General features: G+C 36.8%; 5 protein-coding genes and 2 long non-coding RNA genes across 14 annotated transcripts; 4 read left to right on the top strand and 3 right to left on the bottom strand.

Annotated features, from left to right (window-relative positions):
- Positions 1-4043: 4043 nt before the first annotated feature.
- Positions 4044-5269, top strand: LOC149935120 (uncharacterized). Its single transcript, XR_016472252.1, has 2 exons — positions 4044-4902; positions 4968-5269. It is a non-coding gene; the product is annotated as an uncharacterized LOC149935120 (long non-coding RNA).
- Positions 5270-10922: 5653 nt separating this feature from the next.
- LOC149935119 (uncharacterized) lies at positions 10923-15266 on the bottom strand. The gene is made up of 5 exons (XM_090153912.1): positions 14977-15266; positions 14282-14907; positions 12749-12832; positions 11890-12012; positions 10923-11465 (listed from the first exon to the last, which is right to left on the bottom strand). Exons 1-5 carry the CDS (start codon positions 15027-15029, stop codon positions 11272-11274), a joined length of 1080 nt encoding a protein of 359 aa, XP_090010038.1. The 5' UTR covers positions 15030-15266; the 3' UTR covers positions 10923-11271.
- A 73-nt stretch (positions 15267-15339) lies between these two features.
- LOC149935118 (uncharacterized) lies at positions 15340-28403 on the bottom strand. Its single transcript, XM_090153550.1, has 11 exons — positions 28223-28403; positions 25109-25286; positions 23632-23734; positions 22092-22211; positions 21733-21868; positions 20798-20920; positions 17644-17766; positions 17361-17594; positions 16667-16738; positions 15855-15990; positions 15340-15699 (listed from the first exon to the last, which is right to left on the bottom strand). The coding sequence occupies exons 2-11, from the start codon at positions 25282-25284 to the stop codon at positions 15420-15422; spliced, it is 1503 nt and encodes a 500-aa protein (XP_090009676.1). The 5' UTR covers positions 25285-25286; positions 28223-28403; the 3' UTR covers positions 15340-15419.
- Positions 28404-33327: 4924 nt separating this feature from the next.
- LOC149935117 (coiled-coil domain-containing protein 25) lies at positions 33328-35528 on the top strand. The gene is made up of 7 exons (XM_090154924.1): positions 33328-33465; positions 33535-33582; positions 34301-34392; positions 34456-34531; positions 34597-34700; positions 35096-35344; positions 35420-35528. Exons 1-7 carry the CDS (start codon positions 33441-33443, stop codon positions 35450-35452), a joined length of 627 nt encoding a protein of 208 aa, XP_090011050.1. The 5' UTR covers positions 33328-33440; the 3' UTR covers positions 35453-35528.
- IFT52 (intraflagellar transport 52) lies at positions 35494-41317 on the bottom strand. Of its 2 annotated transcripts, none has more exons than XM_090154922.1 (11): positions 41231-41317; positions 37393-37514; positions 37239-37326; positions 37047-37176; positions 36842-36983; positions 36647-36773; positions 36420-36575; positions 36203-36357; positions 35949-36036; positions 35636-35890; positions 35494-35566 (listed from the first exon to the last, which is right to left on the bottom strand). In XM_090154922.1, exons 1-11 carry the CDS (start codon positions 41237-41239, stop codon positions 35543-35545), a joined length of 1296 nt encoding a protein of 431 aa, XP_090011048.1. In that variant the 5' UTR covers positions 41240-41317; the 3' UTR covers positions 35494-35542. The 2 variants fall into 2 exon arrangements, with proteins under 2 accessions (XP_090011048.1, XP_090011049.1); XM_090154923.1 differs by lacking the exon at positions 41231-41317 and adding an exon at positions 37577-37756.
- Positions 37832-41633, top strand: LOC149935115 (serine/threonine-protein kinase Sgk1-like). Of its 7 annotated transcripts, XM_090154917.1 has the most exons (16): positions 38408-38485; positions 38562-38626; positions 38946-39070; positions 39131-39214; positions 39288-39436; positions 39628-39709; positions 39780-39835; positions 39900-40173; positions 40230-40342; positions 40438-40474; positions 40532-40618; positions 40682-40777; positions 40847-40954; positions 41024-41161; positions 41282-41339; positions 41401-41633. In XM_090154917.1, exons 3-16 carry the CDS (start codon positions 38951-38953, stop codon positions 41496-41498), a joined length of 1500 nt encoding a protein of 499 aa, XP_090011043.1. In that variant the 5' UTR covers positions 38408-38485; positions 38562-38626; positions 38946-38950; the 3' UTR covers positions 41499-41633. The 7 variants fall into 7 exon arrangements, with proteins under 7 accessions (XP_090011040.1, XP_090011041.1, XP_090011046.1 ...); XM_090154914.1 differs by lacking the exons at positions 38408-38485; positions 38562-38626 and adding an exon at positions 37832-37984 and having other exon boundaries at positions 39184-39214; XM_090154915.1 differs by lacking the exons at positions 38408-38485; positions 38562-38626 and adding an exon at positions 37870-37984.
- Positions 41634-42569: 936 nt separating this feature from the next.
- Positions 42570-43297, top strand: LOC149935114 (uncharacterized). The gene is made up of 3 exons (XR_016472375.1): positions 42570-42658; positions 42733-42844; positions 42913-43297. It is a non-coding gene; the product is annotated as an uncharacterized LOC149935114 (long non-coding RNA).
- Positions 43298-116939: the final 73642 nt, after the last annotated feature.

Raw genomic sequence — 116939 nt, 5'->3', positions numbered from 1 at the left:
CTCACATAAATTATAGGAACTAGGACTAAATAATGAATCCAAGTTCCTACTATAATTAAACGATATTTCTTTTGCTAGACCGTATAGACAAAAAACAACAAATCCTAGGGCGAATAGTTCATTACTTATTAAATTAATTATCTTTATTTCACAATTTGCATCAACTTAAACATGAACTTCCACGATTCCAATTTTTAAGCTTTACCGATCTTTTTTAGGTATTAATTCTTATTCACACCTTGCGTTTCTAAGCCTTGTGCAATTACAGTTTTAAAATAGGGTGACGAAGCTTCCCAGTGCGAAAAAACTGTTCAAACAATCATCGAAATAGTCAAAATCATCAAAAACTTTAATATTTAAGCATTTTTTCAAAGAAAAAAGGTGTATGCTCGGAAAACAAGTACTTAGAAGTTTAAAATAATAAAATTGTACTTGTATTAGTTAACTAATTGTTAACGAAATTTATGCAATTTGGTTTTAAACACTATTAGATTAAACATAACTACACATAAAAAAATTATCCTAAAGAGGATAGTTCATTAATTGATTAATTACTTATTAAATGAGTTATCCTAAATTCACAATTTGCATCAACTTCCACGAATCCAATTTGTTAGCTTTCCCAGCTCCCGCGCTTTTTTAGGTATTTCTTCAATTCTTGTTCACACTTCTAAGTCTTGGAAACCGATAACTTCCTATTCATAAAAGGTTGGCCGAGAGCGCGAAGTTGGCCATGGATTGGCAAAAGCTTCCCAGTGCGAACAAACTTTTAAATTGGGAATCTGTTAAAAACATCAAAAACTTTAATATTTATGCATATTTCCAAGCAAAAACGTTATTTTATCGGGAAAAAAAACAAATACTTAGAAGTTTAAAATAATAAAATTGTACTTTTATTGGTTAACTATTGTTTAAAGGCTAAAATACGAGATTTTCCTACTTTGTCAAACTCATCTGCTAGTATAGCCAAGCCCATAAGACGGGAGTACTTCTCATGCCTGTGATTCCAGATTACAAGTCTACATAGCATACCTAAATTTTTATCGCAAAAGCTTTGAAATCTATAGAAAATGTGTGCGGTATGAAAATGTTGGAAAACGATTCTCGAAATTTGTTCTGACGATGCCATCACTTAACAATACTGTTAAAGGCTACGAGTATACAATAAATGTAAGCTTTTAATGCCAGGTTACTTAATTAGAATAATTAATATAAATATTGTTTGTTTTCCAAAATTAGTAACTAAAATCAAATATTTTTAATCAAATGTTCAATTAATATCAAAATTAAATAAATATCAATTATTTTGAAACAAAAAAATTTAATAATTATTATTTTTTTATATTTTTATATTTAAATTTAAAATTTTATGATAATATAATTATATTATACCAAGTATTTCATAATAAATGATATATGATGATATTAAATGATGATAAGTCTAGTTTGGCGCTCTTAAAGATTAGTTTTAAGATAACGCCAAGGAGGCTATTAAAATATAGTTTGAATGGCTTAAATGTAAGATTCAATTAATAAAATAATATTTAACTAGTCTTTAAGTAGGCGCCTGTCGGTTTTCTTTAATTAAATACCTTTTCTTAAAAAGAGGTAATTCCATTTTATTATCTCAGAGCGCTCTGAGGTCCACTTTTCGTTATCCACTAATTTTACTTTTTATAAACAGTGTAGCTCAGAGGGTTCTTAGTGCTTGGAGAGCGGTAAATGGAAATTGTGTTAATATTGGGACGATCATGTTTCGTTTTTTCCTATATATTGCTTCAAAAATGCAAATACATTATTTTTAGCACTTTAATTGTGGTCAAATACTTTAGACTAGCTTCGAATAATTTACATTTTCAAACACTTAAATTATTTAATTTGTTTATCCCTTGCATCATTGCTTCCAAATCGAAGCGTTATATAGTCTTTGCTTCCCCCCCCCCCCCAAGAGTAAAGCCAAAGACTATATAAGCTGTAAGAATTTATATAGTCTTTGAGTAAAGCTAAGGTAAAGCAGACGATAAGTTGAGGTACAGGTACTTGCTGAGAAATAAACAGAAATCCGGTCTTTAACCCAAAATCTTTGTTTTAAAGCGTGGAAATAATACAAAGGAAATATAATAGAGGAATAGTTTAGGGTTGAAATTATCTCGTCGTTATAAACCTATGATTTTTGTGCGATAAACTTCCGGTTAATAATTTTTCAATAGGCAAGGCTTATGTATAATTATACGCGTTTTAACGTACGTTACCGAAAGTGAGTAGGCCTAACGTATTTCCCTTGATTTTTGGGCCAAATAGAGAGTTTCTCCGAAAAAGAGTACTTTATAGGCTTCCTATAGAACTTACTCTGATATGGTATAACATGACCAGTTATAATTTCACGAAGATCCACAACAATTGCTTGCTTAGAATTGGTTAGGTCAAGTTTTCGCTGAGACTTTGCTGAAATAACATAACTAATGAGCGCATGTGAAACTAAGTTTTAAGGTTTCATAGTTTTTATTTTATTATTATGTAGAACTCTGATACTACATCTACCAATTTAATGGAAACATGCGCGTGCCCTCCAAGCTTTTCTGTCATCACATATTTTTATTTTATTGGTATCGGTTTTGGTTTAAGCCGATATTGGTTGATACTGATATTAGAAAAATATGCTGATATATCGGTGCATCCCTACCAGAAAGGGGCTTATTGTAGAGGATAATGTTTTGGTAATATAGCCTTAATGCTTGTGTCACGCTGCTCAATATAAAATGAGAGTTTGACAAAATTCTGAAGCTCCAATAAATTAAATGAATTTCCCAGTTTGCATTCACTGAGTTTGCCAGCTTATTGTATTGCTTTTGGCTTTTAATTAAGCTAAAATTGTTAACTTACCCCCTCTTGTGTTCAATAAACTTGGTATCCATGTAATCTTTTTCATTTTTTAGATGATCACTCCACTGAATATTGCGAAGAGCAGTACAAAAATAGCAGAAAATCAATTGCCAAATAAATGAACAAATTAACTCGCCTCTCAAAAATTGTCTTACGTGACCAATCTTTTTTACGGATGGTCAATGAAGTGGAAAGACTTACTTAAACTAAGTTTTACTAATAATAATAATAAAAGCTTTATTTGGATATTCTCATCAGTGTACACTGTTTAATGTGCTAGTCCGTTAATTAAAATTAAATTAAATTACATATTCATTTCCAAAAAATGTTTTTTCAACCTATTTTTAAAAATCTTAAAAGAGTTCTCCATTTCTGTCTAAGGAATTCCAGAGGCTAATTCCATTTACTCTGAAACTTTTATTGCTGTATTTGTTAATCTTGCTTTGAGCATTAAAGTTAGTCTCTCTGGCTCCTGTATTATAGACAAGAGTTTTGAACATACGTTGTTTTGAAAATATCTAAGATATACTTTGGGTAATTTTGGTGATATATTTTATGGATAATATTTAGAGTATAGCATTTTGCTCTTTGGGAAAGGGTCATCCAGTCTAAATTGTTGCGGGCTTCTGTGGCTGACAAATTTACTGATTCGTGCAGTGTTGGACCCAGTATTATTGTAGAATAAATATATCTGCATAGAAATGGTTTAAACAGCCATAATTTCTGTTTGATTTTGTTAAACAAATAATCTACCAATCAACCAGAGGTGTCTACCCTACCCTCTTAAATTTTGTTTAAAGGGTAGCTTGGGGCCAAAAAGCTGACTTTCAAATTATTTTTAATGAACAAAATATAGTTTTGGAGATATTTGTTACCAAATTTGGCCACAAATAATAAAAAATAACCTGTTAAGTCCAATATTCATATCTTTTGATATAATATAAATACAAAGTGGTTAATATAAATAATTTTTTGTGGTCTATGTACCTTTAATTTTGAATACTCAGATTGAATTATGTTTTTAAATGTTTTTATTTTTATTCCCCATCTGCGATTTACCAGAAAATGTCAAATATATAATATTTTTAGTTTTTGAGTCCTAGCTACAATTCAGGGTTTTTCCTTTGTAAATACTACTATTTTCGTGAAGATGTCTTTAAGAACAGTTGTGGTCATTTTGCACCAATTATAACAGCAATCAGATTATTCAGTAGGTTTATCATTATAGAGGGTGTCTGAATTTGCTCTGAAAAGGCATCTTTCTCAAAAACTTTAATATAGACACTTGAAATTTGTAGGATTTGCATAAAAAGTTAGAAATACTTTGGAATAATAATCATTGTATTGAAATTTTTTAATTTTCACCAATAGGTTTTAGACAAAGTTTCAACGAGAAAGTTTTAGAGCGTACTCAAAAAGATAGAAATAAATTTAGTTCTGTACAGAAAAATAACAAATTGGTATTGTGAGGCAATAGGTTATAAAAACTTAACTTTTTCAACCATACAAAAATCTTTTAGTATTCAAAAGAAAAATATAAATTTAGAGGTAAGGCTGAATAATTACTCCATTGGATGCAATACAAGTATCAGCACAATGACGCATTTCTTGAAATGATCGCTGCACCATATCTAGAGTGATTAATCGGAAACCTTCAATGATACACTGCTGTAACTCGTCAATGCTAGTCACTGGCATCTGGTAGATTTGTGATTTTATGAAAGCCCATAGGAAAATTTTAAACGGTGTTAGGTCTGGAGACCTTGGAGGCCAACGGTGAGAGAACTCTGCGGCAAGATACACCACAACAGCCTGAGGTTGATGTGGTGGCGTTCTGTCGTGTTGGAACCATAGATGATAACTGGGATTTCTCTTAAGATACCTAACACTAAGCATTACCATTAGCTTCACCGATAAATAATTGCACCATTAATGCTAGCTGCTCACTGGAATATACAGGCATGATTCGACTTGAAGAAAAACTTGAGAATAATTTCTAGTACAAAATGCACCACTTTGGTATTAAATACTAAATTTAAATCTGTCATTTGCCAGATAAAATTAGTACAAGTTATCTTTCACAGGTTCTACACTCCGGCACAGCAGATGAGGTGACTGGAGACCAAAAGTCTTGCCAAGCTATGGCTGATTTGTTTTTACCCAAAATTTTTACCATGTACATAAGATCCCGATGTATCCAACAATGCTAAGCAATATATTTTGCTTAAAATTGTGTTTCTTTTCATTATTTCGAGCAATTATGGTTGGTTTTCACAAGTGCCCAAAAATTGTGTTTTTACTTCGCTAAGCAAAACATTTTTATCAGTAAAAAAAACCTTGTGATGTAACCTAATGGAAATAAAGGACTATGAATGTAAAAAGCCAATGCAGTAAAGGTGATATAACTTTGCCATAATTATGTCTTTTAAGGTTACACCAGATAAACTGTAGAGCGTAGTTGTAGTGTAGACAATAATCAGTTTTTAAAAGTTTTTTTGGCACATTACTAATTTTTTCTTCTACTGGCCAAATTCAATGAAATCCATTAATAGTTTGGATAATTAGGTAGTGCCAGTATAATACATAAAATTATCCTGCATTTTATTAAATTATTTGGAATTACACCATTAGTAAAATTATTTTGTTTGGAATTTTTATCCATAGATAAATAATAATAAAAGCATATTTATTTAGGATATAAAAGATTAGCTGTGGCTAGTTAACACATTGGTCCTCACAAATTAAATTAAAAAAAAATCAATTTAGATATTCTAAAGCTTTCAAATAATCGAAACAATAATAATAATAATAATATGGTCTTTATTAAGGGATATCCCCTTCAGCAAAGCTGATTTTCAAGGGGTCCCAGTTAAAATATACAAAGTCTGTAGATAACAAGACAGAGAATTAAAAACAATAAATTAGTTAAGTCCTACAATTATATGCAGATGAAAATTAAATTAATTAGTTAAAACCGTTTTTGCGGATGGCATTTTGAATTCACGAGTATTAGTCTTAGCCAAGAAGGGGGCAGAGGCTGGGTTCTTTGGTCCTGAACCTGCCGTTCCTATCCCCTCTAGCATAGTTCGCGGCCTTATCTCTAACTCCATGACTGACCGTCAACTCAAGCTTTGGCTTGAGATGGATGGCCAAAGGCAGGCTAAAGAGTTTATCTCGGGCCCCTCTAGGCAGAGAGCTAAGGAGCTGCTCTCGCTTTCCAAATCTAATATCAGGTTGGTCATTGGCCTACTAACAGGTCACTGTCTCCTTAACAGACATCTTCACCTGATTGGAATCAGTGATGATCCAATCTGTAGGGCATGTCAGGCTGAGGAGGAAACCGCCTCTCATGTGCTTTGTAGGTGCGATTACTACGCGGCCCAAAGATTCGAGCATCTTGGTATGCATCAACTGGAAACTTCTGATTTCTATAATATGCCGGCCAAGAGGATTCTCCGTTTTGTGTCGGATATTGGACTTTTTAAGTCTTAAGGTTCGGGTTTTGCACAATGGACCTCTGGTCGACGTGCGCGAAAGGGCATTCCCAAAGCCCTTCACCCCGTCATCAATAATAATAATAATAATTAGTCATAGTACGTATAGAGAAGGGAAGATTGTTCCACAGTTTTATGCCTCTGCATTTGATTGATAGAGTAATAATAATAATAATAATCAGCTAGGCTAATACCCAAGGCACCACCTTAGGCCTAAGTCATCTTGCGACTTTTAAAGCCTTTAATTCAGGTGGCCGGGTTACAATGCGTAGGAGGGTGGTGGCAAGCCCTGCAAGCCATGCGAGCCAACAGCTCCCTACACAAACTATTGCCGTTAACCTCAACAAGTTTTTATGGAAGGGGAAACCGAAGATCTCGGGGGAAAACCCCTTAAACCAGTGGGGAGAGAACTTGTAAACTCAACGCAGAAGGAGTTGTTCCGAGTTTTCACCAAGTGCCACAAGCTGGGATCGAACCCGGCTCCTCTTGCTGCGAGGCGAAAGTGCTAACCACTCCGCCACCCCACTTGCAAGATGGGCTTCGTTGATGTAAATTGAGAAAAGTAGGGAGCCCAGGATACTTCCCTGAGGTACTCCATACCTGGTAGATAGGCTTGTAGATGAGTGGTTGCCGATATCAACCTTTTGCGTTCTGCCACTGAGATACATATTGAACCATGAAAGAGCGTCATCAGAGAGGTCCAATAGTTTAAGGTCTTTTAATAGGATTGAATGATCGACAGTGTCGAACGCTTTCTATGAATACCACAGCCTAGAGATTATGGTTTATAGTAGGAAGACGGCACAAGTGATTGTGGAGTGGCCAGGTCAAAAGCCGGATTGGTATTTGTACAAGTATTTGTTTGTAGTTAGGTACGGTATTAGCTGGTCATGCGCAGCCCATTCCAGGGTCTTAGAAGCACAAGGTGGGATTGCAATCGGTCAGTAGTTGTCTGGATTAGTGGGGTCCCCACTTTTGTAGATAGGGATAACACGTCCACATTTCCATTCTTCAGGGTAAGTAGAAGTAGAGAAAGAGTGATTTATAATGGTTTGTAGGTATGGTGCAAGGACAGGGCCTTTAGGATTTTAGGTGGAATCAGGTCAGGGCCAGGGGCCTTCTTTGAGCAAATACGTTTTAATAGCTTTACCATTGAAGGCAGGTCTATTTCAGAAAAAGATAATCTTTCTGTCAAAAGATAACGCTTAGTAGTCGATCTGATAGAGACGCAATTAAAATTAGCTGGTAGATGTTCATTTAGACATTTTATTAGTTTTGAAAAGTTTGAATTTAGAGAAAGGCAGTGCTTTTATATCGGACGGAAGAAATATTGAAATAATATTTTCAATAAGATGAGTTGTAAGTAAGTTAGTATATAGTGTCCCCTACGAAAACCATTTTGGTACAAATTGATATTACAATTATTATCGATGCAGGGCCGGATTAAGACCTTGTGGGGCCCTAGGCCCAAGCTAATTCTGTGGCCCCCTTTCAGTGGCGAGCGATACAATTTCAACGTAGACTTTGTGGATATTTTAGTGACGTTAATAAATGATTGCTTAACATGGTATCAAAAAATGTGGACACATACCAAAATTACGCCAAGAAAAAAAAATGTGAAAAGTAAATGATGAAATTTTTGTACTTTTATTTTTTTCGAAACCTCCTGGTGCCCCTTGGGTAATCCGGCCCTGTATCTAAGAAATCAGTCAAAGGCAGATAACTCAAAAGACAGAAATTTGTCGATAATTATCTGGATCCTTTTCTTCCCCTTTCTTATAAAGAGGAACCACTTTCGCAGTCTTTATAGTAAGTCCGGAAAAGTGGAAGTTTTGATAGAATAATTGATAATATTACACAAAGGTTGAGCTATTTAATTTTTAATGAATTCCGCATCCACTCCTGTGGCTTTTGAAAGACAAATTTTATCCATATACTTTTTAATGGTACCAATATTAACAAACTAGATTAAATTGAATTCCACTAGTATTTCTAACTTCGTAATATTTTTCTTTGAAGCTTTCCCATGATATATAATTGATAAGAAACACCCTCATACTCCAGAACAATATTCCGGTTCTTCTTCTTTTTTCCTTTTATACTTTCATTTTTTAAACTACATGTTTCTGTCGAATTTTTGGTCATCGCAAATCTTTTAGCAAAGAAATTTGCTTTAGCCTTCCTTACTTCATTTACAACCGAAATATTCTGAAGTTTTCAATATGATAAGCACCATTTGGACCGGAGATTCTTCTTGAATGAAGATTACATTACGTATAGCAATCAAATACAAAATATCCGAAGTTATCCATGGCGTCATATTTCTATGCACCCGTCTTTTTATCAATGGGGCAAAAATATCCAGGGCATTCAAGATCAAAGAACCAAGTTTTTGGCATGATGATGTAGAAACATCAGTGGCGAAAAGCAAACCATTTGTAATAATGTTCTCACAAACATTTAATGTAAAACGAAAAATATCAAACTTATGATAACGTCTGGTAGTTACAAAGTGTGTTTTAGATTTGGAGCATTTATGCTTTCGAAAACAAATAATTAGGTTGTGGTCCAAAAAAACAATATTATGATTTTCATGTGAAATAATATATGATGGATGGGTAGTATAAATATGATCAATTAGAGTATTTGATTTTGGCCGAGTAACTTTAGTTACGATTTGATGTAAATCTTCCAAGATTTCTTTTAGACATTTCGTGGCAGAAGAAAAACTTTTAGTTAAAAGATTACAATTAAAATCACCAAGTAAAATTAGCTCGTAGTGATTTAGAAGGATCTGATCAATGATCATTTTTAGATTTGACATTCTTTTGTAATCTCTGTCCGGGCTACAGTAAAAACAGCTAATTTATGCCTTTAAAGGAAATATCAACCCATATCGAGTCATCATCTTCATTTTGATCATTAATAGAGAGTGGAAGATCAAGGTAGTAATAGATAAGTATGCCCCCACCTCTATCTTATCTTTTCGATATGAGCCAAATCCTGGAATGTTTATCAAGGAATCAGGTTTGTATCTACATAATCGAGTTTCAGAAATCAAGAGTAGGATTAAAATAATTACTCGGTTCGTTTAGTCAAACTTCATCTACGGCTATAGATGGTTTCCTGTTTCCCCGATGTCTTTGAATGTTATAGGGATATGGCCAATTTGTTTGGTCAAGGATTTCATCATCTTGGTTTAGTAACGAATCTATTATAAAAGACAATTTCCAATTTGATCCCTGAGTTCCAGCAGAGATCGTTATAAAAAAGTGGGCGCTTTCGCTAGATTTCTCTGAATGGATATTTAATTTCCATTCTGATTTTTTTTGTAATATTATGACTTGATAAATGCATCCTAGGAAACTGGAATTTTTGATATTTTAACCCCATAAAACTTCTATAAATAAATTATTTAATCCTATAATTATCCTATAATTTTGGAATTTTTATAATATAATTTCAATGTATTTTGAGGGCTTTTGGTTAGGAGCTCTGTTATTCCACATTTTCTTCCACCGACTGCACTTACTTTAATCAGATGTCGCCTATGAGCATTCAATGCGTTTACTTCAACCAATAATATTTCAAAAAACAAGAAAGTGCCGGTATAGTTAGTTTTGGTAATATTTGAGATGGTACAAAAAGACTTCATTGCGGCTGTCTAGTCAGCCTTACCCAAAGGTCCGAGAAAGCAATTCAATAAAGGTTCCCTTGTTCAGAATTACTTTTTCTGTATTAGAAATGCAAAACATTTTAGACAATAAGATTAAAAGGGAAAAAGTAGTGGGGGTGAAGCGCCCGCTACCCCCCATGGGTGCCCCTGGATATATACTAAAACTTCTGTTACTAAAAACCAAGAGATATACTCATATGGCTCGACATATATAAAAATACGATTTCAAGAATACAATAAAGTGAGATGAGGTCATCTGCTATTTCAAATCTAAGGTCTAGATTTCCAAGATCGTATGCCAAGGAAATTTATTTATTTTGCCATAGACATATGTTTGATAAATTTTACCATTTTCATGGGTAATTACTAAATCTTTGTGGCTGTAAACCTGAAAATATCAAGAAAATTTGGGTAAAAAGAAACCTTGAGAAATCAGGGAAACATTTTGTCGTAAGTTGTATGTGCCCTGTATTAAGATCTTTAAGGAACTTTCAAGAAAGACCTAGTTGATTTCAAATACGCCATTCAGTCATAACTTTGGCTTCAAAACGAGTTCCTACTGAATAACATATTTTAAATTGACTATAGGGTTCCCTGAAAGTCCCTTTAATTGGATAGGACTTTTGAATCTTGAACTAATCTAACATACTGTAATCATTTAGAAGTGCATATTTTACATATGAAACGGAACAAAATGAAATGTAGGTTGGCAGATATACAAGATGAACAAAACGTGGCTTAACCAAAGTTGTTTTTAAAAGTCAAAAACTAAGAAACACTCATGCATGTTTGATAAATATATATTTTTTTATTCTAGTTTATCTTTTCATATAGAAACATTGAATTTAAAACTTAAAACTGAAGTATTTAGGAGTAAAAAGGTTTAGCTGTTTGCTATATATATTTAAATTAAGAAACGAGATTAAGTGACAGGGTTTTTATGTGTGCACTGATCTACCCTTTTGTAGCAGGTGGAAGGAGTCATAGTGATAGATACAAACATTGTACTTTTTGTCGGATCTTTCTGCAGTTTCACAGTACTGGGTCTGACTTTTGAAACCCATTTGTGTAAATTTTTTTTAACATAACTGCTTATTAACTGATTTCAAATTTTTAAAAACCAAAAGGTATGTTGCTCTAGCTGTGGTAGATCGTTTTAAGGTATAATCATAATAAAAATGTGTCATACTTATGTTTAATTAATTTAACATGCCACTGCTAATCACTAGCAGATAATTTCTTTCTATTATATAACCATAGGTACAAAGCACAGTGCTTCATAAACTTTTCTTGGGTCATATATGACAAAAAATGTTTAATTTTTTGTAAACTTGCATTTACTTGCTCATTCACTTGAGTATTCAGGGATACAAATTCAGTACACTCCGATAAATTGTAACCCACAGAGCAGCCTAAGGAATAATAAAAAATTAGTTGGTATCACCAGACTATATCGAACCGGCTAGGGACAAGGATATGAGCTTCATATAGCGGACATCATATAGAGTTTAATACTGAAACAACACTTCATTGTTCAAAACACATTTTTAGTGTGTTGAGCACTTTTGGTGTTACAGTGTATGAAACCCAAATTTAGACCTTTTAGTCGCTATTTCCCAAAATTATAATCTCATTCATTTGTCCAGCCTTTCAGTTTTAACAATAAAGAGTGAGAGAAGGGAGAGAAAAGCTTTGACCATATAGTTATTATAAAAAAAACTAAAATTAGTATGTAGAGAGAGGAGCAGGCAACAAGCGTAGATTTAAGGTAAATCAGTGCTACAGACGCTGCAGTGGATTTTATTACTTTCTTTAAAACATTTGGTCAAAACTTACCAACATGGTTTTTCCAATGCAGTCTGTCTATTAAAAATCTGGTATCTTTGAATTGCATAGGGCTCCTGTTCAATGAAAATGCATGCAGCTTGCACGCATGGTCATACACCACCACATCTGGAGCTAATAATAACCAAATAAAAAAAGTGCAAAAACACAACCAGAGTCAAACAGTATCCAGGGTATAGATAAAACAACTACGTATATAGGGACACCTAGTGGCAAAGTTTACATAGTGCATCCATTTTTATTTTTAACAGATCCCGTGTGCTGCCTTTGGGCACTGAAATTGTGGAGTCACTTTTAAAATAAGGATTAATTAATTCTATTGATATATATAGTTTTTTATCTATGATCTACGGTCTAGCTATTGAAAAAAATAATTAAAAGGAGTTTTCAGAGTATTATTTAATTTTTCAGGAAAACAAAATTGTTTTTGGTGATTGGAAAGGCAATTTTTGTTTAAATCTTTCAAACCGTTTCCGAGTGGCAATAAAATATCTAAACCTAAACATTAAATAATTTTCCATCCTGTTTTTTTTTGCTTGAGCATGCATTACTAACTGAAAATCTGGAAATTTCTGGAGGTGTTGTTGGTAGATATAATAAAATTGTTTTGTGCTTTCAATACAACGCCGAGTAATTTTGATGTAAAAAAAAACGTATCAATGGTTTTTAAAGTAAATTTAAATTTCCATAGACTTAAAGAGACATGCCCCTTACTGCCTGAAATTTCACTACATAGTTGTGGTTCACATTTTTACAATGGAAGCTGGCCGCAATGCTTTACAGCCATGCAGTCAATTTACAGTGAGACAGAAAAGAAAATAACATTGTAGTTACAAATAAATTAAAGTACCTTTTTGGAATCTAGTTGTTAATATTGTAAAAGGTACATCTACCGATTCTGCTAAGGCCATTATTTGGTATCCATAACAAACACCTAGAAATGATTGAAACTAATTAGCATGTTATACAAGTCATATCATACATCATAAGACTATAATATTGTCCACCTAAGCAAAGGTCTAGCACAACAGTCCCCTTGTTACCAGCATTGTCTATGCAATAAATTAAGCAGATCTAATTGGGATAGGTGCACCATCTTCATGAAATAAAATTTTCTATTCCAGATGTATTCTGTTACCGGGTTAGTTTGAGACTGATAAGTACCATAAAACAGGTTTAAGTCTCAAATATTAAAATAACAACCTTCAGAATGAGAACTATTATCAATGTAATGTACCGATTCAATAATTTATTACTAGTTTGCAAAGGTATACTTTTAACGTTGGAAGCATTTCAATTTTCAATAACACGACTACTCTGCTTAAAAACAGGTGAGTGCTGAATTTTTTTTGCATCGCATATTACTGGGATTATACACAGCGGACAAATGTGCATTCATTAAGCATTGTGCGAAATACTTTTGGGAAATGCCTAGTTGATGACTACACCACTAGGAGGTAGATAATACCTAGCACTTATTATTATTATTATTATTATTGAGTGGGGTGGCAAGCCAAAACACTTCGACCTAAGGTCCATTGTGCATCCCCAAACTGGGTGACCTAAATAAGTCCTATTGCCGACACAAAGTTTAAAATCTGCCTGGTCGAGATGTAAGAGACGTCATACGTCTCCAACCAATGCATACCCAAATGCTCAAACCTCTGGGCTGCATAGTAATCGCAGCTACAGAGTACATGTGAGGCAGTTTCCTCCTCAGCTAGACAAGCTCTGCAAACCGGGTCATCACTGACCCCAATGAGAGTTAAATGTCTGTTTAGATGGCAGTGGCCTGTAAGTAGGCCAATAACGATCCTAATACTAGCCCTAGGGAGCGAGAGTAATTCTCTGGCTCTCTCCCTAGAAGGGCCAAGAGTAAACTCTTTGGCCTGCCTTTGACCCTCAATCTCAGACCATTGTCTGAGTTGACGATCTGACATAAACTTGGAGATCAAGCCGCGCACAAGTCCCCGGCCCTTTCGTTCCCCAGATGCCCCTTAAGCCCAGGAACCCAACAAAGTTGAACTTTATTGTGCAACCCTAGAGCACAGAGGAGATCTAAGCAGCTAAGAACCAGTTTAGAAAGAATACTATACTGGCTGAGAGCTCTAAGAGCGGCCTGGCTATCCGAATAAATCACCAGACCACAGCTGCATAAGACAGGATAGGTCTGATGATCATGGTGTACAGCCAGTACACAGCTCTGGGGCTTAGGCCCCAGGTCTTGCTAACTGTACTTCTGGTTCTCCAAAATAACATTTTGCCCTTCTTGACTATATAGTCAAGGTGTGGCTTCCACACTTAATAAATGCTTAGACCTTTCCTTAGGCTTATGCATATTTCTAACCCGATCATTTTAAAAAACAAAAATTAATTAACTAACCATGGCCACAATAAAGCGTGAAAACACCTGGCAAAAGCTTTGGATGTTTATTGAATTTTTTTTCACAACCTTCGGATCGTCTGGTGTGTTTATCAGCTTCATAATATCCTCGTTCCCTAACTTTGGGCAACGATGGGAAAAAAGATAAACTATCTTCATATTCACGAGCTGGTTCCGTCGAAGTCTGAACAATTTGGTTAGAACTTTGAAAGGGGGCACCGGAAAATTTTAATATTAACTGCAATATACTACTCATATTATCGGGAAAATTTTCACCTGGTACATCAATTATTATTTTATATAATAGAGGGCATTTTAACATTAAATAGGACATAGCGGTTATATTTTTTTTAATGGGTTCTCCTGAAATTGATTGGTTTAAAATTTCAATTAATGGGGCAAAAAAAGGAATTGAGGCACAAATTGGTGAAGTTAGAGATAAAGTTTGAAGCAGGTTTGAGTAAATGGGGGGACAGCAAATATTTTCAGGATTGACAATTGCTACAATAAAATCTTTAACAATTTTTCCCTCTTCAAAGATTTCCAGGCTAGATAGAAGTTTAGCGTATTCCTCTTGAGATATTTTATTTGAGTTGGTAGATAAAGAAAAGTTCGACAGCAATTTCCTGGTTTTTGACGATTTTATAATAACTCGGTCTGTAAACCTAGTATAAAATTATAAAAAGTGAAATTACATAAAAGTCAAAGTCACAAAGAACCAGTCACCACTGTAGGGGAAAGAAACCATAAATGTACATAGATTATGTAACAAAAAAAAGATGTGAAAGTAAAAGAGTTAAAAGCATACCATTAATTTTGCTATAGATTATGTAAGTCATGCACTTGCTGCGAGGCGAGTGCTCATTATGATGTTAGTGCCTTTTGTATATGAACCTCACTTTAATAATTAACATATACACTCAAGGAATAATCGAAGTACGAACAAAAAAATTTAGGAAATTAGTAGAAATAAAAGGAAATTATAGGAACTACGCCAGCAAAAACAGAATTAATAAAATACAAGAAGTCAGCCTAAAAAGAAATTAGCTATATAGATACATATGCATACATACATACATATTGTGAGATCAATGACGGCTTTCATTTTCTATACTATTCTAGAGAAAGGAAAAACAACTTATCTTTCTTGAGGTTTTGTCACTTTTTGATTTTGGGTTGATAGAAACTCTTCCCATCTCAACATTTTTTTTTGGAAACACACAGATGTGCCGTCGCAAAGGATAATGTTTGGCTGGTCTAAACATTTGTCACATTTAAAACCGGTGGTGAAATCTATATCAATTAAATCTAAAAATGCATCCCATGCATATCGATATTTTTGATACGATATATTTTCTGTGTGTCCATGAAGCTTGAGAAAACGGCAATATATCGCATGTGAGGAGTAAAGGGCCAGTCTAGGTCAAAGTACAGATTATTTTACTTTAGTATTTCATAACCAACTGGAATATTCGGAATACTTTTTACAAGAAAGATTAGGTTTAGGTTAAGTGGCACCCCCAAAATTCATTAATAACGAGGTATACACCAAGTTCAAGCTGTTTAAACTTACTTTCCACATTCAAACTCATCCAAATAATGACGCAATACCAGGTGACTAATAAGGAATGTTCCCATATTTAATACGGCATAATCACTACCGTCAAATATGTGATTAAAGTTGCATTTAGAACAAGTAAAAGATGGAACTAAAAAAAAACATGTATTCAAGAGAAAATTCAAATTATTTTAGAGGGCAACAAAAGTGGTGTTGAATTTGGTGAGGAAGACTAGTAAGCAAAGAGGGTTTATCACTTGTTTTCAACTACGCTTTGGAGCTAGAAGAATCTTGCACGGCACCAGAGTGGTCCTCATTTGAAATATATAATTATTATAGTCCAAGAATTAACGTTAGCAGTACCCTGTTAACTTGCATCACATTCAAAATTTAAAACCAGCTTTGTCTTTCCACAGCTAACACACGCTGTGTCATACAATGGCTAGCTGTGACAGGTTTTCGCCCTACACCCCAGGCAGATAATATCTTCCAAAGAGATTTAAGGGAGAGGCTATAGTTGCGACTGAATATTCTCAGTTAACGTTAATTCATTCTTGCTATAATGTTTTAAGAGCTGGCAAATACAAACACAATACAACCTCTAGATATTATTGCAAGTCAACTAATAGTCTTGCAGAAAAAAAAGGAAAAGCATTCAAACCAATTTCATTCCCCTTAAAGGGACTTTCAAGAGACTCTCTAGTCAATTTAAAATACGTCATTCGGTCGCCGTTCATTGTGAAGCCGAAGTTACAACTGAATGACGTTTTTCATATTGACTAGGTCTTTCTTGAAAGTCCCTTTAAAGAATGTTATTTTATACATACCATAGCAATTTTTTACCACAGTCAATAAGTAAAGTTTCACTACTTTTCTTCCATAGAAGAATTCGAAACTTTCTGTAGAGATAAGAGTTATTTACATAATTAATTCTGTGTAAATTTTTTGAAAAGATTCCATAAAATCATAAGTCTATAATAATCGCCTTTGGATAAAATTGTTAAAGCTTAGTCAAATCGATTAACAACAGATTTCAATCGTGGAACGGAATGTTGTAAGTTCAAATCCCAGCCCAGACGCAGCAGTAAATTTATCATTTTAATTTTTTTAAAGTTACATAAAACTTATTTTTTTGATAAAAAAATTATTATATTTATGTACATTAAAATGTGTTCAAAAATCTTATCAGTTCTCTCTAATTACAATTTTTGTTTCTTTAATAAAAATGTTCAGTCCTGCCGTCCAGGATTCGAACCCACACAATTCCTTTGAAGAAGATCTTATACATTATATGACTACAATGTGCAACGGGATATGTAGACACCTGCTGAAGTATTGATAAACTTATCTTCAGAGCTGATTCAATAGTTTATGGGGAATCGTTTGAGACTTTTAACATGGTGGGTATTGGATTTTTCATACATCCCCACAAAAAGGAACATTATAGACTTCTCATAAAATGAGTTGTACAATACAAATATATTCGTAAGGAATAGTAAATATGTAAAGAATTATATATACCATTAAATTCAAAGCCACAATTACAAATGGATGAATGTGGGAAAATGACTATATCATCTTTTTCTATGGCTTCATAAAAGGAAATGCCTTTTCTAAATATTTCTTGGTCACCAACTGTTGGTTTGTATGATATTGACCTAAAAGAAACTGCCTTTCGTCTATAAGTTTCATTTGTACGAATTTCTTGGCTGTCCATTTCGTTTTCAAAAAAGTCAATGCAAACTTCATTTTCATCTTCAATGAGTTTTTTTAAGCAATTCACATGATGGCATGAGTTTTTTGCAAAGCTGCATGTCAAGCATAGTAGTTGATGGTCTTTTATTTTTATGGCAGAAAAACTGTTCTTTTCCATCTCTATACAAATTCCATGGCAAAAAGGTATTTGAAATACTCTTGGGAATGTATCCTAAAAAGATAATTTACTCATAATTACACGAAATAAATGTTTATTCAATAGAATAAAAATGTGATACATCCACCTCGTTAAGTCAAATGACAAAACCATGAGGTTTAGCAATTTGGTAATGTAATTAATCATATTGAAAACCACTAATTTTAAAAAATTAATTAATTAATACCACTATTTTACAGTAAAAACAGATGAATTCTAGAACCACTACGTGCGTAGCCACTCAGTGTCTAATGTCATCCTCAGGCTGATTTTGTTGTTGCAGCACCCCATGGTAACACAAGTTATAATACCTTTCCATTCCTGTGACTTTCCATTTAAATCCATTCCCATATTATCATTCCTGCCTATTTCCATTCCATTCCCATATTATCATTCCTGCCTATTTCCATTCCATTCCCATATTATCATTCATGCCTATTTCCATTCCATTCCCATATTAAAATTCCTTCCGATTACCATTCCATTCCCAAAACTCTCAAAGCAAATAATTTCGAACATTACAATAACACCAAGAATACACTCAATAACAAAATTCATAAAATAATTATATCTCGGTTGGACAATCACGTAGTGCATTATGTATATAAAATGGGGAAAAATCCATTCCCATCCATTCCTGAGGCGAAAACTTTCATTCCCATTTAAGTTTGGTTTTTCATCCTTTCCATTACCGAAAAATAAATATCAACCCTTTTCCCATTCATTCACGTAAACGGTAAAAAAAAACGTTTCCATGCAGCTGTCTAAAGGTAACCCAAGCAAAAAGGTTGACTTTGTTAACTACACATCTTATCTACAAGAAAACACAGAAACTTAAACATTTGATTTGTTGCTTTCTAAATATTTCGTACAATTAACTAAATTTATGCCAGATATCTAAAACAAGCAAAATTTAACTAAACCAATAATTAAATTTGAAATTACCTCAATAGTTGCTTCACTTAAATCATGGTCACCTAATGAAAAATAAATCTTTAGTTTGAGCAACCCTGTCGAGTAGTTAAAAGAAAGAAATCATGCAATATGTACATAGTTAAATATATACAGATAGACATCCAAATAGATACGAAACCAGCTGTAAAAATCTCTGTTGACCATATTTCGTTGATAAAATACAACTTTCTTATGGAAGAATTTCACATGCTTGTCTAATGGCAAAAGTAACATAATAATAATAAGTATGACACATCCTTTTCTCCCAAAGCTTAACTATTTAATGATAGTCTGTCTCGGCAATGACCATTTAAATCAGTAAATCCAGATCTTCCTGTGAGTTGAATCTCAACACATTTTAAACACAATTTTTGTTTCTGAAGGTAGTTTTGTTCAAATTTGAGACCTAAACGCGTTTTTTGCTCGTATATAATGCCATAAAAATCAAATTTCTGGTTTAGAATCTGCAACCACCCTATGACAGACTATAATTAACCAACATTCTTCAGTGTCATACATATGGTTATTGTGTTACTTATGCTAATGAGTAGAATGAAAGATCACTATGGGTATCTGCATCAATTTATCCATATTCAATCATAAGTATAGATCCATAGTCTATAGCCCTGGTACATTACTGTTATATCAAAAGTACCAGAATATATTCTGGACTTATTTGAAAAAAATGTACATCATAAGTACAGTACTCGTGAGAAACTGACTAACTTATCTCTGGCCCCTAAGGTCAATAAATTCAGTAAGCAAAATCTGAGTGTCTCTGGGGTAAAATATTGGAATGAACTGCCCAGAGATTTAAAAAATAGTCAATCATTAGGGAGTTTTCATCAGAATGCTAAAGACTACGTAATTGGACAATTTTATCATTTTTGGTATATCTCTTAGATTTAATTTAATTTTAATGTAATGGATCCCTCTGTAAAAAAGTTTTTTTTAACTTGGTAGGATTTATCCAATAAAAGCTTATTTTATTATTATTATTATTATTATTATTATTATTATTATTAAAAAAGGGGTTGAACCACATCACAAATCTCAGTCAATTTTAAAATAACAGAAAGGGTAAGTGGTAATTTCCAGGCTGTGACAGCCAGTTTTATTGTCAACAAGTTGGAATCATTAACCAGAGATATATAACTTTACAAAATTTACTGTTTCTAATTTATAAAGTGTTATGCTTTATAATTCTCCTACTTTGGTTTTATATGTTTTAGTTTGGGCATTTATTTGGCAGTTGACCTATAAAGCAAGGTTCGATGAGCATGTGATACCGAAAAGCCAATACAAGTATTTTTAGCAACGCCTTTAAATTAGGGGGAAATGTTGGTTACTCAACATGTTTCAATTTTGATGCTAGTGACATCTTATGGTACTATAGCCTCGAAACAAGAAGCCAACACTTGTTTAAGGTACAAAACTAGCTACAATGAATAAATGTTGCCTAAGAGGGGTTATTTCGATTTTTGAAAACTAAATTTAAAATAATTGGGGTGAAAAGTAGTTCAATAAAACCTACAAGGTGTTTCAGTTCCAAAAACAATTCTGTCAATATTAATCATACCAAAATCTATTATTGAAATCTATTACAGGGTGATCAGGGGAATGCTTTGAAAAATATATGAAAAATAGATGGAAATTATAGGAAAATATAGAAGTAAAAACAATGGTATGTTCTACTACTTTACTCTATTGGCTGATGCGAAATTATGTGACAAAAAAATTTCATATTTAAATAACCATGGTTATTTAAATATGAAATTTTTTTGTCACATAATTTCGCATCAGCCAATAGAGTAAAGTAGTAGAAATGTAATGTTATGTAGTTGGTGGTGTCAACTAAAAGAATTTATAGGACAACATTGGAAATATAGGAAGTCTGCACCCTGCTATTACATTTACTTTTGACGAATATTCAGGTGAAATTTAATTCCTTCAATAACATAAGTTAACAAGTCACATATTGAAGAACTAGTTTTTGTATAATGTAGATTAAACAGTTCCAGTCACTATCTTTATAGCAACTGAGAAAACATAATAGGTTACATGCATGTAGATCTTATGTATGTTCACTTACCAATATTTGTATCAGACAATGATAAAAAATCACTAGGGTCCAAGCCTTCTGTTTTCAAAAACATCAATACGAATTGTTCCGCAGCTGAAGCATGTATACAATAGCACACTTGATTTACAAATTCTAAAAATGTAAGGCGTACATTTAAGAGTGCTCATTAATATAGTGATATTAATTATAATCTTAGGTCCTAGTATTTTTGTAAATTTGCGGTTAGTCTTGTTATTTTTTAGAACATTTTTATTTCAATGTGCTTTTTATGAATATCAAAATAGATCGGCAATTAGATATAATTTTAGGAAATTAAATTACATCAAGAGCACTTCAAGTTTGAAACTACTTGAGATATTGAGTTTCAGAGGTGTAGATTTAGGTTTAAGTTCTTGGTTCAAATTATAAATTTAAAAATGATAAATACATTTTTACAAAGGGGCAATCATAATTTGTAGGTTTGCCAACAATCACACAAACTATCAATCAATTAACCAAAAATCGTTAAAACTTTAGTAAATTATATAAATTATATTTCAGGTAATTGGTTCACTATGTACCCTCGAAAAACGTTCAACAGTCCAACTAGCATGTTTCAAGTTTCAAGTTTATTTACCCAGAAAAAGAAAAGTGTTCATCACACCAGGCTTAAGCAGTATTTCAGTCATAATATGACAGTGGGATATAAATTTATCCCGCAGTATGAAGTATTTCTTAGGATTAAAATAATACCAAAACCAACTTTGATGAAAAGGGGTTCATGAAAGGAGAACAATTGCCTGATTAACCTTCCCCTGCAAGCGCCCATGGATAAATCATCAAATTAAATGCTTATTATGTGAAGAATAGCTCCCACCCTGTGAAAATGAGCAGTTTCAAATCTTATCAAACAAAAATAAATGTTAATCTTGTGCTAAAACATGTATGAGGAACTTAATTGTTACCTGAAAATGAACAGTTTGGCTCTGAAGAAGTGCCAAAAATCAGCTGATCTTCTTTGTTCATACACGAACACTGCAGTACTAACATGCAACCATCTGTAAACCTTTTTGGAACTACTTGTATGAAAACTGGAGTTTCCTAATATATAAAGTTTTTAATTAACATGAAAATTTGAAAATGATTTTCCTCTTTAATTTTCAAAATAAAAAGCAAGATAAGCATATTTATTAGAAAGAAACGTAACTTTTAAGAATAAAAATAGATTTATTGGAACATCTTATAAGTGTACAACTTCTTTACATAATAAATAAAAGTGCGGCATGTTAATTGATTAAAAATGAAGAAACATTTTTAAACGTACTTTTAAAGTTCTTAGTTTTTTATCAAAATCTAACAAAATAAACCAATTATGTTCATTTGAACATGGCATCATTGCATTGTTTTGCGAAATTTCCAATTTGTAGGCTGTTACATCATCAACCTAAAACCAAATAAGATTATATTAATTCGTTATTAAAATTATGTATGCGTGGGATGAAAGATTTTTTTTAACTCTCTTTGATCATGGCAGCAATGGTAAGTGCAACTTCCATGTTAACATGTTTTCAATCAGTGACTGAATAATAGCTCTACGTTCAACAATAGTGGGGAAGGAGATATAGATGACCAGCTCTGCTCTTAAACTATTTTATAATCTAGTAGGTGGAATAAAAGAAACTGAATGCAGTGGATACAGTAGAAAATCTACCCAGGGAATTGGGGGTGGGGGGGCGCTTAGGGGCCAACTACTCTAGTACCAAGTTATAAGAGCACTTCTTGGGTCATTTAATGGTAAGTCATTGATTACTCTAACAATTTAGTGACATGTATAATAAGAATAATTAGCTAGGCTAATACCCTAGGCACCACCACAGGCCCAAGTGAGCTTGTGACTTTTAATGCCTTATTTACCAGTGGCTGGGTTACAATGTGTAGGAGGGTTGTGACATGCCCTTCCTGCCACGCAAGCTAGCCGACAGCTCCCTACAATTGCTAAATTATTACTGTTAACTTCAGCAAGTTTTTATGGGAAGGGGAAACCATAGTACTTGGGGTAAAACCCCTTCAACGCACAAGGAGTGGTTCCCATGTTTTCACCTAGTGTCACAAACTAGCATCGAACCCGGGCTCCTACTATTGCGAGGCAAGAGTGCTAACCACTCTGCTACCCCACCTAATAATAATAAAAATAATAAGCTACTTCATAACCTGCATTGCAACAGGTCAGAGGCCCTTTCACAGCAATACAGGATAATTATAATGTCACATAGGAGGGGGGGGGGACAGTAGTGCACAAGGTGCATTTTTTTCTTGTTTGCCATAATGTTTATTAGTTAATTGTTTCTATCTTGATTTTTCTTTAGACGAATCCAGCATTCACCAAAAGTGTACCAATTATTTTATAGTAAGCTATAAGTAATGCCTGTTTCAGCAGCATAGGATCTTCAAAGGGTTTTCTTCCTATAAGTTGCTCACCAATAATACTAGATAAAACCCTTAAATTTGCTAAACCATCATCCAAATAATTTCTATATAATTAATAATAATAATAATAATAATGCGCTTCATAAAGAACATGGATGCTATTGGTTATTTTATTACATTATCTTTTAAGTGTTTTTTTCATTAAACAGTAATTATTTTCAGAAATAATAATAACAGTGGCATAGCCAGTAACCGGTCAAGGGGAGGGGGTTGATGTATGTGAATGTTAAGAGGGGGGTCAAGAAGGGGTGAAAATTTAGTACAGTCAAAGGTAGGCACAGGGTTGGTGTTCAAACCTCCCTTGTCTACGCCACTGTGTAGGAATGTGGTTGTAGTTGGCCTAAGAAATTGATAAAAGTAAATTTGAATTTTCTTACATATAATACTTCACTGTTATCAGAACATGGTTGAATAATTTCTTGATTCAATGCATCAACTCTCTCATCCATATCCATTCCATGTTCAATATTTGAGTGTAGCCTATAATAATGTGCAAAAGTTATTATTTTAAATAACACAGCCTCAACATAGGGGAAACCGCAAACAATTCTTTCGTGGGAGCTACTTAAACTAAATTAACAAAAATTCCAAGAAATTTGTGCCTAAACAATTCTTCTGCCTCCCCCTTACATGAAACGCATGCACTTTTTCATAAATGTTTTTTTTAATTTCAAACTAATTAAAAATGACTGGCAGAAAGGCAGCTAGTACTGTAAGAAGTGTAACACTGTATCTCCCAAATAGATTTGGTACATACTGTGTTACACTTCTTACTTCTCAGCTATCAGCTAAGCTAATACCTAAGGCACCACCTTAGGCCTAAGTCATCAAGCGACTTTTAAAGCCATTAATTCCGGTGGCCAGGTTGCAATGCGTAGGATAGTGGTGGCAAGCCCTTCATGCCACGCGAGCCAACAGCTCCCTACACTAACTATTACCGCTTAAGAATAGTGAGTAGGATAAATTATTTCAAAAAGTGAATCCATTCAGACCCGTCAAATAAATATGTCACTTAAAAAAAAAGTTTTGAGAACCCAAACATCACAAAAATAAAGCAGCACACAAATACGTTAAGGCGAAACCCTGCAAAAATGGTTTATTTTGTCATTTTATAATCCAATTTATAGGTGTTCAAATTAAGGTAGAGTCATTTTGTTTTCTGAAACGTGAAATAAAATATGTGCCTCACTGATTTTTGATTAATTATTTTTTTAAACTATCTCAAACATGGGTGTACCGCTTAAAATTGACATTTTTCCAATTTCATACGGATAACTTTATTAGAAAACTGTATAAGACAGAAGGATGCATGCAATTCGTTTTGTGAAATAGTTATAGACCAGGTTTCACAGTAATTTGATTTTTAAATTTTTAGGGGAATTTGGTTACCGTTTTGTTTTTAGAATCACCTTAAAATTTCCTGTTAAGCTTTCAGCCCTTCTAAAAGCAACCATAGCTAATTTTTTAATTTACAATCCAGATAGTTAGATACCATTACTGCGTGAAACTAAAGAAAAATTAATTTCTAAATTGAAACACTGTTGCCATATAGTGCTTTTATTAAATACATAGAAAATTAGGATTTTTTCCCCTCTAATTAAAAATTGCCAGCTTCTTCTGTTTGAGTTTAAAAAATGTATTCTTCCCAATTTCTTAGGCATTCAATTATCACTCACGAAAAAATGGAGGGAAGGATCTTTCATTTTTAGTAGGGACCAACCGTCCTCAAACAAAAACCTTAACCCCGAAAAATGGTCAACCTAGATTTAATTTCTGATTGTCGGGGTCAGAGATCTCCATACAAACAATAAGTGAATAATTCTACCTAATTTAGCATATGGTTTTGCACATTACTTTTGTGAAAAAGATGATTGGCTCTGATCTGATGGCACTTCGGTTTTTTTATTTAATCCAGTTCTTTTTACACACTGCTTTTTCCTTGGCATCAAAGATCTATGAGTGTGTTCAGAAACATCCTCACTTTGCGAGGCCATAGCTTTTGAAGGATAAATTTTCCATCGTTTTGACATCTCTGTAATTAAAACAAAAGAATATGAATACTTGAAGTCAAAAGTAATTGTACACTTGTTAATCAAGAATAAATTCATATATTTTGAAGAAATTAGGGATTTTTTTAAAAATACTGCAAGTGGAATTTAAAAAAAAAAGATTTTCTCCACTTACACAGATTTCTGCTCAATCAGTTTGTCTTAATATAATGTTATTCTAGAAACCATTTTGCTTGGGTATAATAACGGTGAAAATATTTTAAATAGACTATTACACATTAAAATATTTAATATGTCACACACAACATGTTTCAACACGCACTTGCGTCATCTTCAGGTGTTCAAATGATGTTTTTACAAATGAGCTGCCACCAACATGGGATACAAGCTTTTTAACATAGACAATCTATATAATTTTTAACAAAGAAAGAACTTGGGCCTTCTCCCCTATTAATCGCAAAATTATTTTTCTTAAGTTTCTCGGTTTCCAACGACTTTCGTATATTTAACTTAGCAGAAGTTGTAATTTCTGCTAGAACTTCTACGTCGTCAAAGTCATAGCTATCTTTACATTCTTTAACGTGAAAGTAAAAAATTGTTTTATGGTTTCTCTTCAGACCAACATCAACCTTATGTTCCTTTACTCTGAATCTCAAATTTCTTTTTGTTTGACCAACATACACCATTCTGAAACTACACTGAATTTGAAATATTTTATTGTGTAATAGTCGATTACAAATATTTTTCCATACCTCAAGATGGTTAAATTAATAACTAAATTATCATAGGAAACTAATCAAGTTATCATAGGAAACTAATCAAGTTATCATAGGAAACTAATCAAGTTATCATAGGAAACTAATCAAGTTATCATAGGAAACTAATCAAGTTATCATAGGAAACTAATCAAGTTGCCATATGAAACTAATCAAGTTGCCATATGAAACTAATCAAGTTGCCATATGAAACTAATCAAGTTGCCATATGAAACTAATCAAGTTGCCATATGAAACTAATCAAGTTGCCATATGAAACTAATCAAGTTGCCATATGAAACTAATCAAGTTGCCATATGAAACTAATTATCATATAAAACTACTAATTAAATTATCGTATAAAACTACTAATTAAATTATCGCATAAAACTACTAATTAAATTATCGTATAAAACTACTAATTAAATTATCGTATAAAACTACTAATTAAATTATCGCATAAAACTACTAATTAAATTATCGTATAAAACTACTAATTAAATTATCGTATAAAACTACTAATTAAATTATCGCATAAAACTACTAATTAAATTATCGTATAAAACTACTAATTAAATTATCGTATAAAACTACTAATTAAATTATCGTACAAAACTACTAATTAAATTATCGTATAAAACTACTAATTAAATTATCGTATAAAACTACTAATTAAGTTATCGTATAAGTTATCGCACGCCTAAAGCTCTAAAGTATTTTAATTCTGACAAAAGGCGATGCCCATCACGTCAGAGTAAAAGAGAAGGTCAGTTTAGAGCTAGCCTAGATATTTCTGAAGTTCACGTGTGAAGTTTACGCGGTTTGGCCGGTGTTCCGGGAGAGAGTCCCAGTCCTTGATGGAGGAGAGAACAAATGCATGCTTCCGAAGACTGTTAGGGTGCTGCATTTTCTCTAACCTAACAGTGTTTTTATTTTAAATTCAATACCTTTACCGGAGTTTAAAAACATCATAACTCGGTTTCTAACATTTCCATCAGGTTCCTCTCTAGAGAATGTGCTGTATAAACTACCATAATTTGCTAATTAAGTTATCACGTGAAACTGCTAATTAAGTTATCGCATTAAACTACCAATTAAGTTATCGCATTAAACTACCAATTAAGTTATCGCATTAAACTACCAATTAAGTTATCGCATTAAACTACCAATTAAGTTATCGCATTAAACTACCAATTAAGTTATCGCATTAAACTACCAATTAAGTTATCGCATTAAACTACCAATTAAGTTATCGCATTAAACTACCAATTAAGTTATCGCATTAAACTACCAATTAAGTTATCGCATTAAACTACCAATTAAGTTATCGCATTAAACTACCAATTAAGTTATCGCATTAAACTACCAATTAGGTTATAGCATTAAACTACCAATTAAGTTATCGCATTAAACTACCAATTAAGTTATCGCATTAAACTACTAATTAAGTTATCGCATTAAACTACCAATTAAGTTATCACATTAAACTACTAATTAAGTTATCGCATTAAACTACTAATTAAGTAATCGCATTAATCTACTAATTAAGTTACCGAATTAGACTACTAATTAAGTTATCGCATTAGACTACTAATTAAGTTATCGTTCGGTCAAGAAGGTTTAGATTTAGCTCAGGCCATTGGCCGTCGTTGAAAGGACGTCACCGGTGAGCCGCATTCGGTTCAGTTCCTTCTCCAACGAATCGCAATCGCGATTCAGCTGGGCAACGCGGCATCAATTTTAAACACCTTTCCTCCAGGGGCTTCCCTAAAGGATTACCTCTATTCTTTGTACATATTTACGAAATAAAGTATAAAATAGTTATCACATTAATGTGATAACTTAATTCGTAGTTTAAACTACTAATTGACCGATTTCAAAATTATGTTTTTACACGTGACAGAACCTTTACATTGTAAGGTATAGCAGGTTTTTTTACCTGCTTTTATACCCTAACATGGCGGTGTATTTCCACGCGCAAAATTAATTTTAAGATCCCTTAATTAAGTTATAATATTAAACCATGGTGAAACACTTTTCCTTCATGTTCCTCTCTGGAGAATGCGCTGCATAAACTACCGTAATTTGTTAACCTAGATGTATCTATTTCTGTTAATGAAATATGCTTGATTAATAACCATGTTTTAAAAATAGGGTTTGCAGATAGAATCAAAAACCGTTTCTAATTTTTACAGACTACTTACTTATCTAGTTCTAGTACCAATTTATATCTTTTAAGCCTTGGTTCACGAACGATTGCTAATTTACTATCGACAACCCGGCCGAGTTCGAGATTAAAATATAATTAATACAAATCATTTTAATTCAAAGTTAATTTTTTAATTAATTATTTAGTATAAATTTATAATTAAGTTTATAATCAAAGATAATAATTAAAACGTAACTAAAATATAAAATAACTTACTTGCGTAAACGGTAGAAGCTCGTGTAGAAGTAAAAGCAGACGCTTGAAAGCTTCCCTAAAAACTCATTTGAAAAGAATACATATATACTAAGTTTGTCTTACCCATCCTTGCTCTAGCTACTAACTATACTTTTTCATAATCCTGATTATCGAAAGTTTTCTTCGGCTGACATTCCTCCCATTAGTTTTGGATCAGAAATATTACCCTGAAATGAAAAAAGTGTACATAGCATCTAACTTTAATATAAAAAAGTTTTATAATATTAAGTGTTTAGTAATCATGTAATTCTTTTTGGCGTCAAACACCATCTCCGTCAATGAATCAATATACGAATAGGTTTTTGCTTCATACAACTTGCCAATATTGTATGATTTCGATTTTTTGGTCCAAAACATTCTGTATTGAAGTTCGCCAGATTTCGAACGGGCTTGCGGTCTATTTGAATGTTCGTTATAATCAATGGCCGCTAGCAATATTCTTTTTTGGTAACTATCCCACCTAAGCAAAATCATTGAAATTGTATTATTTTTAAAAAATACATATTTTGACAGAACAAATTAAAACTCGAATATTGTGAACAAATTAAAACTTTAATATTGTGAACAAATTAAAACTTTAATATTGTGAACAAATTAAAACTTTAATATTGTGAACAAATTAAAACTTTAATATTGTGAACAAATTAAAACTTTAATATTGTGAACAAATTAAAACTTTAATATTGTGGAAAAATTAAAACTTTAATATTGTGAACAAATTAAAACTTTAATATAGTTATAGAAGGGATTGAATTAAAATTTAAGAAATCAACGAACTGATTTGCCTCGTAAATAAAAGTTTTGGACTTACCATTTATCAAACAAATATTTTATAAACTGCATATTTGTGAGAGATAATTTGTTTATCTCCGTTGACCAACGCTCAAACCATAGAAATCTCATAGGTAACTAGAATGCTGCCGTGTAACTGGCAAATGGCCCAAACGCCGTGGCAGACGACGCCAGATCTCAGCCAATCAGAGCTCAAAGAGCGGTTCTGCCAAGAATTTAATGTCACCGGAGAGAATGACGTCACCTATCTCCCGCTATAGTAACGGAACCAAGGAGGATTATTATCCTCCTTGGCGGAACCACTCTACGGCCTCTCATTGGCTGAAGGTTCAAGGCGAACTGGCGTCAAGCTCGGCCGTAGGCGGCAGCATTCTAGTTACCTATGAGATTTCTATGGCTCAAACCCTTCGAGTCCTAAATTTACTTCATATTGCTTATTTTCATCGCTTTTCTCCATTTTCGGCTGACAGTATTTATAGGCTCCTTATACTGTTCTACTCCATCAAGCAAATAGCAAACTTTCAAAACTCGGTCAAATTTCATGGTATGACCCCCCCCCCCTCCGTATCTCGCCCTGACAAATAGGATTGAAATATACAGCCTACAGCTATCGGCACAAGTAGAGACTGGCCGCCCGCCGGGGTTCGAAATACAAAAGCCCATTTGCGGGTTCCATATTGAACATCCTTTTTCGATGTTCTACCCGGAAAACCAAAATGGACTCTTCTATCTTCACCACATAGCAAACATTACCCGTCAAATACGAACAAAACTTTAGGAGGTCCGTTTCTACACTGACGCCATCTATTTCAAAAAATGGAACTACAAGAAAGTTTTTTTTTTAAACCACACCCAAAAAACCGGCGTTAATCGCTTTTAACACCACCATCCGCGTGACGGGAAGGACATGCTGATGTAAAGTACTGCGAAGACACTTCCGTACGGCCTCATGATAGGGGCAGTCGAAGAGGATGTGCTCCGCAGTATCCTCAGCCCCGCACTTGGAGCAAGAGTCCGTGACGCACAAATTGAAGCGAAAGAGTGTCGCCTTCGAAGGGAGACGACCACAGCTGATAGCGTTTTCCATTGGCCTGGTCCGAGCGATCGCGGACTGCTCGTAATTTTTTTTCGTTTTCTATTGGGTAGAAAAAACCTGCTCCGAGGGCGAGTTACGTCCTCCATTGGCGGAATCACTCGCTCGCGGACCACTCAAAACTGGTCTGTCTTCAGTTACGGAGCAACTTTATATGCTCTCACAAGGAATTCGCGTCGGTCCAAGTAAGAGTCCTGACGTCATCGTAAAATCCCGAGCGGTCTCCGAGCGATCCGAATGGAAAACGCTATGAGTCTCACCGACAGAGTATTTTCACGCCTGGTGAGCTGGGTTCTCATAAGCTCACGAGAGCTCGGGTTTGTTTTCATACGAAGAAGCACGCGCCTGCCAGGAATCTGACCAAGCAGTGGTAATCGCTTTACTGCACGCAGATTTCAATTCAGCCGGGAGGAAAAAGTCCACCGTGGAAGGGCGTGGGAGACCAGAGACATCGGGTAGACCATCCGCTATTTCGTTGCCCTCCACTCCGACGTGAGCCGAACACCACAATAGTGTCACAGGTCATGGATAGTGGTGACTACCGGATCGTTAGAGCGCTTATGTAACATGGTGAGGGCGCTCTTGGAGTCTGAGCAGATGACTACTGGACTGCTGAGATGTTCCGACGCATATGAAATGGCTAGTTGGATAGCCAACAGCTCAATTCTGTTATAGAGATGGCCAAAGTCCACATAGAACCGAGCACCGACTCCGATAGATGGAATGTCAAAGGCGGCACCCCAGATTCCCGAATCCGTGGAAAGAGACCCGTCAGTATAAATAACCGGCGCGCCTTTGACGTGGGTGTTAAGGGTCACTAAGAACAATTGCCTCAGCGCATACGGGCCGAGTTGTCCTTTGCGATAAGCCAACCATCACGAGATAACCTTCACGGTGGGTGGTTCCCAAGGAGGTGTTGACGTGTGGGGAAGATGCCCACTGGAGGAGTGAAATAACCAGGATAGATTAGGTTTCCTAGCCAGGTTCCATGCCCAGAGCCGAAATGGAAGCCAATCCGGTACAAAACGAGGTTGGCTTGCAAAAGTGAAGGATAAAATTCCGCGGTATCCGTTGCACCACAAGAGCTCGAAGAACTCTCAGTGGTGAAAGTGCTGCCTCGGCTTCCATCAGGACGATGGGTGAAGACTGCGGCACATCGAGGATGACTCTTAGAGCGGCGTTTTGGACTTTATAGAACGTAGCGAGAATAGATGCAGTTGCGGACGCATAGAGGAGGCTTCTATAGTCAGGCTTGGAGCGGATGAGATGAGTGTATAAGAGCCTAAGCATCCCCTACTGGTTCTCCAGGTGGTCGCCGAGATAGTACGCAAAAGGTTGAGGTGTTTCAGTGATGAGGTGAAGAAAAAATGGGTCGGCATAGTAAACCGCGTGAAAATACACAAGAAAAAGGATTGTTGTACAGTGGCGTAGCTAGGATTTTGTTCCGGGGAGGGGAGGATACCATTGACAAAAAAAGTAAAAACATAAAAATATTTGTACGTACGACCATACGTTTCGATGCCCCCCCCTGGCTACGCCACCGTTGTTGTGTGTCGGGATAAAATGGCGTCTGATTTTGTAATGTGCTCTTCTAAAAATGATAAAAATAAGGAACTAGTAAGTTGAGAATTAAGTCTAAAATTTCTTCCACTAATTAAATTTGGTTTAAAATTGGAACAGCAAAACCGCGAGCCTCTGCGATGAAAGCCCCACAATGATCACGTGGATAAAATTAGCGTCATCACAAATGTGTTTTTTCAAATTATTTTTACAAATATAGATTATAGATGGATCCATAAGTGACTGCTTCGCGCCACTCTTTTTTTTAGATACAAACCTCAAAAACATAGTTCTATCAATGGGGTACGTTCAGAAACAGTCAACGGAAAAAACCCGATGGATTTATATTAATCACCGATGAGCTTTTTCGTCATAATGACGTCGTAAGTTGCTGAACGCTTTAATTCAGTCATCGGTGTTTTTTTAAAATAGCGTAGCATTAATAGTAGTTTTACGTCAGTAATGACGTCAGTCATCGGAAAAACCGACTATCTCTTTCGGTGACTTCGGTGTCTCACCGATGACTATCGTGACGTCAATACTAGAAATTAAAATGCCGTTCAGTAAAACACCGGTGTCAGCGGTGACTCAGCGGACTCACCGGTGAGCGTTTCTGAACGCAGCCAATGGTTCTATTCGCGACCGAAAACTATCGATACGCCCCCATTGGTTCGTCATTTAAAGCAGACGCTATTATTTTTTCCAAGGATCCTATATGTTAGAAGGAATCTGAAGGATATGAGTCGAGGGACGAAAAATGGCAGCACCTTCGGTGGGTCTTTAGATTCCGTCAAGGACAAAACATGGAGGAAGCACCGCCAAAATTTGTCTTTGAGGGAATAGAAACAAGACGTCCCACGTTTAGAGGCTCTCTTAATATCGACGGCGCTGGCGTCGTTTTGAAAACACTGGCTGGCCGGATAGCTACCTATCCTTCTAACATATAGGATCCTTTGTATTTCTTCATCGTTATTTGTAAATTGGACTTTATAAATAATTATACTTGTATTTTATATAATTTTTGCATCGTTTGCTTTTTTTTTATTAGCGATTGTGACGTGTGGGGCAATTCAGTCTGCTCTTCCATCTGATTAATCAGGGGTGAGATATGCGTTCAGGCCACGCCAACGGCGGGATATTAGGGGATAGGGACGCGACACCCATGGCGGAAGTATGACAACCACCCGTTGGGGCATTGGTCGTCCTCACAATTGGCCTTCCACATCATCTGCCTCCCATTCGCCATTTAGTCTAGTCCCGGTTGCTTATATTTTGACACGTAAAATTAGGTATATTTAAGAATAAACGTTCTTATAACTTTTAAATCCGTTGCATCTTATTTAACGCAGCTATAGCATTTTAAACTTACAAGGAATATAAGAGTTTTAATGTTTACAGTCCAGCTATTCTCTGTTCTGTGTCTCATACTCTCAAATCGTTTCTATGGAGTTGCCCAATAACTACTGCCTTTAATTTTTATAATAATAGTATTATTATATGCTTAAAATTTATTATGGTTTTATTTTTTACATCTAATGGTAAAGTATATGTTGTTCCTTCTCACTCCCCGCAGTAGTACATCATACACTAACAAATTATGATTTCAGTTGTTTCGCCACCTGTGACGATATTTATGGGAGCAGACAAGCATGAAAGTAAGTTAATGTAGAAGATAAAGAGTTTTAGCTTAATCTTACACTTAACGTCTTAATGAAGTTTAAGTTTAAAATATCCAGGCCACGTCATGAGTCTAAGTCCATAAATGGCTTGGTATTTTGTTATTGGCGAAAACGCCGAAAAGCGTAATCGGCCAAAGTTAATAATAGCTCCCTGTAATATATGGGTTCAATGTTTTATATATATATAGGTACTGTAATATATTTAAAAAATATTAGTGTTGGAAATTAATATTAATATAATTAAAAATAAAATAAATTTTAGTATTGTAAGGCCATGCGCCCTCAGCATGAGAGTGCAGTGAACGTGTGGCATCGTCATTAGGTGGCAATACTTAGTTTATGATTCTGTTGCTTCTCTTAAGGCCCTTTTTGTAGTGCTAAGCAATAATAAGTTTTCAATTAATAAAAAATTAAATATTCATTTCCGCCAATAAACGAAATTGCATCGCGTTCAGCACTTCATTTTACATACTTAGGCTCAAAAATTTGGAAAAAAAATACCCCCGGGAGCTATTGTGAACTTTTACCATGTAATCTTCTCCTAACACCATCTTGTTATTAAGGCTGATTCACATGTCCAAGTATAAAATTCATGTCAGTTAGTTTGATGTGCAAATTCTACGTTTACTTTTGTCAAATTTCCCTTTAACTGATTTCACAAACTTGTACTACGGTTAATTTTTGCAAAATTTAGATGAAGACCTTATTAAATGGGGTTGGCCTGAGGATGTGTGGTTCCACGTTGATAAATTATCTTCCGCTCACGTTTATTTAAGGCTGCAGCCGGTAATATGCTGAAATTAAGTATTTATCAATTTTGTAAATTAATACGCTTACTTGGATTTTAAGAATCAAACTATCGAGGACATTCCATCATCTCTGTTAGATGATTGCGCTCAACTCGTAAAAGCCAATAGTATTCAAGGTAATGAATGACGAGAGGTAATTACGTACCTTGTAGAGGAGATGTTCACAGGTACCTTTCTTCAGGCTCCAAGATGAATAACATTGATGTGGTGTATACCATGTGGTCCAATCTCAAAAAAACTGCCGGAATGGAAGTGGGTCAAGTGGCCTTTCACAGTGACAAAGAAGTAAAATTTTAGGCATGTGCTAGTACTTTATTTAGTTAGAGTACTCGTATTGAGCTTCGAGCCGAGTACCCAATTATTCAGAGCCTTTTTAAGGTAAATTTATCATAGAGTACTCAAAACCCCCCTTTATAGAGCTAAGCCTAGATATTCGAGTACTCCAAACCTCATTTTTAGGCTAAGCCTAATTATTCAAGTACTCCAAACCACTTTTTAAACTAAAGCCTAAAAGCTTGAAAGTTTGATAAAATTTTAGAGCTTGGCTCGATACTCAAAAAGTGAAATTTTTCATACTCTAAGCGTGGGTCGAAACCTAAAAAAATAAAGGCTCGCACATGCCTATAAAATTTCAAATTAAATGTAGCCCGCTTTGTCTCTAATTTGAAGATTTACCCTAGGTGAGAATCATAAGGGTAGAGAAAAGGATAAATGAAATAGTCAATCGCCTCAACAAAACTAAAATAATAAAAGACGTTGATTTGCGTTTGGAAAGAGAACAGAGAGATGGCAAGGAAAGAGAGGGGAAGCGTCAACTACAGAAAGAACTAAAAGAGAAGGAGAAAGAAGAAGCCAAAAGAAAAGCCGAACAAGCGGAATTAAGAAATTATTCATCCCTTATGAAATCAGCGAATATGAAATCCAACCAGGTAACGTGTTCGTAATTAAATATATTTTTGAGGTAAAATTATGAAACAAAAATTATATTGAGATTGTTTTGTTAGGAGGCTGATGAAGATTCCGACGATTTTATGTGACAAAACCGCCCATTAAGCAATTCTAAATGTAAATTATGGTATTTAAAACATGAAATATATTACTGGCATTCTTTAATATGACTAGTTCTTTTAATTCATCTCCATTTCCGACTCCTGTAAAAGATAAATTTCTAATTTATCTGGAATGTTAAATTTCAAAGGGAATTTTTTTTACAAACTTACTCTGTTCAGTTTCTTAAATTCCACAACCCTGTTCATGATGAAAGCCAAAATGTGTTTGGCGTCTCTTCCATTAATGGGCAGTTGATTAGAAACACCCATAATATCACCGCATTCCCTGATATAGTACTCCAAATCATCATCCGTGCACTTATTAGTTAGCTGGGCTAAACGGGCCTTCTCGGAACTGAAGGCTTCATCCAAATCGAATAACTCCAAAGAAGGCTTTGGTAGCTCGCGAAATGACGGAGGAAATACCTATAGAAAACATCCTATCTGTAATTTTTAACTAATTTATCGTAAGAAATCTACTTACAGCAGATTGTAACGCTGGTAAGGGAGTTTCAAACTGAGGAGTGATTAATCTTAATGGTTCGTGCTTGATATGAATTTGCTCATAGGTTCTACAAGATTGGAGTGTTAAATTGAATTTTAATAGATTTTACATTTAATTTGAAATTTTATAGGCATGTGTGAGCCTTGATTTTTGGGTTTCGAGCCGAGCTTATTAGAGTATGAACAAAATCGAGTACTCACACATACCTAATTTTTTATATAAAATTTATCTACCTGATCACTCTGGGCACTAAATTATTTCTCATTTCGAATAATTGTGTGTCATAAAGTTTAGTGAAGTCCGAAGGAATTTCATCACTCTCTTGCAGACAACAAAAGGGTTGTTCCGCTAGCTTTGCGGTCCATGGAATCATATTGTAATCTGATATCTATGATGTGCGATGTTAGTTAAAATATTATATTGTACTACAAAAATTGCAAATATATTTACCTCTGGATCTTCTGCATCGATTCCATTGAGTTTAATGTCATCGCTGGTCAGAAAGTTAAATATAACATCACGAATTTTATTGTTTTCCTCCTTATCAATGTACGTGTCACTGAACATGTGAGCTGACCCCAGAACGACTAATTTTCCATTATTTTTCTATAAAGACATATTTTTAGGTTAATTTGTATATTTCATAAATCCTTTTTTGAAGAAGTCTTTCTATTTACTTGATTAGTGTAAAATGCACAAACAGGTCTGTTTAAAGGGAATGCGACACTTCCAGTTGAAAGAACCGCAATTGCGGGCTTAGCTATATTCAGAGTTGCTCCAAAGGGGTAAAGAAATGATAAGGCCCTAAATAAAACATAAATTAAAATAGTACTGAATGGAAAAGAAACAATATATATCAATTTTTTTCATACTGGGTGTTATTAAAATCATCGGTTCCAGTTCCTGGAATCATTTTTCCAGCAGCGTGACTTAAAGCCCTGTTTAAAATTCCATTAGAAACTAAAGCTTCTTTAGGATGGAAATACTTGTAGTACACAGTTCGTACGACTGAGTCTATTGAACAATTTTTTCAATTATGTGAGATCTTTTAATTAAAGGATTATTTATTCATTATACCATTATTAACCATGATCCCATATTCTTCCAGAAGAAAGTTAATGTTTGTTTGAAATCGCTTCTCCCCACCTTCTCCCAACAGTACAAGTACACTTCCACCATTATCCAGGTATTTTCGAATATGACTAAACTGTAAATTATAAAGCTTATATATGGAAATATTTACATATTTAGTAACTATAGGTATTTAACCTCTGTTTCCGTAAATTTTTCTCTGGGACCAGGCAAGACGAATAATGACGCTTGCGATAGAATCTCGGTAGAAATAGATTCCTTGTTGCTAAATAAAGTGAGATTGTTTAACTATATTAATAAGGGGTTAGGCAATGTTTTAATGATATACAACCTAAAAACTTTCCATCCACTTTTTAACCTCCGGGTTAAAGTTTTATAGCCATCAGCAATTTTGAAAAGCTCATTTTTGTTAGCGTTAAATATGATAGTGTTATTTTTGTTTTCCCCAGATGACTAGAAAATTAAATTATCGTAAGATTGTGTTTATTTTCGTTAATTTGAGAAACCTTGTGTACCATTTTCTAATTAGAGTTAAAGCAAAGATTTAAAAGTGCATAATTGCAATGTTTGCTCTACGTTATTTGTAGTGTGCAAAATTATTCGTATTATTATTGTGATGTGCCAACTGAAATTATTGTTATCAATAAATTAATACCAAGGAATGGGAGTTGTAAATAATATCCTTCGAAGGAGCCATTTCTGTAGTTTTCTAGCGATTGAAGTTAGTACTTCTCCACTTAGATGGCGCTAGATTCTAACTTTTGACAGGCCATAATGTCAACAACATGTGCTTCTCGAACACGTGGTTAAATGCCACTATCTCAAATACCGAGCTTAATTTACTAGTAATTACAAAAAATAGATGTATAAACCAAACGTTTCTAATTGGTTTGTCGTTGTTGAATTTAATCAGCTATCAACCGGTACATTATTTGTTTTGATAATTAAATGTTTCAGCTAACATTTGTCAGAGGGTAATGAGGTTATGCAGTCTACCTTATCTAGAGGAGGGATGTATATAATTTTTAACAGGCAGTGTTTCCGCTAAAAAAAACACGGCTGATATATTTTATAGTACTTAAATTTGACCGTATTTAGAATGTTGGCTAAGAAGGTTATCAAGAAAGACCCAGATTCATTTCTGTTATTATTATGTGGGGCAGCAACATTTTTGTTTTTCAAGCGACACCATCAGGATAGCTTTCTGCAAAGCTACGCGTAAAAGGCTTTCATCCTTTTTTCTCTGTCACTAAACTGTTTTGATAGAGTGAAATGGAGTTACTAAAGATAACAAGTGTAGTTGACAGAGTACGGTTAGTCTGACAATTTTTTTAACCTTCAGCATTATCTTCCTTTCTATTATCACAACATTTGCCATTTGATTGGTCTATTTTATTTCCTCTCCGGAAAGTTTCATAATAATTGTAAGCACTCGTAACGTTTCCTTTAGTTTATACCACCCACCATAGATTATAAACCTTCATATCTTTAACGTTTAAGTTAAATAATAGATAAAGCTTGACTGGGCAAAACTTAAGGGCTATGAAATTGATAGATTTGGACAGGTAAGATGTAAAAATAATAGATTTTTGAAAGTCATAACAGATTAAAGTTATCTGACCGCCATATATTTGTTATACTAATTTCGTCAGTTTTTTAAAAAAGAAAGCTCCTTTAAAAATGCCGTTTTTAACGAAGAATGATATGTAGTTTTTATTTAACCAAAAATTATCTGATTACCTTTTCTTGTGAATTTTTGCTTTAAAATGGAATATGAAGTATTTGGTGTATACAGTTGAGATATAATTTTATACTTATCAATTTGAGTTATATTTGGTGCTTTAATAATAATACATTATTAAGAAATATCATTTATTATTTTAGATAAAATGGAAAGTTTGGGTAGTTACAGCTCGGAAGAACCCTCAAGTTTTACTTCTAGTGGTTCTATTTCTCCTACAGTTTGCGTTACAAACTCTGAAACATGGGAAAACAATAAAAAATATACTGTAAGTAAATTTTTCCCATCTTAAAGTTAAAATTAAATTTTTTTTCATGATTCTATTTAGTCTTACAAAGTTGTTATCCAAAATGAAAATAAAGAGTGGTTTGTGTTGCGCAGATACAATGAATTTTCCAAATTGCAAGAAATAGTAAGAATTAACTAATGATAACATAATTTATGTTTGTAATACCAACCCAAGTAAAAATGAAATAAAATTACAGCTCAAAAAGCAGTTTCCAGGACTTCAACTTAAACTACCTGGAAAACGATTATTCGGCAATAATTTTAGCCCTGAGTTTATATCGAACCGTCGGCAAGGTTTAAACAACTTTGTTCAAAAACTGCTCATGGATTCACGTTTGCTGAATCAGTAAGTTTATTTATAGGGAATAAAGTCTAGAATAAATTTTAACAAATATCTTCTCTACCTTGGCACACAAAACATAATGCTTTCGAACATTTTAAATTTATTTTCCCGTAAAGTACCTTTTTCACAAATTAAATATAACAGTACATAAAAATTATGGTTTCCTATTTCGTAATTTAAACACTTTCTTTTAGCCCAGATGTGAAATTATTTTTAAATATTAACAAAAATATGCGTGAAGCTGAGGAAGAAGAAACTACAGAGTCAAATGATAAGGTGACTTTTAATTAATTTAAAAACTTTTTGAAACTTTGGTTCATTATGTAACAATATTTTTACTCCTCAGGATGAAGACAAAAGTGATGAAAAATCTTTAGATTTGGGTCCAACTGAGAAGAAACAGTTAAGTTTACCTTCCTATATCTCATTTTAAATGTATTATAACTATTAATTTTTAACATTACAGCGTTAAACCAGGAGATTTTGAATTTTTAAAAATTATCGGGAAAGGCAGTTTTGGCAAAGTTATGTTAGCTAAGCATAGGGCGGAAGGGACTATTTATGCTGTTAAAGTGCTCCAAAAAAAATTAATTTTGAAGAGAAATGAAAAAAATCATATAATGAGTGAAAGAAACGTTCTACTGAAAAATCTAGATCATCCATTTTTAGTTGGACTTCATTTTTCTTTTCAAACCCGCGATAAGCTCTACTTTGTTTTGGATTATATTAATGGTGGAGAAGTAAATACGTTTACTTATAAATATTAATTATTATTACTTATATAATCTGTTTTTAGCTTTTCTTCCATTTACAAAGGGAGAGGATATTTATGGAGTCTCGGGCGAAATTTTACGCAGCTGAAATGACTAGCGCTCTGGGCTATCTTCATAAACAGGGCATTATTTATAGGTATCTAATACTTAAGTCCTTAATTATTGTTCCGAAATTGATCAATTTTGGGTCAACTTACTAATAAAAGTAGTTTTCGCTATTTTATTACGCAGGGATCTCAAACCTGAAAATATTCTTCTAGATAGAATGGTTAGCTATTATTTATATTTACTAATGGAACAGTTTAAATTTGAAGTTAAATAATAGGGGCACATTGTCTTGACTGATTTTGGATTGTGCAAAGAGGGAATATCAGCTAAAGACACCACAAATACATTTTGCGGAACTCCAGAGGTAATTGGACGAATACAAATTGAATTTTTTCATCAAATACTTTTTAAATGTTTTAATTTCTAGTACCTTGCACCTGAAGTTCTAAAAAAGGAAGCTTATGACAAGGCTGTGGATTGGTGGTGTCTAGGTGCTGTTTTATATGAAATGTTATATGGCTTGGTACGATATAGTTTAAACAATTTGGTATTTAAATAAACTTTAAAACAAAATTTCGATTTTTTTAAACAGCCACCTTTCTATAGTCGTGACACAGCGGAAATGTACGATAACATTCTTAATAAACCATTGAGATTAAAACCTACAACATCATACGCTGCCAGACAACTCTTAGAAGGGGTAATATTTGGTTTTGTTGCAGTTATGTGTGGATGTATGATTTACACCCCTCTGCATTTTTTCTTATAGCTTTTACAAAAAGACAGAAATTTAAGGACTGGTTCTTTAAGGGATGATGCTGAATTAAGGGAGCATGATTTCTTCTCCCAAATATCGTGGGTAGAGCTAGAAGCTAAACAGATTACACCTCCGTATAATCCTGGAGTGGTAAGCTTAATAAGCCTGGTGGTAGTTTTGTTTATTGGCTAAACAAATAAACCAAATGTGAAAACTTACCATTTTCATGGCTTCCACAAGCTTTTTAATTATTGATAATTATTTCATTAGAAAGGGAATATGGATTTGAAAAACATTGATCCAGAGTTTGTGCGAGAGCCTGTTCCAGGTTTGTCTTCATAATAATTTTATTAAGAGTTGGTAGACTTTTAATAATGTTTTTTTATTAGCTTCAGTAGGTAAATCGCAGGGTATGAGTGTGAGTGTCCAAGATGCTGATAATGCTTTTGTGGGTTTTTCTTATGCCCCTCCAATTGATTTCAATTGAGAATACTTGTTAAAAAATGAACATTATCAATTTTAATGTTCTGGTTTAATTTTATATGATTCAAGTGATTTTATTTTAGATATTTTAATGAAATTCATGTTGTAACTAATAAATTTATTAATATTTTTGGAATAATTATGAAATATGATTCAAACACTTATCTCTATGATTCAAATGAGTTGTTCTTGGTTTACCCAACCATGGCCAACTTCGCCCGCTCACTACGCTCGCACCAGGTGCGAGCGTAGTGAGCGGGCGAAGTTGGCCATGGGCAGAGCCACTTGATTTTTGAACCCCTCCTCTTCTATGGAGATGTCCGCTCCTATTGACTGAACGCAGTATCAGTCACGTGCTTCCTCCATGGCCAAAGGAAGTCGATGTAAACAAACCATGACGTCACGTTTTCGAGAGCGTGGTTAGAAATTAAAAAAAAAAGAATGTCAGCTTTATAATCGTAACTTCGTGGTAACTTAATTATCTCAATTTAAGGCAAATCAAACGAAAACTTAGTTGATTTTAGGCTTTGAACTCGATTTCCCTACTTACGCGGGCCGCGGCACGCAATAAATGATATTCTACTGTTGTAGAATATTGGAATACGCATTCTTCAAGTTAAAGCGCCAAAATTGTTAAACGGTAAACCCCGTTAAGATAGGAGTCTCACTCATAGACATAATAAAGAAATAGACACCTTACGCGGAGTTTGATTTGCCAAAAATATACGGGAGCGATAACTAGCAGACAACCGGTATTTGTTCCGTATTCCTGTGGTACCACGTTTAAGCGACGCCTGTCGATTAGGCGAGAAAATACAAAATCATCACGTGACACGTCACATATGTTCGTGTTTGTAATCTTTTAGGTACTCTGACGTGTTTCGCGAATTTTTTGGCTGTGAGAATTTAAAATAAGGTAAATTTTTAAATAAGTCAATTAATTCTTTCAAAACCCAAATAAAAAGCAGCAGATGATCTTATAATTAAAAACAAAAAATTCTAATTGCGAAATGATATTTTGTCAAAGGCTTAAGTAACTATCCGGTTTGTTGTGGTTATGGCTTGTTATGGGAATATTCTGAGATTCTAAATTGTAAACAAAAGTAAATGGAATTTTGATGAAAAGGATGATTCTACCTTGGATTAATAATGATTCTACTAAAGGTATGTAGCTATTGTCCTTGAAATAAAATTAGCTTTGACAATTTAAGTCTGATGGCTTGACCCTTCATTTCTAGATTTTTGTCCTTCGCTAATTTGTGGAGTCTGAGCTTGCAATATAAATTAATAACTTTCTTAATGATGATGTTCGATTCCAACTTCAGGATCAAACATGTTCCTGGTGATCTGGTAAGATGTCCATGCCAACAATATTTCGTAATACAGCAAGTTCTAGCAAGACTACATTTCTTTTATAGAGAGAGGAATATCTCTTCATAACAACTAAACAAAATTGGCTAAAAACCAAGGAGATCTTACTCAAATTATATTAACATAATTAAACCTACACGAAATGATCCTTGGTCAAAATTTAAAGGTGAGAAGTTAGCATCACCGGTTTTTTCTATTTCACTTTCAACTGGATGTAATTTCTTTAAATTAAATAAAAAAATTATTTAGACTTTTGTTACTTGTTTTAATTCTATGGAAACCAAACCAGAGTTGGAATGGCTTTTGGTGTGACCCACCTTTTGCCATTTACAATTTGTATATCCCGTTCTAAAAAGTGATCATTACAAATTAAATCATGATTTGAATGTGTCGCGATTTACAGCAATTGTCCATTGAGAAAGTATTGTAGGTTTCGTTATAAAAATATTTTAAATAAGAATGAATATTCATCGAAATAATATGATAATTTAATCCTACTTATGGAATGAAACCTTTTCCGGTATTGTTTTACTTGTTATTGCAATGCGTAAAAACACTAAAATTAACCTTTTTTTACCAAATAAAAACAAGATTTTTAGTAGAAAACACTTTTTCTATAACTTTTTAATAAAAAAAAATCACCAAAACGAATTATGAAACATGTTAGCTAACATAAAAGTACTACCCGTTTATCAAATTCACCCCTAAAGTTTTTGCGTCTGATTTTAAACCGGATAAATATTTCTAAGCGTTAGGTACTACATGGCCTAGGCCAAGCGCTCACTACTCCTCGTAACGTCTCTGTCCTGGATTCCACAAGCCTTTGCTTCGTAACGGAGACAATGCCTTGTGGAAGGCAGGACGGATACGAAACAGAGCCAGTGGGCGCCTAGTCCAAAGCGCCACTTAAGTTTAGTGGCGCTTTATAAGTAGGATTAAACCATCATATTATTTCAATGAATATTCATTCTTATTTAAAATCTTTTTATAACTATAGGTTTCCCTTATCTAAACCTACAATACTTTCTCAATGGACAATTGCTGTAAATCGCGACACATTCAAATCATGATTTAATTTGTAATGATCACTTTTTAGAACGGGATATACAAATTGTAAATGGCAAAAGGTGGGTCACACCAAAAGCCATTCCAACTCTGGTTTGGTTTCCATAGAATTAAAACAAGTAACAAAAGTCAAAATAATTTTTTTATTTAATTTAAAGAAATTACATCCAGTTGAAAGTGAAATAGAAAAAACCGGTGATGCTAACTTCTCACCTTTAAATTTTGACCAAGGATCATTTCGTGTAGGTTTAATTATGTTATTATAATTTGAGTAAGATCTCCTTGGTTTTTAGCCAATTTTGTATAGTTGTTATGAAGAGATATTCCTCTCTCTATAAAAGAAATGTAGTCTTGTTAGAACTTGCTGTATTACGAAATATTGTTGGCATGGACATCTTACCAGATCATCACGAACATGTTTGATCCTGAAGTTGGAATCGAACATCATCATTAAGAAAGTTATTAATTTATATTGCAAGCTCAGACTCCACAAATTAGCGAAGGACAAAAATCTAGAAATGAAGGGTCAAGCCATCAGACTTAAATTATCAAAGCTAATTTTTTTTCAAGGACAATAGCTACATATCTTTAGTAGAATCATTATTAATCCAAGGTAGAATCATCCTTTTAATCAAAATTCCATTTACTTTTGTTTACAATTTAGAATCTCAGAATATTCCCATAACAAGCCATAACCACAAGTTCCACAACAAACCGGATAGTTACTTAAGCCTTTGACAAAATATCATTTCGCAAACAGAATTTTTTGTTTTTAATTATAAGATCATCTGCTGCTTTTTATTTGAAAGAATTAATTGACTTATTTAAAAATTATAATAAAAATTTACCTTATTTTAAATTCTCACAGCCAAAATATTCGCGAATCACGTCAGAGTACCTAAAAGATTACGAACACGAACATGTGTGACGTGTCACGTGATGATTTTGTATTTTCTCGCCTAATCGACAGGCGTCGTTTAAACGTGGTACCACAGGAATACGGAACAAATACCGGCTGTCTGCTAGTTATCGCTCCCGTATTTACCCCCCGTAGAATCTTGGGTCTATTTCTTTATTATGTCTATGGTCTCACTACTAATAGCGATTTCCACTGGGAAGCTCCGAGAGCGCCCCGAAATCGATTTCGACGTCACAGCTCGTGTCGAGATTTCAGCGTTGCCAACCGTACTATAATTATAGTACATTGCGATAATTTCTCCTTTCAATTTTTTACGTACTATAATTTCAATCGCGTACTATATAGTACGCTTTTTGCGATAATTTAACTATATTTCCGATATTTGTGCGATAATTTCAGAAATTTAAAGTTGAAATGTACAAATTTAAAAATATTGGCGAAAATGTTGACAATTGCGAAGTTATGCTAGGTGATGTGTAAAAAAAGCTTCAATCTTTAAAGTGATAAAATAACATAATTGTGATATTGTATAAGTACAAACGTTTAAAATCAAATGTGATATTTACAAAAATATGTAATCTACCTGAAAATATGAGTAAATAAATATTCCAAAAGATAAAAACTTATTTTACTAACTAGTAACTTGGTAATAGTTCTAAAAAACAAAAAACATGAATGTGGCCTATAATATGGCAATATATAAATTTAAAATTTGCGCCAAAATAACGGCCAACTATGAACAATTGCTACCACGCTATAACCTGTAATCGAAGTTGGCCGTACTTGTGTACTATAATGTTCTAGAAAGTACGATAATTTTTGGGCTTCGATACTATAATTTCAATTTTGGGAGCTGGCAACGCTGCGAGATTTCCAAGGATCGCGGTCGAGCGAGTCTCCCAGTGAAATACAACCTCGTTTTAAGAGCAACTCTCGGGGCGAGCATTTTCCAGTGAAATACGCGGAAAGTAATGGCGGACAGTAATATTGTATTCGATAAATTTTATTAATCATCCATGGTTAAGCCTAGGCGTAAAGGAGAACTTACTTCATTTTCGGAGTACGAATATACCTCATCCTCTATATATCTTATTATTTTAGGCCTTTATACAATTTCCGGCGTTTGCCTTAAAAGAATTGCCTCTATTTCTTCGTCGGAACTATCCGAAGACGATTCTATAAACAAATAAGCAGCCGGAATATTTATTGTCCTATCTAGTTCCGCCATTTTTAAAAATCACGAAAACCGCTCGAAATCTGTCGATCCGTCGAATTTCTAGGATCAAAATTTTCGCTCTCAGAGCGCTTGCTGTGAGAGCGAGATTGCCAGTGGAAGACACGGATCTCGTCACGAGCTGCTCTCGATTTCCCAGTGGAGGGCGAAATCTCATCACGAGCGCTCCCGGAGCGCCCGAAATCCCCCTGTGGAAATCGCTATAAGACTATAGCGTCCGACAATATCTTATGGAAAATATTTAAAAATAACTCCACGTACGAAAATTCATCGAATAATGATCGAGTTAAAATGAATGATAAATAAGTAACGTTGTTTGTATTTTAATTACGGCAAAGTTAATAATATGACAGTCTTCGTCTACCTGAACCCAATTTTTGAACAAATTTTTAAATTTTGGTTCATTTTGATCATCTTTTTCTAATTTGATCAAGTTGATAATTGATCAAAATTAATCAAATTTTATCGAATATTTTTTCTAGACATTACACCGATTTCACACAGTACATCAAGTTTAATAAATTTTTATAAAAATTTTTCATTTTTAATCAAAATTAATAATTTTGATCAAAATCGGTCAAATGTATTCAAATTTATTACTTTTGAAAAAAATTAACACATTTAGAGATAGTGTCATTTTTTGCAATTTTATTCATTTATTTTTACAACGGAAAATACTACATATTTCGAGATTTGTGTACGTGTTGGATCATTGGATGAGGTAGGTCTGATGACGAAAAAGAAAAAGGCTGAAATGCAAAACAGTACTAACTTTTAAGGGTTGGGGATTTTTCCCGTATGTCAACGCATTTTAGACTTTTTTAACCATACTATGTCATATTATATGTATTCTGTGTGATTTTGACTTATACAACGTCGAATGTATTCTTAAGTATTGGCGCCTGACGGCGCCGCGCACTCACTTCGCTCGAGCGCTGGGGGCGCGCGGTGCCTCCCCAACCCCATACTAAAAAAAGCTATGGGCATCTATAACGCAACATAGAGGACAGCACCAAGCGTATTTTGATCAATTTCGAACTTTTTAATTATTTTTTTTTCTAACATTTTGAAAATTTAATTTTTTTTTTAAATTTTTAAAACCTATCAGATTCCCATGTTATATTCCATAGGAAAATTCCATTTTGTGTTTTCAAAAACATTTTTGGTTGGCATGGCAAAACGGTTGCCTATGGAGACATTTCCCTTTGGGGTTTTTAAAGTTACATGAAGGCAGGGGGTAGAAACGTACGCGAAATGCATTGTCTCATGCGATTCCCTAGTGGGAGAGGTGGGGGTGGAAGTTTAGTCTGAAAAGTTTCAGCGGGCTCGTCTGCTTCGGTATCTGGACCTCGTTCGGGCTTCGGGCTAAAAATGGATCAAGCTTATTGTCAAAAGAAAACACCCAAATCTAAAAAGCCGAATGGTTAGTATTACAATTTTAATTATCATCGATGTAGTCATAAATTGTTTGTTTTAAATATAATTTCAGGGGTAAACTATAAAAAAACGCTTAAAATTTAATATTTTTGCCCAATGAAGAGATTGAATCTCCTGATTTACCTTTTGTAAAAATAAGTTTTAAATGCTTAATTTCAAATGTTTTTCTATATTTTTATTCTTTTTAACAGCTTTGCTTAGAAAAAATTAAGGCAAATCCAATAAAAATGATGACAAATGAAGCATTCCATTACTTGTCCATATTTACAATTGAAGGCACTAACGTATTAATAAACTTCGCTACAATTTCAATTTCACCCAACTTATGATTAAAGATGACTTGTGATAGTTCTTACAACTCTTGAATTGGCAAGATTTTCCCATATTTAGTTTACACCTTGGTAAAATAAAATAAACCTTAGTTTAATATTATATCTGGTTAATGTAACTTAAAACAAATACCTTTGAAATCCAATCAGTAAAATAAAGAACATTTACGCTTCAAATCAAACTTGGTCGAACCTCGGGGCTCGGGCCTCGTCTTCCAGTCCCGATTTTTTTTGTTTAGACTGCCAGCAGCCAGCACCGACCGCGAAAACTGAACCGAACTGAATTTTTCCGACTTTTTACCCCCACGCTATTACATTGCCCCCCGCAACTAGGGAATCACATGGTTAGACGCCAAACCCTGGCGTGGCGGGGTCCATTAAGTTGTCCCCCCTTTGACTCTAGACGAAGACGCAATAACTTATAATTTTCGTCTCATTTTGCTCCATAATACAACACTAAAATTAAATTTTGCTCTACAATAGTTTTTGAAATAATTTAATTTTAATTGGGGGGCCAACTTCATAACTATCCCCCCTAAATCTCACTCATTTCAAAAACTAATTAGTGCATTAGATTCGTCTCATTTTGCTCCATCATACAACCCTAGAATTAAATTTTGCTCTAGAAATAGTTTTTGAAATAATTTAATTTTAATTGGGGGGCCAACTTCATAACTATCCCCCCTAAATCTCACTCATTTCAAAAACTAATTAGTGCATTAGATTCGTCTCATTTTGCTCCATCATACAACCCTAGAATTAAATTTTGCTCTAGAAATAGGGTTTGAAATAATTTAATTTTAATTGGGGGGCCAACTTCATAACTAGCCCCCCTAAATCTAACTCATTTGAAAAAGTAATTAGTGCATTAGATTCGTCTCATTTTGCTCCATTATACAACACTACAATTACATTTTGCTCTAGAAATAGGTTTTGAAATAATTTAATTGTAATTGGGGGGGGGGGGGGCAACTTCATAACTAGCCCCCGAAATATCACTCATTTCAAAAACTAATTAGTGCATTAGATTCGTCTCATTTTGCTCCATCATACAACCCTACAATTAAATTTTGCTCTAGAAATAGGTTTTGAAATAATTGAATTTTAATTGGGGGGGGGGGAAACTTCATAACTAGCCCCCCTAAATATCACTACTTTCAAAATCTAATTAGTGCATTAGATTCGTCTCATTTTGCTCCATTATACAACACTACAATTATATTTTGCTCTAGAAATAGGTTTTGAAATAATTTAATTTATTTGGGGGGCCAACTTCATAACTCACTCATTTCAAAAACTAACTAGTGTATTAGATTCGTCTCATTTTGCTCTATTATACAACACTGCAATTAAATTTTGCTCTAGAAATAGAATTTGAAATAATTTAATTTTAATTGGGGGGGGGGGCAACTTCATAACTAGCCCCCCTAAATCTCTCTCATTTCAAAAACTTAACTAGTGTATTAGATTTGTCTCATTTTGCTCCATTATACAACACTACAATTAAATTTTGCTCTAGAAATATGTTTTGAAATAATTTAATTTTAATTTATAGCTTTTTTATCGGAGCAATTTTCATATACTCTTCTGGTGTTAATGTGATCGTAAATTCGATCTCATCATCGGAAGGTGACGTAGAATCATCATTAGACTTAGAATCGTCATCAGAGTTAGATTGTTCATCGTCCTCAGAATGTACAGATTCGTCGTCCGTTGTTTCTATCTCTAAAACATCTCTTGATATCTAAAAACTTCCAACAATGATAATAGTTTTTAACAACTATGGTGTATAATGCTAAAGATGACTTCACTTCCTTAAGCTCCTTTGACATAAATTTCTAAATATCCGAGCTTTTGCTGGTTATGGTATCTGTAGCTTCATGTAATATATCTTTAATTTAAACTTCGGTAATTTTTGCCATATTGGTTTGACGACAGTTAACTTAATATGGAAACTCGGTGTCAGTGTTGCCAGATTCTGGAAAATTTCCCATATCGTGGGAATTTTTTGTTTTTTTTATCTCTGCGGGAAAAGGTAATTATTTTTCCAAAACGTTGATTTTGTGGGAATTTTCCTGTCTGTTTTATTTTAATCAAACTACATGTATCAATAGGAAGCTCAAAATATCTAGAGCCAGTGGTGGCGATATAGGGCACTTAGGGTTCGCAACTGCGTACGGGCGTAAGAGATTTTGGGGGCTCAAATTATCAAGGACTTAAAGGTGAGCAAGTTATTAGCTGACGCTAAAGGTAGGTTAAGGAAGGGTTAGCTTCACACGGAGTTCAGTCGTTATAGATGAATAGCTTATCGTACCGAGTTACGAGATCTACTCTACTTAATTTTAAATTATACTGCCTGGAATTAGTGCATAATTCTAGTCAAAAAATAATATGTATGCAATGGTCGCTGGTCGGACGTTGTCGCATATTTAGTCTGAGCTGATTTCTACCTTCAATGATTGGTTTATTATCAAAAACTATTTTCCGGGCACAGCCTAATTTTAGGGTGACTAAGTGTTGAGTGCGAAGTCGACGTCCATCGACCTTTAAGAGTTCTCAGTGTGTAATTTGATGGGAAATGCATTTTCTTACTATTTCGTGATAAACCAGGATACGCGAAGGAAGGAAACTTGATTGGGCTATTTAAATGCTATGGTAAAAGCAAATTTTGAAGCTTGAGGAAAACGCCAAATTTGTTCATTGCGCAGCTCATTATCTTAATCTCGTTGTAAATTATGCAGTGCAAAACTAATTATGTCTCAATTTTTGCTTGATCAGGGCTTTTTCTTCTAGTGTTTTGAAATTTTCAGGGTATATTTGTTAGGCATGGAAGGGTTTGGTTTCAAAATGTCAGAAAAAAAAGCGAACGAATTTTCGCCGTTTTTTGGAAAATATGTTTTTTCACCGGTAGGTGTCACACAAAATGTTTCAACGGCAAAGTTGTAGAGCATAGTCGAAAATTTAAAAATAAATCTGGTTCGGTCGAAAAAGAGTTTGGAGGTCGTGGAAAAAGATAAGTGATTCTAAGAGCCAATAGCCCTTAACGAATTCTAGGAAACATGCTTTTCAGCGGAGTGGTTAGCACTTTCGCCTCGCAGCAAGAGGAGCCGGGTTTGATCCCAGATTGTGGCACTGGGTGAAAACTCGCAACAACTCCTTCTGCGTTGAGTTTGCAAGTTCTCTCCTCACTGGTTTAAGGGGTTTTCCCCCGAGCTTTTCGGTTTCCCCTTCCATAAAAACTTGTTGAGGTTAACGGTAAAAGTTAGTGTAGGGAGCTGTTGGCTCGATCGTGTGGCATGCAGGGCTTGCCACCACCCTCCTACGCATTGTAACCCGGCCACCTGCATTAAAGGCTTCAAAAGTCGTTGGTGACTTAGGCCTAAGGTTGTGCCTTGGGTTATAGCCTAGCTGATTATTATTATTATTATTATTATACTGGTGTTCGTCAGCTATAAGACAAAACCAGTTGAAGAAGGCGAGTTGGCGCTGTCTGTCACCGGTAAGGATGGAAACGGTGTCTGTTGAGAGTTCTCCAAACGTATTTTATATTACACGGAGTATTTTGAATTGCTCTGACTGGGCATTTCCCTCAGAAACTGCTAGAGATAGAGTTGCGAAATTTCCAGGGTATTATTTCTAGTGTGGGATCGCTTTAAATTTCAGAAAAATCGTAAATAATTTCGGATTTTTGTTAAAAATATTTTTTCACCGGTTACAGGTGCTAGAAAGAACGTTTCAATGAGAAAGTTGTAGAGTGCATTTTTATACGTAAATGAAAGAAATCACGTCAAAAGATTAAATTCTTTAAAAAAAGTACATGTAATTTATCAAAACGCCAATTAAGGCCTTCAGTAGGCACAAAGGTCAAGTTTTCAATAAATATTTAATGTGAAATCTTATGGTTTTCAACCATCCTCTAACGTAAATTGAGTGTAATCATCATGCCACTAAATTATTCTCGTGATCAGCGTACATTTACGGTCGCGTTATTTTATGATGAAGCTTATCGTAACGCGCATAGGGTTAGTGAATTGTTCACCGTTCGATATCTAGATAGAAGACCAAGCCACAACACCAGGGCGTCAAAAAATCAGCTTGGAAGACACCGTTCCAGCCTATTTTGTTCCGTATCCTCGAGCAAGCGTCAGAGGTGCAAGCGTAAGATCTCGGGTTATCGACGAACTACGTGTGGACCGCTCTTCACAATCACTACTTCCATCCGTATCGAATGACCCTCCACCAAGCTGTGCACGAAGGAGATATGTAACGTTGATTTTATTTCTGTAACTGGCTAATAAGCATGTCTGATGAGATCCCAAATTTCATCAATCAAATGCTGGTGACCGACGGGTGTTCCTTTGGGAGAGATGGGCCTTTCAACCATCAAAACACCCACATGTGGTGTGACGAAAATCCTCACCGGGGTTTTCCTCACCATCATCATCATCAACAACAACTCCGACTGAATGTTTGCGCGGATTTGCTAGGGGATAAAGTTATTGGCCCATTTTTCATCCCAGCTCGTCTTAATGGACAACGCTACTTGGCGGTTTTGCAGAACGAAATAGCAGACACATCAGAAGATTATCCGCTTTAAGCTTACAGACAGATGTGGTACCAACATGACGGCGCACCACCCCACGTACTTAGATGTGTAGTGGAGCATCTCAAAAACGAGTTCTCTCAGCATTGGGTTGGTAGGAACATTCAGATAGACTTTTTCGTGTGGGGGTTCATCAAGGCACTAGTTTACGTGACACCCATTGAGAACGCCGAAGATTTGCGTCACCGTATCATTGCAGCCTTTGAATTTGTCACTATTGATATGATCAGACGCTCGTTTCAAAACATGTATCGCGGCAAACGGAGGTGTCATAGAACCTCACTTGTAAAATTCTTAAGTTTATTCGAATAAAATGTTCAATTAAATCTTTCAGACATTTCTTTCATTAACGTACAAAAATGCGAAGGCTATTGGCCCCTATGGACAGCTTGTTTTTTTCATCAGTTCATATCTTCGTGAAAAAGTGTTCTTTTCCAATGAAACCAATTTCTTTGAACATTTTCGACAGCACTCTACAACTTTCTCATTGAAAGTTTTTTCTAGCACCTGCCGCTGTTGAATATTTTATAGTGTCCCAAGGGTCTTGTACCCATTTTTTAATATCATAAAAAATAAATATAACTTGTAATTTATAATATTGTTTAATTAATAAAAACCTTTTTGTAACCTATATTTTCATATTAGATTTCTGTAAACCGTAAATGTAGTAAAATAAAATCTGTAAATTTGTTCCTACCGAAGAAAAACAATAGTCTTAGTCGATAATTCAAAATAACGGTCAAAAACGCCGCCGATCAGTTTAGTTATATAATTTCGGCGGCGTTATCGTCGGCCATTTTTGGTACAGGCCGGAAGCCAGGCAATGCTGCCCGACTTCAATAGACCGAAAACGGCCAACTCTCTCAAATGTTTTCGTTTTCAAAACGAAAATTTTGATATTGCGGCGTAGCTATCGACTAAAGGCTGGTTTTCCCGATAGGCTTAATACAATATTTTTACGTTGACGCTCACCGCTATGGCGTTTTTGCCCTAGTGTAAACCAGCCTAAAGGCTGGTTTACACTAAGGCAAAACCGCCGTGACGGCGGGCGCTAACTTTTGAAATCCTCGTTAAGCTTGTTTTCCACTAGCGCGCGTCATAATGTTATTTTCTTTACGCGCGTAAAAACGTTTGAACGTTTCAAAGCTGAGAAACGCGAAAACCAACCCTTAAGACTATTGTAAAGAAATTGCGCTGCCGCTGGCGCCGAGCGTTCCTGTGTTTTTCCCTGTAATCCCTGAGGACGGTCCAAAAATGACCGTGGCAGCCCGACTCAGTGACTCTCGGAGCTTGCGGAATTTCTTCCCCTCAAAACAAAAACCATAAAACTTTCCATAGCTTTGTAACCAATACGCCTGAAAGAGAGCCCCGAGAAATTATTCTCTAGGCTTCTCACTTGCAATTTTAGCGCGGGACCCAAAAGGTCCAAACTTCCTCACTTCTCCAGAAAAAGAGAAAAATCCCAAATTGAAGTCGCGGTCGCTCCATAAGAGCAAGTTGTTAAATTTATAACTATAAGTTAAAAATAGTAAATTGCGTTTAAATGTTAATTACCTCGTCGTCTCCACTTAATACCTACAACTAATACTTTTTTTCCCAACTAAAAGTATTCTACAACCGGTGAAAAATATTTTTTACAAATTATTTACGATTTTTCTGAAACTTAGGATTTAAAGGTAACCCTTACTAGAAATAATACCCTGAAAATTTCGCAACTCTAGACTCTTGCAGTTTCTCAAAAAATGCCCGGTCAGAGCAATTCAAAACACCTTGTATTATATTATATTATGTATTATATTATGTATTATGTATTGTATTATGTATTATGTATTGTATTATGTATTATGTATTGTATTATGTATTATGTATTGTATTATGTATTATGTATTGTATTATGTATTATGTATTGTATTATGTATTATGTATTGTATTATGTATTATGTATTGTATTATGTATTGTATTATGTATTATGTATTGTATTATGTATTATGTATTGTATTATGTATTATGTATTGTATTATGTATTATGTATTGTATTATGTATTATGTATTGTATTATGTATTATGTATTGTATTATGTATTATGTATTGTATTATGTATTATGTATTGTATTATGTATTATGTATTGTATTATGTATTATGTATTGTATTATGTATTGTATTATGTATTATGTATTGTATTATGTATTATGGCTATGACTATGAAAACATATTAAAAAAATGTAACTTATTAACGATACCTAACAGACTGAAATTTCTAGAAATTATGTTCCTGTATAACATCGTTCATAATAATATAGACTGTATGGAATTTATTGCAAGTGTGAATTTAAATACAAACCTATGTAAAACTAGAAATTCTGAAACATTTTATGTATTCAATATCAAATCAAGACTAGATGCAATAAGACGCAGTCAGACTGATTATAATCATGTTTGTACTAAATTAGATATCTTCTGTAATAATAAGTCATTGTTTAGAAACGCTCTTTAAAAAACACTTCTGACCAGTTCGGTATAGCAAATAAGAATTGCGAAATTACTTAATTTTCAAATACATTATTCAATACAAGTCTCTTTTATTTATTTTTTTGTGCAATATCTTAAAATTTTCTTATTTTAAACGAATGTAATATGTTTTATGTCAAAACGAAGCTGGAAAAGTCGACAATTTCTTTTATTAATATAAACCTTTAATGTAATGTAATGTAATGTAATGTAATATGAACACCCTGTATATATCTGAAAAGTGTTTTTGTAAACATGTTTATATGCAGGTAATAAACTCGAATTGAATTTAATTGAATTGTATTATGTATTATGTATTGTATTATGTATTATGTATTGTATTATGTATTATGTATTGTATTATGTATTATGTATTGTATTATGTATTATGTATTGTATTATGTATTATGTATTGTATTATGTATTATGTATTGTATTATGTATTATGTATTGTATTATGTATTATGTATTATGTATTATGTATTGTATTATGTATTATGTATTGTATTATGTATTATGTATTGTATTATGTAATATGTATTGTATTATGTATTATGTATTGTATTATGTATTATGTATTGTATTATGTATTGTATTATGTATTATGTATTGTATTATGTATTGTATTATATATTATATTATATTATATTATATATTATATATTATATATTATATATTATATATTATATATTATAAATTATAAATTATATATTATATATTATATATTATATATTATATTATATTATATATTATATATTATATTATATTATATATTATATTATATATATTTTTTCGGTTAAGTCCACTCATCAAGGAGCTAACGGTTATTGATTTATTGTACATTTGGTTTTTCTAAGAAATCCTACATAAATTTACATTTAATTACGGGGTTATAAAGGTTTGAAAAATTATAAAATACATTTCAGTCTTACACGATATGATTTTGGATCGAAAATACTGCTGGCTAAAAATTCGTGGAACAAATGTGTTTTATATTTTTTTAGCTCTCTTTTTCAATCTCTATAAAAGTACGAAGTCGTGTTTTGCGCTGATTTTCAATTAACTTAGAATGATCGTCTGTACATTCTTTCATTTTCTTATTGTAAGAGAAACATGTAGATAGCTTTCTTATAGCAAGAATAAATTTTGTGACATTGATTTTTAACATTGTGTAACCCGTATTCCATATTTGTAAAATTAAAATTATCATTGTATACTTTGGTTAAAAACATTTGGGTAAATTTACAAGTAAAAAAAATGTGGTCTAACGTTCCCACACTGTTCTCACAAAAGGGGCAGGCCAATTTTGGGGTTATTACGTTGCTATACATTAGGCGCCATAAAATGCTATTTTCGTGGTAATTAAACGAACTATTCCAAATAACTTTGCAATTTTTATGGCCCCTTCGATATTGACATTTTTACTGGTCTTAGTCTATAACTAGGGGACACTGGATTGAGGTATCCTTCTAATTCAAATTTTTCCGTATTAGTTAAGAGTTCCGTTTTATTACTGTTCATTTTAAGTTCTAGGTGAAAATTTACTCTCAGATTTTCACTTTCTTCGTCTCCGTTGAATACATTTAGCGGGAATTCCTTTTACAAGGAGGATTGTATCATTGTGAACTGACGTGTGATCGCTCTATTTGTTGCTGGGCTCAGATTTTTACCGTCCGCAGGATCTATAAATCTTTTTTCTCTTTGGTCGAAATAATTGAAACCTTCCGTTTTCCACTTCGGGTGGAAAAGTGTTAAGTCTAAAAATGAACATTTGAATATTGAAAAGGTCAACAAACTAGGGAGATTCGACGGTTTTTTTAATTGAATGAGTAACGATTTCCAAAAATAGAACAGGACCTTATAGAACTTCGGTAAAGGTCCGACCGAAAGGACGAAATCGCGGTAACACAGAATTACGAAATTCATACTATTTATTAGTTTCAAGTAGTAGCTAATAAATTACAGTTCGATACTATGACCTTGACCCTCTATCGTTCTTTTTAATTTGGCAAAAGCGAACTTTGGCCATTGAGTTAAAAGGGTTTGAAGCCCGAGACCTCCGTCACTAGATTTTTGCGTCGTATCTTTAATTGAACACCAATGCTTATTGTCGCCAATCCAAATGACTTCTGTACATTTATTAATGATTTCAGACGATATTTTTCCCGGCTAATCTCTATGTGGTAGCAAGGAGTAAATTCTGCCTACAATTGAGTTACATTAGCTGAAAACTATTCGTGAGTTCTGAACCGTTAAGAGAACGGCTTAGGACTAAGCTGTGACGTCACGCAAAAGTTCTGGATAGTTCAGAACTTTTGGACGAATAGTTGTGATTCGTACGATTTGACGTACGCAGCCCGATGTGCAGACGAATTTTAGAGATTTCAACCTTGAGTTCCGGCCAGTACTTGCTCTTGAGCAGGTACCATTTAGAACGGTTCCGAACGGTTCAACAGGAGGTTCTTGTCTGCGAATAGTTTGCATTTGGGTAGTTCTAGAATTTTTTTTGCCGAATAGTGCGCATGGGGACTGGTTGAACGGTTCAGAACTCACGAATAGTTTTCAGCTAATATTGGGCACGACCTTTGTAAGATAGATTTAACGTTAAAGGTTTTGTATTTTCAAGAGACGTAAATAATGTCCTGGGTAATTTTGGTTTTTGACTGTTCCTCCCACCAGTTTTCGTCGGGAGTAAAGGTAACCCCTAGAATTTTAATTTCCTTTTAGTTCCACAAGATACCCAAAGGGGCGTCTACTCTTTCCTTCCAGGGTCCAAGCCAGAGCCCGCTGCTTTTTTCAAGATTAAAGCACGCGTTACTGGCCTTACCGTAACGGATACATTCGGTTTTTATAGCTGAAAAACCTTCGTTCAAGGTGACAAAACTATTCAAGTCGTCCGCAAACGACGAAACTGATAAAGGTCAAGAGAGGAATGGTAGGTTTATAGAATAGCTTTTCAATTTTGCTCTCTAGTGGCAGAGTAATGGCTCCGTGGCCTAAGTTCAGCTTCACTCTTGCTTCCGCTGATTGGTAGATCATCTTTATAAAGCCCGCGACTGCATCTCCATGCAACATGATTTAAGATCTTAAATAAATAATTATGGTTTACACGATCCAAAGCCTTCGTTTGGTCCAACGTGACGATGGCCAATGGTAAATTGTGTTTTGTGATATATTGTATGGTGTCTCGAATTATGGCAATATTTGAGCCGAAAGTACGTTTGGTCTTGGCCCTAAATAGGTAAGAGTGTGGAATAAATAGTGGCTTTACCGGGGAGTCGGGATCCGGCTTTTGTAACCCATAAGGGCGGTCGCGCACTGGGAGATGTAAGCTTTGATCAAATAGTCCTATCTCCACATAGAAACTGAGCTTGGGCTCAGGCTAACGGAGAGGGTCCGTGCAAACTGACCGCCTCGGCGGATTGGGTTTTTGAAATGAGCGAGATTTAGGGGGCTAGTTATGAAGTTGCCCCCAAAATTAAAATTATATTATTTCAAAACCTATTTCTAGAGCAAAATGTAATTGTAGTGTTGTATAATGGAGCAAAATGAGACGAATCTAATGCACTAATTAGATTTTGAAATGACTGATATTTCGGGGGCTAGTTATGAAGTTGGCCCCCCCAATTACAATTAAATTATTTCAAAACCTATTTCTAGAGCAAAATGTAATTGTAGTGTTGTATAATGGAGCAAAATGAGACGAATCTAATGCACTAATTAGTTTTTCAAATGAGTTAGATTTAGGGGGGCTAGTTATGAAGTTGGCCCCCCCAATTAAAATTAAATTATTTCAAACCCTATTTCTAGAGCAAAATTTAATTGTAGGGTTGTATGATGGAGCAAAATGAGACGAATCTAATGCACTAATTAGATTTTGAAATGAGTGAGATTTAGGGGGGCTAGTTATGAAGTTGGCCCCCCAATTAAAATAAAATTATTTCAAAAACTATTGTAGAGCAAAATTTAATTTTAGTGTTGTATTATGGAGCAAAATGAGACGAAAATCATAAGTTATTGCGTCTTCGTCTAGAGTCAAAGGGGGGGGGGGGGACAACTTAAGGGACCCTAGACGGGAGCCCGTAGGAATCACGCCGCATTTCCAATCTAGGGTACGTAGTCTAGATTATCTTTGATGAAGGTCTACCAAACACCCGAGTTTAAAAAAATTAGGTAGTAGTCTCCTTGTAAGTATTGTCCCACTTTGACCACTGATACTGGACAAACTATAGGAACTAGGGAAAATTGGCTAGGGGTTATTTTGGTCCTTTAACCAGACTTAACAACATACTTATATTTGAAATAAATCCGTAGAAATCCATTTCCCACGGGATAAATGCGATCGCCTTTGACATTAAAAATAAGGATTCTTGCATTTTAATAACATTATTGCATCGTTTGCTTAAATTTTTACAAGTTTATTTAACAGTACACGTTATTATGACTTTTTAATTAATCTGTAGCATATGCAAGATCATAAATGCTACCTCGGAGAAGCTAGACTCGTTTCGGTCGCGAATTAACACGGACAGCTCAATGCATTCACCTGTCCTGATAATAGAATGCCATGATTCTAGGCATCCTATAAACCAACTTAAAGACCTTTTCACACGAGCCAACTTTTCAAATCCAAATGCTGAGTCAGCAAAAATGGATCAGTGATCCATTTTTTTCTCGCGTACCTTTTTGGTGGATCAACTAATCGAACTTTTATTCACACAAACCAACTAGTTGACTCAACTCAGTTGACTCATCTAGTTGGAACCAAAAGTTGGCTCGTGTGAAAAAAATCCTATAAGTTAAAGGGACTCCAAAGTTCGGTGGCAAAAAAAAAAAGAAAATTGAGCATGCTTTTCCTTCCCCCAACCCCTCACTCGGCCTTGGCAGAGGCGGGCAGAGTCAACCGCAAATTTCGCACTTTACTGACTTTACACACATTTGGCCACCGAACTTTGGAGCCCCTTTTAAAGGATCACAAAATCGCTTGAATTTTCGGAGTGGGGCCACGGAATAATGTGTTTTCAGAAGCCGCAAGGTAAGCCTAAGTCACGTGACGGAAAGTGAGTAGCTACCTGAAATTCGGTGCGAACTTTTCAACCGACTCTGTGGTCGTAGAAATTAGGTGAAATATATGAAACATTAGAAAAAGGTCTGTGATCGTACTTGTTGTTGTTGGAAAGAACGGCGACAGCAACCGTACGTACGTGTACCATAAACAGCGTTTTATTCGGAACTGACAGTACAATTGTTAAAACTAGTACTTTTATACCGAGATACGATTAAAGGTAAAAAAGTACACTATAGCTTAGGCAAATAAAAGATATAACTTTTTATTTGTACAGATAAAGAACGATCTTAATTGTCATAAAAAACTAAATGTAGCGTAGGACTTTGAAATACATATTATAAACAACAGTCTCCCTTAAAGTCCGCAGTCAAAATTAATCTTCTGTATTATTTATGGAACGGATACCCAGTACTTCGATGCAGGACATGTGCTTCTGGCTGACAGAGCCGTAGCTAGGGCTGGGCGGCCACCCCGGGCGCCGTGCGCGAGATAGGGTATAGGGGCACCAAAATTGGTCCATATTATTATATTATAGGGCGCCAAAATTGCAGCTCACCCTTGGCGCCATTTTCTCTAGCTACGGCCCTGCTGGCTGAACAACCGCTTGGCTAGAGCGTCCGCTGGCATGCGGTCTGTAGGTATATACTCAAGGGCAATGACTCCTTTCTCGAACGTTTCGCGGATGAAATGATGTCGTATATCTATGTGTTTTGTTCGAGAGTGAAAGATGGGATTTTTCACCAGTTTCTGGGCGCCTTGGTTGTCGTTGTGAATCTTGATTTTCTCCGGACCCATTTGGATTTCGTTGAGGAATTCTCCGCCATCGCCATATACTGCGCCTCTGTACTTGAAAGAGCTACAACTGTTCGCTTCCCATGATACGGCGCCGTTTGAAAAAATGAAAGCGAAACCGCTGTATGATCTCCGGTCGTTCACGCAGGCTCCCCAATCAGCGTCCACGAACCCTTCTTTGTCTTTGTCGGTTTTCTGAAAGACAATTCCGTGACCAATTGTTCCTTTTAGATACCTTGAGACTCTTTTTCCCGCTGTCCAATGTTCTTCGTTGAAATTTGTGTTAAACTAACTTACAAGGACACACCGATTTTGATCAAACTCGGGGATTTAGTAGACCTCAATGTAACTTGAAAATTTCCCAAGGGAAAAATTTCAATGGGCTTCTGTTTTGCCATGGCAACCGAAAATGTTTTTGACAACTCACTTTGAATTTTTCTCTACGGGATTTAACATACAGGGTGTTACGGATAAGAGTACCAAAACTTTATATATGTATTCTATGGGTCTCTATGAGTAAAAAATGTCTAGTAAACATGGGTCCTAAAGTGCTTCGTTTCAGAGATATGGGCTCCCAAAAAAATACCCCAAAACACCGGACACAGCCTTAAATCTGGCAAACAATATTCTTCCATGGACAAACTAATAGTATTAGTTTGTCCATGATTCTTCCTTGAACCAAATTGTTTTCATTAAACTATCAATTGTTTTTTATCCGTGGGGCGAGAAACTTTAATAACAAGTGGCAAAAGTAGAAGTAAAATGAGTTTGAAGACAAATACAAGCCATTTTAATTTATTGATACGATTGTAATTATTAAATTTAATGATACAAATTTCTTGTATTTCTCTTAGCCGTCTATCTACAGACTCAAACGCCAGTCGATCTGACACCAGTCTTTTAGGAATCTACCGCTGGTTGAATCTTTGAGCTTCTAACCCATTTTTCTTGAGCCCGTCCGTGCAATAAACGTTCCTGGACCAATGTGCCATATTAGCTACAATATTAGACAATTTTAAAACCATTCCTTTAGCATTTTTATGACATTTATATCTTTAGATTAAATAATTAAAATCGTACCAATAAATTAAAATGACTTGTTTTTGTCTTCAAACTCATTTTACTTCTAAAAGGACATTAATGAACTTTTGCCACTTGTTATTAAAGTTTCTCGCCCCATGGATAAAAAAACAATTGATAGTTTAAAGAAAACAATTTGGTTCAAGGAAGAATATTGTTTGCCAGATTTAAGGCTGTGTCCGGGTTTTGAGGTAGTTTTTTGGGAGCCCATATCTTTGAAACGAAGCACTTTATGACCCATGTTTATTTGACATTGTTTACTCATAAAGACCCATAGAATGTATATAGAAAGTTTCGGTACTCTTAACCGTAACACCCTGTATAAATATCGTAAAATATGATTGTCCTCCCCCCCGTGAAACATAAAAAAAAATTGAACATTGTGTTTGAACATTTATTTTACTCAAATGAAATTTTTTTATTTTTGGGGTAATTCGGGTCATTTTAGAGGGATGAACGCAAATTTCGGAAAATGCAAATAAAATTGGGGTAAATGCGATTAAGTTTGGGTAAATACGAACTGAATGGGTTAATTGGAAACAAAATTGGGTAAATGCGAATAAGTTTGCGTAAATGCGAGTAAATTTGAGTAAATGCAAATAAAATTGGGTAAATTCGAACGAAAATGGATAAATGGAAACGTAATTGGATAAATGCGATCAAGTTTGAGTAAATGCAAATACATTTGGGTAAATACGAACAAAATTGGGTTTATGCGATTAAGTTTGGGTAAGTGCGAATACACTTAGGGAAATACGAACTAAATAGGTTAATTGGAAACAAAATTGGGTAGGTTTGGGTAAATGCGAATAAATTGGGTTAATTGAAACTAAATTGGGTAAATGCAAACCAAATTGGGTTAACGCCAAAAATTGGATAAATGCGATTACGTTTGGGTAAATAGAAATAAAATTAAAACAGAATTGGGTAAATGTGATTAAGTTTGGGTAAATGCGAACCAAATAGAGTAAATGCGAGTAAATTTGAGTAAATACAAATTAAATTGGGTAAATTCGAACGAAATGGGGTAAATGGAAACTAAATTGGATAAATGGAAACGAAATTGGATAAATGCGATCAAGTTTGAGTAAATGCAAATACATTTGGATAAATACGAACAAAATTGGGTTTATATGCGGTTAAGTTTGGGTAAATACGATTTAGTTAGGATAAATTCGATTTAGTTTGGGTAAATACTGTACAATATAGTAAATGCGTTCAAATGTGGTTAAATGCGAAAAAGTGTTGGTAAATGTTAATAAATGCAAAGGAAAATTAGATTATATACATCAATAGAACGAAATTCTAAATAAGAAAACAAATACTTATTTAACTATGATTAGAGTTCAAAACAGGCTTACATATAATGTCCACAAGTCCCACTTAGGTAGGGGAATAACAAGTTGGCAAGCTTGCCAAAATATACCTCTCCTCGGAAGAATTGTATTCTGTGGTATTAATTTCTCGAGATAACCATTAAAGATATTATTCCGCAATTTAGAGTTATTTACTAAAAACGTAATCCTGGTTCTATCCCTCCCGGTATAAAAATTTAATTATAATTAAAATAATTGAGACGAAACAACCGATTTCAATTTATTCAGAATATTATAAATTAAGTAGTTACCACAGTGAGTTAGACGTACTAAAACAATGCACAATTGAATTTAACCCTTTTTACAGTACAAGTTTATCAGTTGAATATAATACGAAGCAAATTTTAATGAAAGAAATATCTACAGAGGGTATTTGTATTTTTCTCGCTTACGAAATACTTGCCGCATCTTTAACGCTCATATTATTTCAACACTCGCCTTTGATGAAGATACCGTAGAATAGCTATATTCGACATCTGGTAGTGGACGACTCGTAGACTTCCAGTTGACGTTGTGACACATACCGCATGCAAAAGACCAATGCCGTCCAATTTCCAATATCATATAATGACTCGCAAACCCAGGAAATCAATGACTGCGTAAGGAATCGTAGATATTCAAATATCCACACCAAAAGTATTAACAAGAAGCAAAAACCTTACCATCAACAAAGCACAGAGAGCCGCTTGACTAAACGGCAGCTCCTATATCAATAATCGTTAAATAAACGCATTTGCGTTATTACAACTATATTTAAGTCGATAAGAAAACTCGTAAATAAATAACAAAAAACTAACAAAGTGGACCACCCACAGGTTCTACCCTTTAACCCTCTTATCTCTGCTGACTGCGCTAAAACAAGATTTGACCTTTAAAATTTCATACGTAAAAAATGTAAACTTTAAAAACCATTAATATACTCTTCCGCTAAGCTGAGTTTATAATTTTCAAAGAAACGTTATATGTATCGGTGGTTCTGTGTTACTGGTATTTAAACGTCAGTGATGTAAACGTTAATGGCTCATCGGTAAAACGTCCGCGTCATAAGAATGTGCCCCGGGTTCGATTCCTGACGACGATCGCATTTAACTACAAATTGATCAATTTCCACAATTGAAAATTTTATACATATCAAAAAAAATAAAATGGTACAGGAAAAATTGACGTTAATAACTTTAAAACTGCTTAAAACACTTTCGCCAAAGCTGATTTAGAAAAAAACACCGTAGCTTAACAAGCATCGGTGGCTAAGTGGTTAGAGTAAATCTCTTGCACGCAGCAAACCCGGGTTCGATTCCCGGCCGACGCCAAGAAATCGCAAATTGATACTAAGACGAATACCGTGAACAATTGGTGGAAACCCTGCCATTGGAAGTTGAGAGGTTGCCACAGCACTCGGTCCGTACCAAAAGTCACTAGGAAGAAGTTGTAGAGAGAACGCCCGCACAAACACAAACCCAACAGACTCTACACCCACAACCGTCATAACACAATATCAACATTCACACCCTACACTTAAACTTTACAATAATCAAACTGAGTTAAAACCGTCGCGACGATGAGCGTTAACGAAAAAAACCAACCAAACCCAATCGCAAATTAATCAGTTAACGCTCACCGTCACACGGTGGTTTTGCCAACCCTTCAGGAAACTGCGAACGCAGAGATTTCGAGAAACTGCGTACGCAGTGATTACATTTTGCACCGAAACTGCGAACGCGTTCGCAGGACACACACACACACATACATACAGACACGGTGATTGTATAACCCCTCCTAGAGGACATAGTCCCCTCGGAGAGGTAAAAATGAGGTATGATATTAACAATGATTATGTATATATACTTGGGGAGAACGACTATGTCGAGACGAGTTTTCGCGTCTCTTCGAGTTTCCCCGTTGTAGATCCCGACGCCGCCGAAGTACGCACCGGCGCGCCGCTGCCGATTATTTTCAGCCGCGACGGCAATTAAATCTGTCTAAAATGCTGCCGCACGCTTTTCGCGGCTTCCAACGAAAATCTTGTTGCGTGATGTAGCAAATATATTTCAAGAAATAGATTTGTTTTAATCATTATATGATGTTAATTATTATTCTAATAATTCTAGTATAAAAATATTTATTTATATATATATAGAAACGCCGGGTAACGCCGACAGCGCCGATGAATTTTAAGACAACCAATTTAGTTTCCATTTTACCCAATTTTATTTCCATTTACCCAATTTTGTTTCAATTAACCCAATTTACTCGCACTTACCCAAAATTTTTGCATTTACCCAATTTTGTATCCAATTAACCTATTTAGTTCGTATTTACCCAATTTTGTATCCAATTAACCTATTTAGTTCGTATTTACCCAATTTTGTTTCCAATTAACCTATTTAGTTCGTATTTACCCAATTTTGTATCCAATTAACCTATTTAGTTCGTATTTACTCAATTTTGTATCCAATTAACCTATTTAGTTCGTATTTACCCAATTTTGTTTCCAATTAACCTACTTAGTTCGTATTTATCCAACTGTATTTGCATTTACTCAAACTAGATCGAATTTATCCAATTTCGTTTACATTTATCCAATTTAGTTTCCATTTACCCCATTTCGTTCGAATTTACCCAATTTTACTTGCATTTACTCAAATTTACTCGCATTTACGCTATTTAGTTCGCATTTACCCCATTTTCGTTCGAATTTACCCAATTTTACTTGCATTTACTCAAATTTACTCGCATTTAAGCTATTTAGTTCACATTTACCCCATTTTCGTTCGAATTTACCCAATTTTATTTGCATTTAGGGATTGCAATTGCTGGATCCCTCATCCAGCAATCCAGCTGGATCCAGCACATTTTTCGGTCTGCTGGATCCAGCACCACGTGACGCGAATGGCACAAAAGTGAACGTTTCCGCTTTGATAGGTGCGCCAGGGCCCTGCATGAGACAAGGCCATCAATACCATTTGTTTCTTAAGATTGTACTTCCCGAAAAGTAAAAAAAAGCCTCTTGTATTAATGTATGTGGTTTAATAATTAATAAAATGTAGCTGTTGCCAGTATTTACAGTCTGGTTTATTTGTAATCGTCTGCCTTCTTCTTCCAAGATGTCAACAAGAATCTCCTTAACTAGTTGGTGTAGATAGATACCTCCAACCCACGTGCGTTACAAATTATACAAACGTGATTGATTTAATCCTTTAAAATACATCAAGACTAATATTTTATAACTCCTACTTCTAATAAGAATTTTCCATAACAGAGCTCTCACGAGGGGTCTTAAAATTGTTTGGTGTGTCTGTTGGCAAAGTGTATTCACCGCGTTGGTAGTTTCATGAACTTTGGAAAAGGTTCACCAGGGCTAAACCGGTGTAACGGTTAAACTCCTCGTTACATCTAATATATTTTTTAACGTTAACGTCCACCGTAACGACGGTTTTGTTTTATTAGTTAGTGTAAACCAACTTTCGAACGTTTGTATTCAAATTCGTGTTTTTTTAATGATTTGTGTACTGTGTGTTTGTGTTCAGACATGGGTGAATGTTGTGTGTGTTCTGTATGTATGGGGCTTCTTATCTCCAACTATTTTTTTTTTACTTTTGGGACGGGCCGAGTGCTTAGGGTTACGGTAAATTATGTTGCAACGATATTTATACAAACAACTTTGGGAAAAGTCCGTCTTCCTTTACGCTGAGCCAATGACTGCCACGTCTTCTAATTGAATATAAATAATATCATAGACATACCATGGAGGAATAACAGGAGAGGTTTAATTTGGTCACGCTATTTAGTACAGTACGACAGCCATGTGACGCTAGCATCGCCTTTCAAAAAAACACCTGTTCGTTCTCCATGCAAAACTTCCGAGGAGAGGTATATTTTGGCTTTCCAACTTGTTGGTCATTTTTGATAAAATTGTTTTGTTTTTTGAAAAATATAAAAATTGCTGGATCCGCGTTGGATCCAGCTGGATAGATGTCGGTCCAGCAAAAATCCAGCTGGATAGATGTCGGTCCAGCAAAAATCCAGCTGGATTGAAAACCCTGCTGGATTGCAATCCCTACTCGCATTTAAGCTATTTAGTTCGCATTTACCCCATTTTCGTTCGAATTTACCCAATTTTACTTGCATTTACTCAAATTTACTCGCATTTACGCTATTTAGTTCGCCTTTACCCAAACTTAATCGCATTTACCCAATTTAGTTTCCATTTACCCCATTTTCGTTCGAATTTACTCAAAATTATTCGCATTTACCCAATTTTGTTTCCAATTAACCTATTTAGTTCGTATTTACCCAAATGTATTCGCATTTACCCAAACTTAATCGCAATTACTCAATTCTGTTTCCATTCACCAGATTTTATTTCCATTTACCCAAATGTATTCGCATTTACCCGATTTGGTTGGTATTTACCCGATTTGGTTGGTATTTACCCAAATGTATTTGCATTTACTCAAACTTATTCGCATTTACCCAATTTTATTTGCATTTACCGAAATTTACGTTCATTCCTCCAAAATGACCCGAATTACCCCAAAAATAAGAAAATTTCATTTGAGTAAAATAATTGTTCAAACACAATCAATGTTCAATTTTTAGTTCCACATCTATATGTATATAGTTGTGAAGTGTGGTCGTCGTCGTCGTCCACATTTGCAACATCTTCCATATCTTTTGAACGGGGTGACATAACCCCACCGTTTTTTCTAAGAATGCTTAATATGGTTGCCACTATCTGCACAACCAAGTTTCACGGGTTAAATTTAGTTAGCGGCGCTTTGCCAGCCCCTTCTATCCGACCCCCCTTAGGCACTTCTAAAAAAAATACGCAGCCTTGCAATTTTGGTTACGATTGACTTTTAAATTTCGTTTAAGTTTTAATCTATATAACCGCTATACCTCTACAATGTGCGCACGTTTCACCTCTGTCGTGGGAACAGGGGGCGCAAAAGCCCCCCTTTTCCGATTGTGAGCGTTGATTTACGCACGCTGATTATTACCCAACTGAGTGACTTAAAAATTTAATTTCTTTTTTAAATTACGTATTTATTTTAGCTCTAACGGTTTGCCAGGTTTCGGTGCCCTAGGAAAATTAGGGGCCCTTGGGCGCCGCATAAACCACATTCCCGCTGACGCTCGTTTTTGCCTTACGCAGAGTGCGTGATTTACGTCTCGAAGCCGCGTATGGCCAGAAGTAACAAATAAGTGTGACACTTGCTTATCATAGCCGTGGATGGCCAGAAGTAAAAAATAAGTGTGACACTTGCTTATCATAGCCGTGGATGGCCAGAAGTAACAAATAAATGTGACACTACTTATCGAAGCCATGTATGACCAGAAGTAACAAATAAGTGTGACACTCACTTATCGAAGCCGTGTATGGCCAGAAGTAACAAATAAGTGTGACACTCACTTATCGAAGCCGTGTATGGCCAGAAGTAACAAATAAGTGTGGCACTTCCTTAACGGAGCCGTGTATGGTCAACGCTATTCGCGTGTGATTTGAGGTATAACTTTGAAACTTGATATAGGTATTAGGATGGGCATTGCGGATACTTTACCAGACTTAATTTTAATTTAACCAAAGCTTAGCTTGTTTTGGCCTATTTTTTACGTTATTCGCGTGCGATTTGAGGTATAACTTTGAAACTGGATTTAGTTATTAGGATGGGCATTACGGATATTTTACCAGACTTAATTGTAATTTAACCAAGGCTAAGCTTGTTTTGGCCTATTTTTTACGTTATTCACGTGCGGTTTGAGGTATAACTTTGAAACTGGATTTAGTTATTAGGATGGGCATTACGGATATTTTACCAGACTTAATTTTAATTTAACCAAGGCTTAGCTTGTTGTGGCCTATTTTTTACGTTATTCGCGTGCGATTTGAGGTATAACTTTGAAACTGGATTTAGTTATAAGGATGGGCATTGCGGATATTTTACCAGACTTAATTTTAATTTAACCAAGGATTAGTTTGTTTTGGCTTAATTTTAACGCTGTTCACGTGCGATTTGAGGTATAACTTTGAAACTGGATTTAGTTATTAGGATGGGTATTGCGAATATTTTATCAGACTTAATTTTAATTTAACCAAGGCTTAAATTGTTGTGGCCAAATTTTAACGCTATTCGCGTGTGATTTGAAACCTTGATGTAGTTATTGGGATGGTATTGCGGATATTTTACCAGACTTAATTTTAAATTAAGCATTTTTACGCAGTCTTATCATTTTGGATCCGATTGACTTATAAATTCCGTTTCATTTTTGATCTATATTACTGATATACCTCTGCACTGTGTGCACGTTTCAGCTCTGTCAGGTAAACAGGGGGCGCAACAGCCCCCCTTTTCCTATTTTGAGCGTTGATTTACGCAGAGTACGAAAGTTCCCAAAAATCTCCCGGATAAAGCGTTATTAATAGATTAGTTCCTATTGGATTTGAGATACTGAACCCAAACTTAGAATACAGATAACGAAGCTTACGTCTGACGCTATGCTTAACCCTTATGCCAAGGCTTAGAGAAAAATTTATAAGCTTCGTAGTTCCTATTGGATTTTAAATATGGGGCTTAAACTTTGAATATAGGTAAAGGTGGTTACGTTTGGCACTATGCTTAACCATATTAACACGCGCCAAGGCTTATAGATCCTCCACCAATTTTCTTCGTAGTTTGGACTGGATTTGAGATACGGGGCTCAAACTTTTAATACAGTTAAGAGGCTGAAGTTTGACCCTATGTTTAACTCTTTTAACCCGCGCCAAGGGTTAGTGACCGTATGCGAATTTTCTTCGTAGTTCCTATTGGATTTGAGATACGGAGCTCAAACTTACAATACAGATAAAGAAGCTTACGTCTAACGTTATGCTTAAGCCTTTTAACACGCGCCAAGGCTTAGAGAATAATTAATTAATTCATCCATGTGGAGCTAATATTACGGCCTTGGCCGACTTGTTTTTTTTAATATTTTACGATTTTTCCATGTTAAATCCCGTAGAGAAAAATTCAAAGTGAGTAGTCAAAAACATTTTCAATTGCCATGGCAAAACAGAAGCCCATTGAAATTTTTCCCTTGGGGAATTTTTAAGTTACATCATGGAGAAAAGAGGGTAGGGAGATGAAATAAGTGGGGTGCTTCGCTCCCCTTCCGTGCCGCTCTCCACCCAAAGTTGGGAGAATTGGGGGACGACAAAAAGGGGTATCCAGGTAAAATATTTGTCACGTGAACATGCTGTAGCAGTTACATCGCGCCGAGGGGGTAACCACTTCGTGTAGTAGGTGTACACTTCTATTTGAATTATGAATAAATACTACAAATTACTTTGTAATACAGCGTAGTATTGTAATATGGTGAATTATTGTGTAATACGGTGAATTACCTTGTAATACCGTGTAATACTGTGATATACCACGTAATATCAAGTAATATTGCGCGTAGTACAGGGGCGTAGGAACGTTCTAGAAGTTGGAGGGTGCAAAGATAAACGAAAAGGGGTCTGGAGAATGGTTTTTATTTTTTAATGGAGTGTAGCTTCTCCGAATGCATGTGTACTTGTTACTACTATGTAAATTGGCGGGAAAAGACTGAAATTTAAACACAGTTGAGGTTCTTTAAACTGTATATGCTTTTAAAATGATAAATTGAGCCTTTTAAAGATTTCAACTGACCAAAGGTTGGAGGGGGCAATAGCATTAGTTGCCCCTCCCAGCAAAATTCTAGGTATTGGTTTTAACAAAAAATTTCTAATTGTGAAATCTCAGCGTTTTCAAGGGATTCAACAGGCGGACAAAGCAGAAGTTCAAGGTCAACCAGTTCAGAAGTAGCTTTCCAGAAAATAAGTCACGATTGCGAAGATGACGAGGAGCACTCGGCGACAGCAGGTCCAGCGACTCATGAATATCCGATATATTCGATTGGCCCACCCTATGGATTTCAAAGAAAAATCTTTTTATACACTGATACATACGTTCTCAAACGCCACAGTCGGCGGGGCTGTAGTGGCTAAAATATACATTTTTGATAACGTATTTGCAATCTCTCGTTCTTATAATTATTCTCCTTAAGTATATGTAAATAAATACATTCTTGGTTTTGCAAAGTCAAAAAAAATAATTTTAAACAATTATAATTATAAATTTTAAAATTATGTTCCCTGGTTATTTTTCAATAATTAAAAGTTTTATAAAAGACTGATACTTCATGGAATTAAAAACATTTTATTTACAATTTGAAGCTTTCGGACCGCGGTCCTTCCTTATTGACTAGCTGAGGAAGGACCGCGGTCCGAAAGCTTCAAATTGTAAATAAAATGTTTTTGAATTCCATGAAGTATCAGTCTTTTATAAAACTTTTAATTATTAATTTTAAACAATGTTATTAAAACTCCGATTATAATTGAAAAATCGTGCCCTACTATGGCCCTACCAAAGATTTCGGGCTGGCGACGGCGCTGGCCGTATCGCGTATGGTAAGATAACTCTGACGGCTTTGGCCCCACCTACGAGAGAAACAAAATCTCCCCTGCACGGGCTCCCCTCTCACTTAGTTGTTTGTTAAGTTAACATAATGACGTCAAAAAAACCGTCAGCCACATCCAAACGAAAATCTGCCGCGATAAGCATTCCAAGTAGAGGTATGGATTCCTGCCACGGCGATCTGAAGCGACTCTCGTACTGGAAGATCATGTTCACTCGTCATCCCTTCCGAAGACTGGTTTGGGTACCACACCAAGGATTATCTCTAACAATCGAAGCATTATTATCGTACTTAATAATGAAGTATTCTTGTATGGAAGGATTGTTTCAATAGCTATACATAAAGATTTCATAAAAATCTGTGCTTTACCAGAAGTATTTAGAAGAATTTATTCAAAATTGTGACGAAAAATTATCCAAAGTATTGTCATTGAAACAGCAAGTATTTTTGTCCACTACAGCACAAATAAATAAATAATTGCACTATTGTTTGAGTAAAAATGACCGGATTTTAAAATACGCAATATTGAGGGGGTTTCGGTCTAATAACATAAAGTGATGGCCCCTCTCTTCTCATTTTAGAGCGTTTGGTGTCAGAATGATCGCAAACTTTTCAAATAATTGAGGGGAGAAGAGCCCAAATATTTTTCAAAGCATTAAAATTGGGAAATCTTTTTAGACACTAGTAGGTATACCGTAGACCTTTTGTCAAATTTGTTTTGTATCGCAGCAAAGGGATGTTTTGTTTATTCAATAGTAAATGAAACACAGGTACCACTCTTTCGAGGTATCTAAATAATGTTTTTTAAAAAGCTATTGCCTCCTCCTACCAACTGGTTTTTCTTAGTGAAAAATAGGCCAATTTTCACAGATCAAATTTTATTTTAAGTTTTAGAGAATGCGCTACAAGGTTATCCTTGAAAAGTTTCCTCTACCACCCACCGGTGAAAATTTGTTTTTCAAAACCGTTAAAAATATTCCATAGGCTGCATTATCTGTTTAAAGGCTCAACGATAATTACATTAACTTAACTGCCACGTGCCATTTGTAAATCGCCGCTGATAGGTAACTGTAAAAACAGCTCATAATTATATTTTATAAGGCGGCAATAGAACTAAAATTGTTGTCAATAAATTGTTATTAAATATAGTTGCATCTAAGCTATTTAGTATTACACCCGTTTGTTGGATGCAGTTGCAGATGGAGAATTGGTTCCATTACTATTATATTAAAAAATTTCCTCTACCACCTACCGGTAACAAATTTTTTTTTTTAAAACCATGGAAAATATTCTGATTTTCCTGAAATTTAAAAACTAAAGCATTTGCAGTTTAGTACATCTTCCCTGAAAATGTATAAATTCTAAGTGAAATATATTTGATAAATATGCACTGTCCGAGCACTATCAGCAATTTATATGTCACCAAATTTATCGATAAGTATAGAGGTCACGAAAGTAGGGGCTGAAATTTTCTACCTACGTCGTCTTCCCTTAAGCCTGCAACAGAGAAGACGACGGAACAGACGACGTTATGACAGAGCGGAAGTGAATTTTCACAAGATAGAGAGAACACAATTATCAATATCCGATTTCTGAATCGACCTATTGAATTTTTATTTTAAAAGCAAGTGTTATTTCCATGATATTCAGATCTTAATTTGTTCTGCAATTCATGGAAATGCAAACTGTTCCGCGTTATATAAGGTAGACGATCCTCTTCGTTTTTATAAGGCTTGATCCCAGGCGCGTGCACCATGAACGCGTTGTCCAGAATGTGAAAATCAAAGTCTAAAACGCACATCTCCAGTGCCTGAAACAAATAGAAGACGCATTAGATTAAAAATATCTTGATTTGCCTTTTCTTACCACTTGTTTTTTGTTCCTTTTCCCGTTCCAAGTTAGAAATTCGTCGAAATAGGGAAAATCGTTGGTCGCGATGAAGAACGGTTCCCAATTGTGCAGTCCTTGAACCCTATCTCTCTTCACGGTCATAAACACCCCCAGCGAATCATTTGGTAACTTCTGCAGGAGCCAATTAAATAGATCGGGTATTTGATGGCACGTGCTGCACAGGACCTGATGGAAGCTGAAAGCTTTCCTGGCCACGAACAATTCAGTGAGCTCCTTCTTCCGGCGAGGGATCCTCTTGACCACATCGCTGACCTCGAAAATTCGAAGGACGAAAACTTCTTTGCGCGAAATAGTCTGATGACTAGCGGCCCTTTTGAAAATTAATTTTAGGAACAGGGGGATGATATTTTCGCTCGGGTAAAGTTCGATGTCTGACGCGAAGATGTACTTGGTTTGGGCGTTGATACGGGCCACATTTCGCGCCACGTTAATCGGATATGACAACTTATTTTGGTTAATGTAATTGTCGTTGGGTGTTTTTTCTTTGTACGGCTGAGATTTCTCGGAGTTCCATTCGAAGTCACTCGTGATGTCCGCGAGAGGGGGCGAATGGTCGGCGTCGTACAGGAGGTGCCAAGTTACCCAGTCCTTGACGCACTTCTGTTCGCAGTGTCTCAGGTTGTTGACGCGATCCAAGGCTAATTTGAAATCGCTGCCCGGAGCGTATACCGCTAGCGAGATGGGTCCGTTCCACCGATGGCACACTTCTTCGATGTGCCCCAAGAAATCTGTCGTTCCTTGAGTAGTTAATGTCACGCTATCGTTGAATCCCACCAGATGGTCCGCCCGGATGTAATTAGACAGGACGCAGTATCCACTACGGTGTTTTCCATTTGGGCACTTTGCGGTATCGAAATTATTAGGATACATAACAGTAACTCGTAATGGTTGTCCTGCCATGTCCCCGATGGTAAAACCGCGAAGATAGCTAGCGAGAGTAAATCCCCGTTCACTCGCACCAGGTAAAGCTTGAGGTGTTTTCATCCAGGCTCGGTAATAAGTGTGGTCTAGTGGTCAGTAACCACTACTCTTAAATGCTTGAACTACTTTAATTATTGAAAATCTAAGGATCAGTGGTCCCTGGGACGAGTTTAACAATTCTAAAAAATTGAGGATACACCCCTTTAATAATAAATAAATTCAGTTATATGCCTAAAAGCATAATTATGTAACTTATGTTACAGATGCTAAAGAAAAATTATCCGTGACCTTACGGATGGGATTATTAACAAATTTTGATGCATTCCCGAGGCGGACCAATTATTATTTGGAAACTTTAAGGCGGGGTTTCACTAGTGCAAAAACCTCCAAGGTAACGAGAGTCGACGCAAAAATAATGTATTAGTTCTAAAGCTTAGTTGCCACTAGCCAGCGTAAAAACGTTTGTAAAACTCAAATCTTTAGCTTAAAAGACGGGAAAACGAACCTAAAACGTAATCGTAAAACATTTACGTAAATGTGTTTAACTTTTCCGTCGTTAAATATCCTATGTTCACCGTCAGCCAATCTTAAGGTGATTACACTAGACACACAACTAAACACGGATAACTATGTGCTCTAGCTCTATGAAGACATTTAATTAAATTTTGCTTTGAACCATGCAATGAAATCGAGGAAAAAAATCACGCCTAAAAATGAAAGTAAGATTTGATGTCCTAAGGATGGCCCACAACTGTCCCCGGGTTCTTGATGGAAATCGGCACCATCAAGTTTAACGAAGTCGGGCAATTGGAGTACACGTTTATGCGTTAAACTATATTTATGTATTAAACAAGTTTGATCTACCTTGTTGAATATTTGAGAATGATGGTACAAGGCCGTTATATAAAGACACGTATAAAGAACCGTTATAAATCCAATCAAGAAAAGCAATATCTTCCAGTACACTCGAAGTATTTGTATAGGAACCATCATTCTTGTCCTTAGCGTAGTTAATGTCCAGCGCGCTTTCACTCGCTCAACAGGTCTCTGAAACGAAACGAACGGATTTTTTATTTAAATCTAATGACATCTGGCAGCTCTGGAAACGGGTTATCCTGTAAAGTCGTCTTCTCGCGAGTCGATGCGTGACAACATGTTTTTGAAGATGGCTAATATAATTTAAAGTGTAACTCGTGAATCCCTATTTATGGACGAGACCGGTCTGCTGTTGGAATCTCTGGCTGCAATTATGTTTATTGATATAGCTTCAACGGGTTATACTTCTAGTATGTCTGACAAATTCTCAAAAATCGTTTGTAGCTGCTTCAAACCTCAAAAGCCTAGTTTAGATCGAGTCTCCTAAAATTCGCGTAAAAAAAGTCCAAATAGAGTCTCCTACAAATTGTAGAACGCAGGTATAAATAGAGTCTCCTACAAATTGTAGAACGCAGGTATAAATAGAGTCTCCTACAAATTGTAGAACGCAGGTATAAATAGAGTCTCCTACAAATAGTAAAACACGGGTCTTAATTGAGGCGCCTACAAATAATAAATCATGGACTTAAAAGGAATCTCCAACAAATCACAGAAAGCGAATTTTAATGTAGTGTCTTTCAAATCGCAAAAATCAAGTCTAAATTGGATTTCATAAAAATTAAAAAATATGGGTTTAAATCGAATCTCCCAGAAATCACGGAAATAGTGTTTAAATCAAGTCTCAAACAAATCGCAAAAACAAGTTTAAATTAAGTCTCCTACAAAAATTAATAGTAAAACGCGGGACTAAATTGGGTCCATAAAATTAAAAAATATGGGTTTAAATCGAATCTCCCAGAAATCACGGAAAAAGGGGTTTAAATCAAGTCTCAAACAAATCGAAAAAAAACAAGTCTAAATTAGGTCTTATGAAAATACGTTGAAACGAGTCACAAAGCGGGATCTTAAATAGAGCTAAAAACGAGTCTTCTTTAAGGCTAGCTTAAAGAAACCTAAATAAAACTTGATTGTATCTACATTTAAGTATATTAGTTAAAATTTTTTAAAAAAGACTGATACTTCATGGAGTTTTAAAATATTTTATTTATTTACAAATATTAGAAGCTTTCGGACCGTGGTCCTTCCTCAGCTAGTCAATTATTATTACATAATTGACTAGCTGAGGAAGGACCACGGTCCGAAAGCTTCTAATATTTGTAAATAAATAAAATATTTTAAAACTCCATGAAGTATCAGTCTTTTTTAAAAAAATTTAACTATTCAAAATAACCATGGAACAAAATTTTAAAATTTATAATTTAAGTATATTTTTAGTCTGAGTTTTGGACTGTGGGAGACTTATTCGGGATTTATTATGGGCTTTGAATAAGTCTTTTTTAAGGTTTTATTTTCGAAACATCATTTAGGTAAGGGCATGTACACGCGATTTATTTAATTTTGAGCGGAGTTTTTGAGAAATTATTTTTCATTGAAATTAGTTTATTGTGTTATACAGACTGGATGTGAAACTATTATTACGGCTGGTGAACTTGTTATTTCTATAATTTAGAAATGATTGAGTCCGACGTCGGTATTTCAATTATGACTACAACTAACTTATCCGTTTCGTAGTAAAAAGTCTTCCAAAGGGTTAAAATTCGTAAGAGCCCTGTGGGCCATGCCGTGCCCCAAATATTGGTTTCACACGAGTTTACCTAGCTAAGTATGTGATATCCGTAAATAACATTCCATGACTCAGTCCCATATCTGTCTTGTGTTAAATTTTGTCCCAAAGCTATATCTAGAAGGTGTTGGTCCATTTGATCGAAAAATATGTGATCGACAGTCGATCATTATACGTTGCAATTGATCGAAATTCCATTTGATCGAATCCCATTTGTCATTTGTTTCATAAGATCGAACCTTCAAATGATCGAATACTATTTGATCGAATTCAAAAGTATTTATAGTACCAGTTGGTATGTTTTTATTTTACCGAATGTCAATATGAAGTGCAGAAGGAATAATAATGGAATAATTCATTGCTTAAGTGCAGAAGGAATAATGATGGAATAATTCATTGCTTTAACTGTATTAAGCCACAAAGATGAAGAGATTTTTACTTTATACACTATATGATGGAATTTTTTATGACATCGATGATAACGCCCCGTTGTTTTTGATATATATAAATCGATCAAATAGACTCAAATAGTATTCCAAAATTTTTCATTTTTATTTAATATTTAGTTATATTTAATATTTTACCAGGTATATGTAACGTCGCCCAAACGGAAATTAAACTAGCCAAAAAAAATGTTTTCCGAAAAATAGCCCAAATTCTAGCCCATTTTATACAAGCTCGTGGAAAACTAAAAATTACTTCCGGTTGGACACGTCCACTCGAACTTTTCCCATCTATCTGTAGCTTTTTGCTCCCGTTATGTAACGGACTTTTAACCTTTTCACATTTTTAATAACTCTTTTAATTACAATTCATCCGAGAAACGTCAGCAATTAGGAATTGGCACTTACTCGCAACGCGTTTGCACGGATCACTTTTCCACTCGGGTCCTGAGTGAAATAATTGGAAGGAAATGTAAGAGATGCTCGGTTTATTTGAAAAGCGTAATCTGAAATAATACAGTATCTACGCGAAATATTATTACATTGACGCTGCAGTGTAGTGGTACGGACTGTTATTAAACTTGACACATTTGTTGTTGGATTAGTGTAGATGCAGTCAGGATTTCTCCCAAACAGAGATCACGATAGTAATAATTATATGAAGCTATCTCCGACTGCCTGGCTTCCAAAACGAGAGCTTTGACTACACCAACACTCTTCTAGAATTGGGAGGTGCCCCGTGGGTGCAATCCTCGCTCCCCGTTTCCAAGGGCGGACTCGGAATCCCTTCCAGCCTTCCTATACTCTTTTCCGACACACTCAAAACTTACTGTTGAAAAAACAACAAATACGGTTTATAATTTACAGCAAGGTGCAGTTGAAGTGAGTTAACAGCAGTTTGTCGTAAAATTTACAGCTTTCTGCTGTATTTTGAAGAAAACAGTAGCGACTGTAAAAATTCATATTCGTACTGTTTTTAAAATGACAGTTATATTAAAATTAACAATATGAAACCGTTTTTGACGTTTTACTTCAAAAATGCGTAAAATTTACCACACGTTGCTGTTTTTTCTGTTATAAACGGCAAGCGCTAGTATATAAAACAACTAATTATTATTTAGTTGTCAAAACATTTTTTTAAATCGCACAAGTTTCATTTTAGTTTTAAATATAATAACATCCGAGTAAAATATTTTTATATACTCTTTTGTATAAGTAGCATCCCAAACAAAATGCTATATTAATTACAACCCTTGTTCATCGTGTGCTTAATAATTTGAAACCAAGTTAATAGTTTACTTTCCTTTGGTTTTCCCTATAACTCTAAACAACCAAGGCTCGAGCTATCCATGATCAACTATAGCTGTAATCATTCATGATATTTTCGATTAAATTTTGCTATTGGACTATGAAAATATTTTGTCAAAGTTTTTGTTATAATAATTTTAATAATTGATAAAAAATTTTTTTATAAATTTCTATCATGAAATGATTAATAAAATATTTGAAAATTTTTAATTAAATCAATATGATATTGGTTTGAACCGTAAAATTTTTGATGAAATTTTAAGGTTGTGAATAGGTTCTGTACTAAATACGTTAGATAACTAAAACTACGGCAAACACTGGAATTTTACAAACATTGGATTTTACTGTAAAAACTGCATGCATTTACCGTATTAAATACGTCTGGAATGAAGGTTATATAAACAGCAATACTCTGTAAATATAACTTTATCATGCTGTATTTTCAATCAGCAGAGTGTACAGTAAATTTAACAGGAAGCATGACATAAAAAAAAACAGTCAGAGTTGGTTGTGAAATTAACAGCATTCTGCTGGCATCTATGCTGACCACAGCTTACTGTAAAATTTACAATAATATTTTCTGTGTGGAGTGTCTCCGATCTAGTGCGCGACATCCTCCCCGTGATATTTCCGTTTCCGAAGATTCGGTATTTAACGACGCCCTTCTCCAATGGGAGATTCGCGCTAATTCTCGGTTACCGTCTCCCGACCTTTGGCGTCATCAGCGTACTTGGGAGACCCCTTTCGTCGCTTCCGACGACAGGGAACAGGCCCGGCTTCTCTCCGTGAGCACGAAGGAATCCGGGTGTTGGCTGAACGCTTTACCGTCCCCCTCGCTTGGTACGCTGTTGGATGACGACTCTTTTCGGATAGCTGTTGGTCTCAGCATGGACGAATTACTGAAGGACACTTCTCGGGCCGCTTTTCAGCTCACGCTTATACGTTCCGTAGCAGGTAGAGATAGAGTTAGTTCGCGATTTTCTCACAGGGGTGCGCTGACTTCGAATTCAGGGGCAAATATAACAATATTTTAAAAGAAATAATCAATTGTGGAAACTTGAGGCGCTATTCTGAAATTTCTCGAGAGTAGACTATTTTTATTTATTATAGTTCCGAAATTCGCCAATAGAAGGCAGCACAGTTTCACGATTGATCACGTGTCCTGCCCCTGAAATGTCCGTTTTTACCCCCCCGAACGCTTGTCTTCCCCCTCTCTCATGCGTGAGATAAATCTGCTACGGTACAGGAATCAAACTTTGTAGATAGCGTGGTAAAAGGCAGTCGAGAAGTGTCCTTCAGTAATTCGTCCATGGTCTCAGGTTGGGTGCCCCGATCTGTGTTCCACATTCCTGTTCGTGTGGCAGCCACGTCGTTTCCTTTGGCTCTTACGGGTTAAGTTGTAAAAAGAGCTCCGGCCGTCTTTCTCGCCATGCCGCTGTAAACGACATTCTGAAACCTAGCAGGATTCAAGTGTACCTGGAGAAGAAATTTGTATTCCCCCGACCAATGCCTCGCGGCTCGGCTACAGCTGTCGCCTGGTGTGTCAAATACTTGGACATAATGTTTTTAGCGCCACCTACAAAGCTTCAAAGTAACCTAGGACAGTATTTCGAACTTTAACGGTTTTTAGCTTAGGCCACGTCGAAGAAATTTGCCCGAAAACTATATAATTTCAAAGAAAGTTGCAATGAATGTTAAGTTTTAAATTTAATTATGGGGAAATATTGTTGCTTTGACAACTGTCGTAGCGATTCTAGGGGCCATAAAAATATAATTTTTTATCCAGTTCCTAAACCAAACACGTGGTCATAGTTCACATTTCCCCCACTAGATGGCTCCGTTGTAGTTTTATGTCCAAGGGTTTGAGGCTTTGAGCAGCCTCTCCCGTGGCCCCCCGAATTCTTCTCCAGGTACACTTGAATCCTCCTAGCTGAAACGCGCTCTTGTTTCAGCCGGGGTCCCGTGCCAACAGGAGCCAGTGGGTCTGTCGCGCGACGATGGTAAACGTCCCGACGGTTTAACTCGGGTTCCGTGGTTCGGAGGCAAACCGTTAATTTGGGATTTTACCGGTACCGACCCTCTCGTCCCATCTTACTTGGCTTCTTCTTCTTCGGCCCCTCGCTGGGCTGTAACCCAGGCTAAAATAAAGAAGAAAAACAAGTATTCCGGCCTCGAGCATCGCTACATTTTGAAGCGCGTTGCCGTGGAAACTCTCGGTGCAGTTGGCCGCTTAGCCCTGGTACATTCCATCGGTCGCCGGCTTCGTTTAGCAAGTGGCGAGATCCGTTCCGTCGAGTACCTCAAGCAACGGATTGCTATCGCCATCCAACGCGGAAACGCGGCTTCGGTGCTGAACACGTTCCCTCCCGGGGCCTCCCTCGAGACCTTTCTATCATCTCTTTAAATTTCACTTTAGCCTCGCAGCAAGAGGACCCGGGTTCGATCCCAGCTAGTGGCACTGGCTGAAAATCCGGAACCACTCCTTCTGCGTAGAGTTTGTAAGTTCTCTCCCCACTGGTTAAAGGGGTTTTCCCTCGAGATCTTCGGTTTCCCCTTCCCATAAAAACTTGCTGAGGTTAACGGTAATAGTAAGTGTAGGGAGCTGTTGGCTCACGTGGCATGAAGGGCTTGCCACCACCCTCCTACGCATTGTAACCCGGCCACCTGTTACTTGATCACGCACAAGCAACATTGCTTATGTGGTCGAAGGTGGTGCCTTGGGTATTAGGTCAATTTAAAAAAAAAAATCCCTTCACTATTTATCCAATAAAATACTATATACAAATAATTACTATATTAAAAATATAATACTTTTTATTCGCAAACAAGTTCCTAAAGTAGCCCAATTTGGGCGGAAAACCACCCCTCTGACAACTCTGTTTCGCTCCCACTTACCGCGTTACGCATTTTCCATCGCACTTCAGCGCCGCTGATTACAAACAATACTTTGACCTTCTTAGTTTGATTTGTGTTCGCTCGCCCGCTGTGTTCAATTGTCGTTCCGTGCACTTTGTTCTTAATTTAAATGCTTGATGGTGTCAAAAACTCACAGTTATCGCTCGTACTTCTTTTAATTTATGTGTTTTGTTTAAATCGATTACCGGTCCAAACCATTTCGCTGTTTTGTGAAAGAAAATGTCGATGATAGAAGACATTGACGACCACAGCAATATTTCGGTGAATATATCGGATATTCATGAGTCGCTGGACTCGCTGGAGCCAGAATCGCCCATTGTCGCCGAGTGCTCCTCGTCATCTTCGCAATCGCGACTTATTTTCTGGAAAGCTACTTCTGAACTGGTTGACCTTGAACTTCTGCTTTGTCCACCTGTTGAATCTATTGAACCGCCATCCTCCTTCCAATATTCTAATAATAATAATACCCTAAGTCATCTAGCGACTTTTAAAGCCATTAATTCAGGTGGCCGGGTTACAATGCGTAGGAGGGTGGTGGCAAGCCCTTCATGCCACGCGAGCCAACAGCTCCCTACACTAACTATTACCGTTAACCTCGACCAGTTTTTATGGAAGGGGAAACCGAAGATCTCTCGGAAAAACCCCTTACACCCCGAGCATGCTACTAACAGCTCGTATTATCTTGGGACTTTCCAAGACTTTCATTTCAAAGGAGCGGGATGGATCAAGCAGGCGCCTCAGGGTGACCTTGACTTTTCTTCGTATCAATGTACTTGACTTGTCGGATTCAAAACCTCCGACTGCTTTGGCTCCTTGTCCGCCGACCAGTAAATTTAGTTTTTCAACGACGCCTCTCGTTATGATCTTTGCGCTCCATTGTCGAGTAGACATAGTTTAGGTAATTTCTTGCAAGCCCCTTCAGCGTAGACAATTATTTTTGTAAAACAGGGTTCGTACAGAACCTGGATATCCTGGAAAACCTGGAGAAGTCAGAGATCTGTAAAATGGATGAAAAATGTCAGGGATAAGTCAGGGATTTAAATAATTTCGTAGAAAGTCAGGGATAAGTCAGGGATTTTACTTAGTCAACCAAACCACACATTAACAAAGAATTTTTGACCTAAAATAATAAAAAAAAAATGTCCAAAAATATAACCAAAAGGGTCAGGAATATTGGCCAAAATTGGTCAGGGATAACCTGGAAAAGTCAGGGATTTTAGATCAGAAATTTTCGTACGAGCCCTGCAGAAGGACTTGCTGCTCACAGTTATCTTGTGTAGGACATGCTGACGTCATTAGTACTGAGGTTTGGCTTCTTAATCGGAGGTCTTCGCTTTTACGCTGAAAATATCTTGACATATTGAAATGTGAAGTCTTCTTTGCTATTTCTTGCAGTTAGCCTTGGATTTACAGCGCTTAGCGGTATGCCTTGGTTTCAGACATAGGAGACATCTATCCTGTTGGGAAAGTAGTTCAAGCTTACGTTCCAGAGTTAGCATTTGGCAGTCGTCAGGCTTGTGAGTAGTGTCGTTGCCCTAACAACAAAATTCGTTTCCGGATACTGCAAAGTTCGACGTGGAAAACATTTCTTAGTCTATGGTATGTCTATACTTGGAACTGCGTCATTGATGATGTAGGGATGCAAACTATGTATTTACTAGCAAATTGAAGCATATAAATAGAAGGGTAGGTTTCCTTTTTTTCTTGGATACCTAAGTACTGTTGATGTCATTGGCTGGTAAATGTTTATATTGGCTGCTATTAGAGCAAGCCTAACTTTTGGATTTTCAAAAATCATTTCAGCCCTTATGAACAAAACTAATTAATACAACATAAGGATCAAAATTATATCTTTAATATTGGTGGTTTTCGCTATTCGATGCGCTGTTAAAGCTTAGATTAATAATGTCCAAAATTAAAGTTTTTTTTTGAAGGGAGCACGCAAAAACACGCGAGCCACACTCTAAAATCAATACAATTTTATGGACGTATTTAATCCTAACAAAACCTTTAACGGAAGGAATGAAGTGGGAAATCTTCTCAATTTCTTTCTCTGCGCAACAATTTATGACGTCAACAATAGGCAAGATTGTGGCGAAATGATTAACATATAAAGTTAATTTTCATAACTAAATACTTGTTTTACGTGCCATAACATATATGTTTTAAAATTCTGGACATAAAAATCTATCTCATGATGTACCCTAAATCGCAAAATTCGAAATGTGTCCCAGCTGACACTATATCTTTAAGAGCAGTTCCACAAAGGGTAGTACCCAAAAAACCGGTCCTATCTCCCACAAAGTGTAATTTAACACTGCCCAAAATGAGCGCAAGGAGAAGTAATGGTACTGCCCAAAATTAGCGCCATAAGAAGTAATGGTTACCGCCCAAAATGACCGCTAGGAGAAGAAATTTGAAATTTGAAATTTGAAATTTTTACGCGCGTAAAAACGTTTGAACGTTTCAAAGCTGAGAAACGCGTCGTTGCGCGCGCCAGTGGAAAACAAGCATTAGGCGTTAATATAAGCGTTACTAAATGAATCGGGGTAAGGAACTAAGGGTTCGCTTAATTTTCATTTATATCGAAACCATATATTTGGAATTGTTTTTTGAGAAACCAAAATTTCACCTTTTTTATAAATTTCAGGGCTAAAGGGTCACCAACTGAGGTACCGAAACTAGGAGAAACGCTTCCGGGTCCTATGCCATATCGCCGGTATCTGCCTATTAGCGCAGTTCCCGTTAGTGCAGTTCCTAAAAGCGCAGTTCTCAAAAGCGCGGTTTCCCAATAGCGCGGTTTCCCAATAGCGCGGTTTCCCAATAGCGCGATTTCCCAAAAGCACGGTTTAATTTTCCAAATTTCAGTGTATATAACTTTGAATATGGAATGACTAGGTTAGGTTAGGTTGGGTTAGCCGGGCGCGCCGCAGGCGCGTAGGCACTCTAGGTTAGGTTAGGTGTTTTCAACCCATTTGTTGAGATAGGGAAAGTGCGCAAACAGGAAACCGCGCTTTTGGGAAACCGCGCAAATGGGAACTGTGCTAGTGGGCATAAACCATATCGCCTCCCTCGAAGACAGCCCTAAAGCCAAACCCGTTTCCAGATTTGCCAATTGTACGATCTTGATCGAATTTGTACGATAGTTAGATAATATCCCGTTCATTTCTTTTCATCAACCTCCCGAGCGAGTAAAACCAGAAGAAAAATGTCGCGACATATAGTTAAAACGCGTTGAATATTTATAATTAAAATATTCCGGAAAAGGTGGCATTTCTTGATTGGATTTCTAACGGTTATTTATCTGACCAGTTTGAGCGTATCCGCCTTATGCCATCTTCAAATATTCAACCAGATAGATGAAAATATTCTTAACCCCAAACATACTTCAACACCTAGGGTCCCTCCTACAACTCCTAAAAGGTAAGTCTCTAAAATATTCATATAAAGACAGGACATAAGCAGAATTCTCTTAAGCCAAAGAATAACAAATGTTGTTAGTCCTGCTGAACTAGCTCTATAGTCTGTATGAAAAGTTTGGCCGGTTTTGGGCCGATTTTATAGAACGCTCTATTTTGGACGTGTTTCAAAATTTTGTCAGTTCCTATAATTTCCAATGCAAAGATTTAGTTGTATGTCTTCATAGAGGTATATCATATATAAGTTTACATTTTTACACTCATTTGTGTAAGAATTTGTGTTTGTAGGTGGGTTTGGGGATTGAATCAGTATTTTGGGTTCGCAAACTTGTTAGAGAGTGAGACAGATGAATGTTATAGATGATAACAAATTTGAAGAAATTAAAAAACTTACTAATAACTCGTACGAGTTATTAGTAAGTTTTTTAATTTTTTCAAATTTGTTTAGGATTTAGATATATTATCCCTTTTAATTATGGACTAATCTACTTTTTCGCGTATTTTATCATCTATAACATTCATCTGTCTCACTCTCTAACAAGTTTGCGAACCCAAAATACTGATTCAATCCCCAAACCCACCTACAAACACAAATTCTTACACAAATGAGTGTAAAAATGTAAACTTATATATGATATACCTCTCAAAAGCGCGGTTTCCCAAAAGCACGGTTTAATTTTCCAAATTTCAGTGTATATAACTTTGAATATGGAATGACTAGGTTAGGTTAGGTTAGGTTAGGTTGGGTTAGCCGGGCGCGCCGCAGGCGCGTAGGCACTCTAGGTTAGGTTAGGTGTTTTCAACCCATTTGTTGAGATAGGGAAAGACAGGACATAAGCAGAATTCTCTTAAGCCAAAGAATAACAAATGTTGTTAGTCCTGCTGAACTAGCTCTATAGTCTGTATGAAAAGTTTGGCCGGTTTTGGGCCGATTTTATAGAACGCTCTATTTTGGGCGTGTTTCAAAATTTTGTCAGTTCCTATAATTTCCAATGCAAAGATTTAGTTGTATGTCTTCATAGAGGTATATCATATATAAGTTTACATTTTTACACTCATTTGTGTAAGAATTTGTGTTTGTAGGTGGGTTTGGGGATTGAATCAGTATTTTGGGTTCGCAAACTTGTTAGAGAGTGAGACAGATGAATGTTATAGATGATAAAATACGCGAAAAAGTAGATTAGTCCATAATTAAAAGGGATAATATATCTAAATCCTAAACAAATTTGAAAAAATTAAAAAACTTACTAATAACTCGTACGAGTTATTAGTAAGTTTTTTAATTTCTTCAAATTTGTTTAGGATTTAGATATATTATCCCTTTTAATTATGGACTAATCTACTTTTTCGAAATTTTTTATGTCAACTAGAAGCGGCCCAACGATGTGAATTTCAACTTTGGCATGTACATAGGTTTTGGACATCCAAAGAAAACAAAGCTAAATCCGGAATCGCTACACTAATCATAACACGAAAATTCATTTTCGATCTCGTTACGCAGAATCCCTAAGGATTCCAATTTCACGCCGCCGCTGTATTTGATATATTTTTTTAACCATTAAAGGGGAACGGTCAAGTTTTAACCAGTTAGATAGTCCTATAGCCCATTAAAAACTAAAATTTATGGCGAAAATCGCATCAAAAAATATTGAGTGGTTAATTTTTAATAAAATAAAGAAATTTCGGGAAATCGAAAAGCGCGCGTACACCTGGTGAGAAGTCGGTGAGACAGGAAAACAACGTAAAAGCGCGCGCTGCTGAAGACCTAAGCCTAAATTGCGCGATTTGAAAAGTTAGGATAGTTCGCAAATCGCTCATACGGGGTTAGGGGCGCTGGCGGCAGCTTCTAAGATGGCGGCGAAAATTCAAACCCAAACAACTGGCGTTATTTTTCGTTTCAACTTTTTGGGCCAAAAGCTATTTCTTAATCTTTTGATACGGAAATAAGGCCATATTTGGAAAAGCTTGGCCGTTCCCCTTTAAGACTAAAATGGTAAATTGTACGTCAACCGATAAGGCCTTTCCATTCCTATACTAATTATACTAATTTGGGTGATCGGAAGAAAACGAGTTGATCTTGGCCATTTTAGAAACTTAGGTGATATTTTCCTTCAAATCTACATACATTTCTTAAATCAAAATAGTTATTATTGAAAATTATATTTTTATTCTCCATTTTGGACACTAGGACTTAAGCTGTCCGTTAAGAATAGAAAGGCAATTGTGATATCAAACGCTTTATCAAGTTCAGCGTTCGGGGCACAGATTTTGGGGAAAACTTTGTTACAGGGTGTCCTAATAATCACGATTAATTTAATCATAAAAATTAAACATTTTCAATGCCGGACTGGCCTATGAGCTAACTTTGCTTCAGTTCAGAGTCTCAATGGCCTCATAAAATATACGAAGGGTTTCGCTGGACCAGTACGCCTGCCCTAAATTTTGGGCCACCGGTTGCCCACGGAAAATCAATTTGCGCTAGCTGACCACTGGAGCTTAGACCAAGAAACACAGGGACGTCTCGCTCATAGCATACCCAACTCTTTATTTTTCAGCGGGGCTTTGTTGCGGCTGCGGTAGGGAGAGGGGGGTTAGGTGATACAGATAGTCAATAGGCGCCATCCATGAGAGATAAAAATAACGTTTTTAAAGAACTTAAAAAAAATAATCAGCTAAGAGTTACATATTTTTAAATTATTTTATATTTTTTTAAATATTTTAGGGACACAAATATTAAAAAACATACCAGAAATTTCGTTTTTTTGGAGCCATGCTGTTGCAGGCCATTATACGCAGTATTTTTACCAACCTTGGTTACAGGTCACGTGCTGACAGATTGTATGGCTGTGCACGTGACTCAAATAGCCAATAAAAATTGACTCGCCTTCGCTACTTAGAGTGGAGTGTCTGAATAGGGAGTTAGAGTTCATAAAGCACAGCGCACAAACCAATTTCCCTGATATTTCCAGGCTTTTATCAGTGATGTTTCCCTGTTTATTCAAGGAATTAGGATAACTAAAGGTTTAAATATTTCTTACGCTTCCCCTTGGCCTATTCCCGATTGGACTTCCCTCGTTAGTCCATACGGCCTCAACTCTTACTTATTTCCCTGATTTATACCATACATTTAAAGTTCCTCTGATATATACTTGGCTTTTATGGCCACAATCTAATATCGTTCGCGCAAACTGGGAAGTATTAGGGAATAAATTATGTTTAGTGAAGTAAATAAAGGAATAATTACGTGGATCTTATTTAATAAAGGAAAATTAAATTAACTGCTTAATGGAGTTCTAATTTCTTATTTCAAATACAGATTTCAAAAGATTAGAAAAGTTAGAAAGGACGTCATCAACAGGACGTACGTTTTGTTAATTCTAATCCATGGGAAGATAATCCTATTCGCATCTAGTATGTAATGGTGGCAAACATCGGTCACAATGGCGGCTCTTCTTCAAGATTATTCAGGAATGAGTAGAACTTGAATGTCGACGGGGCTGGAAAAATAGGTTTTTTAAAGGGCAAAAACGAGTCAAATCTAATATTTTTAGAATTTTTAATCAATATCGATATTGCATAATTGCAATAATAATATTAAAACCAAAACAATCATTACATGAAATGAAATAGGACGTTTCTAATGTAGTTGCATAGAAATTTATTCGTGAACCTTTTTAGCTGGTAAAAATTCGGGGGAAGGGGGCTATGCCGCTCATCTTGTACCACCCAAATGACGGCCCGGCTGCTCATCGCTCCACCGCCTCCGTTCACGGCCCATTTCTCTTTGGTGTTGGCATTCTGCTATCACGAGCTGCTGACCATTTTGCGAAAACCGATCAAGTTAGGAGCGAAAATTTACAAAGACAAAATGCAAAAAAAAAGGCCCAAAAGAACATTGAATCGTAATGAATTGTGAAGCCGGAGTGTTCCGCTTAATTTAAAACCAGCGTTCTGGGAGTCTACCATATTTCAGTATATTTGAGATGCAATGGTTTAACGGTTGAACAGTCGCGAAATGAGTGAAAATTATAATGGATTTACCACTACTGTACATGTGGGTTACGTAATAAGCAAACGTGTTTTCAAATTTTGTTCATGTTAAATAATATTACCAAATTCCCTATTGATCCTTACGCCCTTTTCCCCGGCCGACGACAACCAAATTTCCAATCAACTGCTTTAATTTGTCAAGCAACATTAGTTTTCTGGTAATTGCAATCATATATAACGGCAGTGCAACTGCTAGACACCATTAGGGCTATCTAACCGTAGTGTCAGTAGTCTTCTGAACAGTTGGTTGGTCATATATAATCCGTACCTTAGGTACATTGTGACAGATCCATAAATGGTTGTGTGTCATTAAATATTTGTTTGTTTAAATAAATTAAGTCTTTGACTTCAATAAATGTTTAAACTTTATTACAACAATTACATTAATTAGATATTTTCTAGCAGACGTCACTAGGCTTGTTGCTTGTAACAGATGGGTAAGGTTCCTCTTTCGAAAGCAGAAATGTTTCAAGATTTAATGAAAGATTTAGAAAAACAATTTAAGACTTATTTCCAGCGTTTCATTCCTTAGAAAGAATATAAATAGCCAATTACAATTAATTTATTTTTATTGAAATTTTGTGACGCACGAAGAATTATAGTAAATGATGATAATATTATGAAGAGCATTATTTGTAGTTTTTAAGAAAAGAAGCCACTAACGTTCATTAAATAAACAAAGTAAACCAATGGTAATATGAGACCGTTACAATTTCAATAAGAAAAACGCAGTACGTCAGCAGATTATGCCTTCAAAAAGGTTACAAAATTAAAGTTAATTTTAATAAGCCTAAAAATACTTTGGGCTACGTCAGTTTATTTTGAAAGGAGATGCTAGTGTCACCTGGCTGTCGTGCTGTACTAAATAGCGCAGGAAATTTAAACTTATCCTGTTATTCCTCCCGGGTTTGTCTATGATGTTATTTATTTTCAATTTGTAGACGTGGAATTCAATGGCTCAGCTGTAAAAGATTCACCTGTTAAAAGTGTGACCCGGGTTGGATTCCTGGCCACGACGGTATTTTACGTTAAAATAATTAAGCAATTTTAATTTAATTTAGAAATATTAAAAAAATATAGATTAAATTGACGTCAATAAGTTTAAAAAACCCGTAAAGGAATACGGACTTTCTCCAAGGCTACCCCTATACGCTCATATTGAACGCTCCAATAACCCTAAAAAACCACTAATATTGGTTGAGAACTCGGCTGCGACGGTCATCCGTGACCCGTCTGAAATTGTGAAGGCCCTGAACTGTTTCTTCCAATCTGTTTTTTCGGTTGAGTCTCATCCTGAAGCGGTCCTGTTGGGAGACTTTTTCTCGTCTATTGACTACAATCCCTCCACGTATGAAGTTTCTTGCCCCGCCGCCTTTGGTCTTTCTTATGCCACTGTCAAGCGTTATCTTAATCGATTATCCATTAGTAAATCCCCTGGGCTGGATGATCTTCATCCCCATCTTCTCAAAGAGGGCGTTGCCATTCTTGCATCCCCTCTGTTACCGATATTTACACTCTCTATTGCGTCGGGTCAGCTGCCGTCCATTAGGAAACAGGCAAATGTCACTGTTATCAAAAAGTCCCCCAATTCCTGCTCGGTAGACAATTTTCAAGCTATTAGTTTGACCCGAGGGGCTGATCACTCCGCGTAATCGGTGTACAGAGCCGTACCTTTGACTGTACTAATGGGATTACGCGTAATCTTTGAAGTCCCTGCCTTTGGCAGTGCAAATCTAAGCGTAATCCGGTGTACAGATTTTCTAAGAGTGGTTAGCCCCTCGGTTTGACCTGTCTCCCCAGTAAAGAGCTCGAAACACATGTCCGTGACACTCTTGTTTATTTCCTTTCAAAACGGTCGTTCTTTTCTAATGACCAACATGGCTTTCTCCTGCTTCACGAATCCGCTCTCGACTATGGAGACTGTCACGTGCTGTCTTGATAATGGGGACGCCGTTGACCTTATCTACTTAGACCTACGGAAAGCATTTGACACAGTCCCCCACTCCCTACTTATTCGCAAATTGGAGCTCTTAGAGGTTCCCCCAATCATTGTTAACTGGATTGCTGATTTCCTAAGTAATAGGTCTCAGCGTGTTGTTCTTCATGGCGTCACCTCGTCCTGGTGCTCGGTCACTAGTGGTGATCCCCAGGGGTCTGTTTTGGGCCCCACACTTTTTGTCATTTTTGACAATGATCTCCCCCTTGTGGTCAAGGAGTCGGTTTTGAAACTTTTTTCTGATGACAGCAAGGTTGGCCGTGGAATCACCTCTGTGTCTGATGCTCTTTTACTTCAATCAGATGTCAATGCATTAGATTATTGGGTGGGCTCGAACGGTATGAGTTTCAACTCCACCAAATCATTAGTTCTTGGTGGCAGACTAATCGAATCTCAAAATATCATTCGTGATTTGGGGGTGATGCTCTCGGGCAGTATGTTGGGGGACACTCACAGCAAAGCTGCTTCTGCCCGGGGAATGAGAGCCCTTTATCTATTAAAGCAATCTTTTTCTTTTTTAGTGCTAAATCGTTTAAGACTTTGTATAGTACGTGCTTATGTCCGTCCTCATCTCGACTATTGCTCGAGCGTTTGGTCTCCTCACCTTGTTAAAGACGTTGATAGATTGGAACGGGTGCGGAGGAAAGCCCGGGTTTGCGTACCCTCCCTTATCCTAACCACCTTAAGCGCCTGGGCCTTTTGTCCCTTTCTGATCGCCGCCTTCGAACTGACCTCATTGAAACTTTTAAGATTGTCCATGGCTTCTATGACTTGACGGCCGACCAATTCTTTACAATTAAGTGGTCTGGTCGAAAAGCACCAACCCTGTACAAAATCATGTGCAACTGTTTATCCAGACGGGCCTTTTTCACTCAACGTATTATTAACCACTGGAATGAGCTCCCCTCTGCCGTCCAAACTAAATCCTCGGTTGGTTCTTTTAAATCACGTTTGGACAAGTTTTGGGGCTGGACCTTCTAGTCATTCCCCATTTCCCCCTTGTAAATATCTGAATTACTTTTATATTATTGTATAGTGTGTTGTACTATTTACCGCTTAATCTCTTTAGCTTCCCCAATTCACCTGTTCTTGTCTGTACATATTTTTTATACTGTTCCGCTTAGTTTTCTTATTATCCGTATTATTTCCCGTCTCATCAACCCCTTGCCCCCTCTGTTTATTTTTTATCTATATCCCTTCTTGTGTTGGTAATCTGGTTTTGTATTATTTTGTTTTATGTTATTCTTGTTTTTGAATGGTTGGTGTACGTAATATAAGTGTATTTCCCTTTCTCTATCCTGACACTAAAGTATTATTATAAATTATGATATGTTAAGTGCTATTTCAGCCAAAGGAAGCAAAGGAGAAACAGATTATTAATTTACGTGGTAACTTATTCTTGTTACTTTTTTTGTCCTTTCATTAAAATTGAATGGTGATCATACTTTCGTAGAGTTAATAATCAGCTAGCCAGGCTAATAGCCATTCATCGAAACAGGCTCAAGTCAACGAGCAAGTTTTAAGTCTTTTAATAATTAGTAGAAAAACAGAAAGTATACACTATTAAAAATTAAGGTTTATAAATCGACTAAAATTGGACTTTTAATTTATTTCGAACCAGTTAGGAACTATGAAAGGTCTAATAATTTATTTTAGGCCCATTTTAATAAAATGCCTTTTGTGCTATTGAAAAGGAAGTAGCCCTAAGACTAAACCTTTTCCATTCCTTGTGGTAGAGGTGTAACTAATTTTCTTTTGAATTCCCATTTAATTCCTTGAAACCAAAAGTAACATCTTATGCTACTTTTGCTGAAACGAAGAAAAAAATGATATGGACCAATTGCGAGACTAGTATTTGAATACTACGATATTTCCTTTGATTTTTTTTTAAATAACACAATGCGAAGAAATTCCAATCTTCTGGAATACTGAACAACAGTTAAGTCTTTAAAAGTTTGATTACATATTTTCAGTATACCCAGTAAATCAAATAGTTCACAGATTGAGTTTTTAGTCATTTAGGGATATCCGAATATCATAACCTGATATTGTTTGGATATGAATTGAACGATTTTGGGCCCAGAAAACACAAAATCGTACCATGGATATTTCAAAGACATCCAAATCTCTGTGGGAGGCCCCACCAAAAAGCAAATCTTAACTTTCATATTTTTAAGATTTCTAAAGGACGTCCAGAAATTGAAAATCAATTTTCCTTGCCCGAGAGATATCCACGTAATATCCGAAATGTCCCTTTTATGTAACGTTCAAATATCCTTCGGATATCGATTAACAATCCAAATATCCTTTGCTGATAATATCTAAATATCCATCATTGCATGGATATCCAGTGTGAATCCTAATGCTTTGCTTGATATATCCGAAATATATTTTTGTCACGATGTCAGAGAGATGTCCATACTACATTCAAATTATCTGTTTTTGTCACGATGTCAGAGAGATGTCCATATTCAAATTACCTGTTTTTTTTCACGATGTCAGAGAGATGTCCATACTACAATCAAATTATTTGTTTTTCTAAGTTTCATATAGTAAATTAGATAAAAAACAGATATTTGGACATTACCTAGCAGGGATATTTCGGATATCACTTGAACATCTATCGGTCCAGGAAGATTGATTTTAAATTTTTGAACATCCTTTTGATATCTTAAAAATATGCAAGGTAAGATGTGTTTTTGGATATCCATAGAATATTCTGGTTTCATCAAAATTAGGTGGGGCTTCCCAAAGAGATTTAGATATCCATGGGATGATTTTGTGTTTTCTGGGCCCAGCAAACACAAAAGCGTTCAATGGATATCCAAGCAATATCAGGTTAGGATATTCGGATATCCGTAAGGTGACCAAAAAAAATCTGTGAACTATTTGATGCTCTGGGGATGCAAAATTGTCCTCATTTTAAACAACCGTGAAATATCCATTGGAAATAGATTTCGGATTTCGAAAGATATCACATGGACATGCACACGATATTCGTAGGTCCCAAGTTGTTCTATCTGCTTTTATATGGACATTACATTATCCATCGTTGTAGCTTAACTTTCGCAGGGTGTCATCTTAAATCAGTAACTTAACAAAATATATGTGAATCATAATATAGAAATTTGGAACAAAATCTTGAGAATTCCTAATAATTTAAAAAATACGATAAGAATAAACTGTCCCTATTGGTTTCTACCATAAATCCATGGGTGTACATAGATGTTCTACTATAATATAGATATTTTAAAGTTCTGTTTTCATCAATTGTTTCTATTTTTGAAACGAGGTAGATCGCCTGAACTGATAGTAACAGCCTACACAAGAAAGGTTGTCTTTTTCCTAATTAACCTTAAAAACAATGACGCAATATCAATAATAATAATAATAATAGATACCCAATGAAGATAAGCAATGCATAACTTAGAGATATCATGTAGGCCTATATTCAAACTTTCGATATCCAATTAACCTATTTATGCTTGTTAGGATACTCCGTCAAATCACTATCTGATGTCCATATAACACCAGAAAGAACAACTTAGGACCTAACAAATATCTTGTGAATGTCCGTGTGTCATCCCCAGTGCATCAAATAGTTTATAGTTTGGGATTTTTGGTCATCTTAGGGATATACGGATATCCTAACCTGATATTTCTTGGATATGCATGGGACTATTTGGTGTTTGTTGGGGGCGCTGAAGAATTCTTGTTATATCTATATCAAATACCGAAATACTTATATGATATTTTACGCTTTGCACACCCCCCCTTTGTTCCTCGACTTCAGAGACGCTCATCCGGCTATTGCCCTCGGGTGAAAACCAGATTAAACTGACCATATTAATTGTTAATATTAGTTTTAAAAAAATTTATGTAGAGACACGATACCCGAAGTAAATGAACCGAAGTTATCGAAATAGCGCTCAGAATCGGAGGGCGTTTTCCTTATGAAAATTATGATAAAATAGAGTCAAATAAAATTAGGGCTGTGCGAGTACTCGAAAATTGCGAGTACTCGGTTTCGAGTCCGAGTCGGGTACTCGGACTCGGGACTCGAAAATCATATTTCCAGTACTCGATCGGGTACCCGAGTCCTTCGCCAAGACTCAAAAATTACTCGGGTGGACTCGAGAATATTAATAAATACCCGGCGAGTCCTCTATTTCCCGTCGAGTCTTTTTCTATGAAGGCGAGCCTCATTTCTAGTAGCTTGCTTTGCTTCCAAATATTACGCAAACGGCGTGGCAATAGTTTTCTTCCACACGGCCAACTTCGATGCGCAATCAAAGTTACGCACGATCGTAGTTGGCCGTGGTTTCCCTTAATATTCTTGACTCATTGTTTGGTTGTCAAATCCCACCCGATTAGTTTTACTTTTACTTTCAAAGTTTTTAGTATTTTCTAGAGTAGAGTTGAGGCGGGGTGGCCATTGGTTAATTTTAGATTTAAGTTACTTTAAAGTTTTAACTTTAGTCATTAGTTTTTTCGGTTATTTAATAAAAATAATTTCCAAAAAATGAGTAAAATTAAAAAACAAAAGCCATTTCAAGAGGAAATTTTACCACCAGAAGGAGAAGGACATAAACAATAATCATTTAAAAAATATTTTCTTCTGATTTCAAATGGTTAGTATAAATTTTAGGGCTCGAATTGGACTCGCTCAGAAAATTTGGACTCGCATTGGACTCGAAAGAATTAAAATCAACTTCCTATGGACTCGAAGGCTCGAACGAGTATTGAAAAATTGGACTCGAAGACTCGCAAGTCCAATTTTACAAGACTCGGGACTCGACTCGAAACCCAAAAAACAGGACTCGCACACCCCTAAATAAAATCTAATTTCCACCCCCGTCTTTTGACGGGATAAATTGCACTTGTGAAATGTGGGTATAGCTATTTCTACGTATAAAAAATGGTTTCATAAAAACCAAAACGTTTTTTTTCGGCCTATTAGGCTAGGAGCGCGCAAAATTTCAAATTCGAGGTCAAAATGTAACTTCATAAGGAAAACGCCTCCAACATGGGGAGTATAGCAGTCTGATAACTAAGGTTCATTTACTTTTAACGATACTATACATGACTGACAAAATTTTAAAATAAAATCTTATTACCAAATACATTTTCGATGTAGCAGCAACGGGATTAAAATCTCGTTAATTTTGGAATATATTAGTGAAATATACAAAACATATTCAATTTTTAAATTTTCGGCCCGTTTTCTTATTTTTTTTTGAAAAAATGTATCGCCGTTATAACAGTTTTGATTTAGCGTAGCTATAGTACTGTGGGTCGACGCGTGGGGAACTAATTCCCCTCCGAGGAGAGGTAGTATTACGGGCTTGACCGTCTTGTATATTTATAGTATTATAAAACATATTTGCTGCTTTTTCAACTGTAAAATTTTACGTAATTTGAGCGGTGTGCACTATAGTTACCTTGAACGTTTTTTATGGTTAGACTTATTAAATACGGGATTAACCTTAAGTATAATTGGTTTTTTAAATACTTTTTGGTGATATTCAACTCTTTTAAGTGTAAGAGATTTAACTTTAGCTTTCAGCTAAACAAAATGAAACAGGAAATGACAAATATACACTTTTATTTCCTTGGTTGAAAATACAAAACTATACGATCAGCATTTTAAAAATCAATATCCGGCTCGTCGTGAAATGGTGTTTCGATTTATTTATTACTGGATTGATTTCGGCTGCATATCTAAATGAAAAGGGATGTGTATTTTTTTATGAATATAATATTTAATATTTAAATACTTTTTAAATATTTTAATATTATTTTAAATAATTAAATATTTATTTTAATTATAACGACTAGTAAATAATTCAATGTCGTTGTAAATGCAGTGCCCACAGAAAATAGTTTTCCCAGCCATTACTACTCCAAAAAAACCACACAAATTATATTTTTGACTTATTAATGCCTGGTAAAAAAAGTATTTGCTTATAATTATCAAACGTATTGAATTAACAATACATTGCTTATAAATTCGTCGAAGTAAAATTATTAGATATTCGCTTAATAATTCATTTCGGCTTAATAATTTAATTTTACAAATAAAAATAGTATTCTTATCTCTAGTTAAAGGGGAACGGCCAAGCTTTTCCAAATATGGCCTTATTTCCGTATCAAAAGATTAAAAAGACGTTCAATATACTAACACGTACCTTTTTTTGTCTTTAAAAAATAGCTTTTGGCCCAAAAAGTTGAAACAAAAAAAATTGCCAGGTGTTTGGGTTTGAATTTTCGCCGCCATCTTAGGGGCTGCCGCCAGCGCCCCTAACCCAGTATGAGCGATTTGCGAACTATCCTTACTTTTGAAATCGCGCAATTTAGGCTTAGGTTACTTAAAACTGCAAAACAAATTTTTTGCGTCTTCAGCAGCGCGCGCTTTTACGTTGTTTTTCTGTCTCACCGACTTCTCACCAGGTGTCGCGGCAGACGCGCGATTTTCGATTTCCCGAAATTTCTTTATTTTATAAAAAATTAACAACGCAATATATTTTGATGCGGTTTACACCATAAATTTTAGTTTTTAATGGGCTATAGGGCTATCTATCTGGTTTAAGTTTGACCGTTCCCCTTTAATTGAGGGTTAAAATCATTTTCAGCACGAACTTATCCAATATTTACTGTTTGGGATTCAGGAATATAGAAATGAACCAAATACTACCAAAAACACTATACGATCTATCACATTCCTAGGGATTTGTGTGTATTAGTTTCACGTACAGTGTAGCCGATGCCGATGCGTCGCGCGTATCTCTAGAAAAGTCAATGATATCTCGTTCGAATGTACATAGCTCGGCATCGATAGCCTTTCATAAAATTTTGAAATCGGAGCCCTAGAAGTTGGGCAAATGCCCAATTTACTATTTTCGGTGGTTTCGCTTTGTGTGGTGGATATTTTATTTAAAATTAAGTCCGATAACGTTAAAAAAATATTATTGGTTACTGGTTAGGTTAGGATTCAGCGGATCTACACCTTCAGTTATATCAGTAAATACATAAGTGGTATTACTCTAAGTACCCAAGACGCGCTGTTCTCTAGGACGTGTTATCCCGTTTTTCGTGACGTCAGCACGTGAGGTGGTTCAGGGGGCCGTTGGGAGCGCGAAATATCCTCGAGTGAATCGAAGAGAGAATTATTTGAATTTTATTTCTGCTAGTAGCGCCCACTAGTGTGCCAAACTGGAATTAACGGGGCGGAGGGTTAGGCCATGGATTAAATAACCTTACACGTCTGAAGAAGAGACTGGCCAAAATTATAGCTGTTGATGGGGATGATCTAGGTGAAGACACAAGTAATGTTATGAAAGATATTTTGGACAAAAACATAAACAACTACGACAACAAAGATTTCGCCAAAATTTTCTTGAAAACCCAACAAAAAATGCTAAATGGAAAACATGCAAAGGGTCGACGATGGCATCCTTTGGTCATCCAATGGTGCCTCTTCATGTACTCCAAATCACCATCTCTTTATGGAGTACTTTCTGCTTCCGGCATATTAAAATTGCCTTCAAAGAGCACATTAAACAACAAAGCACCGAAGGTTGGTTTAAAACCAGGATTTGACAAAGACGTCATTGCAAAAGTCTCTAAAGACATAGAAAATCTTGACCTAAGTCCTCACCAAAAATTTTTCGGTTTGGTTCTTGATGAAATTAAGGTGAAGGAAGATTTAGTTTATAGAGTTGAAACCGGTGACATAGTTGGCTATACGTCCCTAAATGATGTGCATAATAAAATAAATGATGAAAAAGCAATTCTGTACAAAGATCGACCAGTGGCCACCCATTGCCTACAATTCATGTTGCGGGGGATTACCTCAGGGTATAAATATCCAATAGCGTATTTTGCCACCAATAGTTTGACGTCAGAAAAGTTGGACTCCCTCGTTATGGAAGCTGTCCATATATTGGAATTTTGCAGTATAAAAATCTTGTGTGTCACAGGTGATGGTGCCTCTACAAACAGGAAATGTTTCGGATATAATACAACACTGGATGTCCCACATAAATGCGAGAACCCAGCTTCAGTAGATGACAGATTCCTGTACTTCGTGTTCGACGCACCTCACCTTGAGAAAACCCTTAGGAACGGTTTGGCCAATAGTACCAAGAACTGCAGGTACCGTTTACTAAAAATCAATGGAGAATTCATTGTGTGGGACACTATTAGAGCCGTTTACAATGAAGACATAAAAAAGGAGGAAACTTCAGAATGCTTCATAAATTAACGTCTGAACATATCAATCTGGAAAACCGAATGAAAGTTCGTTTCGCTACACAAGTAATCAGTCAGTCGACAGCAAACGCAATTAGTGTATATTTCCCTGGTGAATATCCTGAAACCATTAGGTTCTTAGAGATCTTCAATAAGTGGTTCGACATTATGAACATTGGACATCTTTACGAAGGACGAAATAAAGCCAACAAAGATCTAGAACCTTTCACGAACCCGAATGATTCCAGGCTTCATGTGAGTCATCATTTCATTGGAGGATCAACACAAGTTATTAATTTTTCTTTATTAGTGGTTAAAAGAAGTTTTCCTAGCATACTTGGAAGAGTGGCAAACGTACGTAGAGAACGAACCAGTTGAGAGGGAAACCAAAAAGAAAATGCTCTTACCAAAAGAGACGTTCTTAGGATTGAAGCAAACTAGTGAGTTAATTAGATATATTTTTTTTAAATTATATAATTGTATTACCTTTTACAGCTCTTGCCGTTTGCGAAATGGTCCCCTATTTGTTAACTCAAGGGGCCGAGTTTGTTTTTACAGCTCATTTTAATCAGGACCCTCTTGAGCAGCTTTTCAGCAGACACCGACAAGCAATGATGGCTGGTTCTTGCCCGTCAATAATGGATTATGGACGAAACGGTGCGAAACTTCAAAGATTGTCCGAAGGCAATTTAAAACTGAAACAGAGCAAATTTGCTAACACAGAATAACATTTTTCATTTGTTAGTAACTTTTATTTTTTAAAACATTGCATAATGTCATATCACAATCATTTGACTAGAAATAAAATATCACTTTACAATATCAGGTTGTACTTTTTACTTATTTCTCCCTTTACGTCGTTTTCAATCTTGGTTTTGGTCCTTTCTTTGCTGTTGGTTTTAGTAGTTAGCCGCTTGCTTCTTACTTTAGATTTTAGTTCATTGCAAAGATTTTTAGTATGCCCATTGCCAGCAGTGTTGATCGAAGTATTGATTATTATGGAAAATATGGCCTTTGCACTATCTACAGCTACGCTAGCTTTATCCACAACTATGTTAAATTTGGTTTTCAACGCAAAGTCTTCATTTACATCGGAAATAACTTTCTGCTATCGGTTAGTGATATACGTTTCATTGTAGTACTTCCCAATGTGACTTATAATCATCGTTAATATTTCCATAGCCTCTATAGTAGGATACTTAAGATTCCTTCGATTCTGCGCATCAGTCCATTCAGTTAACTCCAATGGCAATTTTGAAATGTCTTCTTCTGACAAAATAGAACCAATAGCTCTACTGTCTTTTGATTTTGATTTCAATAATTTATTCATGATAAATCCTGCCACGTAGTAAAGGACACGTTTATCTTCTTTTGTTTCAACAATAGGAACTTGAGCCAGTTTACTAGAGTGCAAATATATTTGAGCAACGTTGAATAAATCGGTGAGGAAAAAGTGGAGGCCTGCATATTTTTCTCCACTAGTCAGGTTATCGTCAGTCTGTTAAATCATTTTGGGTGAAACATTTCTACCAAACAAACATCTTTAAAACAAAACTAGATCTATACCTTTGGGCTATCAAAGATGTCAGCTAGTTTATGAATAGCTTCACTATTTGTGAGATCCTTGAAGAGTCGATATTGTTTATCTTCGGTGGTTTTTGTAAAGAGGTTGTAACAGTTTGAATCAACCTAATCGTATCCTATTGAGGATGCAACACGATTAGGCTAAACCGTCACAACGTGTGGGTTTCGGCCAGGCAAGTTTTATATGTAAAAAGATATAGCACGAAGGAATAAGTAAAATAGATTTTAATAGAGAAATCGAACAACGCTTTCTTATTTACTCACTAAGAAGTCCAAGCCTGTACGTTCACACATATTTTAGCGAAGAGGGTCTACTGAAACCGTGGAAAAACAAAAGAAAGGTGACCTGCCCCAAGGCGAGGTAAAGAAAACGAGCGATAGAGAACGCGTGGTGCGGGGGTATTTGTATCTGCTACGCGAGAGCGTAAACCCCTGGTGGCTGACGCCTGAAAACAATAAAAAAATATATTGTAGCCGACCCGAACGCCATCCGGTGATCGGATCGGTTACATCCTCCCAACGACAAAAAAAGGCATTATGGGTGAACGTAGGGCGAGGAGAGAAAAATAATAATAATAACAAAATCAGCACATGTGTTCGCGACACAACGATTGTTTACACTTTGGATTGACGAGCACGCTTTGGGCAATCCTTCACTTTGTGTCCCAGCTTCCAACATCGACGGCAGCGGCATTTGCTCAAGTCGACGGGAATGGTGCCGTCACTGTTGGAGTTCGAGTCTGCGCTTGGAGTGATTGGTGAGGCGCGAGACGTTGGAGGGAAATTGAGGTCGGAATCGGACGTCGATTGGTTTTCGTAATGGAGTTCCACCTCGGGGGCGATAACACTGGGTGGATTCGATGCGAGGGAGGAAGTATTTTCTCCAAGGAATTCCTCGTCGCTAGGCGCCAAAGTAAGGACATCCATCGGTGATGGCAGTTCCTTGTCCGTATCATTCGCTGAACGTGGGTCCGAAGAGACTGGGTCCGGAGTAGGGTCACTGCGGTGGGAGAATGAGCGGCGGAGCGATTCGATTACGGAGGGACGAGTGGCGGGAGCACTTGCGGATGTGGGTCGTCGTACGTCGAGAGCCCAGTTGTGTTGGTCATAGGACGGATAGTGTGGTGGAGTCGCTAGACCGACCTCCGGGATGAGGTCGAGTGTCTCGTCGTTCAAGTCAGCAATATTGACCGTGGACGGGTTGAGCAGGCCTAAATGAGTATTGTACCAATGTACTAGTGGTTGTCGATGAGGTTCCGAACGCAATGTTGCATAACGGCGCAGTCCACCGTTGGTGTCCACGCAAAGGGAACATGGGCAGTATTGGAGATGCATGGCTCGTATAGTGGGAGGACCGATTAGCAAGATACTGCGCTTGTCGTGCACGACGAGCACGTGTTGGATGCAGATACGTATGTCGTGGAATTCGATGCGCAAGTCCGCTATTTCGCCGAGGATGAATTCATCCGGAAAATCTGGCTGTCGTTCCAACAGGGCCTCGAGTCTTTCCGTAGGTGCGGCATGGAAGGGGTACTCATAGCCTAACTCGACTGCCAAAGTGGATGTTATAAGTTCGACCGATAGGCTGAGATCGAGCGTGGCGTCGATAACTGTCGAAATTGGACCCTCATCTGGGTTAGTGTGGTAAGCGAGGAGTTGGTGGGTGCTGCACGGTTCCTGTAAGGGGGAGAGAAAAAGGATTATTACTTAGGGGCGTCTTTCGCCCGCTTTTCGCATTCTCTCCCATGGAGGGTGAGAAATGGCGACGCGCTCGAAGGAAAAGTTGTTGATTGTCAGGCCCGTGAGTTTATTAGCTTTCATGTAGCGAGCCACATCAGGAATAGATCTGATGGCTGTACGGGGGTGTAGAGGTGAGTAATAGTAGATGTCAAGGGCAGGACCCTTTGGACGGACAGTCGACCGTTGGCATAATTCACGGACCCAACCGAGACGAAACGGTAGCTGCAGAGGATCATCCGTCGGGGGGTCAGGATCAACTACCGTCTCGGTTCGTGATTCGGCCATCGGAGCGTCCTCCTCAGGTCCTAGAGCGCCCGAGACATCATTGGTCCCTTCCTCGGTTTGTTGGTCCTCCTGTGCTTCCGGTTGGACTCGATCGTCGTCGGAATTCGTAGCGGGCAAAAGGGCGTCAGCATCGGCGCCATTGTCCATGTCAGGAGTATCGGCGTCGTCTGCGGCCGGAAGTGATGGATCCTGCAGGTCGCCCGACGCATCTCGCGACGTGAATGGTCTGGCTTCGTCGGGAAGGTCTCCCGATGGTTCGTCTGCCACAAGGATGTGACAATTGGTCCAATACAATTTCAGCTCGCTGACGTGCTTCATCCCTTGGTTTTCTCCGGTGACTGCTTCCTCGAGCTCGTACACCAGAGGAGTCCTTAGGCGTATGATCCGATATGGACCGTCCCATTTTGGACTTAGCTTCGCACTATGAAATGTCGCACCGTGGGAGAGGTCGTGGGTTTTGGTCCACACCAAGGCGCCCACCGGAAGTTCAAGATCTTCCCGACGTCTGTCGTAGTATTTCCTCTGGTGCTCCTGCGCTCGAAGCATCATGATTTTGGCTCGGTCCAATTCATCGTGAAGGGTCTGTAAAGCCTGGTCACGTTCGGCGGGTTCCGGAAGGTCGGCGTCGAGTTCGTCATCCAGATGCCAAGGCAATCGTGGTTCGCGTCCCAAGTTAAGGAAGAATGGTGAACGATTGGTAGAGTCCTGGGGAGCCGAGTTAATTGCGAATTGCAATAACTCAAGCGACTGATCCCATTGACGGTGCTCATTACCAACATACATCGACACCATCTCCCCTATGACACGGTTGAGGCGTTCCACGATGTTACTTTGTGGATGATACCCGCTTGTCATTTTGCAATGAACCTTCAGCAGGCGGCAAGTGTTCTTCCAAAGGGTCGAAGTGAATTGCCGCCCCTGATCGCTGAAAATGTGACGAGGAGAACCCCAACGAAGAATGAAACGCTTAAAGGCTTCGCAACAGATGTCGGCCGTGATTCTTCTGACCGGAACCAACTCAACGTATTTAGTGAAATAATCCACAAAAACGATGAGAAATCGGTTGCGTTTGACACTTAGCGGAAGGGGCCCCATAATATCGACCCCGACCATGTCAAACGGCGCAACCGGTTCCGTAGACGTCATTAGACCAGGCGTTTTCCTGTTTCGACTCTTGTATTGTTGACATACAAGACAGCCTTTGACGTAAGCCTGAACGTCCTTGATCAAGGATGGCCAATAGTAACGATAACGGACCTTTGCGATCGTCTTGTCGCGTCCGCGATGGGCCGACGTAGGGTGGTCATGTAGTAGGCGAATGGCCTCGCGACGGAATCTTTCAGGAAGATATATTTTACGAGGCAGCGTTCCCCAAGCCTTCCTGTAAACCGCTCCATCGTGAATCTCGAAACGAGGATCCACACTGTCTTCGATACGATCGAGGATGCGTCTAATGACGACGTCATCCCTCTGTGCCATTCGTATATCGTTTAATGTGAAGACGTTATACATGGAGTGGGGAGGAGGCGGGAGAACTACTCTATCGTTTTCGGTACTTCCGGAACGAAGGTCCATAGCACCCAAAGTAACGGGAGCCCTGGAAAGCGCATCCGCTACTACGTTTTCGACCCCCTTCTTATAAACGATCGAAAAATTGAAGGTCTGAAGATACATGGCCCACCGTACAAGACGAGCGTTAGGGTCTTTGACGTTGAAAAGCCAAGTCAGGGATTTATGGTCGGTGATCACTGTGAACGGTAAACCTTCAAGATATGGCCTGAACTTCTTTACGGCCCACAGGATGGCAAGGCACTCCTTTTCCGTCGTTGAGTACTTCTTTTCAGCAGTACTAAGAAGGCGGCTAGCATAGGCCAAGGGCTTTTCGACTCCATCTTGGACCTGGGAGAGCATCGCGCCAAGTCCCAAATCACTTGCATCCGTGGTTAAAACGCATGGCAAGTGGGACTTGAAGGTCGTTAAAGGACCCGCGCGATAAATCGCGTCTCTCAGTGCCTCGAACGATCGTTGTTGTTCCGACCCCCAAAGGAACGGAACCCCCTTTCGTTTCAGCCTATGCAACGGCTCGGCTATCGATGAGTAATGGGGAATGAACTTAGAGTGCCACCCTGTGAGACCAAGAAATCGCTGTACCTCCTTCAGGTTACGCGGAATGGGAAATTCAGAGACCGCCGTAAATTTAGAGCGATCTATGTGAATACCGGTCTCATTCACTATATGCCCGAGAATTGTCGCTTCCGGTTGCGCGAAGTGACACTTCTCTGCTTTCAGGGTCAACCCAGCATTTTTTAACTGCGAAAGGGCGTATTCTAACGATTCTATATGCGACTCCCAGGTTTCCGACACGATCATGATGTCATCTAAGTAGACGCAGATGTCGAAGTAGGCTCCGTCACGAAACAACTCATCAACTAGACGTTGAAAAGTTGACGGAGCCTGACTTAAGCCAAAACTCATGACGTCAAACTGGTATTTGCCAGAATCAGTCACGAAAGCGGTTTTGCTAGCGCTATCCGGATGCATCTCGATCTGCCAGTACCCGGAGCGTAGATCGAGCGCCGTGATATACTTCGCATTTTTCAAATTGCGCAACATATCGTCGATATGAGGCAACGGATACGGGTCTTTTTGTGTTATTTTGTTCAAACGTCGGTAGTCCACACAAAACCGAACCTTGCCCCCCTTTTGATATACGAGCACGACCGGTGACGCCCATGGACTAATCGAAGGTCGTATTATGCCTTCTTTCAACATGTCGCGTACATGTTGTTCGATGATGCGTTTCTTCTCGGTACTAACCCGATAAGGGCGACAACTGACCGGAAGCGCGTCACCTGTCCGAATCTCGTGGTAGACGAGGCTGGTTCTGCCCTCCCTTTCCGTAAAAACTTCGGGATACCGAATCAGTAAACCCCGAAGTTCGTTACGCCTTTTAGGACTTAGGGTGGTGGAGTTAACCGCGTTTTCTATGGTCTCAAAAATTAGTGGGGGCGGTCGCTTTGTGGCTGGCTCCTCCGCAAACGGAATCACCAGATTTCCAAAACGACAAGTTAATGTCTGGAAATCTAAAACGGCCGACGTCCGCTGCAGAAAATCCCGACCCAGGATGAAGTCGCATAACAGCGTGGGCACGATGTGAAATTCTTGTTCGAACTCTCTGTCGGAAATGAAGAATTTCAAAATCGTCGAACCTTTAGAAAAGGTATAACGCCCATCGCCAAGCATTATGCATTCGAGATCGTCCTGAGTAGGAATGGGGGCCGTCCCTGAGGTGTGTTCCTAAATCTTACGCCACTGCTCGAGACTGACGAAGGAAGCGTCAGCCCCAGTATCGAGACGAGCGGTGTAGCGGGGGATACGCGATTTAGCGTGTTAACTACAAATAACAGAACTACGTTCTAAAGTTTAATGAAAAAGGAATAATTTTATTTAGCATTAGAGAGGAGAACCTCTCTCTTCGAAGTCGTACATCAAAATCTGACCTCTCCTTGAAGGGCAGTCCCTTTTCAAGCAGAGGTCTTACAATAGGTATTTTGTCCCAACGCTGAGAAAGGGTTTTCCCCGGCGAAGGGATATAGGTTCGTGATTGACAGGTCACGTGTTACAATAGATATGGCGGGGGAAACACGCTACCGTTAAGCAGGGCAGGAGTTACTCATCACAATTCCCCCGGCCCAAGGGAGGTTATACGTAGTAAAAGCGACATGATAAGAAAAAGTTATGAGTAACGACATCAAAATTAAACTAATAAAATAGAATTGGGTTACAAGAATATCAGGGACAGATGTCACTTTGTGTTCCGAAAAAAAAATTACATTAATATTATCATCTTGGTTTCATTTTTTTTTTTTTTTTTACAATGATTAAACTTCAAAACCACGTCAGAACGGATAAATGAATACAAAAAAACAAAACGCGACATATAATACAACAACTATAACAAAGTTTCGCAAAAATTGATTGATTAAAATAAACTTCATTTTGGATATTTTATTCGCTCTTTATTCTGAATTCGTTCAGAGCGCCGAACAAAAGGCTCGCCATTGTCATCATCGGAAAGATCAGGATGCGAGACTGTTTGGGGTGTAGGCCTATTGTCCGTAATACTTTCTTGATCAGAAAGGGGAGTATCATTTGGATTGGGACGATCCCTAAAGGGACGAATGTGGGAAACGTGGTGCGCCCCCCAAAGAATAAGGTTCACCACCCTTGGATTTCCGTGTTCTATCAAATAAAACGTAATCCACGTCCGAGATAACCTTCGCGACCTCGTAAGGACCCTCCCACTTTGGTGCCAATTTTTTAGTGAAACGGTCACCCTTACTGGATAGGAAATGAGTCTTTAATAAGACTTGGGAGCCCACCTCGTACGTCACGTGACGCCGGTTTTTATCATAAGCGCGCTTTTGGGTTGCGTGGGCTTTCGCGCGTGCAGATTTTACGTTGTCATCAATGACCTCTACTCTGTTTTTCAATTGCAGCTGCGTTCCAGGGAATTTTCGCGGTGGTAGGGTTTTTCGTCAATTGGGTGATGGGTAGGGAAATATCGGCATAATCTTCGATAAATTCACGGTACCACCCACACATACCCAAGAATGACCTAACTTCTTTAAGGTTTTTCGGCCTAGGATATTCTACGATAGCGACGGTAGAGGAGGGGTCTATCGCGATTCCCGCGGAGCTCACTCTATATCCCAAATATAAAACAACCTTTTTAAGAAACGCGCATTTAGGACGCTTGCAGGTTAAACCAGTTTCGCGCAGGCGCTGGAAAACGGACTTAAGAACAACAAGATGGTCTTCGAGCGTGCGGGTTTTAACTAAAATGTCGTCAAAGTACAGCTCTAGTACTTTGGATAGCATTTCCTCGAATATTCCCTCCATACACCGTTGAAAAGTCGCGGGTGCGTTAATGAGGCCAAAGGGCATGACATTGAACTCAAAGAGACCTTTGTGGGTGACAAAAGCGGTATATTGCTTACTAGACTCGTCCAGCGCAATTTGCCAGAAACCGTCTCTCAAGTCAAGAGCCGAAAAATATTTAAACCCAAAAAGGCGATCGAGTTGGGGTCTGATGAGGGGAATGGGGTAGACATCGGGGATCGTTAATTTATTTAGAATCCGGAAATCCCCGCAAAAACGCCACCCTCCCCCATTCTTCTTTTTAGTGAGTAATATTGGGTTGGAATACGCAGAATGACTCTTACGAATGATGCCGTCCGCGAGCATCTGGTCGATCTGGGCCTCCACGATCGCGCGCTTCGGCGGAGAAAGGGGCCAAGACCGGGCTTTGAAAGGAACATCGCTGGTCAACCTAATCTTGTGTTGCACGACATTCGAGCGCCCAGCCTTCTCCGTGAAAACATCGGGGTACTCGGCAATAAGTGCCTCTATCTTTGAAAGACATTCTACGTCCGCATTAGTGGGGGGTTCATTGTCGTAGAGACCCACCCTTTTTTTTTCGTTGGTACTAATAGTAGCTATGTTGAGGTTAGAGTCCTCGGTAGGCCTAAGCGTGTCAACAGCGCCGCAAAATTTCGCCCCGAAGCTAGTGTCGTATGGGACGAGGGGATAATCTTGGGGGTCCCCCCCAAAAGCAAATCTCAAGGAATGCGGTTTCGCGTGTAGGCCTGTGTGTAGGCTAAAATCCCACCCGAGGAGCACGGGAGATTCAGCGGCCTCGGTTACCAAAAACTTCCATTTCCATGACTTATCGTATATGCGAACAATGAAAGCGACCTGACCCAAAACTAGAAGTTGGGAATTATTCGCCGCCCCAATTTCTAAACCAGAAACCTGACTGATTTCGCTTCCTTTTAAAAGCTTAGCAGCTTCGTATACTTCCCTTGTCATGATAGACACATCGGCGCCCCCATCTATAATGGCCGTACCCTCCCAAGCACCAATTGAGAGAGGGACCCTAGGACGCGCGTGGCTACGCGATTCGCAGCAGCTGACCGTTGCGCGGTCGAAGGGAAATTTCGGACCCCTGGTGGTTTTACATAGTGGCTCCAAAGGAGTGAGTTCTTCCCACAAACCGTTGTCGGGGGGAGGTGCACCTGTCCCACGCACGTCAGCGGAAATTTTGTCCGTAGAGTTTGGTATGGGGACAATAAAGGAATGCCTAATGTAAGAAGCTTTGGGATCTTTTTGCGGGCCACCTGATTTTTCCGTGGAATGTGTCGACTTATTTTTTGAGTAGCATTTTTCTTCCGACAAACGGATGTCCAATGGCCAGCCTTTTGACAAAAATCGCAATACGGTGAATTGCGATCTTTGTGGTGGTTAGTGTTAGAGGGATTTATTTGATTTGGGGCAGAAATATCGCGTTTTGCGGCCCCCTCAGAAGGATTACCTTTCGAATAAAAATTGTAATTCCTGTTCCTATTGCGCTGAGTAGAATAATCAGAACTGGAATTATTTCTAAATTTTGCGTCATAAGTGTCACATTGAGTTAAAACATGCTGAGCTTCCTGAGCCGCTTCTTGCACTTCGCTAAGGGTGGGGTCGTCAGGTAAACGCATATCCCGTAGTAAATGGGGATTGAGGCCGTTAAGGACCCTCCGCGCGATTTCATAGGTATCCATTGTCGGATCCATTTGTTTGCAAAGCCGTTCGATCTCAAGAATAAAAATTAACACGTTTTCACGTGGGCCGTGTTTTCGTTCGTTAATTTTAGCATCTAATCTGCGCTTATAATCGCGACCGACAAACGCCTTGCAAAAGTGCGCGCGGAATTGGCCCCAATGACAAACGGTCGTCCGTTCGCGGTCCCACCAGAAAACGGTATTAGCTTCGAGCATTACGGGGATATAATCTAAGATCTCGATTTCGGAAATTTTTTTAATGCGCATATAACGCTCTACTTCTTCCAAGAAGCGCATGGGGTCTCGCGAAGATTCCCCGAATCGAGGTATAGCTACCTGTATTTCGCGAAACGCGGCTGCCTGACCCGTAACGGGTGGAGCAAAATTTAGCGGTGGAATTTGACTAGGTGGATTATCAGCCTGCGTTATATTAGCTTGAGTAGGCATATTCCCCGGCAAATTTGGAGGAGGGATATTCCCTGCCAAATTTTGAGTAGGAGGGTTGAAAGTAGCATAATTATGATGACTGCTACTGGGGTGTGCGGACAAAAGCGTATTAAGAAGGGCTGCTTGTTTAGTTTGCTGATCCAATAAGGCCTGAATGGTCTTCGAAATGGATTTAATATCACCTTTGGTAACGGCGGCTACCTCTTCGCTATCACTACTGCCCTCGGACATTTTTCCAGACTTAAAATATAAACACGATATACCAGAAAAGTCTTACGGGTTCGGTGACACGGTGAAGGATGAGCAAAGCGATCGGAAAGTGTTCGCAAAGCAAATGTTCGTCGAGAGTTCTCGGTTGATGGCACAGCACAGGGGCGGGTAAAACGAGGGGGACCCAAGTGAGGTGAAGCTTGCCAGGAACGGTGAAACGTCGTTGCCTGGACTGAAGTGGTTGGAACGGAGATGCGTCGTTGCCGGGAACGGATAAAACGTCGTCGCCTCGGTGAAAAAGCGTCAGTAACGGTGAAACGTCGTTTGCCTGGATGGTTGATACTTCAGGAACGGATGAGCGTCGTGGCCTGGATTGTGAACGATGTTCCCGGAGTAACGTATGGTACGATAGCGGCTGACATCGGCAGATACTACTACGGGGCGGCTAGCGGACCATGAGTCGGGGACATCGGAGTTTGGGGCGTGAATTCAAAAATCGATTCACGGTGACTTCGGTAACGGGGTATCTTCAGTTGGCTGTGTCACACGACGGTAAACTTAAAACCAAACCGGCGCCTCCACCATATTTGTAGCGGGGGATACGCGACTTAGCGTGTTAACTACAAATAACAGAACTACGTTCTAAAGTTTAATGAAAAAGGAATAATTTTATTTAGCATTAGAGAGGAGAACCTCTCTCTTCGAAGTCGTACATCAAAATCTGACCTCTCCTTGAAGGGCAGTCCCTTTTCAAGCAGAGGTCTTACAATAGGTATTTTGTCCCAACGCTGAGAAAGGGTTTTCCCCGGCGAAGGGATATAGGTTCGTGATTGACAGGTCACGTGTTACAATAGATATGGCGGGGGAAACACGCTACCGTTAAGCAGGGCAGGAGTTACTCATCACAGCGGCTAAGATTCCGTGGACAAAATCGACCTCAATCGCGACCTGCGGACCCACCTTTTTTCGCCGTAATATTGCTAGTTGTTTCGGGGAGAGCGGCCGTCGGACGCGCCGGGAGCGCGGCCTCCCCGTTCGCGTTCCCCGTTGACGTTTGACCCTCCTCTGTTCGGGCACGCTCTGGAAAAGTGGCCAAGCTGTTTGCAGTGGTAACACCGGATGCTGGGACTGCCGTTCTGTTTTCCTTGCGACCAAGTGGTTGCGTTTGCGTCGTTACGTGTCCTAGAGTTACCGGCGCCGGGGTTTTGATTGGTGGCCCCACGTGCTGCCGGGGTTCGTCGCGGCTGTGCCGTCGGATCTTGTCCGCGCGGTTGGTGGTTAGGCCTATCCTGTCGCGGTTGTAAATGGGGGATCGTGGCGTCGATGTCTTTTAACGCTGACTCTACGGTCAGACATTTTGCTTGGAGTATGTTCAATTGCGCGAACTCCATGAGCGCTATTTGCAGACGGATGTGGGGCCGTACATTGCGTTTTAACAACGTGATTAGGGACGCTTCTGTCTGCGGGACCGTCAGTCTTTGGTTTAATTTGATTATTCGATTGAAAAACTCAGTTACGCATTCCTCGTCCTTTTGGACCGATTGCATTATGGCCATTAAGGTGTCCTCTTCTTGAGCGGGAGGAAAGAAATAAGCCCGGAATGCTTGTTGGAAATAATCCCACGTTACATTATATTGGGCCATTAACGGTGTCATTGTTTGTCGGAACCATGAGAGGGCTCTATCTTTTAAAATAAGAGGAAGCATTTTTAGAAGAGCTTCGTCGGTAAGGTTTCTATACGTGCGATATTCGTCTAGCGATAATATAAATTCTGCGGCGTTTTCGTCTGCGCCACCGGAAAATCGCAGGTCACGCGGAGGTGGCGGCGGGCCTTGGTGCCTTGTTAACGCGGCCGCAAGGCCTTGAATAAAACCGTCCACCGACATAATTTAATTCGTGATCTTTTACAAAATAAAACTTTTGTTCGATGCCTGGCCCCAGTTCGGGCGCCAGTGTAACAGTTTGAATCAACCTAATCGTATCCTATTGAGGATGCAACACGATTAGGCTAAACCGTCACAACGTGTGGGTTTCGGCCAGGCAAGTTTTATATGTAAAAAGATATAACACGAAGGAATAAGTAAAATAGATTTTAATAGAGAAATCGAACAACGCTTTCTTATTTACTCACTAAGAAGTCCAAGCCTGTACGTTCACACATATTTTAGCGAAGAGGGTCTACTGAAACCGTGGAAAAAGAAAAGAAAGGTGACCTGCCCCAAGGCGAGGTAAAGAAAACGAGCGATAGAGAACGCGTGGTGCGGGGGTATTTGTATCTGCTACGCGAGAGCGTAAACCCCTGGTGGCTGACGCCTGAAAACAATAAAAAAATATATTGTAGCCGACCCGAACGCCATCCGGTGATCGGATCGGTTACAAGGTATTCCCAATCTTGTTTTACTCGTTCATAAACGCTTGAAGATTTGTCAGTCTAATGAGAGAATGTAGGATATTATTGCTGCCCGTCTTGGTGAGATTGGAAGATCCTCTTTTTCTTTAAAAATTCGCTGAGCTTCTGTCTAAGAATTACAGAATGTTTCTTCGTACTCACTAACTATAAATCAAATTTGCATGTCAGTTATTAATGACAGGTAAGACTGAAATTAGGACTGCTTACTTAATACTATTTGTTTAGCAAGAGTTACGTTTTTTTTTCGTTTCTTCTTTGGCTTTTCAAAGGCAGTTGTTTTATTCCTACAAATTGAGATTGTTTATAAAAGACAAGAAGACAACATGGAAATTAAGGTTACAAAGATCATGGATTAAATAACTTTACTCTGTCGATGCTAATGGTACATAATCATTTTCAAAATCACTAGGGATTGATAAAGCGACATTTCCCCACGCGTATTCTTCTTCACTATTTTCTGAAATAACAATAACATTTCAATCATAATCACTTAGGCCTTTGCTTACTAATTTAAAATTGTATTTTTAAGGAATGATTATTATAATTTACCTTCTGCAACATTAATTCCATTTTCCTTTTCCACGTTTTGTCTTGGAATACTTAAAATTTCATATGTATGAGCCGAAAACATCTTAAATTATGATTATTTACAAATTCATTTAAAAAATTCCGCCGACAATGATCACAGATAGCAGACGAAATTAGCAAAACTCGCCGAAACCCCTTTTAAACAATTTTTGCCCCGTGTATCGGTAAAAATGAGACTTCCGGTCGTTGTCGATAGCGACCGACAGGGGGCGCATGGAGCAAATAGTTTACCCAAGATAAGAATCCCTGTAAGGTTATTTAATCCATGGTTAGGCTCGGTTAGGCCGTTTCTCTTGTATAGGTGATTTTGGGGGAAAGAATATTCAAAACTATCCCCCTCTCCGCGAATCGAGCCGAACCTCGGGAATCGAGAGGAAACTCTAGACAAGGAGGATTAAACGCAGTCTCGCAAGCTCAAAATTGGTGTTAGCGTCGAGTTCGGGACTACTTATTTTCTTTCAATTTGTTCCATTAGATAGTAGCGGCAATGAGAGTAGCGGAGGTTTCTCTAACTACGCTGTACAGCCAAAGGTAGCGGAGAGAGGATTTTCAGCCCCCTGGAGTGACTGATTTCTAACTCTTTGGGGCATATAGTTCATTCCTTCCCACATATACTTTTACTCTAAGGTTCGACTTTCGCAATAAAGATTGAAGTGAGATTGGAATAGCTCGTAGCATGAGTCGCGATAGACTCCATCGCCATCTCTTTTTCATCAAAGAACCAAAAGCTACCTATGTGAGAAAATTCAGCTGGCGAGAGTGCGTTTAAGGGAAGGGGAGCTGTATTGAGGCGCCTCTTATGGCTGCATCCGTAGTCAGAGAGCGTGAGACGACCAGTGGGTGGGAGCGGGAGGAAAATGTATGTAAAATACCGGCTCGCGTTCCTGTTTTGAGCGCCCTCTAGTTAAAAAAAAACTGTTGAAAGTTATTTCGGTTTTTATTTTGAGAATTCGGCTGCTTTGGTGTTTGTTTTTCTAATGCCGTAAATTAGTAAACAATTTGCAAAACTCAAAATATTTTTTATATGGAAAATGCTCTTACTTTAGTTATGATATTAATCTTCGCGTGATAAAAAAAATCGAATTTTATTTACTAAGTAAATCTAGTCGACATACATTTTTAGCGTATTCACGACGAAACACCGAAGCAGCAAAATTCTCAAAATAAAAACCGAAATAACTTTCAACAATTGTTTTCAACTAGAGGGCGCTCAAAACAGGAACGCGAGCCGGTATTTTACATACGTTTTCCTCCCGCTCCCACCCACTGGGCGTCTCACGCTCTCTGACTACAGATGCAGCCATAAGAGGAGCCTCAATACAACTCCCCTTCCCTTAATCCTCCTTGCTCTAGAGACATTCGTTTTTTCTTCCCCTTCGGTTTTCTAGTAACCGAGCACTAAAGCGTAAGCCTACCGCGGCAATGGTTAGCATTCATTTTAGTAGCAGGTATAGATAGTACTATTTTAGAGAGAGAGAGAGTTTGGCCAAAGAATTTAGACCCCAGGAATGGAAACTGCAGCTCTATCTAGTATAATTTGCTTGTCTCTAGCCTCCAAAGGCAAACCTAGGTTGACGGGCTTATTTCCGGTTCTATTGATTCGCCTAGCCGGAAGCTCTCCCGTCAACTCGAAGCCGAGACATTAACGGTTTTTCTTTCGATTCCTGGGGTGTATATTCTTTGGTTTGGCACACGGACAGGCATGGCCCCCATAGAACCCGTTCGAAGTTGGGTACTTAGAGTAATACCACTTATGGTAAATATTAAATTTAAGTATAGTTTCCAGGGTAATTTACGGGACCCCAATTTTCGCGGTTTTATGTTTTCGCCTAACAGTCTACATAACGTTCCTTATTTTTGAATAGCTGTGGTTTCCATATAACCTAGATTTGCAATAAAGTTGCTTAATTTTAATTCTAAATAATTTTTTTTGGACAGCGTATACGGACCCCCGCAACTTCCGACATTGTAAATCGGCGTGCTCATAGAGGTCTACCCGCGAATTTTACTCTCGCATTTTTCAAAGCCGTTCGCGCCACGCTTTCAATGTATGACCAGAAGTTAAAATAAGTGTGACACTCAACGTTTGCGCAGACGTAACAAGTGTGACACTCAACGTGTGACCAGAAGTAACAAATAAGTGTGACACTCAATGTGTGACCATAAGTAACAAATAAATGTGATACTCAACGTCTGACCAGAATTAACAAATAAGTGTGACCACAGAAGTAACAAATAAGTATAAGTGCAAATAAATACGGCCATGCTCAAACAAACTTAACTCATCAGGAGGATTGTGTGTATTCTGACCGTCGTACGTCTTGTTTGATAATACGCTTATCTCAAACCACCAATAGCCAAATGTTAAAAACTTATCTAAGGATTGGACCGTTATCTAGAAGGTAAAAAAAATTACATAAATTTAATGCTTGACGCTAAAAGTTAATACAAATTTCTTTTCCGGTTTGTGAATCTTTCAAACAGATTTTAAATGGCGGAATTTTAAAACCGTTAGATAGTTCCTAACTTGTTTTAATTTCTAAGCCAATTAATAAATGCAATTTAACTATGTAGAATCCATTTTCTTGATGATTTGTTTACAATTGTTCGAATTTCATTCGTCCAAACGGTGGTACAAATGTCCGAATGATCATTTGTCCGAATGCCGGAAAATAGGATCGTATGTCCGAAAACGTATTTCATTTGCACGAAACATTTATCACAACTTTTGTTGGTGATTTAGTCGTTCAATTGATGTTAACTTTACTGGCGAATTTCATTTGTTCGAATAATCGTTTGTCCGTTTTTTCAAACATTAGGAATAGGCGAAACTATAAAGTCTAGGGGGGCTGAAAAGATGGTAGTCACGTGACTTTTTGTGGAGAACTGAAGCGCCATCTATCCTAAGAAATACGAACCACTATTCATTTTATTTTGCTAATGGCGGTTTAAATTTTGAGTAATAAAATCTAAATTATCTAATTTAAAGTATTATTATTATTATTTAAACCATCTTAATAGAAAGGTTAAAATTAATTTGCTGTCTGCAGTATCTGAAAGGAATAATTTTTTATTTTCCGTCGCACGGCCAACTATGAACAGGAGCTACCGAATGAATGTTGGCTGTGATATGGTTGTCACGTGATTTCGTTTTCCCATATTAACAAGTTGGTTATGACCAAATTTACTTTATAGTTTCGCCTATTGGTTGTTTATTTTTAAATATTGTTAATATAAGAAAATAGTAACATTAACGTGAACCTAACCTAACCTAAAATATCCACAACATTCAACGCAATTCCCACTTATTAACAAACAACGATATTTACAATGTAGTTTTTTATTTTTAATTCTTGCACTAAAAAAAATCCGGACCAAACAAAACAGCAATAAGAAATACTAATTTAGCGACAGAATTCGGAAAAGTGATGCTACCGATTC

The sequence above is a fragment of the Leiobunum rupestre genome, chromosome 7, assembly GCF_980474605.1.
Source record: "Leiobunum rupestre chromosome 7, qqLeiRupe1.1.hap1, whole genome shotgun sequence".
NCBI lineage: Eukaryota > Metazoa > Arthropoda > Arachnida > Opiliones > Sclerosomatidae > Leiobunum > Leiobunum rupestre.
This window is presented reverse-complemented; position numbering and strand designations above follow the sequence as displayed.

Bases quoted from the DNA above. Each gene is read 5' to 3' on its own strand.
- LOC149935117 (XM_090154924.1), top strand. From the start codon at position 33,441: ATGGTTTTATTTTTTACATCTAATG. The intron at 34,393-34,455 runs GTAATATGCTGA...TTGGATTTTAAG, and splicing joins TTTATTTAAGGCTGCAGCCG to AATCAAACTATCGAGGACAT. The intron at 34,701-35,095 runs GTAAAATTTTAG...GATTTACCCTAG, and splicing joins CCTTTCACAGTGACAAAGAA to GTGAGAATCATAAGGGTAGA.
- LOC149935118 (XM_090153550.1), bottom strand. From the start codon at position 25,284: ATGTCAAAACGATGGAAAATTTATCCTTCAAAAGCTATGGCCTCGCAA. The intron at 21,869-22,091 runs GTACGTTTAAAA...TTTATATATTAG, and splicing joins AAAAACTAAGAACTTTAAAA to GAAACTCCAGTTTTCATACA. The intron at 17,767-20,797 runs GTAAGTGAACAT...TTATCTTTTTAG, and splicing joins ATTGTCTGATACAAATATTG to GATACATTCCCAAGAGTATT.
- LOC149935115 (XM_090154914.1), top strand. From the start codon at position 37,847: ATGTGCTTCTCGAACACGTGGTTAAATGCCACTATCTCAAATACCGAG. The intron at 39,071-39,183 runs GTAAGTAAATTT...TGTGTTGCGCAG, and splicing joins AAAACAATAAAAAATATACT to ATACAATGAATTTTCCAAAT. The intron at 40,955-41,023 runs GTAATATTTGGT...TTTTTCTTATAG, and splicing joins CCAGACAACTCTTAGAAGGG to CTTTTACAAAAAGACAGAAA.
- LOC149935119 (XM_090153912.1), bottom strand. From the start codon at position 15,029: ATGGTTTCTTTCCCCTACAGTGGTGACTGGTTCTTTGTGACTTTGACT. The intron at 14,908-14,976 runs GTAATTTCACTT...GTCAAAAACCAG, and splicing joins TTTGTGACTTTGACTTTTAT to GAAATTGCTGTCGAACTTTT. The intron at 11,466-11,889 runs GTAAGTTTTGAC...ATTATTCCTTAG, and splicing joins GCATTGGAAAAACCATGTTG to GCTGCTCTGTGGGTTACAAT.
- IFT52 (XM_090154922.1), bottom strand. The intron at 37,177-37,238 runs GTTAAATACCTA...TATAATTTACAG, and splicing joins AAAAATTTACGGAAACAGAG to TTTAGTCATATTCGAAAATA. The intron at 36,774-36,841 runs GTATGAAAAAAA...TGTTTTATTTAG, and splicing joins GATGATTTTAATAACACCCA to GGCCTTATCATTTCTTTACC.